This window comes from Cyrtonyx montezumae, unplaced genomic scaffold (assembly GCF_038088225.1).
Source record: "Cyrtonyx montezumae isolate F1298 unplaced genomic scaffold, pur_monq_1.0 scaffold_57, whole genome shotgun sequence".
Lineage (NCBI taxonomy): Eukaryota > Metazoa > Chordata > Aves > Galliformes > Odontophoridae > Cyrtonyx > Cyrtonyx montezumae.
The window spans coordinates 334061-473415 of record NW_027072064.1 but is presented as its reverse complement, the minus strand read 5'-3'; the positions used below and the strand labels follow the sequence as shown (position 1 = coordinate 473415).

Below are 139355 nucleotides of genomic sequence, written 5' to 3'. Positions count from 1 at the left end.
ATATTCCCACTTATTGTATCCCCATTTTTCCACCATCAGCTTTATTGCTGAAATTTTTGTCTGACCTTTAGCTATTTTCCTTCAGTTTGCCGAATGTGCATTGCTTACTAGGCCGTAATGGGTGACCTCCAAAACAATATATGTGAAACCCGAGGAATACATCCTGGTGAAATGCAAAGACAAGTCATCTATTATGACTCCAGTGCTTCTTGTGAAGGAGAACTGAGAGAAGACAAGGTTGTTCACCCACCAAGCAAAGACAAAATGGAAACATTTAGAGTTAGCACTCATTAAGACCTTTTGCTAAACTAATATATTGTTCCTTAAACTAATATACTGCTTCCTATTGCTGAAAAACCAGCCTGTATCAGTAGCATAGGAATACTTGCTCTGCAGATCATTTAAGGTCTTTCCTCTCCTCTCATATGGAGATTAACCAGGAAGGAAGCACCAACACTTTGAACAGGAGACTGTCTCTATTAAGTTGACTGGAAAAACAGAAAACAAGAATGCAAATATTATAATGCAGAGTGATTTTTTAATAGGAGATAGTGCAGGGAAGTTTACAATAGGAAAACATGTTCATACAGAAAACAGAAATTGAGGCTATAACAAGAGAGGCTTCTTCTTCAGGAAATTTCATTTCAAGCAGTGTTATCTTCTTCTTCTGCCACTGTAAGTTTGATGAGGCAGTCCAGTTTTCATCCCTTAACATAGCTCTTGATGGACATCAGGCAGTGTCAGGTGAGAAAAAAATCACAGCATCACAACACTTCCATTATGTTTGTTATATAATATAGAATTGAGCATAGAAGAAATATTAATACATTTGAAAATCTGGACCATGAGAAGAATAGAAGAGCACACTTCTAACTAAGGAAGAAGTATGTAAGCAGATATGAGCATAAATGTAATGTAAAGCATTAACAAGGATCATTCATTTTAAGCCAGCAATCTTAGAAATCCATGTTGCTCATCTTACTCTTGAGTTTGGATCTTGCATTCGGTCTCCTGACTGCTCTTGTTGCAAGTATATTCTTCCTGGGTTTGTCTGGGCTCAGACTTTCTAGAGCGATAGCTACTGAACCTCTGGGAGCAATAAGGGTATGAGAACTTGCTTCCCTGCGATCCCCCATGAACCAGAGAACCTCTGTAGCCATAAGATTCCCCATAACCAAGTGAGCCCCAAACACCAGATGGTGCTGAGGATCCCACTACACTTTCCTGAGGGCAGGAGCTGAGGATCGGCCCAGGAAAAGTAATGACAACAGGGGGTGGGTAGACCACTGCCCTGGAGTCACCGCATGATGTGATACATGGCTCATTCCAGGCATTGGCAAAGGGCGGTGGGCAGGCCACCTCACAGGGAGAGAAGCACTGGTAGTTGCACAGCTGTCTGTAGGAAGACATTGTTCTGCAGTGGAAGTGGATCTGAAACAAAGGAAGACAGAGGAATACATGTGGATTAAGTGGTAGGACGGAGATCTGTTTGCACATCCACAGGTGTATTTGCTGCAGATACTACCAGGTTGAATAGTTTGCTGATATGGCTTTGTAGTTCCTGGCTCTCTTCCCATCCTTGAGTTACGTTTATCTTCCCTACTTCCCAAGCTCCCTACTTCTCCTAACTTTTCTTTTTACATCAATCAACCCATATTTTTTCTGTGTCTACACACAATGCTCCCCTGACTCCCGCTATCCAATTGCAGCAGTTTTAGGAACCAGAAGTCTCAAAACCCTTGAAGCACAGAACTTAGCAAGGTCCCTCAAGGAACTGGATAACACCAGCCCCACAACCTCTGTAGGATCCGCAATCTGCCTTTAAGGAAAGGCTGCCCACTCTGTGCACCAGCAAATATCCGTGTAGAATTTAGTTAGAGTTATCATTATGAAAAGAGAAAGAGAATTAACAACTTACTTGAGTTGCAGAGGAGAAGTCAGGAGGAGCTGCTGGAGGAGAGGTGAGCAGCATGTGCTTTTATGCTGCTTCTCAGGTAGCCAGGAGGATCTGAACCACCTTTTGTGTGTGAGGTTTGATCAGATTCAAAACAGAAGCGATTACACGTAACAACTCATAGTGTATAATCATTTTACTCACTGTTGGCATCTATTAGCCAATTCCCAGCTTCCCTTTACGCCTCACTACGTCACCCTACTATAAACTTCTTGATCCCATTCAGATTCACCAGATACCAGCCTTTCTGAAACAAGTCCCAGATTTTAGCCCTTCATAGCATTGCAAAGTACCTCAGTTGGGATTAAACTGGCTGACAACTGTATGATACTTAAGAACTTTTTGGAAGTTCTGAGGCATGGGCTGTAAGTATTACCCTTGAAGCTCCAAGGTGCAGGAGACTTTGAGTACCTGTAACCAGATACTAAACAAATACTGAATTATAGCAACAATTTCCACTGTCACAACATCACAGACCACACAGCCAGGTGCATGATACTGCATAAGATGGAGAAGTAAGCAAAAATCAAGAAACCATAGAAAGATCTTGATTCATTCCCACCCAAAACCAACCAAGGGAGTGGATTGATACCAGGAAGGATCTGGTCATTGAAGTTTTGAAAGGAGCTGAAACATGAGGTGCATAGTTGTGTAACAACATGATGAAGAAGGGAACATCATAGTAATTATGATAAGTCAGAAAAAAATTTGCATCATCCAAACGAGTTGCGTATGCAACAAATATTGGTTGGTAAAGCAGTGTGACCTCATGGACAATGTTGTTTCATACTCATGAGTTCTTTGGAAAGTGGAAAAATAGTGCTGACCTGCCAGACCTTTTCTGGGCACTCCTTCTGATATATGTTATATGTCAGCATGGTTATGGTCATAGAAAAGGTCCTATTGCAGGCTGATTCCTTCAAACAAAGCTGCAGCTTGCAATTTTGTTGTGGCCAGTGAGCATAGCTGTGATGTGATTAGCTCAAGTTCGTGCTCTACAGCTTGCAATTTCCTGCACAAGCCCAGCTCTTGGAGATGTTGACAGGAGAAGAAATCAGTAACCCTCATCAAACTTAAAATCTCAGGATGCATTTGTTTCTCTTTTCAGGGAAAACGTTCTTGTGTGAGCTTGTCGTGGCAAGGACTGAACACAGAACCTTTCTCTGTGGGTAGAACCCTGAAGACTACAAGTTGCTCTTCACCATGGATATGCCTCTGCCAGATTTTCTTCTGTAACTTCAAGTTCTGAAATGCATCAAATATATAGTACTTGTATAACATCCTCATCAGGTGTCTGGAATCCATAGCAAGGGATGGGATTTCCATTAAAGACTTTATTAACACAAAGTACTATTAATCAAGGGTTATTTCAGCATCATTGAGCTGCAGATTTAGAAACCAAATTAAAAGAAGAGGAAAACTTGATACTGTGCAGCAGAAAGGATTTTATTGAGAATGACAAACAGGATTTATCAGAGCACTGCAACACTGCAGGGAACAAGGCAGAGGGATTGAGTTAAATTTGCATGACAGCAAAGGAAAAAGGGATTAAGTAGGGTACAAGGAGATCATGAGCAGAGACCTCATGAAAAAGGAAGCTGGCATCTAGGCTTGCTCCTCAGGATGGCTGAGCATGCAGCCAGCTCCTGGTGATGCCCTCTGACAGCCTTCCCTCCGTGATTGCTCAGAGGCCGCGGATTTGCTCTTGTTCCTGCCAGGTCTTGGTGGGAGGTGGAGGTGGTGGAGTGATGCAGGGCTTCGGAGGGCGGAACACCCCTCGGCGGGAGTAGCAGGGGTAGGAGTAGCGGCCACCTAGACAGGCAGCAGGCACCACAGAGCTCTGGGCCTCCAGGAAGCTCCCATGGCCAAAAGAGCTGCCCAGCTCCAACGGGGCTGAGGTGCCCACAATGCTCTCCTGAGGGCAAGAGCTGAGGATGGGACCTGGGAAGGTGATGACCACAGGTGGAGGGTAGACGATGGCACGGGAGTCCCCACAGGAAGTGATGCACGGCTGGCTGTAGGCATCGGCGTAGGGCTGTGGGCAGGTCACCTCACAGGATGGCAAGGGGCGGCCGTAGTCACAGGGCTGCCTATAGAAAGCCATCGTAGGGATGGAAGTGGGCCTGGAAGACATAGAGTAACAGGGCCTGGTCAAGGGTTACAGTACAGCACAGCCCTCATGTACCCAAAGCTGTCACACTGAAGGGACACGTGCAGAGAGCAAGTGCCACAAGACGACTGCTTATAATGAAAGGTCAGAAAGATAAAATACATTCTACTCTATTTCTTGTTACTCTATTCCACATTTTGAAATAATACATACAGCACTCTCTACCTGAATATAAATGGAAATGACATTTTTAGTGTCACCCTCCCCCATACCACAAAGAGTATTACTTACTTGGTCCAACAGCAGATGCAAAATCAGAACTGAAGTGGTTTGAAGGCTCTCGACTGCAGGGACTTTTATACGGTTCCTACTTTGCATTGTTGGTCCTTGTCCCTCCAGTTACCAAACACAGTTTGCACGTGTCAATCAAAGTAACTGCTTTGTGCATTGTTTCTCTTAACTGAGCAACTCCACCCTACATGGAATTATATGTACGCTATTGTCCACAGATGTCTGATATGTCAAAGTGACTGGTGCCATATTTGTCTTTACTAAAACTCTGTTGAATTTGTTGGAAACAAAAGGAAATCAGATGTGCTTTGTTATGGAGATTCAAAGTAACTTTTCACAATATGCTGCTGTGTTCGACCAATATCTGTATATGCATTGGCCACATACTGGTGCTTGCTTGCATTTTATGCTATTATAAGAATTAGCTCAAAGCTGGCAATAAACGTCACAGATTTCTGTCCAAAGCCACAGTAGTCTGTCTGATCCTTTAATTACTATTTCCTATTTCAATTCAAATAAAGAAAATCTGTGTTTTGGAGCAATACTTGCAAATTCTTCATTTTAAATTCAAAGTCTATCCTTAGCATAGAACTGTTACCTAGAAATTGCTGTAAAGGAAAATACTTTTGCATTACCCAGAACAGAGTGCTGCAAAACAGGGTACAGGGCTGTGGCTTGTTTAGTATCACAGGTCTTAGATTTTCTATGATACGTGGAAACTCACGTTCAGCTCTCAGCTGATGAAACTGAGCTTGGAAACAAAGCAGGTGTATTGTCATATTGATCAGCCCTTGTCTTAGAGGATATCTTCTAATAATCTTAGTGATTCCATACATCAACATGCATTGCTTAATACACTTCAAAACAGAAAAGCAGAAATAAGACTAAATGTCAGCAGGCTGTGTTAGCCATCACATCCCTGCCCCAGAAGTTCTGTCAGTTATTATCAACAGTATCAATTGTACAGCCTTAAGTTCCCATAAATGAGTTTATCTTTTGTGTTGTTTAGACAGTAATTGTTCTTCCTGTTGCCTTGGAGATGCATATTTAGGCTGTCAATGCCTTGTAGCCAGACAATCTTTGCTTCTGTGTCTTGTAGTTCTGCAAACAATGATTCTTCAATCAGTGACAGAAAATAAAAGAATTGTCGGCGTGCTCAGGTGCCCCTTCCAGCTCTCCCTTTGAGCCAACAAATGTGCCTTAGTATATTATTTAGCCTGTCTTTTAATAATTCTACCAAGAAATCAATAGATACAGTCCTGTCCAGAATACATCTGCCCTTCTAGACATGTCCAGCCTGCAAGGCAAAACTAGAACCAGAAAATGCAGGTTTGGTGTTTCCCATATCCCTCTACTGGGCCACACTACCGTGTTCATTCTGGCACCAGGACTTTGCTTCCCAACTCCTCAGCCTTCTCCTCAGCCCAACAACTTCTCAATGTTACAGCAGCATGGTATGTATGTATGCGTATATGGCATGCACCTTGTAGCAGATTATATCTTTTACAGCCATTCCTAGGGAATGTATCCACACTGTACATAAAGAAAGAAATTGTAGGCATCCTTCACCATCCTTCACTATTCTACCATCCTTTTGAGAATTCATCCCAACTCAGATTACTGTTGGTGCTGTATCAGCAATCATGACCACGAGACATCTGACTTACCAAGGATTTCATTCCTAAGGGATTTCACAGGACCAAGGAGGTGTTGCAAGACTTGGAGAGTCTGGTGTGAGGACTCTCTGCTTTGGTCGTGGTCCATAAAATTCATTCAAACTAAACTGCTTTCACATTGGCATACTTTAGGTTCACACCACAGCCACTTTTTTTCTCGTCAGATTTCCCCTGCCTTCAAGTCAGCTTTTCCCTTTTGCAGTTTTGTGCTATATTAAGCATTTTGCCCAGCAGGTATAATAGTGCTCTGGGCAAGCCTGTGTAACAACCTACACGAAATGGGAAATTACTCCTGATGATTTCTAGAGGGAATGATTAAGACACAGGCAAAATAATTTACCAAACAGATCTTGGCAATTATGCGAGACTTTGGGAGGAGATCTCAGGCATGTCTTGTACTTGTTAGCATTATTATTTATAATTATCATTCTATTATCTGACAGTTTATGTAAATGAGGTTGGCAGCCAGATAGAGAGTTGAGACAGGCAGTGCTCTCGTGAACCAGTAAGCCAACTAGTTCTAGGTATGAGAGGAAGGATTCCTGTTGCCTCACTGCACTGGAGAGGCTCACACAGAGGGTGGGCTGTCCTCACCCCTGCACACACAGGATGATCACAGCATCTTAATAACCTCTCCCAAAAATCCTGGCAAACCTGGAAATCTGTTGTAGATTGCTATGCCTTAACCGGGGCACCTTTGACTAGTTTGGGTTTAGACTTTCTGCGTTATATGTTGTAGTTACCCTAGCAGGTTCAGGGGAATATCACTATAGTTAATAAACGAAAAAGACAAGAGAGCACTTCTGTCCCACCTGATACAGCCAAACAAGCAGAGATTACAGCTCACACCAGGGCAGGGACATGGTTTCTGTCAAAAGGTAGTCATCATGTGTGATCTAATTCAGCACTCCAGTAGATAAACACAGTGAGTAAAGTTTTTGCCCTATAAAGCTTTTAGAACCAGTTAATTTCCTGGGAAAGCTCCTGCATAGAACCAGACCCTAAGTGCACAAGGCAGTGCTTTGAAGCGCTTAGTGGGTAATCTTGATCTTAAGAGCATTCTTTTCAAGCTATAAAGGGGCCAAAGCTCTTCTTCCTAAATAAACTGAGTATTTCTGCCTGGAATAGAACTGCTTACTTGAGACTTAGGACATCACCTGGCTGAGAAATCAAGTAGCTTAGAAGGAAGAGAAGTATTTTCATCAAGGCAGAGATAAGGGGAAGAAAACAGAGGTGGAACAAGCACCAGGTCAGTGCTGTGCAGTACAGGTTTTGATAGGTATGATAAACAGAATTAACAGTTGCAGTAACACAGGGAATGAAGACAGACACTTCAGGAATTTCAAGTACTAAAAGCAAAGTTTGTGACACAAAGGCATGCATTTGATACAAGGAATCCTACTTTCCTTATTATAGCTGTATAATTGGAGTTGTGTGTCCTATTTTGACCCTTTTACAACATAATCAATTAAATGCAAATGATACAAAGACTAATGAGTTTTCCATTATTCTCCTAGTCTATAGCTGTGGAAGGCCACAGAACAACATACACACTTCTGGGACACATTCAGTGAACCTCAAAGGCAGTGAGGACACCTCAAAAAACATTTGCAGTACAAAGGATTTCCCTCCCCTCCTCCCCCAGTGCTTAGCATCCATCTCATGCCTAGGAATAAATGCAGAGGTGGAAAGACTGAAAGCACCAAAAACCTGGACTGTTTAATGGAAAACATATTTATAGGGTGTGCACATGTGGTTATACACTTTGCCCAGCTCCACCTATAAGAATGTTTTCCAGCTACCACTGAGAGCACCCAGCTTCTGCTGGCTCTGTTCAGAGCAGAGAGATCACACTCTACACAGACACAAACCCAGTTTCCCATCCATGATTTTCTGCCATGTTTTCCATACCCTGTTCACTCCGTGCAGTGAACTTGCCTGATGTTTTTAGCACAGTCCTGAGCTTGCTTGGCTGTAAGTACTGTACCAGTAGTAGGAGTGTGGGCTACAATACCCCCTGCCCAGTGGTGGGTATGCAGAACTGTAAGACCTACTGTAATTGCATGTACTCCCAGAACCATATGTTCCCTCAGAAAGAAGGGAGCCCCTTAAACCTACTGGATTTTCCATAGCCCTGGTAACCCATGGAACGAAAGGGGACACCAATGCCCAGTGGTCCAGCACTGCCCACAACACTTTCCTGTGGGCAGGAGCTGAGAATTGGCCCAGGGAAAGTCAGGACCACAGGTGGTGGGTACACAATAGCTCTGGAGTCATCACAGGATGTCACACACAGCTCATTGCAGGCTCTGGCCAAGGGTGGAGGGCAGGTCACGTCACATGGGCTGCTGTATGGCATGCACACATCTCCACAGTATGACATCTCTCTGTAAAGCAGCAAGCCTGAAACACAAAAGGAAGAGCAGAATAGCAGATTATCCTCTTCCAGAGTTGCACAGCTCCCTGCAGTGAGTGATGTCACATGCTAGCCCACATCTGCACCAGGGATGGAGGCTACAAAAACGGCACAAGTGCACAGAGGCTTGGAGAGCTGAGTGCTTTGCTATGGGCATGTGGATGGGTTGCTTTATGTAAACAGCCAACCTGAAAACAAATAGAAAAAGCAGCTTTCACCCCAATCCAAGATAGATCTGATTCTTCCCATTTCCAAATATCATTAGAAATTCTGGCTATTTCAGGGCTCAGAAGAACTCTAGCCCAGAGCACAACTTTCTGAGGTTTCTGTGGTCACACTTGGAGCCAGTACAGAAGCAGGACCCTGCCCACAGCAGCTCTCCAGCCCAACACCCAGTATTTATTCAGTGAATTCCAGTACCCCTCAGGGTACTGACTATGTTGCATCCTCTTGGCTCAAGGAAGTCATTAAATACAGAATAATGAGCTTTTCCAGAAACGTTCACAGTCAAGGAGTTCATTACAGAAAATACCAGCACAAATACAGTGATAAATGACACCAGGAATGGACTGAAGATAAAAGTTGCTGGAGTGTTCATTATGGAGTTACTTTCAGTTATACTTTATCCTGAAAAAGAAGATTTCTATGTATTTCCACTCACCTAGGCCTTAAGTACACACAGGAAACAGAAATCTGCAAATATGTGGAAGGAGAAGAATGGTTAATGCTTTGAACTTAAATAGCAGCATGTGAGATAATGAACACTTGATCAGAATTCAGCTAAATAACCATCCTGAAAATAACCTCCAGTATCTATGAGAATTTCAATCCTGCATTCTCAATGGAAAGCATCTAAATACACATAAGACTCAACGTCCCCCATTACCCAATTCCACATCTGTCAGAGTCCAGAACTTGCATTAGAGACCTGGTTATAGCTGGCAGCTCAGAGCTGCCACAATGCTCTGAACCAAAACTAAAAGTACAGCAGACAAGAGAAGAAGCCCAGACTTACTCGATACACTGAAGAGAGAAAGCTGGAAGAAACAAGTAAACAGCTTTCAGCTGCAAGTGCTTTTATACTTCTCCAGCTGCTTGCAGGCTGCAAGACCTATTTGTTGGTGATTATCTCATTTACTTGCAAATCAGATGTTGTTGTGAGGATTGTTCCTTCAACTGCTGTAATTATTTTGCTCATGGTTAATTGTTAAACAGTTCTGAACCCCACATAGCGACACCCAACTGAGAAACGACTGAGGTTTCTTTATGATCACTAGTTAAAGCTGAAGTTTCTTTTCAAAGAAAGTGTGCACAGTTTTTCATTAGATTTTGAAAAGCTTGGCTTGAAACCCAAATCCTCCAGCTGGAAGCAGACACTGTGGCTTCTCCTCCTACTTGGAGAATTATAACTTCTTTACACAAGGAAATAATAAAGCTACCCTTGGAGAAGTAGGGATTTTATCATTTGTATTATATGTGTTTAATTAGGAGAACTGCAAGGACAGTTTTCTATCTTTAAAAAAACAAACAACAACAGCAACAACAAAAAAAAAAAAAACAGTGCAAGTCCAGATTTTGTGTAGGGTAATCTCCTTTTCTTACTTTTCTATTTGCATCATGTCAAGACCAGAAGGTTCCAAAATTTATCAACTCAATTTCTGCATAACATGACCAAAATCTGTCGTTCATGGCAAAGAAAATAACCCGGACCTGCAGAGATATAAAGGGTCTGCTTAGGGAGATAAGATCATGTTTTAAAGTGAAACTATTGCTCATTACCAAGACTTAAAACTGCAGTAACATGCCATTACTTTTATCATAACTGAGCACTGTATCTACATGATGTTAATCGTGCAGAAGTACTTTGAAGTCCTTTACTCTGTGGAAAAATCAGAACAACCCAGATAAGCATTGCCTAGAGCTTCCTCATAACCATCCCACATACTTCAACCATCATCTATGCTATAACGAACGAGGATTAAATTGTCAAGGGTGTAAACAAGCACAAGAGAGGAATGAATTGAAGAAAGGCATGTTTATGCTGCTCAGCCTACATGGGAGGCACCCTCCCTTTTATCTTGCTGAACGGAATGGCAAGATGCCTACTCAGAAAGCTGCATTATGCCACTCATCAGCCTGGTCCAGGTCCACTTTATATTTCTAAAATACAGAATTTTGCCCGATGGAATGTCTCTCCCAAGACCTTGATAATCATTTTTATTGCAATCAAAATCTCCATGATCATCTGCCATTTTTGCATAGTAGGAGTTTGCTATTTCACCTTCCATCCCTGTCCTTTCGTATCTCAAAGGGATGCTACCTTCAGCCAAACTCAAAGCAGAGTTGGGTTGATATTTGAATGGGAAATATACATGTTTCTTTGTCAAGTCAGACCAAGCCAGCTCCTCCTCCCTGAGCACTGCATGTATTGAGAAGGACTGATTGGCCAGTGGAGCACAGTGACTGGTTCAGGACCCTGGCAGTACCTTGGGATGTCCATAGTTTAGGTTAGAGTCCAGAATCAAAGGTTCTAAAGAAATCCTATGAGCCAGAAATGTTGAACTGTATAATAACACATGCTTTGGAGTGCTACCTCCAAACACCCATCAATTACACATGATTAAAGTCACCACCAAGATGGATCTCAATCTGTCATTATTGGAATCCTTCGCCCATGACCATCTCAGAGGTCCTTCCCACTCCTCACCCTATTTCTAGGAAGCAAAATAGGCTAATCAGTATAGCATCAGAAACACTATGCCATCAAAGTAGTGAACATTTTTGCACAACCCTCCTCTAAATGCTAAACAAAGGTATATGCAACATCAGAGCACCCTCCAGGCAGTAGCTATGTGCAATTGTCTGTCTTCTTGCAAACACGGTCTCCCTGCCGTAGCCATGCTTTCAATTGTGTGCAGGAGGGCAAGCTGTGTATTTTTTGTTGTTTTGGTTTTTTTTAAGAGAGAAAAAAAGACCTAAAAATATAGTTTAAAAAGCTTTAATTTATGCAGTGTACTGAAACAACACCAGTGTTATGTTTTATACAGGAACAATTACTCAACACTGGGGCATCTCACTCCAGCAATTACTGGGATGCTAATAACCCCGTGCAGCACTGAGGTCAGGGAGCTGAATTCAGTGTCTCCTGAAACACCTGTTCTGAGCAAGCCAAAGACTTTCCCAGGCTCTTGTTCCAGGGATCTCCACAGTGATTCAACATAATCTAGAGATCATTTCGAAACACTGGCAGCAAGCTCATCAACAGAGGGAAAAAAAAAGCATGAACAGATTAAGCACAGAAACATAAATATGGTGAAGAGTGACGAGTAAACCCAGAGCACAGAGCTGTGTCCTGACCTATTCCAATGAAGTGCAGACATCATCACCAAGAACTCTGTCAACAGCCTGGGTTTGCTGCATTAAATACACCATGCCTTTTTCTCTGACCACAGCTAGGCTTTGGTCTGAATACATATGGCATGTGGTCAGCTATTATTTTGGATGGTGCTCAGCTCCAGATATACATATTTAGAAGAGTATTGTGAAAGCAGATCTCTCTTGCTCTTTCTCATTTGGCATTAATCTATTCCTTATGCCACTTAGAACCTGATGATTTATTTTTGTAGGCAGCCATGGAAGGGTTATGGGAAGGGAATAGGAACTTGCTTTGGAGGATCTACCTCTTAAACATTACTTTTGCAAAATACTATCTTTTGGTTCATTTGCATCTTTTACTGACTCAAGTTTTGGAAACTAAATATTGCCTTGAAGACTTGCAAGGCTGACTCATGTGCGAAGATTAAATCTTGATGAAGGATATGGCATTGTGAGCACAATGTATGATGAAACATTCCTTAGTGTTCTAAAAATGCTGCTTGCTCATAATGCACTAATTGTTGATACTTGTCGATCCTATATTACCTATTACCTTTCATATTGTGTTTTATCATAGCAGATCTAAAGAATAACCAAAAACACAGGTAGCCAATGGCATTACTTAGGGACAGGTAACTCTGAAGTTTAGTGACAGAAATATATGGGCTTCTGAAATAATCCCACATGATTTTGTGCCGCACACCAATCCAGGGGGCCCAGATATTCTATTTAATAAGCTGTTCTGAAAGTTTGCCACATTCTGAGCATCTGTTCTTCACTTGTAATCATGAACTGATAAGCCTTCCCAACCACCTTTCTTTTCCTCCTTGTCTAGATGCTTTTCCCTGCTAGCATGGCCAAATCTTTTTGCTACTTCATTTATATTAGCCAAACACCAGAATTCAGCTGTAGTGTTTAGGAAATACTATAATTTACGTTAGATGCCTCAAAAGATAACAACAGCTGAGTCTGATCCAAGCTTCTCCATGGAAGCTCACATAGCTTTAAGGCAACAATTACATTTTTTCTGTTAAAAGTGACATAACAATAACCCACATTCAATAAAACATCAACAACATCATAAAATAGCAAAAAGAAAAGCAGTGGGGAAAGTGACACTTGGTGTAAACAGGGTAAACAGAAAAAGAGGTCAAAGCAAAGGGCCTGTGCAGGCTTTCATCAGGTTTATCTTTGCAAATAAGCATTGGTGAAGCTCTGCAGAGGCTGTGGAATAGCAGCAGTTGGCACCAGGGACCCTGGACATGAAGCCAGACTGCTTTTATGGCTGATTCACCATGATCTTTGCCTGCAGTGTGCACTGGAGCATGCCCCTTGGCTTTCAGACGGATTTTGCGCATCCATTTAAAGCTAAATTTGCACTTCAGCTTGCCTGGAGCACATTCCAACAATTCTCCACAGGCCCAACAGAAGCAGGCCGGCGCCACGGGGTGGCAGCAGCCTCAACGTGCAGCCAGGCATCCTTGCACTTCCACTGGGGCCTGCACTTCTGGGTGGGCCTGCTCTTGACTGGGGCTTGCAATTCTACTGGGGCCTGCACTTCTGGCTGGGCCTGCACTTCTATTGGGGCCTGAATTTCTACTGGGGCCTGCACTTCTGGCTGGGCCTGCACTTCTATTGGGGCCTGAATTTCTACTGGGGCCTGCACTTCTGGCTGGGCCTGCACTTCTATTGGGGCCTGAATTTCTACTGGGGCCTGCACTTCTGGCTGGGCCTGCACACCAGGGCCTGCAGTGAAGGCCCACACAGAACTTCTGAGGCCTTCCCTTCCAGGCAGCTCCACTGTTCCTGCAGCTCCCCCATGGTGGGGTGTCCTGCTCCGTGCATGGCCCCACCTGCCGGGGAAGGGCAGTGAAGAGGAAGATGTGTTCCTGCTAGTGCAGGAAACATTTGCTTTAATACCTTTGGTGTTTTGTCACGGCAGCTGCTTCATTGCTAAAAATAGGTTCTTTTAAAATGTGGTCAGCTGGAAGGTAATCTTGTATACCTGGAACTGCTCAGCTAATGGGTCCCAGTGTCCCCCTCTCTTGCAATCATGATGATTTGAAGCAGCCCTGTGTCTTGATCATTAAAAGCTTTCATCAGAAAACAAAAGGAAAGCAGTTTTATCTTGAAAATCATCCATTTACTAAAATAAAATATCCTGAGTAAATACGGAGATAAATGTATCTGAAATCATGACCTTTTTTTTCAGATCAGAGTTGTTACAGAGTCTTGGGGAATGTAACCCAAGTAATATACTATTAACATTGTATTAACATACCACAACACATGTGTAATACCACAGTAGGTGCCAGTGAGGCACTCTGGCGGCCCTTTGTTCTGTGGAAATCTTGGGATGCTTCTGGGTGGGTATAATTGCCAGAATGACGTAGTATTTCCTAGGCACAAAAAGTCTGTGCCATAAATAAGCCAGCACACATGCGTAGCCATTAGAGAAGAAGGAAATAAAAATAATCTTTAGAATAAAAACAGCATGTGAAGTTGTTTGGCATGAGCTGGACACAGCTGGCTTCTCAAGCAGCGTCTGCCTGGAGGGACTCACTGCTGGCACCAGCTGGGCAGACACAGAAATAAGGAACTGGTGCTTCAAGTCTCCAGATGACTGCTAATATTCACGAGTGAATATATATATTTTTTCTTTCCCAAAAGCAGGCTGGGAAACTTTTAATGTAGAAATATGAAGAACTGCAACCTGTCAGAAGACTTCCAAATAAGACTGGATACACATTAGAATATAGTATTTTAAAAATACACATTTTGCTATAATCTTGAGGCATATGCCTTAGAAAACACAGATCCACATTTCCCTATGACTAGTTCTTATGATCACTGGTTTCCAGGCTGTAGCCTAGACTGCACAGCAGATTTCCTATTTTTCACAGCAAAACCAAAAACCAAACCTTTATTTCCCCTGGGCCTCAAGTTGTGGCTGGTCTGGGAAGAGGGTCGAGGACAGCTTCTGTTCCTCTGTATAAGGCAGAGTATCTCCAGGAGAGAATTGCAAATGAGTAGCAGAGGAAAAAGGAGATTCAGAAGGCCAATGATTTGATGCAGCAGCCTTTTAATGTGAATGCAGAGTGGAGTAAACATTTGCAGAAAGAATAATGCATAGAAAAGCATATATTTCTAGAAACAAGAAAAAGCTAGAACCATTTACCCATTCCAGTGTGGCACATTTCATCAAGATGTTTTTCCTCATTTTTTGCTGAGTCTGACATTCAAATCCTTAGGTGTACTTTTTTTGCTTGTTTAAATCACAGTCGGAATCAAACTGTGTAGAGGAAGTTAAAAGCACAGATGAAAGATGCAAAGCCACAAGAATAAAGAAAGCATTAATCTAAGCTAAAGCACTATACAGGAATTAGAAGCAAGGTCCTGATTTAGAGGTACTTCCCTCTGTAGTAGGAAGAACCCTGAAAACCATGCCTGTAAATGGCGTGCCATATCCGTTCACTCCTTTTCTTGCTGTTTTCCTGTGATTGTTCTCTGCTGTAGGCTGGTTAGAGCTTCTTGCAGAAGCCCCTCTGGCAAGGATGCTTCCACTGGGTGGAATAAGTGTAAGAGCGCTCCGGCACACACTGAGGCACGCACTGGGGCTCACACTGAGGCACACATGGGGGAGGACAGGGCGGTGCACACGGAGGTGGACACGGGGGTGCACACGGAGCCACGCATGGGGCCTCACACTTTGTCACGAGCTTTGTGGCACAGGGCTCAGCACAGGGCAGTGCACACTCAGCCCCCTTCTGCGTTGAGCCGATGGCTACACCCGACTCCAGGGCAGTGGCCAGCTCGGCTGACTCCGTGGAGCCCACGATGGTCTCTTGCGGGTAGGTGGTGAGGATGGGCCCTGGAATGGTGACGACCACTGGTGGTGGGAAGATGATGACCCGGGAGTCGGGGCAGGCGATAACACAGGGCTCACTGCAGGCAGCAGCGCAGGGCTCGGGGTGTTTCACATTGCCTGCAGCAGCACACGGATCTGTACACAGGGTTTTCTCACAAGACATCGTTTAGCCGTGCTGTAAACCTTCAAAAAAGGAGCAAATATTACCCCAAAGGGCCAAAAGAGCAGGGTCAGTGCTGGAGCTCAGCAAACGTTAACCCTGAAGAGACGCCATGGATTCTACGTCCTTTTGCTTTTAAAATAAATCAAAGGGTGGAGAAGTCATTTGGAAAACATAAAACTACATTTTGAACTGTCAGTTCAAGCTTATGCAAATGACAAATCAAAAGGCCAAATGAAGGAGCTAGGCAGTCTGTTGTTTGAGATTGAATGGAGTACTTTGTTTTCAGCCAAAGCGATTACCTATTTTTTTTGTCTAGCTTAGTAGCGTATTAGAAAAGCCAAGGTGGAGTTCGATTTGACTCAAGCTATTTTTCTTGGATTTTTGTTTGTTTGTTTTTGTTTTAGACAGAATGCCAAAATAGACATTATTCACCTAAGCTTCTCCTGACCCTGAAGCCCTAATGCAGACATTATCTTCAGGCTCCCACCCTTTCAAGCTGCTTCATCTTATCAATTCAGTGCTCTTCAACTGACCTGCAACTCCCTCAGCAGAATCAAAACCATGGGAAATGAGTGCCTAAGAAATCGAACCCAAACACATAGCAAACAGTGCAGAGCATACATACAGGTTAATATATGCTTTCACAGCCTGTTGAATGCCTTGCATAAGAGCATTTCTTTGCATAAAGAGAACAAAAACACTCAAAGCAACTCCTGGAGAAATATACATCTTAAGTAGACATTCACTCTGATCCCATTTCATCTGCAGGGCTGCATTTAGCAATGCCAAAACATTGTCCTGGGCTATTCAGGACAAATGCCCAAGAGGGTCTCAGGTGCGGCATTCCCAAATTCAGACCAGGAGCTCTGTAGGACCACATCTACAGAAACACAGTGTCCTGAAGGCTGACTCCACTCCAAAGCGACTGCAGCCATCTCACCATCTCACTGCTTGAATTGCTTATCTCAATATTTACCCATCATGTCTTTGCCCAAAGTTAGATACAAATCAGAAGCCATGAGGTCTGAGCAATGCTGCCAGATGTGTACTGCTTGCTAAAATAAACCAAGACTCCCTAAAGGCCATATGCATTAAATCTCTGTAGAACAACAGAAGTAGATGTCTTTTATCCAGATTTCAAATGCATTTTAAAACCTCAGACCATCACCACTTTCAAATGAATAATAAGCAAATGACTTTCTCGTGAAAATAAATTCCTGACAAATTGTACAAAATTGCAGAATATTAAACCAAAATTCAGCCCCCAAATAAACCCGGATATTTTAATAAACGCTGATCTATTGTTCATTTGTTTTTGCTTTTGTTTTCTTTTTAGAAAGAAAAAATCATATCAGAATCCAACTTACTCTGTTCACCGAGGAGAAGTCACAAGAACCTGCTGGAAGGTGTCTGAATCATGGATGGTTTTATATACCGTCCTGGACCACCAGGCTGATGCAAGAAAATAACGTCATATTTGTGCATTAGGTTCCATTACTCCCCAAACAAAATTTGACATATAATTACAGTAATTGTTTTGCTTGCTGTTTGTGTTGATTACCCTATTCTAAGCAGCGTGTGACTTCAACAGTCCCATCCCCAGATTCTTTTCATTTCAGGGTTTTAAGTATCAAACCCAAAATCTTGAAACCCTGAGAGCGTGAAGGCAGCCTATAGGGATAAACCCTGGCTCACACACAACCCCAGCCGTGCTGCAGAAGCTCAGACCCTCTGTGGGACATCAGTCTTTAGAAAACTTAGGTTTGTTTTCCTTCCCTAAGCATCATGACCTCCAAGAATGCATAACAGCCTAACCTAATATTAGCAGTAAGTGTGCTTGCTAGTTTGAAGCTAGTTAGGGCATGTTTACAGAAACTGTAGTCACTGTATGACTGTAGTGTCCAGAATTGCCTTGGAGAGAAACTCCTGGGGCTGAGCATCACCTGTGGTTGCCCCTCACTTCATGTCAGAGTCTTTTCTGAGCAGAGATGCATTACTGTGCAAGGGCTTCGTGTGGCAGCAACATCAGCCAAGCCCAGGAAGAAACATGAGGGGATAAAGCTCCCTTTGGTGACAGCAGGATCTAGGAACTATTCAGCCTGGTTTGGATTAAATCACTGTCCCTCCAGTCCCTTCTCCAGTGGTTATGGTCATAGTTGCATCAGAAAAAATACCTAAATGTGGAGTCCTGAGTGTGCCTGACCTGGGTAAGGGAGCAGAGCTCCAGCCAAGCAAGCAAAGCTGGCACATCTCCATTAACCATGCAGTCTGGACAGGGACAGAGCACCACTGCTTTATTTAAGATTGCTCAGGCAGGCTTTGGTGATGCAGAGAACAGCATCACTCTGTGTCTGAGGCACAGACCCAGCCCCCTCAGATGACATAATACTATTTAATTTTGTCAATATGCCCTGTTTCAGAAAGGTGAATATTTGACCAACGTATTTTAAATAGTATGACTAGGCTAACAAATGCAGAGCTGGCTTTTAATAAAACAAAACAAAACAAAACAAAGAGATCCAAATTCCCAAGGTGCTTATCATTGCTTGAATCAGAGAATCACATGGGTGGCCCTGACACATATATTTTAAAGTGACGCTATGATTCAATACTGTGGAGTTTAATACTGGCAGCCTGTTATTAACCTCCTAATGCCACAATACTTTGCATGTATAAAACATTAGTGGGCGTTTGCAAAACTATCTGAAAGCAGTTCCTCAGAACATTTTCAATAAGTGCTCTTGCCTAGAGGATCCTCTGAAATCCCTTCCCTTCCAAGAGACAATTGATAGCACAGAAGTTGCAACATCACTAATAAAGGAAAATGTATACATATGGGTATGGGGGAGGGGGGTTGGAAGGTTAGGAACCCAGTAACTATTCAGTGTGTGCAGGCACCCTTCGCTTGGATGAGCCCAAGAGCATGGTGACAATCAGATATTCTTATTCTGTTATCACAGAATATAATAATCAATTATTCTTACCCAGGCAGAGCTGCAGCTTTTACCCACTGTTCTGGAGCTATTCAGGGGAGATGAGATGTGATGCTGAGAGAGCATTTCAGTGGTTTCTGACCAGGCACAGCCCAACACGTCTGCCCCTGGCACCTTCAGAGAGTGGAGACTGGAGTTATCCCAGCTCCTTCCCTCAATTCTCATCCAACCTCCTCCACTCTGCTGGTGCTCAGCCCAGTCGGCAGCCTCCTCCTGGGGCTTTGACCTGTGTCCACGGCCTCAGGACCCCTCCAACCTTGGCCTCAGGACCCCTCCAGCCTCAGCCACAGCCTCCTGCCTTCAGCCTCCTGCCCTCAGCCTTCCTTCCCCCAGAGCCGGCAGCAGGAGCAGGGCTGCAGCAGCCTCCTTTCGCTGCCTGAGCTCCGGGAGCGGCTCTAGAGGGAGCACCTGAGCCCAGCTCTCGCATCCACGCGTGCATTTTTTCTCCTGGTGATATTTGTTTACGTTTTTACAGGCAGTGATGAGAACGTAGTCTTGCAGACTTGCTCAAGGAGGAGAACACCCTTCAGAAATTGACGAGCAATCCAGAGGGCTCAAAAAAGAGAAAGAGAACTGCTGAGGTTTCTCATCCCGTACTCTCCCCTGAATTATTCCTTGGAAAGGTTTGTCTGAGCTGCTCTCTACAGTGCCCCAGCTGTCTCGTTTGTCACACTGGCACCACATCACTGCTCCTGCAGCTGAGAGGGAGTTCTTTCCCCCTCAAACTAATTTTGGTCTTCTTAGTTGCACTGTAATCCAGCGACTTCATCTCCTGCAATCCCATTGGATATGAAGGGGTTTTTACTGCCTTTCTTCTTGAAGGAATGTCTTACAGTTCTATATCCCTTTGTGTGAGCCTTTCTACACTAAACAAATCAAAGGTACTGGATAGTTTCTGTGAAATAAGACCAAGAATAGATGCAAATGACTGTGGGGGAAGGGGAGATCTCTCCAAGCAGGCTGTGATTAGAGAAGGAAGAATATGCAAAAAAATTCTTTGTAAATATAATTAGGAATTGAAATAATTTGGCAGGAATGAATGATTCCCAAAAGATTTAAAATCAAAAGTGGGCGTTGAGTGATAGTTCCAAGAGAAATGATGGAATAGACTTAAAGTACTGGGTAATATTTTCTGATTTGTGTTGTCCAGAAGTTCCTTCTGTCACAAAAGCTGAGTGAGCAGAGTTGTATGACTGGATTCGTAAGGATGAGTCATGTCATTATGGGAAAGTATCCTCATAGGAACTAAACGGAACAGGGTGCACTTAGTTAAGCCAGAGCCCGAGGGCATGTGTGCACACAAATCGCAATATCCAGAAATTCATTAGAAAAATATAAAAACAGAGCCCTTTGTATCAAAAAATTATTACATTACAAAGAATTTAAACAGGTGTTGTGGGTTCCTGTTCTCAAAAGGAGCACATCTGTGACTAGGCTGTATTTCTAGGAGGGCACTGGTTGATTTACCTCTTTGATTCTATGCCACATGACTTTACCACAAATATTAAAGGATCTGGTGTAATATTTATCAGTCTTACCAATCAACCACAATGCTTTGGTGTATTAAAAGAGCTTGATTCTCCTTGAGAACACTCACAGATTTGCTGAATTACTCAAAAGATGACTTGAAAACACAGGTTAAAAGGAAAAAAAGAAATAGAGAGTTGAGTTTGAGTGCAACATAGTTTTAATGACAGGGAAGTACAGTGCATATTTGGTGAAGGCAGTCACAGAGCACACAGGACATTTCTCTGCAAGCTCAGCACAACTCAGAAATGGGAGGCATTGGCTTTTCAGAAGTAACCACAGCTTCCCCCACCAGAGCTGCGGAACCCAGAGGAGCCACTGCCTCCATAGCAGCTCCCTATGCCAGTAGAACGCCCTCCCCCATAGGAGCCCCCGCCGAAGGAGCTGCCTCCTCCAAAGCCACCTCCGTAGCAGCTCCTGGAGGTGATGGACCTTCTACCTCCATATGAGCCCCCATAGGAGCCAAATGACCTGCCCCCTCCATAGGAGCCTCCCATGCTACCTCCATAGGAGCTGCCTCCACCATAGGAACCTCCAGTGCTACCTCCATAGGAGCTGCCTCCTCCGTAGGAACCTCCTATGCTACCTCCATAGGAGCTACCTCCACCATAGGAGCCCCCAGAACCAAGGTAGCCCCCTGATTCACCAGAGCCCATTGACCCTTGGAAGCCCCCGATGGGTGATGGGAATGAGGTGCCCACGACGCTTTCCTGAGGGAAGGAGCTGAGGATGGGGCCTGGGAAGGTGATGACCACGGGTGGAGGGTTGATGATGGCATGAGAGTCCCCACAGGAGGTGACACAAGGCTGGCTGCAGACGTTGGCGTAGGGCTGTGGGCAGGTCACCTCGCAGGGTGAGGAGCATCTGCTGCTCAACAGTTGTCCTCCTGAAGACATCTTTTGTGATGTAGATACACCTGCAGCAGTCATTAAGGAGTTAAAGTAGAATATAAGTGCCTCTCTGTTCTTTTGTACAAGCTTTGTGATGGCAGAAACTTTGTGTTTCCTTCTAGAATAAATTATTTCCGTACAATATGACACTATTTTCTTACTATATTTTCTTATAATATTACCTATCTTCTCTTCAGACTGAAACATTGTTCTGTATGTCTAAGTCTAAATAATACAGATTCAAACTCAGTCCGGTGTAGCAGCCACTAAGAAATAAATCTTTCCAAAGTACCTTTCTCCTGCCTTGGATCTGAACCAGTGTTTCTTGTGGTCAGTGTTCCACCACTGGTTCTGCTAGAGACAAATTTCTGCATCACTGATGTCAATTAATGTGTTCCTTTGGAAACAGATTTGCCAGATTGTGTAGTTATAAGCAGAAATCAACTGAGGCTATTGCTTCTGCATTTGTATATAAATATCTTTTAGCTGCTGCCAAGCTGCAAGTTGTAACCTCCTTATCAAATTAGAGGAATTTAATTGACCCCTTCCCTTTGTAGTTTGGAAGGACACAGCCTCACATTTTAAGACCATTTATCTACAATGGCTACAAGCTAAATGGCTGCAAAAATCCTAATATTTAACTGACATTTCTGAGCATCACAGGGAACTGACATAGAGTTCAGTCCACAGTTAAACAGCGAGAGAAGCATCTCATTAATTGTAAAGGAACTTAAGGAGAAGTACTTACCAGGCTCACAGAGAAAACCTGATGAAGTGAATAGGACGTTGGTGAACCTGGAAGAAAAGCAGTGCTTTTATACAGCTCTTCCAACTGCTAGCAGGATATGCAACACACTTCGGCACATGGGGCATAATAGTTAGACAGCAAAGCATTTTGCTGTATAAGCTACTTCTAATTGTAATAATTGTTTTGATAACTGATAATGGTTAGTAAATCAGTCCCACATCATTCTATATACTCAACACGCCCTTCATCTTACTGTAATCCTTAAATAATTTTTTTATATTCATTTTTATGACTAGTGCCATCTCCTGACCTCATTTGAATTGCAATGGCAATGAATTGAGCTCTGTTTGCTGAGCAAGGTAAAGACATCAGTCTTTAGGAAGACAAAGACACAAGTTTTCATTTGTCAGGGGGAACATTTTCTGTTCTGCTGTAGATTCTGCTGTAATTCAAAATAGCAAATAGTTGGGAGAGTTGCGAATTTCATTCCTGCTGCTCCTCAGATGGGGCAGGTCAGTTTTAACTGCTTACAGAGGAGGCTCATCAATTGTACAGTGTCATCCAATTAACTACAAGGAAGCTTTGCGTGAGAACGTTTAATGTTTTTATTTCTCTCCTCCTTCTGTCACCTTCCAGGAGAGCTGTGATAGTTCAGCAATGCAGACATTCTCCAGGAGGCATCACTAGGGAAAAAATAAAGACTTTTTGGACATGGAACGGACACATGTGGGGTGTGTCTAAAGATGGTTTAAAATCAAACAACTACTAGAGTCTTAAGAATGGAAAATACTCTTCTTTCTTTCTTTTTTTTCTTTTTTTTTTTCTTTTAATTCAAGAATTCCCCAGCAGTATTTCTGGAATAGTGCTTGGAAGTCTCATGTACCAGCAGGCAGGGGTAGGAGTCCATAAATAAGAAGAGATCACTCCATGCAAAATTTCCTTTACCAATAATCATGGGGAGATCATCAGATGTGATCAACCTTTTTGTGGGGTTATAACGAGTGTCAGGGGGATACATGGCAATGGTATCAAACATCCAACTTCAGTGTTTTGTTTCTGAGTCCAAATAATCTGAAGTAATTGTAGACTTTGGCTCTCAGTCACAGCTGTGGGAAGAGAGCGACCACAGACGATCTGAAACGAATTGGTTTGGTTTCCAGCCTGTTCCACTTGTCACGCTATGCTTAATGTTTCCATCACAGGTTTCCTATGTTTTCAAACACCATTAGAAAATAGAGCACTAGGAGCTTATACAGTTAAAACCTTGCATCAGAATGCAGACGAGTTCTGTCAGGCATCAGTGGGCAGCTCCTGATTTGACAGTTTTTGCTGGTCAGCAGTTCTTCGTTAGCTGCTCAGTTAATGTCAGTCTTCTACGGTTGAGAAATACCAATTTACATAGAGGACCCTGGGCACTGCCTTCTGCTTCTTTGACCACTGGTGAGTGGCAGCATTCTGCTCACCACCCAACTGTTGCTATCCTGATTTTGAAGAAGAGAAATTGAATATTATGTGTAAAAGCAGTTTATCAGCTGAATACAGTCCTTATGTAGAAGCACTGAATCATTCCCATTTCAATTTCAGTGAGGGCCAGGGACAATATCAACTGCTGTGTGAATCTGTCATGGTCAGAGAATAAACTAAAACTCATTATGCTTGTAAAATGCTAGTAACGTGACTTGGAGTTGAGAATAAAGTTGTGATCACATCACTTAAGAGAACAATTAGAACAATTAACAAAATAATCCACACAGCAAAACATAGTTTGGCAATAGGTAGGAAGCTCTTGCACAAAGCATGGCTCACATCCTACTGGTGGTCTGAGAAGGGATATAAATACGAGTGCTCTGAGCACTGCAGACTCATCCACAGCCGCTCTTCATCTACACCTCTCCAGAACCGGTGAGTTGGATCTCCTTCCTTCTCTATAGGAAGCTTTAGGAAACTATTTTCTGCACTTCTCAGAGGATATAGTTCTTCTATAGGAAGTGTGGTGCTAAGCTATGCTGTTTCCTTCTAGTTTTTATTGACATTTTAAGGCATGCCTTTGTAGATACAGTTGTTTAACAGTAAGACTGAATTCTCGCAGATGCTCTGATCAGTTCAGTGTTGTCAGATCACTCCAGAGCTATGCATTATAAACCAAAAATATCTAAAAGATCTTCTAAGGACTCCGACATTTTGAATCTTCTCTACATGTTCATCAGTATTTCTAGAGCAGCAGGGAGCAAATTGGGAAGTTTCAGCTGCTAGTTCATGCATGTGCAGAAAACTGTGTAAGGGAGATAAACCCAAACCTCTCTCAAGTCATCTTTCACCTTTTTTTTTCCACCCTAATGCAAAACTTCAGTGCTGCAAGCTTTTTTCATACCAGCTTCTGAGTCCTGTCCTTCTGTTTATGTCCTGCTGCAGGTCTATCTACATCACAAAAGATGTCTTCAGGAGGACAACTGTTGAGCAGCAGATGCTCCTCACCCTGCGAGGTGACCTGCCCACAGCCCTACGCCAATGTCTGCAGCCAGCCTTGTGTCAGCTCCTGTGGGGACTCCCGTGCCGTTGTCTACCCTCCACCCGTGGTCATCACTTTCCCAGGCCCCATCATCAGCTCCTGCCCGCAGGAAAGCGTCGTGGGCACCTCATTCCCATCATCCATCGGGGGCTTCCAAGGGTCAATGGGCTCTGGTGAATCAGGGGGCTACCTTGGTTCTGGGGGTTCCTACGGTGGAGGCAGCTCCTATGGAGGTAGCACTGGAGGTTCCTATGGTGGAGGCAGCTCCTATGGAGGTAGCATGGGAGGCTCCTATGGAGGGGGCAGGTCATTTGGCTCCTATGGGGGCTCATATGGAGGTAGAAGGTCCATCACCTCCAGGAGCTGCTACGGAGGTGGCTTTGGAGGAGGCAGCTCCTTCGGCGGGGGCTCCTATGGGGGAGGGCGTTCTACTGGCATAGGGAGCTGCTATGGAGGCAGTGGCTCCTCCGGGTTCCGCAGATCTGGTGGGGGAAGCTGTGGTTACTTCTGAAAAGCCAATGTCTCCCATTTCTGAGCTGCACTGAGGTCGCAGGGGAATGTCCTGTGTGCTCTGTGACCGCCTTCACCAAATATGCACTGTACTTCTCATTAAAGCTATCTTGCATCAGTATGTTTGCCTTATGTTTTTCTTTTTCAACTTTTTACCTTTAAATCTCTTTGATTATGAATCACGTATTCATGCAGCTGGCTAACAGCTGAGCATTGGTTGCTTAAATCTTGAAGAGAAAAATATTTTTTTCTCTAGAGTCTCAAAAAAAGTTTCTATTATTTATTTCTCTGACCACTATTTTCACCTTATCTTTGACAAAGATATCTAAGCTAGATTTTCAAAGTGGGACCTGAGACTGAAGACAGTTGGATTTTGTCATCTGTCTCTGCTGATAGACTCTCTGTTTCAGCTACTCCTTCACGACTGCCCAACATGAATGATTTTATAGTTCAACATGAAATATTTAAAAAAAAAAAAGCAAATATATATACATCTTTGCTAGGTTCTTGATTTTAGCCATCTCTTTTCCAGGGATCATTGGTTCAAAACAGGAGAGTTAGGCTTAAATGTGTCTTTAGCATTCAGTAGACCTGCATGGAAATTCTCCCATCAATCTTGTTGCATTTCTACTTCCAGCAGTCACTACAGAAAGCAACAAAACAGGGCATTATTTCTCAGTCTCCTGTTACTCATCACTTAAGAAGCATTCCCTTGCAAGCCACTAAGATCTGAAAGTAATTATGTTGTCCTATAAATGCGGCCCACTGATAAGGCCATACTGAATGAAAATTCCTAAATTGCTTCTGCAATTTATCCTGCAAATACAAAGTGGTCAATCTCAGACATCAAATAAGGCTTATGTGATTGATTTTCTTGAGATGTGACATTTCAGCTCTCATCCCTCATTTGACATGAAATTAAATATTTGCAATTATGGAAAATGATTTATCTGAGGCTTGTCTGTGGCAAAGGACTTCTGCTTGTTGCCTGATCCTACACCAGCACAAATTATTGAGTCATCAGCTTCAGAAACCTCTGCACCCTACAGAAATGCAATCCCAGACTGCTTTGCATATTTAATTTTGAATGCCTCATTCAACTACCCATTTTCACAACACCTGTATTACTTAAGCAATTACTATCATATTACCATAAAAACACATAATTGCCACTCATAGGCTATGTTAAAAGCTCTAGGAAGCCTAATGAGCTAGTGGAAAAGATAGGACCAAAACTGTCCTTGCAAGAAAGAAAAACTGAACACAGTTTTATTTTAATTCCAAGGGGAAATAGGATACACTGAGATGGCAACACAACATGAGGCAGAAACCTTCTTTCTTCCAGGGACAGCTATAGCAGTCATTGCCTATAAGGAGTTCACTTCCCACCTGTTGTTCTTATTTTGTCACAGTTTTATCGACAATCTTTGTGTCAGGCTTTTCCACTTACATTTTTTTTACACTGGCATAATGAAAATAGGTATCTATAATCATAGGGTGAAGCTGTCATTAATAAAACCAAGCCAAAAAGAGGTGTGGGCCTGTGTTTCATGGGTATCGAGCAAGGGAGGCTCCCACTGACACAAAGGGTTTTCACCATCACCGAAAGAAGCCCCATCTGCAGGTTAAGGCCTCACACTCTCACCTCCCAGGGCAATACCTGGTTTGTGCTCACATTAATCCAAGAGGCCTAATTCTGCCATGGTTCTGGATCAACCATTCAGTCAAAAGTACAGGTGGGGGTGCAAAGAATGCTGAGTCCCCCATTAAAGTGATGCAATCTGGGAGGTATTATACCTAAACCCCAGGCTTGCAAATAATTTGTGGGACTGACACATCAGTTGGGTACCTTCCTGAAAGCCATTATAGATAAACACACAGAGAGATCAACTCCTGTTTCAACCAGAATCATTAAGTTTGGACAAAAGGAAACTACTGGGTGTTGTAATTCACTAATTATGAACTGAAAGGAGAACAATTAAGAAGATTAGAATAATATGTTTTTGTGATAAATGGCAAGGATTCAATGAACAATGGATGACCTCATATCCATCCTATTGTCTAAGGATGTATATAACAGGGTATGGAACTAAGAAATCTATCCTTCCATCTCCACTGGCATATTCCCTGGAGACAACAGGGTAAGTCTAATCTCAATATACATCTTTGTAACTATAGATCACTTAGAATTTATGTATGTTTTCTTATCCTGTATAATGCTAGTAATTTTAGAAAAGTTGAAGAAAGAGCAGAAGTCTATAGAGAAAAAAACTAAGATAAAGTGAAGAACAGAATTGAGAAGAGCCTCACCTGCTCCTTTCCAGTGGAGATTTTCTTAGAAGAAAACCTTCATGCAAATTTACTTGGAAAAGGGAATGAATAAGACTTTTCTAAGCAAGTAATTGTATAAGGATTGGGTTACTTAGTCTCAGAGAGCAATGTTGTCTGAGAAGTTCTAAAGAATAAAAGATGTTGTTGACACACAAAGGAAGAAGTGAGAAGCCTTAAAAATTGTCAGTCAGGAAGAAAATTGTGGGGAAAAATGGAAATAAGAGGCTTGAGCTTTGTGGGCAGCCGATGGGAAGGATGAAGTGCATGTACTGGAAACCTGAGTGTAATGATTTCCCCACTGCACACTATCTTTTCTAGCTACACCTCCGCTACCCAAGAAAAATGATGAACATCAGCTCTGAGTGCCTGCCCACCTGTGAGGTGGCATGCACGCAGCCATATGCCTGCAGCAGAAGCCTTGAGCCCTGTGTTACCTCCTGTGGAGACTCGAGAGCCGTGGTGTATGCCCCACCAGTTGTCCTCACCTTCCCAGGCCCAACCCTCACCAGCTGCTCCCAGGAGAGCATTGTAGGAACTTCAATTCCCCAGCCATATGGTCCTGTGATCCAATATGGCTCTGAGGAATCCTATGGGATGGGGGGCTCTGTTGGCATGTCAGGGAAGGGGGTCTCCTTTGGGGCTGGAGGAATGTCAGGGATGGGAAGCTACTTTGGAGCTCAGGGTTCTGTTGGGTATGGAGGCATGTCAGGGATGGGGGGCTCCGCTTGGTGTGGAGGTGTGTCAGGGATGGGGGGCTCCTTTGGAAATGGGGGCTCCTTTGGGTTCGGGGGTTCCTCAAGGATAGGGGGCTGTTATGGCAAGCAGTCCTACAGAAGCTACCGTGGATCCCGCTTTGGAAACTGTGGCTCCTTTTAAAGCAGCCTGAATGAATTCCTGCAGACCACATGTCGACCTGGGAGATGAAAATGCGAGGTCTGAGTCTGCAGCTGGGCCTGTCTTCCAGAGATGATGAAAACCCTTTGTGTCAGTGGGAACTTCTTTTGCTTGATACCTCCGAAAAGCAGGCTCTTGCCTCCTTTCCATGTCATGCCTCATCTTCTATCAACAGCAGTTTCATGTAATCCCTTCTCTTTTCAATTGTTACTGGCCTTGCACCATGTATTTCCTGGTGGAGTGGAAATGTTTTGATATTTGAAACTGGGACATTTCTGCCAAGATTTCAGCTTTATAAGTAAAGCACAGCACCTTTTGTTATCAATGTAGAACTTCTGGGTGACTTTGGACTGTGTAATAGACCATTAACAGACTGCACTTTTCCATTCTGTTATGCTTTCTTCATGTCATATTAAAAGTATTGTTGAATTATAGCCATGGCTTTCCAGTTTTCCTTTTCCCCCCTTCTGCTTTACCAATGAGACTCAGTGAAGCTGAACTCAAGAGAATCGAAATAGCAGGTGGAGCTCCATGTACACAAATGGGAGTGCAATTCAATGTCCTAATGCATAGCTGCATGCAAGCACCAATCTCTTACTAGGCGGGAAAGCACTTCTGTACTTTCTTGTGAGTGAGTCTGGAAGGAATCACTTCTGAGTATTCACTGAATTTGAGAACATTTTGGATAACATAGATCACAGAGAATGAGTGGGAATTGAACCTGTGATAAGCTCCATGAACTTGCACCTGCCCAGTGAGGCATGTAAGATGAACTAAGAAAATCAGAGCTAGTGGACTGGAGACTGAGCCAGGAAACGTCTATATAAACTGACACACGTGGCTTCAGTAAAGGCTGTGCCTCACACTTAACTAAAGAGAGTTACACCCCTCATGCAATTCTTACTCAATAATCTGAGGAACGAAACTCTGAGTAACAGGAGTGGAAATTGCTGGGGCACTGCTGCCTCAGGCTGACAGCAGTGCAGTAAGAAAATCCCAAGAAAAATATTCCTGGGCTACAGCTAGAAGCAGAGCACCAGGTTGAAAACACTGTCGGTACTTTTGGACCCCAGTTCTCACACACATACAACCAACACATGCACCCTGTACATGCCCTCAGTCTGCAGCTGAGAACACTACTCTTATTTTAAGAGCAAGGATTTCTATCCAAACAAAAGCAATCTTGCTTTCTACGCAATCAAAACATGCATTATTGCCTAATTATGCCTGTTATGGTCTGACAGGCAGAATATCATAATTTACCTCAATAGGCTTCTCATAAATTAATTCTGGGAGTCATAACTCCAACAAAACTCTGTTAACAGTACAAATAAACCCACAGTATATCAATCTGAATATTTCTCCAAAATATTCTGATTGAAATGTCTGCTTTGTCAGAAGGCTTGTGGGCATAGGAGACCTATATAAGAGATATAAAAGATCATATATATATATATACTTTTTATATATACTTTTTTTTAAGAGTAAAAATAAAAAGACAGAAGTAAAGTTGTGGAGTAAGAATCTTATTCTCAAGAAATTCTGTCAGTGAATATGCGTGAAATACTTCAGGATCTTTAATTCTGAGAGAGCATGAGGACATCCTTATAGTAGTTGCCTGAGGGATCCCACTGTGATGTTCTTAATAAGATCCAATCATTTCCTGAATAAGTGCTCCAATTAAATCAACAAACCACAGGGATTAAGACAATCTGAGTGAGGTAGTGAATGTTTTGCTTGGCACAGCAGCCTATGCTCAGCCTACACATGAGCCTGTTCTTGTGAAAAGCAACACAATCAAAACAGCTCCAAATGTCTGACACAGATGTCAAGATGAATTTCTAAGCTTCGGAGTTATCTTGACTTTGAGAAGGAGCTGTACCAGACCACCTCCAAAGGTCCTTATAACATATCCTAGTCTGTGATTCAGTTCTATTTATTAGCATGTATACAACAGAAAATGGAAAGTTACTCTAAGGAAGAATAAGCGTCAATGATATTGACTGTAGACAGCAATTAGGTGCCTAAAGATAGTCACTGATGCTTCAAAATTGATGCATAAAATTAAGTTGTATCAGACTGGTTTGCAGTTAAGGAACTGTAGCAAAATGAAAGTCACAAGACCATGCTATGATGCAACAGGGTTTTAATACAAACAAGATGTGGAATACATTCTTGTAGAATGAGGCAACACAGAGACAAAGAATGTAATTTCCATTTCAACAAGGACTACAATCGATCAGGTGTTCAGAAGAACACAGGGCTCACAAGATGTTCTTTCAGCCAGAATCGTCCACAGTCATGTCCCGTTAATTATTTTACCCTCTTCAAGTTCAGAAAGATCAAAACATAACATGAGCAAATGACAAAGTGAGGCAACATTGGGATTTTAAGCCTTAGACAAAACATAGCGCAAAGAGATGCCGTGCAACCCCAGCTCCTACTGACTGGAGCAGAGGCACATCTGATTTCCAGCCCTATATGTCAACCATTGGTTTGTATCTTATCATTTCTTGTCATGACTCTGTCTTAAAGACTTAAAATGGCCCACAGTTTCCATAGCGGTACCTATAGTACCTAGAATAAAACGGGAAATAATTTCTACCAAATCCTGAATAAAATGAGCTTCGGTAAAAGCCTCCCAAACGAGAGAATCCACCACCACACGAGCCCTCCCCACCATATGAACCACCTCCTGTTCCACCATAAGAGCCTCCAGAGCTATGGGAGCCTATCCCGCAGGATCCACCTCCACCATAGGATCCACCTCCACCATAGGATCCACCTCCACCATAGGATCCACCTCCACCATAGGAGCCGCCTCCACCATAGGAGCCGCCTCCACCATAGGAGCCGCCTGAACCCGTGCCTCCACCCTCAATTTCAGGTATGGCAGTTCCCACGATGCTTTCCTGAGGACATGAGCTGATAATGGGTCCTGGGAAAGTCACAACAACGGGTGGTGCGTACACAATTGCTCTTGAATCTCCACACGTAGCGACACATGGCTCGTTCCGAGAGTCGGTATACGGTTGCGGACACGTCACCTCGCATGGCTGACCACAGCGAAAGCTAATCATCTGTCCATAGGAAGACATCTTTCCAGAAGGCAGGTCAACCTGAAAGGCACAGAGTGCACTAGCCTGGTGGTTACAACTACAGGAGTGAAAGAACAAACAGTTTTATAGCAACCTGGGTTGTGTAGATGTTTTGAATGACAAAAATCTGAAAAGATCCTAATATACGAACAATGAGCGAATAAAAAACCAAACCATTATTTCTAAGGAAGAATCCATTCCCCCCCTAATGTACACTTGTGCATTGCACATCTCTCCAACTAAGTGAGGAATCACTGATTGGGTAGAGAATTCTAGTCAACTTTCATTCATTCCTCTCTAGTGCTGTATTGCCCCACACTGTATTTCCAGTTAAGATTCCCTGACCTTCTTTCACACTGTTGGCTTTTTATATTTATTTATTTTCCTAGGAGCCAGAGCTATCCTGGTAGTGTTGGAGTGTCCACTCTCCTTAGATATTCTCTTTAAAAATATCTGCTACTTCAGACTTCGATGCATAACACAACTTCCCTTATCAGTCAAAATATGTGAAGGGGTCAAAACTACTACACTACTTAATAGATCTGTAGTCTAGATGTAGAAACAATTGCAGAAAATTGCAGTACAAAGTCAGAGGAGAGATGTTGTTGAAGGAGAAAAAGTTATATGCATGCATGGGATGAGTTTGCCCAGTTTCAAAGTAACAGTATCAGTCAGATCCCGTGAGAACTGGGAACCTTCTTTCTAATTTTACTGTTAAGCTCTTGTAAACTGCAGTATTCTTCTTAACACCTGATACAGTCTCCTGTTCTCATACTGTATATGAAAGCTTTGCCTTTCACCAAAAGTTTCACAGGTTTCTTCTAGAACTTTCACTAAGAACTAACTTTTTCTAGAACTAATCACTTTTCTGTATTCAAATTCAGAAACAGCAACAGGAGAAGTAGTATTTTCCAGTTCTTTTAAATGGAGATAGTGGCTGAATTCCTAGGAACTGCTGCCACTCATATTTCTGAGACTCCTGTTGTTTTTTCCCTGCTCAGGTAATGATACTGGCATCCACTCTATTCGCACATTTACGTTTTCAAAGTAAGATGTTCATAGAGAAAAAGTTCCTACCCTAAAACAAGATAGGTTATATAACCACCTATTAACACTACCTGTAAAACCACGTCTATAATTCCAAGCGGATACAGTTTTATTGGACTTACCCAGTCACCAAGAGGAATAAGTCAGCAGAGGCAGCTAAAGACACCTGAATTACGAGCACTTTTATATGCTGTCATTGAGAAGAGGAATTGGGAGACACCTTTACGCAACCATTCCCTACATCTTGTGAAACAGAATGTTTTCCCCAGTGATACCATCCCTTGTTGCAACTGTTTTGATATCAGCTTATGATTATTAGATAATTTTAAGTCCCACACAGAATGGAGTACACATTTCCCCCATCTTGTCTTTTTTGCTGAAAAATCTTTTTGTAAAATTAGGCTGGTTTTCCTTCAAACTGTTGCCATTGTGAGGGTTGCTCAGCTGGATATGCAATGACCTGTGGGCAAACACAGGATTGTTTGACACGTCAGACAATAAACATCTTGTGGAATTTTCCCTTTCAAAGGAAATATGCTCACATTCAATATTTCATGCTAAATTGCCATTAGTGTCTGGGAATAGAGCTCCCAGAGAAAACGTTTTTTGAAGTATAGGTCTATAACCTCAACCCAAATAAATTTGCAAGGCCTGACAAACATTGATGCGATTCATTTGATCGTGTTTACATCATTCGCCTCTGAGTTATCTCTGTGTGGCAGATTATTAAAACAGAAGTTAAAATAAAATCATCTATATTTTAGGGTTTTTTTTAATGTTTCATGACCACCAAATCAGAATAATAACCAAAGGAATGCATGCAGCCAATAGAGATGTGACAGCAATCTGCATAGTGTAATGAGTCACATAATTTGTGGGAATGAAAAGTAACCAATAATTACTGTGATCAATAGCTGAAGCAATTTTATGAGTTACCAAACCAAATATTTTATCGTAGTAGATAGGGAACTCAAAACTTTAGAGTTCTTTGTTTTTAACAATATATATGTATACACGACTTGTTCAACTCAGCCTCTGAACTACTTACCATGAAGGCAGAACATTGTGCTGGTTTGACCATCTGTATGGTTATGAACAATGCTTTTCCCTTACAGTGTTAAGTGAGATGAATTCATAGTTTATATAAGATTATAAATAAATAAATAAGCAGACATTAGATAAAACCTTTCAAGACAAACTCTAGTCAATGTTCTTTAAAAAAATAAATAGAAAAAAAAGGGGGGGGGATGAAAATGCAGCGGAGTAACTGGCGACATTGCATCATCCCTTTAACATCACCCGAATTTCTGCTGTCTTACAGCAAATAATTATTTTATAGATGGAGAAATAAGCATCTTCCCTCACTGGGAAAGCTAAATGTTTCTAAAATAGGAAGAAGAAAAAAAAAAACAACAAACCTAGGGACTTTATATTTCACTGTAAATAATTTCTTGCTTCAGATACAGAGCTGCAAACCATGGAACCCAGCAATCTTGTCTGGTGGAGGAAGCACAGAACTGAGCTCGTAACGTTAATTTTAAATTCTCCTTATGGAAAAGAAAACCCGAAATACTGATGAAAATGTTTTTGGTTTTGTTGCTGTTGGCCTTCACTGATTTTCTTGTTTTAGAAATCCCAGTGCAGCACTCTGATGCTTACACAGCTGCTTTGCATACTAAGATTAAATCTTAAAGAGGAAGCCGCCTTAATTGCTATTGCCTTCACCTGTGCCATGCTATAATTTTCTTAATTGGTCTGAAGGTTCATTTGTCTGAAAGGAAATGGCCTACCTTATTGCAGATAGTAACAAAGCATTATCCTTAGCCCTCATTTTTTTTCTACAGATTTTACCATAGCAATTCCTTGGTTGTGAAACTGTGATTGCCACAGAAGAAAGGAGGGCACAGGGGTGAGAATCACTCTCAGATGGAGATATCTGCAGTTAGGAGTCTGAAAATACATATTTCAGCTTCTCTTGCAGGCAGCAGGCACACTAGGTAGCACCTGGAGATCTGTCCATGTGTGTACCTTCCCATAAAAACATTTCATTATGTTGTGGCACTAAAGGACGTGGCTCAGTGATGGGTCTCGGTAGGTCAGGTTGGTGGTTGGACTTGAGGATCTCAAAAGTCTTTTCCAAGCAAAATGATTCTGTGATTCAAAAGTGAGCAGTTCTGCCGACCCTTTGCAGTATTGGTCTTAGGGAGCACAGGATGTTTAGAAAACCCACCAACGTGGAGACCACAGAGTCACCACAGCGTGTCAGATTCTGTTGGCATTAAGATGAGTTTCTTCTATTTATTTATTCATTTTTACATTCTAATTTCAGCAAGAAGAACTGGCAGGAGACATAGGTTCCTTCAAGCCTATTGGGCAAAAAAAGCTCTGTTCTCGTGGCAAAGAGCACAGTTCAACATGTTTATAGTTAAATTGTCCCCTAAAAACTCAACCAACTAACTAACCAACCAGAAAAGCTCTACTATTCCTTTTTATTTTATTTTACTATGCCATCCAGAGGAAACATCTGAATTGCACTGCTAGATCCTCTTCTGCAGCAAGCATTTATGTTACATTCTGCTCCTTCTCTTGCCCATCTCGTGCCTTGGCCTGCCTGGCCTCCATAATAAATCTGGCTAATGTGCAATATTAGAATTATAATGACAGGTTATAAGTATTAAGACTAATGATAATTAGGTGTGTCTAAATCCTAGATCCACCCTTATGTATAAAGTGCCCCTAGACAGGTTAGGTAGCTTTTAGGTATCAGTTATCTCATAAAGTGATAATTGTCTGTGCCATGCAGGTGTCAAGAGAATGAGGATTTGCAAGAAACAGTGGTGATGTGGGATGTTCAATTGAAAATGAAAGGCGGCATCCTTGGTAGTAACTGGAAGTGCAGGGCGAGGCAGAGGTGCCCACGTGCAGGGTAAAATGAGTGGAAAGCACTGAAACACAGAGTCAGACAGGGGAAGCATATTTGTGGCAGGGCACTGAAGTCAGGTAAAGGAGGAAAGAGCAAGAATGAAGGCTGAATTAGCAGGAAGATGCAATATTATCAGAAATACTGGATTTTTTGCTAGGCTGTTTATCAAAATCTTTCAAGCTATGACTTGGGTATTACACAAACTTCTCCAGGAGATATTGAGCTCTATTTCCCTATGCTGAGAGGCTCGAGGCTTGTGAAAGGTGCTTTATTCCCAAAAACAAAGCTAGGTCTTTTCAGGCTTAGTACTTTTTTTTTTCTAAAAAATAATTTGTGAATCGTCTTCAGGAGGTGAAAATCGGTCCTTGAATCCCATTGTGCAAATGGATTATCCCCAAACTCCTTTGAACCCCTGGCTGGATGGGGTGGAGGAGGTGAATCAAACCGGGTCTTTGGGATTGGAGGCTCCTGGGAACCCCACCCCATCAGCGACCTCATTACCAACATTTTCACAATACTTTTTTTGTGTGAGACAAGCAAACAACATGGCCTTGTATCCCTGCACTGCCTCCCATCCTATCTAGGGTGGAGAACTGAGGCCCAGTTCACAAGCTCATCCTCTGATGCAGCGACTGATCCATATCGGATCAATAAAGTAGGGCACTTGCTAACATCTGCAACAAACAAGCAGATGTGCAAGAGTTCCCATCTTGTCAAAGGAGCAATTCAGGTCACTATGAGTTCTGCCTTTTAGGATTTGCTGTGTGAGCAGAACTACCTTATACTGGAAGTGGAGGGGGGAGGGGTTTGTGTGAGGAAATACGGATTTTGGGAGTAGAAAGCATGTGTGGACTGCTTGTCTTGGAGGTGGACATGCAGGTGAGTGGAGTCAGGTGAGGATGACAGCAGCAGATGGATGGATGGACAAACAGAAGGACTGACAGTGTCTGAAAGCCTGGCAGCTTCCCAGTAGGTGGGGCAGGGCAAGCCAGCATCCTGGCAGGAATCCCAGCTGCTTTCACCTTGCTGTAAAGTTTCCTGCAATTCCTTTTCCCTTTGAAGTCTCTGGCAGAACAGCTGTGTCTGTGGGGCAGCACAGGTTTCTTGCAGCACAAGTTGCACGCCCCGGTGTTCCTGGCATCTGCTCACAGCTCAGCAGCAATGGGGAATAAGCACTCAACCAGCTGTCCTGTTTCACTTTGATTAAATAACTCTATGCTTGTGCTGGGAATACGTTTGCCTGTGAATTTTCTTTGCCTTGGGTTAGAAGGGGCTGTTAGCTTGCAAAAGATGTGAACTGTACCCATGTGTTCCTGAGACTGAACTGGCAGTGTATGTGCTTAAAATGCACACAAATCCTTAGTGGAATCAAAGCACAGAATTGAGGGGGAATATATTATTTTTCTGAACAAAAACAAGTCATAAGGAAAATTTCTCAGCATGTTGTCCCTTTTTATCTTATTGCTTGCAGCTGCAGATGGAGCCAGGAACTCTGAAAACCACGAAGTGTACTGAACCGGATGAGGACTAAGTGAAAGTTGTGAGATGAAAGTGAAAGTGAAGGCACCTCCTGCACGGGGCTGGGGACACACAGATTATTTTCTCCCTCTGTGGGTGAGCAGTTTTCACAGTGTCCATGTGAATTGCACCAGAAATCATGTGAAAATTTGGAGCTGAAGAGAAAGAAAATGAGAAAACCACAGTGATATTGCAGAATAACTTTAATGGGGAGGGAAAGGACAGGATGAAGCTGCTGGAATAAATAACAGCAAAGAACACCATTCAAGATGCAGATATAGACACTCTCAGGCTGCATTCAGCCTTCTGCATACCACTGACACATTTCACCAAACAGTGTATTTATTCTTAAATAAAAGCACACTATAAATACAGTATTTATCTTCCACTAGACTTCTTCCCTGCAGTGATGCTGAAAGGCAGAAGCAAATGGCTTATGTATATATAATACATGTTTGTTTATCGAAGGAAAAAGTGAAGTGCCTGGTGACTAATTCCCCGAAGTGCAAGGACCAGTCTAACAAGCTTCAGCCAGGAAAGGGTTTGTAATCTCTTATCTGACTCTATTTGTGTTGATTTTGAAACTACTGCTGCCTGCCTTTTTATGGCAAAGCAATACAAAAAGAGCAAATTGTTCCTGAGAACAATGTGCTGGATGTTTCAAAGGACCTGTTAATGAAAACTGAAACTGGGGGGCATTTTTTCTTGTCTGGATTGGCCTGAGAATGTGCCTGAGGAAGATCCCACGAACCTAATGTAAAGCATAACTTCAAGAAGACATAAGTAAATCTGCTTGAGAGAGGCAGAAGGAATGTACGATGCCTTTGGACATGCTGGTTGTGGCCAGTACTGCTGTGCTATGCTTCTGAGGTCTCTTTGTCTTCATTTGCTGTATATGTGCTTTCTGTTTCTGGTTTCTCCTTCTCTGGAACATGTTCTTCCTTCTCGCTCTCAGGTGGTTGGTAGTGTCTGTAGCTGGCTCTATTGCAAGGATGCACCCACTGGGAAGCAAACACATAAGAGCACCGTGGGGTGGACTGTGACGTGGGTCTGGGAATGGATCTCTCTGCAGGTGGCCCTGAGCACAGGACTTCTGCCCCTACAGATGCCAGGGAGGCTGGTGCACATCCATCCTGGACTGCAGAGCTTCCCACCACGGTCTCCTGTGGGCATGTGGTGAGGATCGGCCCTGGAAATGTCACAACGACGGGAGGGGGGAATATGATGACTCTGGAGGCAGGGCAGGATACAACACAGGGTTCATTGCAGCTGGTAGCAAGAGGCTGCGGGCACTGCACGGTGCAGGGATTGGAGCAGGGTCCTGTGTGCCATCCACCCCCGAAGGACATCTGGGAGGAATGGTGGCAAACCTGCAGCACAGAGTGGGGATTCTGAAGTGCTGGTACCTTGCCCCGCACCCTAAAACACAAACAATGCAAGTGGTAAGAATAGGGCTCATATATTTCAGCCATCAGGGCTGTGTATATAACATAGGTACTGTAGCAGAGACAGTTCAAGCCTGAGTTCAGGAGATAAAGCTCCTGGGTCAGCCCAGGCTTCCCAACCTATTTCTAGTCCTCTTGCTCCGCTCACAAAGTCATCTCCTCTGGCATTTCTCCTCTGTCAATGCTCAGCGCCAGATACTCTCATGACAAAAACCCTGAAATCATTAAGCATGAAAACTATTGCCTTTGCAGAGGTACTTCCTCCTCCTAGCTCTCTGACAAAGTGTCAGCCCAAAAAGGAAGGTTCCAGCTATGAACAGAGCAGCAAGAATTTCCAATTTTTAACGGAAAAAGTTATCCAAACTCTTCCTGAATTAGGCTTAGAATATCATTCTTAATAGATACCACACATATATATACAATTATTTAATAAGAAGGAAATTACACTTTCAATAAGGATGCTAATCTCCTCTGATACATTTTTGAGGCTGAACACAGTCCAAGTCTACAACCAGGTAATTTCTAGCAGATGTCTCTAGACAAAATCCCCCATGTACTTTTAGAAACCAGAGTGTTTCTAAAAGCTGTTAAATCCCAGCTCATGTTAAAGCAACATCTTGCTCGATATAATCAGATAGAGGTGAATGGGACTTACCAACTGTCCAGAAGGAAGTCAAGAGAAATGGCCAGAAGAGCTCTGAATCCTTTGAGTTTTATATTCCTTCTTCAACTTCCAGGAAGATGAGACATGTGCATGAGGTCTTAATTACTTTCCAAACAATTTTTCCCGCATGTGTAACACTTATAATTACTATAATTATTTTAACATTGTTTACCAACATTATTCAATTCTCAGCAGTACATACTGTTACATGCTGCAGGGTTCCCTTGTGTATCTTTATGGTCTGAATTCGTTGCTGATGTGATTATCCCACTTCCGCTGGTGTTAGTGTGGGAATGCACCACACTCCAGTTCATCTGGATTTGGCTTCAGTGCTGACTGTGCAAGCAGTGGTTTGCAGATGTCAAAACAATTATTGCAGATATGCAGTATGATATACCTCTAGGTATAGGATTTTGAGTTCACTCCCATACATCCACCATAGCACTTAGATGGGGGCACTGTGTTGCTCATCCCTGTGTCGCAGAGGAAGGGAGAGCAGACTTTTGCTGACTTCACATCCCCAATTTTGTTGACTGTGGAACACATCTGGTTACTTGATTCCTGATCCTGGTTTCCCAGACTACTGTCACAGCTTCATAGATAGAGGCCAACATTCTACTTGGGTATTCCAGCTCTTACTCTAGGTACCAACCAGCTAGAGAGCATCTGGCACCAGTCACTGAGATTAGAAGCTTAAAAAACATAATCCTGAAGGATGTCCACTTACAGAACAGAAGACTGTGGGGAGATAAGGTAAGAATGTCTGCAGATTAAAGGTAGATACTGAAATGAAAGCATCAGATGCAGTTCATACTTGCTGAAGACAAGAGAAGTAGTTGTGGGCTAGGAGTGCATCATGGAGAATTAAGCAGGGGGAATTTGTTTAATCGTGTGATTACTGACATGCAGGAGCTGCTAAGAGGTGTTATCTAGTCTCTATCCATGGAGACTCTGAGCAGTGGATGTGACAAACACTGTCAGGAGAGGTTCAACTGAACAGCCAGGATGTGGGGGAGATGCAACGGTTGGTGTCTGGGGATATGGGCAGAAGCTCTTCTAACTTGAAATGATTGCTTTTGATTGCAAACAGAAATGCAGCACTAATGAAAATGCAAAAAGCTGTGAGTTATCAGGGCTCAAAACAACATCCTGTTTGTGGGAACAGCGTAGGCACTTCAATCAAAAAATGCATATTCTTAAGGTGCTATTACTCAGCCCTGAGGTGTTTATCTCAGCTAACATGCTATTAATAGTATAATGATAAAACGCTTTGCATGTATAAAACGATAATGAATATTTTTGAAATGCTTTGACATTCCTTGCTGTGTGGCAACCTCACCTCACCAGTTTCAATTGTCGGGGTTATTTTCCCCATTCTTTCACAGAAGAGAGTGAAAAGTTCACACGAAGTTATCTGAAAATCCAGAGCCAGGATTCCACGGAGAGCAGCCCTATTGAGCTCTCTTAATATGGATGGCAGACAGTTTGCTTATAATTGTGCTTCATGTTCTTCAGAAAAAGTAGAAGTTCCTGCTTCTGTGCTGCTTTACCTGCAGAGCACCCAAATATTCAAACAGGAAACTCACTGACACCTCCGTATCTGTTCCATTTTTAGATGTCTCTATGCCATCTGCACAAAACTAACTTGGGGACGAGCTTAACAACACAGCCCTGGACATCCTACACCAGTTAATAACATGGGCACTGTGGAGCTTCCCTGGATGGGGCATCATGTGTTAGGATTTGGAAGGCTGTGCCAAGTGAAATTAAAAACAGAAAGCTGCCTAGTAGCCCACTCTGTCACTGTCAGCATCGGAGAAGAGCCCAACCTCACTCGACCTTCATGCGTTGGGTGAAGGCAGAAATAAGATGAACCCACCGAGCTCTCAGCATCTCCCCTCATTCTTACCACCCTGGCTCATTGCCAGCGTCCAGCACTCTGAGTGAGCACTCAGAGACAGATGCTGAGGTCTGGATGTGGTTTCCTGAATGCCAGTGGAAGGCAAATCATCACTTTCCTCCTGCCCACGCTCTGGCTCATGAAGCCTGTGGTTGGCTTTCACTGCCACAAGGATGCAGCACTGCCTCACATCACCTTCAGGGCCACCAGAGCCACCTCACCTTCAGGGCCATCAGGGTCATGTCACTTTCAGGGCCAACTCACCTTCAGGGCCACTAGCTCTTTGCAGAGCTCCTGAGCTCTCTGTGAGCAGGTCCAACTCACTGTCAGTGATGGAGAATATCTATCAAAACCCAAAACCTTTGGGAAAAAAAAAAAAAGCACGGAAGCAATCTCCATTTTTTAAAAGGAAACCTTTTCCTGATGGTCCTTCTCAAGAAAACTAAAGGGAAAGCTGGGCCCTTTGGTGCTAAGAGTGGCTGAGAGCAGTAAAGACCTCTGAGCTGTGCAAGTGGCATAAATGTAGGTGGCAGAGCTTCCCCCTGTGAGCTGTGGAGCTCCATCTCCCTCTAGGGGTGAGGTCCTCATGCCTCCCTGATGTTTACTACATGGAGAGGAACCAGGCTGTACATGGAGATGGAACAGGAAAGGGGCTGAGCCAGGGGAGACCATCAAGATCTCGCTCAGCAATTCTCTTTTTATTTAATTTCCCAGGGTTATAGTTAAAATCATAGAATCATAGAACTGCTCAGGTTGGGAAAGGCCTTCAAGATCATTAAGTCCAACCACAACCTAACCATACTACCCTAGCTCTAGCAACCCACCACTAAATCATGTCCCTGAATGAATGCTCTCTCCCTGCAGGGAGCAACACTCCTAATGCGGGAGGACTGCAGGCAGCATCAGCCTCTTTGTATGGGCAAGTCTATCACTTTAATTAAAAAAAGAAGGCTATGGAAATTCTGCTCTGTGGGGTTTTATGGTGCTATAGAAGAAACCAAGGGGCCAGGAGGAGGTTAGCAGCCAGGACATAGCCTAGCAGTGAGGCAGCACTGGGAGGACCTGCCAGGACCTGTGCTGCACCTTTAGGTGGTGGCAGAGGGCCACTGCTTGCATTGCTCCACTGCGGTGAGCAGGGTGGTGTGCTTTAGCACCTTATGTGTATATACCGGCTAGGGAAAATATGGATCAAGCAAGGTCACTAATTCCTGCTCTCTAGGAAGACGTCCCCGTGTGGTAACAGCCGGATCTGCAAGTTGTTTTTCCCTGTTTGCAGCTTCGTCACCGCAGACGGTTGATGCTGATCATTTTCAGTGCAGACAGAGCCAGCCTGCGGTCGCAGCATCACAGGGACCTTCACCATCACCCTCCCACCTCTGCTGTCCCATGGGCTGTCCCACAGGACCCATTTCATAATTTGCTCAGCAGTGGTGAAATTAAAGAAGACAGCTGCTGATGTGTCTCACTGCGCTAATGAAGCCTTCCTCTGAATCGCAGCTTGTGCTGCTGATTTTGCTGCATCTTAGGCAAGCTATCCAGCATCAGGATCAGTTCCCACAGCTGTCCTAACAGCACGATTGTTGACTTTATTTTACGGACAGTAAAAGCACAGCAACAGGAAGTGGTTTTGTCGGGTAGTATTGCAAACAGTGTAAGAAGAAGAAGAAAAGAAAGAAAAAAGAAAATGACTGAGACAGCAGACGGCAGGAATGTGGCTGCAACCTGAGATTTAATACCATGGGCACAACCAGTGAAAATCACTGATGAAGTAACAGTAACAACCTCTTGGAGCACAAACGCTATCACAGAGTCGTATCAGCTTAAAGCTCAAATCTGAGCACCTGCTCAGAGCTACTTAGTGGCTCACTAATGTATTTTCCGTTGCAGGAGTTAACTACAGGGGATCCACAGAAGGAAGGCAACGCACCCTACGAGGTTAGCATTGATTACAGTAAGGGGAAGGTTGGGCAAAGCACTTCCAGGGGTTAGGAAAAGGGGAAAATACAATCTCAGGCCACAGCTACATGGCTTGCTGTTATCACAGCACCTCCAGCCCCTTCACCAGAGCCATTTGGAAGCACAGCGGCTCTTCTTGGAGTGGCTCGAACGCTTCGCGTCCCCTGCATGGTGCCGTGGTGAGCGCTGGGTGGCACATGGGTGGAGGCATTTGGACTTGCTGATGTGCTGAGTCGACGAGCTCTTATGCTTGGCTCCCTCCTGCAGCAGCGTGCACTTAGCCAGGCGCTGCTGGGATGAGCTCCCCTTGACACCACTCCCAGGGGGGCACTTGGGCACCTGCTGTGGTGTGCAGGTGGTGATGCACTCCTGCGTTGGGTACCCCTTGGAGCACTTCTGGTGGGGGAAGGGGCTGATGTACTCCTCCAGAAAGCACTGTGTCACACACTGCTGCGGGGGGCACTCGGTGGCCCCACGAAGAGGCAGGGAGTAGCCACTGGTCATCCCCTGCAGGCAGCGCTCTGCACCATACCGCTGCGATGAGCACCTGGAGACCTTCCTTGACCTGCACTCATCCTTGCAGGAGGATGAGTACCTGATCCCACACGGTGGGTACTTGAGTTTGCCTGGCTCTGGGCACCGTGGAGCGCAGGGTGGGAGGCTCTTGGCCACACGTTTCTTCTCCAGGTGGCCGTTCTCGCAGGACTGCAGAGCCTGTGCGGGGCTGAGCCGCACGCTGGGCTTCCTGCAGGGCAGCAGGCATGTGGTCTCACAGGGTTCTGGGCACAGCACGACACACTGCTGCACGCAGGGCTGGCAGGGAAGCAGCGTGCTGTGAGCCACACCTGGCTGTGAGCACACATAGGTGAAAGGCTGCGTGTAGCTCTGCCATCTGGGCACTGGGCTTTTGATGATGCTCAGCGGGTGGCATGTGGTGCTGCATGCGTCAGGTTGGGATGTGCAATGCTGGTGGCTTTCGGTGACGTAGCTGGAGCCCGGCAGGTACAGCTGTTTGTACCTTTCCCCATAATAGTGCATGGTCCTGGGAGGTGGTTACACCTGGAAGAAGCAGGAAAAAGAGGGACAGTTCACACCCACATCAGCTGTTTCCTGGTGATGCCCACACCCAGTCCTGCTGGAGCTCACGGGCTGTGGGTGACTCAGGACCCATCTGGGATTACCCAGGGGAGCTGCTCTCAGCTTCTACCCCTATAACCTGATGAGCCCCAAAACAATCAGAGCCATGAAAACGAAGCAGCTGTTTGTTGCCCTTCAAAAATAAGAAGATTATTAAGCCTCCCTCATCCCCACCAAAATGTTCTTTCAAATTCCCATCCCGCACCTCCCAACCACTGGGGATGAAAGACGAGCCAGAATTAAAGGTGTGTCCATGCTGCAATACTCAGGTGTGGCTGCAGCTCAGTAGGGCAGAGCCAAACCACAGTTAAAAGGGCTGAGGGTGAGGACAGGTTGGTGGAGCACATCCGAGCATCAGTGCCCAATCCCTTACACCACAGCAGCACCTCTGCAGTCCCTGCTTTGTGCTGCCCTGTGGGCAAGTGCCAAGAAAAGAAAGAAGAGGACCAGAAGAAGTATTCTGCTTGGTGAAGCCTCAGCAGGAAGGAAGGAGGAGCATCAAGGCAGAATCTCAGGCAGGTTTCGCTTCAGTCCTGCCCAGGTACCGGAACCACTGGCATATGAAAAGTGATCTGAAAATGTTCGGGTTTTTATTTTTCTTTGTTTGTATTCATCTTGATTTATTTAGGAATTAAAGTCTATAATTAAGTGATCATAACAAAACTGCATTTTCTGAGCACCCCTCTTTCTGTCTGTAATTACAGTACAGAGCCCAAAAGCCTATCGCTGGGTGACTATTAACAATAACAACACTGTGTGCTACTATCATTATCACTACGATTATAATAATCATCAACTAATACAAACAGCCATCAAAAAACAACAATACCAATACCTACTACAACATCAAAGCATCTGGTGATGCTCAGCACGATAAAAAAGCTTCTAAAATAGGGGGATTTGTTCACATCCAGGAAGATGTTTGCATCCCTGATTGTTAGCCTAAAGAGGAATGCAAACATGTTCAGGTTTAGCTGGAGAAACTGCTGATTTCACATTGGTACTGAAGTTGATAGGCTTCTTACTGTCCCCTGAAAAGATGCTCTGTTCAAATTCCATGAAATGGCAGAAAATTTCCACCAGATCCTTTAGAGCTGTTGCCTTCCCACGTGCAGGCTCATGCCTCACTCCCAGCAGCACCGAGCCCCTCTTGCAGCCAATAGCTTCCTTTGGACCAGACCTAGCAGTGAGCACAGAGAAGCTCACAAATCCCAATCCCAACTCCGCAGTCCTTCAGGAGGTGCTTCCCCGACATCCTTCCCTTCAGTGCAGAGCTGCTCTTGCTGTCAGAGCTGCACACATCCCCATAGATGCATCTCCACGAGTGCAGGACCACTGCCTGCTCCAGCCACCCTGGGAACAAAGCATTTCAGCAGCTCCGTGAGAAGCCAGACTTACCCACTTCATCAGTGAGAACAACCGGAGAGAAGTGCCTAGGAGAGCCTCGTGATGGCTGAGCTTTTATACAGTGAATAAGTGCCCTGGGGGGTGAGGTGGTTTGGCCGGTGATGCTCTAATTGCTGCCAGTCCCAGCTGGGCCACATGTGGCTTCATGCCAGCAGGAATGGCCGTGCTGGCTGTCACCAGGGCACCATGGGGACATTGCTGAGCTAGGGGACCCCATAAGAACATCCTGCTGCTCCCCATGCTAAGCACAGTACCTGGATGGCCAAGGACATCCCCTGCACGTGCTGCTCGTGTCCCCATGCATGGTGTTACAACATCTCTGCTTCACCGTGGCAAATCTAGGGTGGCAAAATCATGTTTTTCTACAGAGAAAAAGATGGTGTCTGAGACCAATCAAGGAAAGGGTCCGGGCTGCCCAAGGGACTGCTCATTTCCATGGGAGCTGCATGCATAAGGCCCTTTGGTGCCTTTGAAAACACCATCCAGGAAGGACTTTCGGCGACTTCTTGCAGCCCATAATTACTGTGGCATGCAGACTTCCTCCACCTGCACAGGAACTGAGGATGACTGGGGCTAAGGAGGCCTTGGGCCAAGGGCACAGCCACTGCTGGAATGACCCACACCAAGCAAGAGTCTATGAAGAGAGGGGATGCCTTCGCAGCATGACAAAGAGCAGAAGCAAGGGGCAACCTGGGCTGGGTGGCTGAATCCCTGCAGCCCCAAAAAAACAGATCCCCTTTCTTGCTTTTTGTTTCCTGTTTATGCCAGGTTTAAACCCAAGGGGAAAATAACAGCAGCATGAAGTGCTGGAAGGGAATGGGCTTTAACACAATTATGTCTATGTAAGTGAAGGCCCCAGCTACTTTTCTCTTTTAATGTTGATTAGACACCTATCAACCGTGCTTCAGTATGCTGGAAATACAAGTGAGGCCCTCCATGCTGAAGCACAAAGAAGTGGAATAAATCCTTTTGGTGGAGTAGGTGGAAAATTTCTCACCTATAAGACGAAGAATATCTCCTGCTGATGAATGTGGAGTGCCAGGAAACCAGCAGTTCTTCTATCCTTATTTTCTACCCCAGATTCTCTCCAGTGTCTTTGAAAAAAAAAATATTAAAAAAAGCAAATGAACAGTGTGTTTTCCCACTCAGCTTTGCTAACATTCCAAGAGCAACACTAACCAAAGGGACACGTGCTTTCCATGGGCTTACCACGTTTTCCACAACTGAAGACAAAAGCACTCATTCCTACCTGTGTTTTCCTTAGCTGTGCTTCACTCCCCTGAATTACAACACCCTTCTTACCATTAAATGACCCTTCTTAACATACCCGGCCCAAGATTTTAGGAACCAAGATCAAGAATCAAAGAGCAGGTAAGCAGATTAAGAGTATTTTTATAAGCTCCATAAATCCAATTCATTGGCTAGAACCAGGTCCAGTAGCCTTCAAGTAATCCTAATGTATATTTTAGTGTTTTCAGTAAGGTAACAAAATACTAACCTGATGATAGCATCGTGCTCTGTCATCCAAACATTCTTAATTAGCATCTGGGAAGTCCTCTGAAATCCTTTCATCTTGGGGAGACGCGCAGTGCTGCGCAGGGCAGAGTTGCAGGGGCTGTTATTATTCCCAATTAAGCACAGTGGAAATCGAGGCACAGTGCTTCATAGTCACTCAGTGAGTCAGGGCCAGCACTGGGCTCCAACCTGAGCCCTGTGCTCTCATGGCCACTCCATCCCATGGGCTGAGCTCCACAACTTGAGTGATTTTTGCATCCATCCCAACTCCTGAGGGGAAGCCAAAATGATGTGATGTCTCCCCAAAGCCTGCAGCGATGGTCTTCCCATAAAGGAGTGCAAAGCACTGGGTTGCAAGAGCATCCCTTGCTCTGCACAGTGGAGGAGGGCCACGACCACTGCCACTCACACTGCATCCCCAATTATCCTCCATGGGTACACAGAGGAGGTGGGATCTCTGCTACCATCACACGCTGCACCCCACAGGACACAGCTGCCCCACTCTGACCACAGCCATCTCTTCACCCCCCAGCACAGCCCACGATGGCTCCCCAAGGTCACCAAGTGGGTCACAGTAGGGCAGGATTTGGGACAGTGTCCCAGCCCCAGTCACACCCAACTCCTCTTGCATCACTTGTTTTGGCTCTCCCAAAAGGCATCGTCCACTCAGCGTGAACAGCCTCCGATTCATTCTCTTAATGATAGGGCATGCCATAGGATTTTTGGATATTGTACAGACACTATTTTTAATAAAGAACCACCGAAGGGCAAACAGACAAGATGTTTACTCTGAGGTCAGAGAACTATATTTATTTAGGTATATATGTATATCAGAAGTATACATATATATAGTTTGTTTTCAATACATTGCAGAGTACACATCTTCAGGCAGCATAAAGAACATAGTTAATCACTTCAGTATCTCAAACATTTATAAAGGAGTGCTACAGCTTTCAGTCTCGGTTCAAAGACTTCCTTTTGTTTCAGGCTTTGTTTTCCACTTTAACCAAAGCAACCAAGCGAATATAAAAACTTTCACGTATAAAATTTCAGCAGAACCAACTTCTCTGACCAGAGATCCTGCCTCAGATGGGGACTCCACTGAAGTCAGCGTGGAGTCAGCAGGGATTGCTGGCCACCTTCCGCAACGAAGGCTGTTGGAACAAGACTCAGATATATTTTGCTTAGCAAATTTACGTTTGGCTTCCAAATCTGTGAGTGAAAACAGCTCTTTTGGAGAACTTGCAACCTTGGGGAATCCAGCACAGCCTGGGTATCATCTCCTGAGGCCAGGGCTGAGCCCAGAGCCCCCCACTGGTCCTCTCGATGCTGTCACCAGAGGGACTTCATAGACATTTCCACTTCTTTTTTTTTTTCCCTTGTAAAAGTATTCCTTTCAATGAGGTGAGAATTTAGTAACATCCCACTAAACTACTTGCAGCAGACTAAGGAACAAGCCACAGATATCTGGAATGCAGCCATAGAAATAATATTGCACCTTGGCTCAAAATAGAGCTTAGCTACAGGGAAAGGACTGGAAAACAGAGATAACAAAGTAGAATTAAGCAATAGCAACAGGTCGGCAGGTGATACAAGGAGATAAATAACTCTGCCCCAAAGCCATACCTCACTGGTTTTCCACGGACCCTCCTTTCCCCTGCTCCTCTTTACCAGGGCCATTTGGATGCAGAGCAGTACTTCTTAGCGTGACTTGAAATTTTTACTCCACCTGACTGGTAGTGCTGCTGTGGGACACACTGGGTGACACTTTGCTGTGGGACACCCTTTGTGGCACAGTGCTGCTGCTGTGGGATGCTTTTGGTGGCACAGTGCTGCTGCTGTGGGACGCATTTGGTGGCACAGGGCTGCTGCTGTGGGACGCATTCGGTGGCACAGTGCTGCTGCTGTGGGATGCATTTGGTGGCACAGGGCTGCTGCTGCGGGACACACTTGGTGGCACAGGGCTGCTGCTGTGGGATGCACTTGGTGGCACAGGGCTGCTGCTGTGGGATGCACTTGGTGGCACAGTGCTGCTGCTGTGGGATGCACTTGGTGGCACAGTGCTGTGGGATGCACTTGGTGGCACAGTGCTGCTGCTGCTGTGGGACACACTTGGTGGCACATTGCTGCTGCTGTGGGAAGCACTTGGTGGCACAGTGCTGCTGCTGCGGGACACACTTGGTGGCACAGGGCTGCTGTTGCGGGATGCACTTGGTGGCACAGGGCTGCTGTTGCGGGATGCACTTGGTGGCACAGGGCTGCTGCTGTGGGAAGCACTTGGTGGCACAGGGCTGCTGCTGTGGGATGCACTTGGTGGCACAGGGCTGCTGTTGCGGGACGCACTTGGTGGCACAGGGCTGCTGTTGCGGGACGCACTTGGTGGCACAGTGCTGCTGCTGTGGGATGCACTTCGTGGCACAGTGCTGTGGGACACACTTGGTGCCATATTGCTGCTGCTGTGGGATGCAAATGCTTGTGCCCTTGGTCTCACACGGCTGAGGCACACACGTGGTCACACACCTGGTTGCACACTGCTGCTGCGGGATGCACTTGGTGGCACACTGCTGCGGGGCACAAACGGTCACATAGCGCTGCGAGACACACCTGGTGGCACGCTGCTGTGGCACACACGTGGTCACACACCTGCTCACGTTTTGCTGGTGCGGGGCGTATGAGGTCACACAGTGCTGTGGGATGCACACGGTTGCACTGTGCTGCTGGGGGATTCCCTTGGTCAGGAATGGCTGCTGCGGCACACACATGGTCACACATCGGGCTGCACACTGCTGCTGTGGAGTGCACTTGGTTGCACACTGTTGCTGTGGGATGCACTTGGTTGCACACTGCTGCTGGGGCACACACTTGGTCACACAAGGCTCTTGCGAGGTGCCCTGGGTGGCACATGATTGCTGCGGCACACAGGTTGTCACACATCTGGCAGGTGGGATGTGCTGGGTCACATGCTGTTGCACACACTTAGTTGCATACTGCTGCCGTGGTATGCACTGGGTCACACACTGCTGCTGGGAGAAGCTGGAGGACAGAAACCGCTGCCGAGGAATGCAGGGGGTCACATACTGCGGGGTGCACAGTGCTGATTGCCAGCTGTGCATCAGAGGGTATCTTTGAGGGCATTTAATAGGGACGTGCTCTTGTTGGAGAGGATGAAAGCACTGCTGTTGGTGGCACAACATCTTAGTAAGGTTTTGGCAGGGCTGGAACGAGAAGTGAGAGAGCAGAGTCCTTAGAGAGGCACCCAGCAGGTGCTGGAGATGCATCCATCCACGCTGCAGTCCCAGAGCTGCACTCAACCTGTAACTTATAACTCAGAAACATGGCAGTAAATCTAACAGAGGGGACATTCAGAGATACATGGAGTGAAATATCCCCCTGGACTTCATCCCCCTTTCCATCATGCAGACCTGCAAAGAGGAAGAACTGATCTTTGAAGCCAGAGGACGAATTCCTCATTCAGAGCTGCCTTCTAACCACAGCATCCAGGTTAGACCATCTCCGACCACTTACTCATGTGTAGAGAAAAAGACCTGACCTGGATACATCTCAGAACCTTTGTCCACATCTGCCATAGCAACTGGCAAGCAGCATCCAAGGCAACACTGCTGATCCCATAGCACCATAAGCATGCAGAAGCACACAGCCTGTCCCAGCATCACCAAGTTCATCCTTGTTAGGGAGCCAAAGCCAATTAAGAGGCAACGATACCACAGTTGAACACAGCCTGCTTGCAGTTCTTCTAACACCACATTCCTTGATACATCAAAGCAGCTCTGCATGTTGTCAGACACCCCCAAAAGCAAACTACAGCAGCAGCTCCCCAATTACTGTTAAGAGATGTTCCTCAGATTGCTCACAAGTGGCCTTTGGGGTTGGATGCCCAGCTGGAGACACAGTAAGAACTCATTCCCACGCCAACGCAGCAATTCATACTCACTAGTGTTAAAAACCGTGCCCACAGAGCATTTCATATGTAAAAAAGCAGCAAGAAATCTGCATTCCAGCAGCCACAGTGGCTCAGCACAAAGCAGACTTACCCAGCTCCCAGATGCGAACAGCGTTGTGATGTGACCAGTGAGCTCTAATGGAAGCTGACCTTTTATATAGCTGCTAAGTGTGCCCTGAAGGAATGAGGAACTCACGACACAGCCTAACAGCTCCACACACAAGCTGCCCTGCGTGCAACGCTTGCAGTGACTAGTGCTCATCCTCATGGATGAGTAGTTGGATGTCCGCTCCCCACAGTAAGTGTAATTACCTCCTGCCTAATCTCCCCTGGCATGGTAAGACCGAATGGCATTCAGAGAGGCAGTGGCAGACCCACCTGATGAGGTTTGGCAGGGGAGGAGTACACTAACTATCAGGCAGATGTGGCTTTCGAAGCCCCTGCTTCCAGCCCTGGAAATCTCCTGGTGGTCTCCAGCAGTGGGGTTGTCCCAGCACATGACCTCTTTCTGCCCACAAAAGGTTTTGCACTGGGGGAGCTGCATTGAGTTCTCTGCACCCTTTTCTACCCAGGATCACTGGTTAGGGCAGCACCTCCCATCTCCACTATGAAGTCCAGCTGCACGTACAGCTGGACACAAACACTGGCTCCTCTGGGGGAAGCCAGGAGCTCACATTGGAATCCACATCACCCCCTTGGATGGGTGATCCAAAGCCACCTGCATCCTCAGCTCACGTAGCTCTGGAGTGCGGCTGCCCAATAATCCCATGATCCCAGTGCAGTCACCATCATCAGAGCAGTGGAAACAAACCATGCAGTGACTCTCAGATGAACGGAAAAGATGATCTACAGTCACATCTGATTGCAGCCATTGCGTAACTCAGCTGTCACCAGCAGCAGATAAACTTCCTCTGGTCTTGTGGTGATTCTCAGTGAGTCAACATCTTATCAAACACTGTGCCAAGATCAGAAAACGGGGATATTAATTTTCTGAAGTCACTAAAGATCTGATCAACGCTTTCATGTGCATTTTGGCACATTAAGCATTAAGTGAGAGTTTCTCTCCCCTGACTCCACGCAGAGGTTAGTGGGATTGGATCAGAGTAGCACTGAGCCACACCAGCATCAAGCACTGGGAGGGCTGGAGCCTACCCCAAGGGGAGCAGCTCCTAAACACTCTCATTAGAACCTCAGTTTGTTTTGAGCTACAGAAATGGCACTCCCACATGATTATCAAGGCCAGGAAAGAGGTCCATAAAAAGCTTCATAACACAACTGAATATTAAAGCCCAGCAGCTCTTTTGTGCAGCAATGAAAGTGGTTCTCCAGGTTTATTCATGGGTGAAAAATTGGATTTCACTAGGTAAGAATCACAGGGAATGAAATGCTCTCTTTACCATAGGCATCTCCAGCGCTGAGTGTGCTCATCATTAGCTGAACCACAAGCAGTGTGGCTTTGTTGTGGCATCCCTCCCATGGAAGCCCATTCTTTGATCCAAAGCCATAAATCTTCACTGCATTTCAGCTCCAAAGGTTTCAGGTCTGATCCTCCCTGCTACTGAGGTGAGCGATTCACATTTGTATTAGTTTTATTCTAGTCTGGACATAGGCACTGCCCCAACCTTCAAACAAATCCTTATTTCATTCAATACTTGGATGCAACCCATGAGTACCCGCCTAACTCACTGAAAGCCCCAGCAAATTTAATTAGCTGATCACAATGATGACTTGTCTTTTTATGTCCATACCCCATCATGTCTACATGCATATGTACCTAAATCCACATTCTCAGTGCACTCCAAAGCTATAGACTCAAAGAAAGAGAAACCAATTAGGCTCTATTTTGATTTTGTCAGCAGGGCGACTTGGGAGACTTTCACTGTGTGACAGTTGAATGAGCATTTCACCCTCACATGACAACACCTGCCAAAAATCCATGTTTCTCTTGCCACCTGCTCACACCCCAGTAGGATCCAACCCTCCCAGCAGGCCAGCCCTGCCCAGGAGTGGTTGTCATCTATGGGACTCTTGGGCTCTTTTCAATATACCTGGCTCATCTTGCAGCATGGGCAATGGCAAGAGATGGAGGTGGAAAATTAAGTTAGGATAGGGCTGTGGCATGAAGAAGAGTGGAGAGGGAAGATGAAAAAATTCCTGAAGGACATGCCAGGGGAGACACTGGGAATCCGTCACCTTCCCTTTAATAAGCCAGGAATGCAAAGGAGCACTGTCACACAGCGGCGATTTTGGAGCATGAGCTAATGCCCCAGGAATGCACAGCTCCTGGCCTGCTCCAGATATAGAAACGTGGCAGAAGAGCAAGCAGGCAAGAAAAGCAGAAAGAAGAAACAAGGTAAATAGGTTAGGTGCGATTCAAGACACTGGGCTGAAATCTCAGGCAGCACAAAACTAGCCTTGCTCCATTAAGTGTAACAAGAAAACAGTGATTAACGAGACAGAGAGCTGTAAAGCAGGAGGGAGCTACAGCAGGGAGCTGTTCGGTGGTAAAATAGCACTTAGCAAAGGACACTGCATACGGGGCTACAGCAGAGGCAAATGAGAGAGCCTTTCATTGAGGAAAGGATTTGGAGGATTACCATCACAGGCAAGTTCTGCTCAACACCTCATGAGCATGAGGACCCTCAGGTGTGAGCCACTGGTTAGAGTCAGTGCTGGGCTGGGCTGGCCACATCCTTCAGCAAAGCCAAGGCCACATCCTCAAATCCCTACAAGCCACTAGAGTGCAGCATATGCACGTGCAATCACCTCCCGCAGCAGCCTTGCAGAGCCGGACAGCAGCAGCTCGGAATGCATTTCCTGATGCCCTTTGCTCTCCAGGAAAAGAGTCTGCCTGACCTGGCAGCCTGTGAGCTCAGCCCAGACAGCTGCTTTCACATCAGAGCACCCTAATGTCTGAATGCTCCTCGTGGCACCAAAGCAGCGCAGCTATTAAACTGAAGCCACCATCGTGTAGCCCAGCTGAAGCCTCCTGTCCCAGTTCCAGCTGCTTACATGCACATGTATTTCTGGGCATTGAATACAACATGAAACAGACACCAGGCTGCATGCCATGGGCTTCACAGTGAGGGGAAGGTGGAGAATAGGGAAACAGAAGAGAATAAGAGACATGGCATATTTTTATTGTATCAGACTTGTAATTAGAAGGCAGAATACAAGCTGCAGATAATAAAACTTAGCATAATATTAGCCCAGCAAGCTGTAAACTTGCAGTATAGCTGTTTCAATGATTTAACAGTGCTGAAGGCAAAATACAAACCCCATCATGCATTAGAAAGAAATGTTCTCGCCTTAGACTCCTTACTATATTTTAAAAGCTTTTTATTACTTAATGAACTCCTGCTGTTCTGCAATTAGCAGCCCCAGCAGACCTCTTTGTTCTGGCTGCCACCAGGCTCAGTGAGGTCAACCTCTGCAGAAAGTCTGCCTGTGTAATCACAATAGCTCTGGTGATTTTTAAAATCCATGAGCTGAGCTGTGAAGTTTCAATACTGCCCCTGGCACCACGTCCATTAGCTACACCAGCCAAGCTTCCAGTGCAAGAGAAATTGGGAGGCTGGTGCTACCAGCACCTGACTGCACCCAGAACTTGACTGCCCTGCACAGGACAACAGAATACAGTCACCAAAGCATCCAAAGCAGTGAAATACATCTATGGTAGCCCTTAGCCCACCAGGAAGGAGAACATCTTACCATTATAGGGCCCAGATTTTGTTCCTCTACAACCACTCTTCCTTGGGAGAGTGATGACTTGCCTTCTGGATTTGCTGTTGCAGGGATGACACAGGAACAGGAGCTTGCAGCGTCATAGATGGGGCTGGACTTTGCCTGGGTTCTGATTTTGGTGCTAAAACTACACCTGGGCTGCTCCAAAGGTTTCTCTTCTCCTCAGCTGTGGCTAGGTTTGACTGTGCCATTGGCTTTGCTTACTGGGAGCACATACCTCTTTTGAGCCAGGAACTGAAAAGCAAATATTATATATAGCTGAGGAAATTTGGGAAAACAAACCAAGAGAGATAAGCAGCAGCACTTTCTATTAGAAGCACTGGTAATTAGTCCACATACAGGTGTTAGGAAGAAGGAATTGGTGTTCAGTGTTGTTCTGATTTTAATGACTAGCTCACAGCAATGGAAAAGAAAAGATCCAAGATAAGCCTCGCTTGAGCCTAAAGACCAACTATTACCCTCCTGTGCTATCTTCTTGTTGTATTTTCCCTTGTTCTGATTCCTTCCACCACTCAGATACTGTTGGATGATCCATTTCCAGCATGCAGCCCCGAAGCCTCTTCTGGGATTTGCCCCTTCCTCCCCTCCTTGGGGCCTGGGGGGTTCCTGTCAGCCTAGTCTCATGATGTCAGATGCACTCCACATGCTGAGCTTTGAAAGTTTCTCTTTTCCACAGCAATTCAAGTAGCAGCATGGTTTCAGGATTAACTCAGTGCACGTTTGTATAAATCTCTGAGTCCTCTGGACCTGATTCTCTTCCTGTAATCTCCTTGTGCAGTGGTGTGATGCCATCAAAGTCATGAAACTAGCACAGGTATGACCCAGATTATCTCCATTAATCTGTGGCATTACATGGAAGCAGAAAAAGCTGGAGAACAATTGGTTGTTTCTGTGAGAGCCTACAGCTCCTGCCATTCAATCTCAATCCCATTTGCAATTGGAAGAGTCCAAAATTGCCATTGCTGAGCTATAACTCCACAGTAAGTCATATTTTGCATGGCCTGACTAACAATATTTAACAGATTGATCAGAATAGAACTCTTTCCTCCCACCAGTGAAGCAATGAATTAATGCAAAAGTAGGGAAGGACCAGGATTGTCAGAAAAGTCCTTGTAGCCCCCAGGAGCTAAATCTCCCAGGAAGGCTCTGGCACAGGTGCTTCCTCTTGGCCTTTGGGAGGGAGCGTTCCCCATTCTCCAGCATTTTGTATTTTAGCAGCTGAAGATTGTTGGCCACACCTGAAGTCTGGGAGCTTCTTCTTGTTCTGGCATTTTACAAATGCTCTCATCTAAAGTCCTATGGTTACACTCCTGCCTGAAATAATAACAAATGCAGTTCAAGCAGCAAAGGCAGTTGCCTGCACATCAGGGATATTCAAGGTCTTTCCTGACTCTTTTTGGAAGCATAAAGCTACCTTAATTCAAAGATGAGCAGTGCTCCCCATTGTAGCAGGCACCTGCCTGTGTGCAGATGTTTTCCACCACCTCATCCTCTCCCAGAAGCACAGGAAACTGAGTCTGCACCCCAGCTGCTCCCTGTTCCCCACCAGCAGTGCTGCAAAGCTGAGCACAAACTCACAGTGACCCCCAAGCTGTCCTGCTTTGCAGTTTGTGAGTCCTGAACAGGCCAGAAAGGGTTGGTGGCAAGTTTAGCTCTAACAAGTCCGCTCCTGAGCTCTGGTGCATGAATGAAGCAATTGAGAATTAGTCTCTTTGATGTGCTGACTGCTTGGAAAGTGTTTCTGTTGCGCCCAATGGGTTTTCAATGAGGCAATGTGTTGTACTTGAGAAGCAGAGCAATTCTGCATGAGCGGTTAGGAATACACTTAGGCTGGGAACTAGACATCCAAGAGGCAGTGCAGGGAGCTCTGTTATTGGCTGTCATCTCAGAGAACTGGAAGTAAAATATATAAAAAGCCTGAAAATGGAGGTTGGTGAATTTATAGAGGAGCTTTTATAGCTTTGAATGCAGAGTCACAGACAATTCAGTGCTTCAGCCACGTCTGTCTCTTGAGAGCTGTTATCCTGGGGAGCTTGGGTGCTGTATTACAGCAAATATATATTTATAGGGAGTCTCTCAGGGAATAACAGGCAGAGGGAAAAAAGCCATGTGCAGACTGGTGAGCTTGGCCATCCCTGTGGAACAAGGGGAAGATGGAGTCTGCAGATGGTTCTGTTACTGGGATCGCAGCAGACAGACCGATACTAGGAAACTCAGTAACTAGTAATTAAGTCTTTTGTCTCATGAGATGAGCTAATCGAGGTGTCCACCCTAAAGTGATGACAGGCACAATAATAAAGAACAAGATGGGGTGTTAACGAAACACTGTCTAATTAAACCATCAGGGTGAGCCCTGTGTTGGGAGATCCAGTTGAGCAGCTCATGAATCACACCAAGACATGAAATCCAGGAGAGCAACAGTTTCCACAGATTGTTTTCTCTGTGCACAAAGGTTCCAAGGAGCACCCTTGCAGATGTGAGGGGAGGGTCACATTTCACATCCTGAGCTGAGGTGCTTTGCAGTGCTCTGTGCTTCTAAGAATGCTCCTCCTCTCTTTCAGACTGAAGTACTATAGAGGCAGGAACCATTGAGGTACTGACACTCACCTCCATGGTGCATCAGACAGCTTCAAACCTCCATTTGCAGCTGCTTGTGTAATTGCTGTACACCCCTCCAGGTATCTTAGACTCCTGGGGACTTGAGCAATTTATTACATGATTAGCACTTGTAAAGCCACTGGGGGGCTGAGGGTAGCTCAGCACCTTCATGAGCTGAGTGGAACCCGCAGTGGCAGTTTCTGTCTAGGAAGAAGGATGGGCTCATGCCACTTCTATCAGTTGTGGTGTTGCACTGCCAGGAATTAGTGGTACAGCTTTGGGATCAGCAGGCTCAGAGCCAGAGCTCCACCAGGCAGGAGCTGAGCCACCACTGAGCCCACGTTGGCTGCCAAGCCACTTTCCTTGTTGCACGTTTCTCCCGTAGTTCCCCAGAGGTTTGAGCAAGGCAGGTTTCACTGCATATGGTATTTGCCTCTAAAAATAGTCTTTGTGCAATTCGCATGGAAGGGGAAAGCAATTACACTGCTACGATGTGAAAAACATTCACTCCCTTTCCACAGGCTGAATTCAGAACCTCTCTGATGGTAATTGCCATCATTTTTTCTGCTGAGGTTGCTGCTGTGGATATGAAGTGACCTCCCAGAGCCTTTGCAGAGCTGGATCCAAACCAGGGCGGAAGGTCAGGACGGCCTCGCCTGGTCTGCAGACACGGCACAGGTCGTCTCCCCTCCAGCTATGGAAAGTGATTTTCTTTACTCACAGAATGTTGCAAGCTGAGGCTGGAAAATTGACACCCAAATTGGCTGTATATTCCCGAAAGCTAACTGCTTGCTTACATGAAAGCAGTGTCTCAACGCAGGACCGTGGTGGTTGCACCTGTAGCTGCCTTTGCCTCAGCACTAGACACTGGTACTACGTGCCTTATTTCTCTCTCCTCAATGGCTGTAGCAAAGGTTACTGAAGCTCTGGCCTGAACCTGCACATTCGCTTTTCTCCATTGCAGTATTTGACCTAACGAAATGTACAGCCTCCCGCTGAAAACAGCCAATCTGTCCCCTCCAGACCAACAGGGAGAGCTTTATAAAAAAAATGGGGTTTAGGACCTTATTCCCCCTTGCTGTATTCCTATAGCTCTCCTAGAAGGGCCATAGTTCTAAAGCAAACTCATCCAAAGGATTTTGATAACCACAAAGCATGAACTACCAAGAAAGCAGACAGACAGATTATCTGTGGCTGAAAAGCATTCTGCCTCCTGCCTTCCGTGGGGCTATTGGCAGCAATTTGTGCCAGCAGAGCATGGGTGAGGCTCCAGATGCTGGCAGATCTCAGGCTGGGACAGTCCCTTGCTGCTGACCAGAACTCAGCACGTTCCAGAGCCAGCCAGGCACCAGCTCAGCCCCACCTGCAATGAGGCAAGAAAGGAAGTTGCATGGGTGAAGTCACACTATGGCAGAAGAAGACGTGGTCTAAACTTCAGGTGTCCTGTGCTTCAGTTGCTAAATGATTATCAGCAGAGGAAGTTACACCACAGCCGGAGCCAGCAAGTTTGCACTGGGAGCCTCAGGAGCATCGGGTACCAGCTCAGCCTGTTGCAACGATTGCATCTGCAGTGTGCGCTCTGATAAGGTGCTCTGGTAAAATCATGGAGAGGGGACAAAGATAGATCCGAGACAACTGAATGTGATGAAATTCACCTCTGTGTGGGATGCGTCGCTGTGTGGGATCAAACTACCCCTACCCTCAACAGTGAGGATGGTGTGATTGTATCCTAACAGCTGCGTGAGATCTGAGGGTAATAATCAGTGAGCTATTTTCACTTCATATACTTTGAATGTGGAATAATGCTATGAGAACACACTGCATGCACTACAAACTCCCTTCATCTCGCTGCTGTATTGAAACACTCTTTTAAAATGCCATCCTAGCACCCAAACCAGTGTGATGTCCCAATTCCATCGCAGTGTGATAAATCTCATATGCTCTTAAAAGTCCCTTTCCTCTTCACATGATGTATGAAGATAAACTCAGGTCCCCCTTCTGTCGTGTTTGCTAGCTGGGAACTACACCATGGACGACAACATGCATTTGAAATAATCTGTTCTGAAATGAAAGAAGAATGAAAGCTATGAAGATCTTAATGGGAAAAAAATAAACCCATCCATCATGAGCTGATAGAATGACTAGAAAATCACTTTAGAAAATTCATCGATGGAAAGGAGGTGGCAGATGTCGAGAACAGGAAAAGTCCCCAGGTCTTAAGCCACAAATGCATCCTAATAAATGGGGGCAAGACTAATAGCTGGCATGGAAGACCTCACTGGGCCTGCAGTGACAGTGATAACCAAAGGCTACGACCTTTATTCACAGAGAAAGTTTTCTGTTGACTCAGATCAGCCAGAAAAGGGATTAAAATGCATTCTGCACAAAAAGCTCTCTTCACACTGCCTACGTGTAAAACAAGTCTGTGGAGGAAACACACAACGGCAGTTGTGAAAGAATGAGCTCATTACCTGGAGGACTCATCCCCAGAAGGCAGGGCTTTGAAACCATATAAAAGTTCCCAAATCTCCATGCTGCTCCATCCACTCGACTTTGCACTTCTCTCTGTTGACTGGTTGGGTAAGTCACAGAATACTGATACTTCTTGTGATGCTTGTGATTTAATGCTAGCTATAATCTCACAGAGGTTTAAAGGAGGCAGGTTTTTTAAAGTAGTGCTTTATTTGATGACATTGAGCATGCAAAAGATTCCTACAAAGGGGAGAAATTGCGTGCTTTGGGTGGGACCAGCATTCTGGGCATGGCTCTGTAAGGTAAATTCAGATTGTGTGTAAATTCAGGGATAGTTAAGTGGTAAATTAGATCCTTTCTGAAGAAATTAGATAAAATTATGTTGGTTAAAGTATAACTGATTCTGCCTTCAGGGAAAGGGAAGGTCTAAATGGCCTACTGGAGGTTCTTCCAAGTCCATTATCTATGATTCTGTTATTTATAATATGTTATTATTTAAAACTTTAATTTCATTGAATAATTATTTACAGAAAAGTCAGATCTGTGACTATGAGGGGCTGATAGAGCAGAGGGCAAAAATACTCCTCTTATGCTTTGACATTCATGGCTTAAGACACTATCAGGAAAGGAAACAGTAAGGATATCAGATAGTGATCTGGATGATCTGGGAGGACGGGGAGGAGAGCAATGATTTGGTCTGAAGATGTGCTGAGCAGTGCAGGTGCCACAGGAAGGGAGAACACTTCCATGCAGTCTTGATCTGCACTGGATCCAGTCCTTTTTTGGTGGGACTTAAAGGCAACCCTCCCAGTTCATGCTTCCACAATTCTAACCTTTTCTTTGTGCCCTTAGATTGTCTTTAGAAAAAGAGCAGCATGGAACTTGCCAGAGCTGTGTCACCAGGCAGCCAAGCCAAGCCAGTAAACACAATAACACTCTGACATTTCTTTCAGATAACATTTCTTTCAGCAGTGCACCAAAGAGAGGGAGTTTCATAAAGCCTTAGGAGAACCCATGTGGCACACTGCACATCGTTGGCCCTGGGAGAAGAAATCCCTTTTGATTACCCTGATTCATGTGAACTACATGCATTATTAGTGATGCTAGTGATGCTAGTTCAGAAATGTAGGGCAGCATCACCACTCCTAATTCTTTCCATGGCAGCTGGAAGGACTGTGACACTGTGGCCTTGGTCCATTATGTCACTATGAAGTGAGTGATAGCATTGAGGTGGAGCTGGCCCATTACATGGGTACTGCTTAGGCTCCCAGTGCTACACAAAGATGTTACTTTCTTGGGAGGTCCACCCTGATGCCTTAATTCCAAGAAAAATCTGGAAACCATTTTAAAATAGGTGAAATGAAATAGACTATTTCAGTCCTGTCAGTGTGGGACATTCTGTTGGACCCAGATTTATATTTTCTACTTTCTGATGCACCATTTTTTTAAATGCTTGTCCTTAGCAGTCCGTTTTATTACGATTATTTTGACTTTCTGAAACCGCTATCAATCCAGCAGATCTGTTATTTGCCAGCTCCTCTCATCAGTCCCCCAGGAAAGAAATGAAAGCGAGTTAACACGTTGGGAAGAGCTAAGCAACAGGAGGAAGAGCTCTGAAGTGTAAATCAGCTCCAATTTCAAAGGAGTGATTCTACCTCTGCTAGACCTGACAGGGCTGTCCCGCACTGCAGAGCGGAACAGAGGAACAAGATAAGGCAGAGTCAGAGACAGGATGAAAAAGAAAGAGCAAATCGTAATTCCTCCTGAGCCAACCTACCTTGGGTAACCAAGGGCAAGCTAAGAGAACGTTAGTCTTGCAGATGATTAATGTATCATTATATATAATTGTTTCACTCTTATCCCAATGCAGTTCATTCAGCAGACACAATAACACTCTGACGTTTCTTTCAGATAATTTTGTTTTCTGCAAAGATGTCTTTGAACCAGATGCAGTGCAAGCAGGAAATCGCTCTCCCACCTGGCCTGAGCAAAACGATTTCAAAGCAAAACCAAGAGCCAGAGCCCTGCCCTGAGCCTGTCCCATGCCCTCAACAACACCAATCTGAAGCACAAGTCCAAGAAGTGACAGCAGTCATAGTGGTGCAGCATCAAGAAGAAACAGAGCCATTGCCAGCACCATCAGAGGAATCAGGCAAGGGAGAAGCACCAGCAGGCGTGATACCTGAGTGCCCTCCCCAGGAGCAGCAGCAGCAGCAGCAAAGCAAGCTACCACCAACTTTCCCTCCCGTATCACAGCCTGAGCCTGTTGTATCCTCCCAAGAGAAGTCAGCATGCAAAGAGCTGCCAGAGCCAGTCCTTGCTGTCTGCCCTGAAGCTGCCCCCCAGCTGAAGCAAGAGTGCAAGGAGATCCCTGTGCAAGTCTCTGTTACCTCTCCTGAAACTGCACCGTGTCCTCAGGAGAAGCAGGAATGCAAGGATGTCCCTGTGCCAGTCCCTGTCCAAAATCCTGAGCCTGTACCCTGTCTGCAGGAGAAGCAGGAATGCAAAGAGGTCCCTGTGCCAGAACCTGTTCAAGAGCCTGAACCTGCACTGTGTCCCCAAGAGAAGCAGGAGTGCAAAGAGATCCCTGTGTCAGTCCCTGTCCAAAATCCTGAGCCTGCACCCTGTCCCCAGGAGAAACAGGAATGCAAGGAGGTTCCCGTGCCTACCCCGTGCCCTGCAGAGAAGCAGGAATGCAAAGAGATCCCAGTAGAAGTCCCTGTCCAAAACCCTGACCCTGTACCATGTCCCCAGGAGAAGCAGGAGTGCAAGGAGGTCCCCGTACCAACTCCTGCACCTGGCCTAGAGCCAGAGCAGAGCTCCCTTCCCGAGAAGCATCCTCCCCTCGAGCAGCAGCAGGTGAAGCAGCCCAGCCCGTGGCCACTGACCCAGAAATAACTTGCAGCTGGCAAGGGAAGCCCTGAAGAGAGAAGCAGGATGCAAGACCTCTCCCCATGTCTCACAAAGGTCATTTTCCAACACCCTTTTACCCACCGCAGAATTTCTGTTAAGCACAGCTCCCAGCTCCCCCCACTAATGCTCGCGTTGTCCTCACTAACTGCCATTCTCTACCTGACACATCAGGACTGCCATAGATAGGAAGGCTCCCAGTGGTGGTGCAGACATGAGCAGTTGGCTTTCCAGCAACCTGAATCTCTGCTGTCTCCCAATCATTCAGTCATCTGGAGAGAAACCAAAGAGCATGATGGTGGGCTGCAGCCAGGGCTCATCACACCAAATATTCAAACCTTCACCCGATGAGTCAATGCATCCTGCAGACCTGCACACTGCCTCCTGGTTCCCACGCACCCCTCCCCAGCTCCCTGCACACCAATGCCACCTCCCATCTCACATTTAGGGCTTTGCCTATCACTAATAGAATCTGAGGTTTTTACTAAAGCTGCAGCTAAGGTGTTCTGGTCAGTGGCACCAAGGCTTTCAGGATCATGAATCCCCAGTGCTGAATATTTTATGTAATAAAAAACCCATTGGCCTAGAGGAAAGGGATAAAATTTTACGAAAGAGCCATCGCCTCTTAATTATCTGCTTTGCTAAACTGGTTGTCATCAGCACTTTCCTGAGAGAGCTCGCCTCAGATTTTCTAGGATGTGTCAGGAGCAGCTTGAGCTGAGAGTATTTATGGAAAAGGTATAGGTAATTAAATGCAACCCAGACGTGTTTTGAAATAGATTAACCCCCGGCACGGTTTCTAGCTGTCAGACAGGATGAAGGAGGCGGCGTGCATGGTCTGACTTACACCCTGCAACATGTTTCACCACACACTGCTGTTGTGTATGTGTTTGGTGCTTCACCCTAATTGTTTTAGGCTGATGTTGAATCCAGGATTTATTTCACTGTGAAAATGAACAATAAAAATGTCTTTGAATACTGAGTTGTGAGACTTTTAATAGCTTCTTCTCACAAAGAGAACCAAGGCTCTCGGCTTGCACATTGTGAGCTCACCCCTCAGGGTGAAAGCCAGGTGATTTTGGACTCAGAGATGTGGGTGCTTGAGGGGAATGCTCAGCCTTCTTCACCTCTGCAGGCACCTGCAAGAAGCTCTGTGCTGCACCAACTCATGGGATGGCTGATGGTACTGAAACACTAATTAATTGCAATGAAACACTAATGAACTTCACTGACACACCTCTGCAGGGCACCCCGCCCCAAAGCAGGACGCTGCTCAGCTCGCATCCTGCTCCATCTCTCCAATTCAAACACCATCTACGCAGCAAGCTGCAAGCAACAGCAAACAGATTTCCCACCTCCAGTGAGCCAGGAGCAATGCAATCTCACCCCATTCCTGCCGGATGGGTGTTGGATGCATCCAGTCCCATCACCAGATTGCAGAACCACACCAGACACAGCCTCTGGCTTGCAGAGCCGGCTGATGTCTGACTGCAAGGCATCAATATCACATCATTCACTGCCTCTGCCTCTGTGATAATGTTCCTCCTCTGCTTTTTTATTTTTTTTACAGCTGGCTGGAAATCAATTAGCTGAGCCAATATTTCCTGCCGAGAGACAGAAACATTCAAAATTCTGTTTCTGATTCTTTTAAAACTGGAAATAATCATTCGGAGCAATCAAAAGCTTCCTTTCAGTGTTAAGACTTCTGAAGATTGCTTTTCTCTCAGCAGCTATAGTACAGCTGGGACTCTCAGTTGTGATTAATTGCTTTGATAAATCCCACAGGAATGTGTTTCAGAACGTTATACCTTGCAGAAAACTGATTTTTGCCTGGTTTGTTCCAGCTCAGGATGAAAACAACTTGCAAAATCTCATAATGTTCCAGACCTGAGAATGCCATTTCCTCCTTGGGAAACCTAGATGTGCATGGTTCCCTGTGGGTGTGCCTTATATGCACGTGTATACTGAAAGGTGACTGTTTGGTTATGAAAAGAAAGCAAAAGACAATGAATGACACCAGCAAAGCTAAAATATATATATATATCAGGAGGCAAGTGAGGAGGTTAATTACAGTTTTATTGCAGCATGTCCCAAATTAAAGATCAGAAGGAAACAGCCCCACAACTCTTTTATAATAGAAGATGAATAAATCCGAGATAATGAGTTGCATCTCTTTGTGATTTCTGCAAACAAAGAAGGCGCTTTGCAAATTTCTAGCTATTCATGCAGAGCTGGCAGGAGGGGAAATAGCTTGGAAAGATGCAATTTCATCTTCCACAGCAATTCATGGCCACTGCTGTGGGCACTACTTCTGCTTGGGGCACTGGTGCTGCTGCTGCTGCTGCGGGATGCTCTTCACAGGGCACTTGGTTTGTCCTTTGGGGGCCTGGCATTGCTCCACGCCCTTTGGGGGACACTTCTGCTGGCACTGGGTGGGTATTTGCTGCTGCTGCTTCTGCTGGTGGGAAGACATCTCTGCTGAGCCTGGAAGAAAAGCAAGGTGCCTCTCTGGTTAATTTGAGCCCTACACAGTTCTCTTTCCAGATATAGCTACAGTCACTTTGTTAACCTTGATTCAAAGCTAGCAGTGAGGAGCCTTTAAAAGTTAATTCTGGCAGTAAATAAAAACATGGAAACAACTCCACAACCAACAAAAATGCATAAATCCCTCAGAATGGGGCTATTCAAACCAACCCCTTGTTGGTGACTCCAGTCTGTCATAGCTTCCCCCAGACTTTGTTTCTGGGCACCATGGAGCACTGCTGAAGCCCCAGGACATAACTGCATGGAAGCAGAAGATAATGCAGGAGGAAAGCACTGTCCTGCTGAAGCTGTGATCCCAACAGGGGAATGGTTCCTGAAGAAGGGGGGAGAGGAGGAGAGAAACAATGAGTGGTCTTTTCCTTCTGCTCGATGTTTTCTGAACACTGCAATTTTGATAGATTAAGAAGCAAGAAAGATTGTAATGAAGTCATGGAGGCTAAGGAACTCAAAGGAATATTTGTTTGCTGCAAGAGAAGCAAAAATCCAGTGATAATTCAGTATTGCAAGTGGTTTTGGGGGGGGGTTTGTTTTTTTGAAAGAGAAAAGAGTTTCATAGCAATCCCCCTGCCTATGATCACATCTCTGCGTAGAGCACTGAGAACCCAGAGCAGGAGCTGTGTCCTCTGCTGCAAACACAAGGAATTGTCCTCCTGTTGCTACCACTTTGTGCACAGAAGTGAGATTCAGAGCCCTGAGAACATGGGAGATCGTGGTGATCAGCACACGACTACTCTGCAAATGCAGAACACATCAGTGGATGAAATCCTTCAGCGTCTGATCCTCAACACCTGGTGGTTATCCAAAAGGATTCTTATCAGCTGGAAGAAAATGCTGAGGGATGACAAGGGTTTGCTGATTGAAAGTCAGCGAGCCACGGTCTGGAGCCTCACAAAGTCTCAAAATGACAGAATATGGTTTTCACCTACATGCAGGAGAAACGGCGAGGAAAATCTGCAAGGAATTGCTACCAGAGAAGTATGATAAAGAGAAACCATCCCATTTCCCAAGAACAGAGCACCACGATAACCCCCAGCGTTGCTGGGTCTGCATGGATGGACTCACCTTGCGTCGGCTGCTGCTGGTGGAAGGGGAGAAGCCACGGGGTGCAAGGAATCTCCAGAGCAGGAGGCTTTTATACGCTCTCTGAAGGCAGCCCCAGGAGCTGATGACAACAGATTAACTTGATGACCAGAATCTTTCACAACCAGAACCTGCTCCACTGACACCTCCGTACTCCTGGACCTCAGTCAAGGGCTGCAGAGATGCCTCCTCTTTCAGGTGCGGGGGATTTGTTGTTTTTAATTGGGCACACCCAATCTGGTAATAACTGGCTAATTTATTAATAATTAATCTTGTCCCGACCCTGGGCCAAGATCTCACAGGTGAACTCAAATTTCAATGCCAGCTCAGATCCAATGTCATTAAAACATGTTTGCATAAAGTTAAGGTGTCTCCCAGTAATTTTGCGTGTGGTCACCAGGACAGATGTTGCTTCTGTTGTCCATTTCCTTCCCAAAAAGGGAATTGAAACATTTTATATTATCCAAAAAAAAAAAAAAAGGAAAAGGAAAAAATATGGAACCCCTCCCCCTTATCTTTCTTTGGGATTTCCCTTAGTTTTTCACTGAAGGATCTTAAACTTGTTTACAAGCACTGGGTTTGGCTGGCTGAGGTCGTGGCAGGATTCCTTTTGCTGAGGATTGATCTGTGTTTGAGAAAAATGTCAGTCCTCTTGACTTTTTCCAAGGAAGAAACAGATAAACTGTTTCAACAGAAACATTGCCTCTAGCTCTAATGGAAATGGTAGTTCAAGACTTCATTGAGTGTTCCTCAATGCTGCGCCCTGTGGGGTCATGTTCAGCTCTGTGAATTACAGCTCAAACTCCAATGTAGTGGTGCGTTATGCAAAGAGATGACGGACATGACTTCCACTGGCTAAGAGAGTAGAAGGTGCTAATGGAAAATCCCATCACGTAATATCCCCCATTCATTGCTGATTAATCAGGGGTCTTAATGACTGTGTGGTTAATGTGGACCAAGCACCATTCATTTGTTGTAAACGTACAGGAGAATCTTAGCAATGCTCAACACTGACCACAGGTGCATAGGGGAACGATGTGTCAGGGCTTTTGCAACAGAGATGGTCCATCAGGCACAGGATGCACAACTGACACAGCCCAGCAGCTCTCTTTCCACTTCCCCCAGCATGCTCACATCTGTCATTTCTGTGCCTGGTGCAGTGCTTGCAGAGATGAGGAGGAGAATTAAATGACTAACGTGGATGATAGAGCTGGATGAAGAGGACTGGAATCAGTCAGAGGTGACTAACCTGGGCAATAGATCTCATTAGCAGCTGCACATGACTTCCTGACAGATTTTTTTCCACATCTGGAAGTGGGTGCTGATGCTACACCACTAGTCCTCTGTGGGGTTATGGATGGCAAAGTTCACTGATGAATCCCCAAAGATTTGTGTTCAACAGCAGGAGTTGGAGGATATCTGGTCCACCTTCCCTTGGTTTGTGTCTCTGAATGTAAAGGTGTGTGATGGTGTAGAAACAGTTTGCCTTCATGAGATACAACACTTTGTCGTTATTCCTGTTTAGTGATTGTACCTTTCAGTGTTGACAGAAATAAGACAAAAAGTAATCTACTGTCAAACTCTACACCTGCACACAAGGTTTCATTAAAAGGTGATTTGGTAACAGTGTTTACATGCAACTAAATATAACTCTTTTCTTTTCTACATCAGTTCCTCTCCACCCTTGCCATAATGACATGGTAGGTGGGTAATAATCCTCTGTTCCAGACATGGAAATTGCATGGCCATCATGGAGACAGAGGTGAGCAAGTCACATGCAGGTGTGTAAGACAAAGAAAGCATTATCTCTGAAATTCAACATCTAAGTGGTTATAACTCCATTCAGACAATGGGCCTCCATAGGCTTCAGAACTGAGACTCCAAATAAATTATGTGCTTGTGAATGAATTAAAACCTTATTGTTCCCTGACAGATGTTAATGAACCTTCAGTGCCAATTGCTTTATCAGCTGGGGAGGTGATTTCTTGTTGCAGAGGGGGAATGGATAGATAACAATGGTGAGACTTGCCCAACGTCACATGAAGAATCTGCAGCAACCTTGGGAGCTAAACTGCAGATTTGCAAGGCAAGGACCTGCTCCTGAGCCACAGCAAGGTTCACCTCCTGAGGCCAGATCTCCTACTTTCTGTCTTTAGTCAATGAGGATCAAGAGAAAAGTTGCCTGAAAAGGCCATTTTCATCTCCTTTGAATTGGTTTAAATTAATAATTAAGATCACACCACTGATCTTAGTGCCTTCTCAATGCCTTCTCCCTTGGGTTTGGGTTTTTCTTACATTTAAAATATCCTTTTAACAGTTTCTAAGACTAGGCCTCAAAGTCCAAAGCCACAAAGACCAAAAATATCATTATTTTTAGGTAGAACAAAACTGTGATACCTGCCAGAAAAGTATTCATTGAGTGATGTTTTGTTTATGGCATTGGCATTGTTCAGCATTAGAATGCATGCTCAGTTTCTAGGACTGTAGTCACAAATCCTCCATGATCATACCATCTTTTTAAGGGGAAAAGTAAAGGAATGTGTCCTTTGGTCTGAAGACAGGGGAATTCGGGGAATAAAGAAAGACAGATGACACATAAATGCCATCAATGGTCAATTTTTATTGCTGCACATAGACACTAAGAGGCAAGAGGATAAAGACTAGAAGACAAGAAGAGAATTAATGAACAGAAGGTGAGGCATCTTCCATCAGCAGCTCACAGTACAACCACTACAGAATATCTCCCCAAGATAAAATATTGGCCAACTGCAGTTACCAAGAAAAAGTAGGACAGGAAGAGAAAATGTAGGAAGAAAAATTGAGATAAATATTTTTAAAGTCAAAGAGAGCATGGGGTAGCCACACTGGGAGAGGTTTTGGTACGTTGCAGGTGGGTCTGTCATCTGTATTTCATTCCCTGGGTGTTCATGAGCCTGCAGGTATTGCAGTGCACCAAAGCATCGGGGCTGCCCGCAAAGCCCATGCAATGAAGGCAATCAGCACGGGCGAGTGCAGACGGTGCCACACGGCTCCAGGCACACGGTTTCACATGTATCCACACTCTTCTTGGTGCATACCTCCACGCACTGTGCTGGGCAGGGCTCCACACACTTGGTGCTGCACTGGGTGCTGCACTGCTCCACGCATGGAACTGGGCACTGCGTTGGGCACTGGGTGGCACAGGGCTTGATGCAGGCATCGATGCACGTAGGGGGACAGACATCCACACACTGAGTGCTGCACTGGGTGCTGCAAGGCTCCACACACTGGGTGGTGCACTGGGTGCTGCAAGGCTCCACGCACTGGGTGGTGCACTGAGTGCTGCACTGGGTGCTACAAGGCTCCACGCACTGGGTGACGCACTGGGTGCTGCACTGAGTGCTGCAGGGCTCCACGCACTGGGTGACACACTGGGTGCTGCACTGAGTGCTGCAGGGCTCCACGCACTGGGTGCTGCAGCACGTGGTGCACTCAGAGGCACAGGGGTTCTGGCAGACCTCCACACACTGCGTGGGGCATGGCTTCACACAGATGTTGCTGCAGGGCTCTACACGCTGGCTGCATTTCTGCACGCAGATGGGAGGGGGCAGGCAGGGCTGCTTGCACTGCTCGTAGTAAGACATCTTGTTGGATACTGGAAGGCAAAGACAAGACAGACAAATAAGGACTTCTCTCTTTACTCCCCGAGGCACGATTCACAACCAAAGCCTTTCAAACAGACATAGCAGTTAGCTGGTGGGCTGAGAAGTCAATCAGGGAAAAATTTATGTTTAATTATTTCTGGATCTGGATACGTACAACTAACACTTTCCTGGGAACCTGCAAGCATCACTGCAAGGAAAACCACAACCATAAACTCACAACTGTTACACACAGTTTAAAAGCCATACTTGCACACAGTAAAAGCCATAACGTTAACAATAGCCCATTTCCTTATTTTCTTAATTAAATCCATAGACATTCCAATGCATAAATTTTGCTGGTCACTTCTTCAGCTCTTCAAACACATCACAGAGCATATTCCCATCTGTGTAGACATCAAGCTGCTAATCCCAGAGGAGAAAGCCCAAAAACCACCAATTCAGACATTCTCTGTGCTGTGTATCATGGTATAGCATTGGAGTTGCATCAGTTTTAATGGGCTTCTCCTTCAAGAGGAAAGGGTTAGCCCAGAGGTTGCAGCTCCTGTTTCCGATTCAATTCCCCATGTTGACTTCTCTCAGATGCCTCCTTGCAGCTCAGCCCTCAGGTGTCCTGCAGCTTCCTTCTTCATGATAATGCTCCTTCCCACCCATCTCCTTTGAAGTCCCAAGTCTTAATCTGCAGCATCCAGTAATTTATTTAATTTCCTGACTTAATGAGGTTTAAAAAAAAGGTTAATGAAGATAGAATATGAGGGAGTATAAGAGAAGATGTGACAGGACATTTGCAAACTACTCAAGAAAGAGCAATCTCTAGGAGTCAGACATCCTCTCCCCATCCTTAGGTGGATCCTGGAACAGGAGCACCTGAAGCAAAGCTTTCCTGTGATAGTTAATAAATCCTTTTGACCAGAGCAACCAAGAAGCACAGTTATCAAATTATTCCCTGATAAATCCAAGAAAGACTTACCTTTCACCAAGGTAGTGAGAGAGTAGACAAATGAACTGGTTCGGGCATCAAAATGCAAACCTTTTTATATGGCGTGAGTGGCGTCATCTCCGGAAACAAGGGAGCCCAGGGGTATGGAGTCCTGACCACTAACAAGCTGCATAGACTCCACCTGCACATGCTTTACATATTTGTTTACAGCCTAATTTTTGATGGAGACCTTCTTCCAGGCAAAACGTGATCCTGAGCAAATCCTGATTCCACCTTATACACATGTCATGCGGTTCCCAGTGGGAATGATACAATAACTGAAAAAAAAAATATGTAGATACTAGATGAATTGCTTTTCCAAAGAGATTTAGTATGCCTGGGTATTTTCATCTCCTTTTTTCCCCTATAAATATCTAAACGATCCCTTTGTTTATTTCAATTCAGCAAGAATAGTCAGTTATTATTAGGGAAGATGGGCAACTGATCTGATTTATTATGAGAAATACTGCATCCTAATTCTCATGGTAAGAGTGATCTAATCCTACAGTGTTCCATCAGTGCTTCCACAATATATTGAGATCTCTGCTTCTCCAGTACTTTTTTGGCCACCAAATGTACTCCACCCACTCCTGCCCACTGTCGTCCTATTAGCAATGTTCATACTTGGCAGTGCCAATGGGGACACAACTCCAATGGGAATCTCTTCAAGCTGTTGAGGGCAAAGAAAAGGGGGACACATTTAAAGACCTATTTTTCATTGCCAGAGAAGTGTAAAGCACTTCATTTTAATTTAGGCCCAGGACTCCATGTAAGCAATTGAAGCCCTTATCTAGCCATGATAAGCCACTCAGATACACAGAACAGAAAATCTTCATTTCTCCAAAATATCCCACTCATGGAGATGGAATGTCATCCCTGGGCTATGTGTAGGCAGCCAACTACACCACTTACAAAAATGCTGAATAGGCAGAAAAAAAGCCAACAACCCATTCAGCATCTATGCATGATGCATCCTGTTTATACTGGACATTGGGATCATGCTGGAGAATGACATGCACCAGCACTGATTCCTTCCTGGTGTTTACACAGGGAAGCTGAGTTCCTGTCCTGAGCCCATGTGAGCAGATTTGCATTGCTCTTGACGTTCTCCCAGCAGCATCTTGTGGTTCACACATTCTTTCCACTCCTCTCTTCCCTTGTAGCAGGGACGTGGTGCATCATATGCATTTTTTTTTCCCCTAGACTTGCACTACAGCTTTTGTACATGATAGGAAAGAACGAATATGTTCAAGGTGTGATTTGCTCATGTTAGACATCTGCTTCAGAGTGAGGAGACAGACCCATCAAGTAGTCCCCACAGACTGTAAAACATTCAGCGGGCAACCAGCTGAGATTCAAGTGTTCATCATTTTGATGCAAGAACATCTCCTCATCTCCTCCCCCTGGCACTAACCTTCCTGCATGATGCTTGACAAGCTGGCATTCTGCAGCACCTCAAGGTCCCCTTTCAGCAGTTGCCACCATCACTTATCTCACTGGGGAGTTTCTCTAGGACTGGTTTGTTCCATTCTCCACACTTACCCGAGGCTCCAGGCTCAGTTCTGAAACCAATGCTGAGGACTGGTTCCACCTCTCCCTTTTTATAGTGTGTTACTGTATACCCTATTGTTATATTTGATTAGCAAGAAATTGTAATGAGTTCTGGGAGAAATAGATATTTTAGGAGATATAAATGGATCCACATTTGTAATAAGTGGGAACACTGGAGTGCTGGATTATTATTTTAAATTAGCACTTATTTGTGGATCTCTATTACATTTATGAGCCATTTGGCTGTTTGACTGTTCCCATTAAGTTCTGTGAGTCAGCACTCCGTAGCAGTGTCCGTTGGTGGCCATTTTGGCTGCACTGCTTTGGGCTGTTTCAGTGAGAAAGAACTGTTTCAAAGGCTCCTGAAGACTTTAGAGATAGGACACCTGTGGGTTGTTCATCCTCTGCTTTACTCAAGAGTAAGACTTCTCCCTCTGTTGCATCTGGTACTGTTGGCATCAGGGATTTCATACATGACTGCAAAAAGCTTTGTGACTGTGCAGTATCCCATCCAGCACACCACTCACATTTAGGTGAACAAAGCATTTCCGTAGAAAAATAAGAATTCACCCCTTGTTCTCAGCATGGCAAGGACTTCCCAGCATGCTCTCCCATGATTACATCTTCCATTACACCCAACTTTCCCCTCTCATCATTCCCTACCAACAGGAAGGTTCTCAGCACCAGGGAGGTTTCCCATGGCCGTCGCTGGGCTTTGGAAATCCTCACATAGCTGAGATGCCAACGGGCTGAGCACAACGCAATTAGCATCACATGAAAACAAGTGGCTCGTCTAGTCTGTGCCCCAGGGACTGTTTGATCAAGTAATGAGATCGTTACTTCTGGGCTGAGAGGAACCCCAATCTGGCACTATCCTCCTCTTTTCCTGTTTACTCAGGACGGTGAGCCCTCAATGAAGAATGATAAGTGAGCAGCTGAATGCCATTAGGTCTGAAAAAGAGGAACTAAAAAAAAAAAAAAGCTCATCTGTTTTATTTCTTGCCTTCTGACTATTGCAGATACTTGCTTTGATTTTCCAGCATTCAAGAACATGAATCTTGCTTTCTTTCACTGAATAAATCTGTGTCCCAATCCCTGAGGAGTACATTTCAGAGCTCAGAGCGCATTATCTGACCCAGAAAACTCTGAATGCTGTTAATAACTGTTATAATAGTCTCAGAGACACAGACTTCCAGCTACCCAAAGGAGAAGGATCTCTGTCTCTCTTCTTATGGCACAGCCTTGTAATGCCCACTCAAAAATAAGGTAGAGAAAGAATTTGAGGAAAATCTTTTCTGAATGCTATTTTTTCCACCCCCAGTGCAGCATTCCATCAAATTTGGGAGAAGGAACAAAGATAATTTCTGGTTGCACAGTGAGTTTTGGAAGAGCTTTGGAGCCACACCATATCTCCACAGAGGGGTAATTAGCCAGACCTGATTGGCTTGGTGCCTCTGTGGTGTAGCAGCAGAGCCAGGCTCTGCAGGGAGAATGGGACCAGGAGACGTGAGAAAGGAGCATGATTTGCACGAGGGCAACATGATTTGCACAATGATTCCTTTAGCATGCAATGCCATGTCCCTGTGTAGGACTGAGCTCATCCAACTATTGGTCCAGCTTCTCTTCCAAGCGTGTTAATTGTAGGTTACTCATAAGCCTAATGCTCTGGGGCACGCTTAAGAGCAAGACAGTGGGTGCCTGCAGACATAGGTGCACCCATGCTGCTGCTCAGTAGATGGGTGGGTGCCTCCCTCCCTTCTGCAGCTGCTGCTGAGCACCCTGCAACATCTGCACTGGGAGAACTGCAGAGCAGCACTCTTGGCACAAACAGTGGTGGGGCTTTAAGTTCTTGGGTATGTTGCTTATTCTCAGATTTGGCAAACATACTTGGTGCTAAAGAGGAACCTCTCGGATCCTTGACAATCAGTGTTCGTGGGGGGGCGACAGAAATCACTCAGGGCACCTTGCTCATACTGACAGCATTTCTGCAGAATTCAGTGGCAAGAAAATCCCCATCCATGTACCTAGCTGGTGAGATGGGCCCAGCCACCAGCAGAGACAAGGAAACACAAGAGAGATGCAACAGGCTGAAGCAGGACATCCTGCACTCAGGCAGTAGTGTCACAGGGCACACTCTCTCAGTCCTACTTGTCTTCCCCTCATTAGTGGCTCATTTGCCCACTGCTCTGAGGGGAACATTTAGCTCCTCCTCAGCATGTTTCCTGGAGATATACAACATCCCCTTTCCCAGCCAGCATCTGGGGAAGCCTGTATGAGTGCTAGGTCTCTGGATGCTGCCTTATACCTTTACCAGGTCTTCTAAAAAGAGCTGCCACTGCAGAGATCACTCTTCTAGGTAGAAACTAAGAGTAGGTATGAAGCTGGGGAAGTGCAAAAGAGAAGAGAGGAGAGCTTGCAGACAGCTGGTGTCAAGGTCAAGTGTTTTTATTGCTTCATATAAGAAAAAGAGATGATGGCGAGGAAGGACAAACAAGGAAATTCCTCCAACCACATCATTGCAGAAAAGAATGACAGAATCTCTCACCCAGGCAAATAATCCTGGGGGCACAAAATCAATTGGTTACATGCTTCAAGGAAAGGCATTACGCTTTAGATAAATATATTATATATGATGCAGAATGCAAGGAAAGCCGTGTGAGGATCTGCCCTTCCTGGGACGGACAGGGCACTAAGAGAGCCAAGAGGTGAGAAAGACATCAGCGGGCTAAGGAGGTCTGCAAACCATTTTCATAGCTGCTGGGGCTGAACAGAGCAGGGGCACAGCAGAGGAGTCCCCTGGCTGCTCCTGCTGTGGGACCACCCCTCAAGGAGCTGTTCACTTGTGGCAGCAGATGTCGGCACAGCTGATGGAGTAGTGCCGGCCGCAGACACTGGCGCACAGCGGGGTGGGCCGAACAAAGCAGGGGGGGACACAGGGATCCACACACGTAGAGGTGCACTGGGTCACATCCTGACAGCAGGGATCCACGCAGGTGGTGGTGCACTGGGTTGCATCCTGGCAGCAGGGATCTGCACATCTGGTGGTGCACTGGGTCGTGTCCTGACAGCACGGGTCCACACATGCGGTGGTGCACTTGGTCAGCTCCTTGCAGCAGGGATCCACACATGTGGTGGTGCACTTGGTCACCTCCTTATAGCAGGGATCCACACATGTGGTGGTGCACTTGGTCACCTCCTTATAGCAGGGATCCACGCACGTGGTAGTGCACTTGGTGGCATCCTGACAGCATGGATCTACACATTTGGTGGCACACTTTGTCACCTCCTTGTAGCAGGGATCCACACATGTGGTCGTACACCTGGTCACCTCCTTGCAGCAGGGATCCACACACCTGGTTTTGCAGCGGGTCACCTCTCTACAGCATGGATCCACATACTTGGTCACTCTGCCACAGCAGGGATCTACACACCTAGTGGTACACTTGGTCACTTCCCCACAGCAGGGATTCTTGCACCTTGAACACTTGGTCACTTCCCCACAGCAGGGATTCTTGCACCTTGAACACTTGGTCACTCTGCTGTAGCATGGATCCACACACTTAGTGTTGCACCTGGTTACAGTTCTGCTGCACGGATCCACGCATCTGGTGGTACACTTGGCCACCTCACGACAGCAGGGATCCACACACCTCTTGGTGCATTTGGTCACTTCCTCACAACACGGTTCCACACACTTAGTGCTGCATCGGGTCACTGCTCCATAGCAGGGGTCCACACATCTGGTGGTGCTCTTGGTCACTCTGCCATAGCATGGGTCCACACATGTGGTAGCACATCTGTTCACAGGTCTACAGCAGGGATCCACACACTTGGTGGTGCACTTGGTCACTTCCTCACAGCAGGGGTCTGCACATCTGGTGGTGCACCTGGTCACCTCCCTGCAGCAGGGATCAACGCATCTTGTAGTGGTGCACTTGGTGACATCCTGACTGCAGGGATCCACATATCTGGTGGTGCACTTGGTGACATCTTGGCAGCAGGGATCCACATATCTGGTGGTGCACTTGGTGACATCCTGACTGCAGGGATCCACATATCTGGTGGTGCACTTGGTGACATCTTGGCAGCAGGGATCCACACATCTGGTGGTGCACTTGGTGACATCCTGACTGCAGGGATCCACACATCTGGTGGTGCACTTGGTGACATCCTGACTGCAGGGATCCACATATCTGGTGGTGCACTTGGTGACATCCTGACTGCAGGGATCCACACATCTGGTGGTACACTTGGTGACATCCTGACTGCAGGGATCAACGCATCTGGTGGTGCACTTGGTGACATCCTGACTGCAGGGATCAACGCATCTGGTGGTGCACTGGGTTGCATCCTGACAGCAGGGATCCACACATCTTGTGGTGCACTGGGTTGCATCCTGACAGCAGGGATCCACACATCTTGTGGTGCACTGGGTTGCATCCTGACAGCAGGGATCCACACATCTTGTGGTGCACTGGGTTGCATCCTGACAGCAGGTATCCACACATCTGGTGCTGCTGCACTCGGTCACCTTGTAGCAGCAGGGATCCACACACCTGGTGCTGCTGCACCTGGTCACATCCTGACAGCAGGGATCCACGTGTGTGGTGATCCCAAGGCAGCAGGGATCCAGGGCAATCTGCCTCACATCACAACTACCAAGCTTCAGGTAGGTGGTTGTGCCCTGAGGAACCCTGGCATAGTAGCAGGACTCTGCACATGGGTTTAGGCATGAGATGTTGCAGACCGAGCTGCAGGTATCCACACTCCTACTGACAGGCAAATTCCTCACCAGGACGACATGAGGTGGGAGGCAGGGCTGTCTGCGCTGGCAGTCGGTCTGGCAAAGCATAGCTGAGGGAGTAGGAAAGTCTGAAAGAAGGAGAAGAATACCCTGTGTGGAAAACAGAGGCACTCATCTTTCACAATGCTGTTTTATGCAGTGAGTTACTCTATACTTTTTCCCATGGAATACTGAACAATGTGTTGGAAAAGCACACTGAAATCACAGTAGGGCACTAACTCCACATGAAAGCATCTCAGGCACAGCTGTTGCTGCTCACTGCACGTACATCTCGAACTGCTTCTCAAGACAGGAGTGAAAAGTGGCGTAACACAAACTTTACCAGACTCTATTGCATGGGCAGAAGGCACAACAGCCTCCACCTGCCCACAGAAGTCCTTGGCTCCTCTCATCCAGACTCCCTTCCAGGCATGACTTACCCCGCAGCCTGTGAGGCTCCACTTCTTATCTTCCCTCCCACTTTTGTGCCTTTGAAGTCCTTTCCTTGCCTTTTGATCCCTCTCAAACCCAATAATTTCCTGGTTAAAACAGGTCAGCACTGTGACTGGGAAAGGGAAAGATTGGTCCACTCTCTGCCCTGAGATGCATCCCGATAGAGAAAACACAGCAATTGCAAAACATACAGCAACTAGAGGCTGGAAGAAGGTGGAATGGATATTTACCCTTAGCTTAGCTGCTTGATAAGGGCCTCATACAAATCTCACTAAGCAGAAGCACTTGTAAGTCTTCTAATGTGCTTCTGCAAGTACCATTCAAAAATCCAATCGCCCCAACTTTTATACTACATCCCATCAAGCCAAGAGAGACTTACCCAATTCACCACCAGGAACAAGCAAACGAAACCAAAAAGGCTTGGGAAACACTACAATATGAACCCTTTTATACGATTTCAAAGTCCATGTCTCCGGAAGTGAGACACCTCAGGGGTATGGAAATACAATTTTTTAATAATCCAGACCTGCTCCACCTCCAATCCTAAAATTACTTGCTTACATTATAATTTTTAATGAAACCTAGCCACTGAGGTGGTACATGCGACACTATGACAGCTGCCTGCAAGGCTGAATTCCTGATCCACGTATTTTGTACTGGAGGTAGGGAACAAACTATTGGTGATACAGCATGGAAACAATCCCCTTTGGGATTAAACTCATATTTGGATAAATATTACTTTGGTATGTGTTCTCGCACCTTCCACCGTGACGCCCATACAGGCCACGGTTACAGATGGTTACAGCTATATCCTGCTCAAGCATCCATGTTCTTTCTTCTATACTACATTGCTCCTACCAAAAACTGGGGTCTCCCATGGACCACTTCGTGTGCTCCTCAACCAAAGGCAGCATTCCAGCCAGACTTCAATGTGTTGCATTCTGGCAGTTATGCAGCCAGGGAAAACTTCATGCTGCACTAAGGTATTTAATGTCACTTTGGTTCCTTGTAGGACACCTCCTGCTGCAGCCCATCCCTCTACGGTGATGCTGCAGGGTGATGACCCACCTCCTGCCTTTGCTGCCATGACTGCAGTAGTGCCCTTTTGGGGTTCACTGTGTTCACATCTATGGTGCAGTGGCCAAACCAAGACCAAGATACGCCCTTCATAAAGGGTAGCACACTGTGCGGCACTGCAGCAGTGCAGTGAGGTCATTGTTCTGCCTGCCACAATTGCAACAAAGGAAACGTTCTCAAAAATCCCGTTTATAAGCAAGAAGGGGGAGCCAACGAGTGCAGTGCCTCTGAGAGATCAAAGACTGAGACTTCCTTCTGTGCTGGCTCCGAATTGGCCTTAAGTCACTTGTGACACAGATATGGAACCAGTATTACTTGCAGGCAGAGACACGGACATATATAATCTGGAGATGAAGGAGCACTCTTGTGTCTGCACTCTGTCCTCCCTCTAAATGTGTGCTCACTGCTGAGCGTGGTGAAGCCCCACGTAGTGGCTTTTGGTTACAGAAATTGAAATCAAATCAAGATGCGTGACCACTTGAGTTGTCAGTGTTCTGCTGACCACAGTGGTTTGAACTGGCATAATTAAACTGACTTTGGTAAACCAATGGCCAACCCTCTGCTCTTCAGGCGTGCAGCTGCATGAAGGTAAAGGCAATGTCCTAGTGGTGGAACAGTGCTTTGTTATTCAAGCTGGAGCTCCAGGAGAAGATGCAAAATATCACAAGGCTGGTGATGATACCAGAGTTTCCATGAGCATGTCAGGAGCATACAGCCAGTAGCACCACATCCAAACAGGACAAGGGCAGGGACAAAAGCAGGTCAGGCGTGGCTAAAAATAAAAGAATCCCCCATATCCCACATCCCATCCAGCACTTAATGGCTGGCAATGATGTGTTGGGCTGGAGGAAAAACTGAGCTATGACTGGCCGGCTATTTGCCAGCAAGCCAAGAATCCATTCATTTCCCAAATTCTTCCCTGACGTCAGCCCCACTGGAAGGCCACGTGAATTTGCAAGCCATCTTGGCTCACCCGAGGTTATGCTGCAGCCATGGAAATAGCTGGTTTCCATTAAAAATAATTAGTCAAATAATCCATCAGAGAGCAGAGGCGGAGCAAGGCCGTGCTAGGAAGGGCTGCTTGTCTGTGTGCCTGGGGCACCCGTCTCCGGAGGCCAGGCTCCTGTGTGCACACAGTAGATCCCAGGCTGAGGTTGCTGGGTCTGCTCGCTGTCTTCATGCACTGATATCAAGCCAGGTGAGTATCCTCAGGCTTTACACATCTAGGGTGTAAGACTTCCTTGAAGATAGATGACTGCTATCAGCTGCATGAGGGGAATTGCTTGTTAGCTCTTACATATCACTAGTGATAAGAGTAATCATCTTCTCCCTTCGCACTTTGCTGTTATTCCCATGGATGCTCTGTGAAATGTTTCCTGGCATCCCAGCACTGGATTTAGAGGCAGAAGCCACACAGCTGTCGTGGAAGGGCAAAGAGAGCGCAGCATCGCACGTGGAAGCAGCTGAGGTCCCAGGTAAGAGCACAGAGCTCCAGGGAATCCTGGGCAGTGAATCCTGGCTCCATTCTGTTGAGCCTATTCCTGTCTTCATCAATAAGAAAGGTGGGATGGAGAGGGTTGCTCGACTTGGGTGTTCTGCAAGAATGTTACAGAATGTACAGGAGAAAATACCTGGAAGAGAGAGGGGGATAGAGAGGAGCACAAGGCTCTGCTAGAAGTGTTAATTAATCCATCATTATCTTCACAAGGAAGTGAAATTTTGGCTGAAAACTGACTTTAAATAGAGAATTTGTGTTTGGGTGTCAGCACAAACATACCTGGGGAGCCTAGTAGCCAGGAAAGCAAACGGTTGGAACCATTGGGATGGTGGACATTGAGTTCTTCTTATTTTCTTCAGGAAGGAAGATGTCAGAGCCATGTGAGCTACCCTGCCTGCCACCTCCTGCCTGCATGGAGACAGCCATGACCACTGACCTCTGCACATCATGCAGTGTCACCGTGCACCCTGACACCTGCTCTGTTCAGGACACGTGTCCCTGTCCTGAGCAGAATCTTGGGGTAGACCTGTGCCAAGCTGTGGCCTCCTGCCCTGATGCCTGTGGCCCTGCCTGCCCACCTCCCAGTGTCCCTGCACCTGGGAGCACCTGCGACCCCTGCACATCCCAATGTGTCACCACCTGTGTGTCTCCAGCAGTGGAACCCTGCGACCTGCAGCAGAGCCAGGAAGAGACCAGCATCCAGCTGCAGTCCTCCACCTCTCCAGCAGCCCCCTGTGCCCCTGAGATTGTAGGGACGTGCGTGGAAGTTTTCCCCCATCAGCACACCGTATCACCCTGCACCCCCGAGACAGATGGGATCTATGTGGAAACCTTTCCTGTACAGCTCCCAGCCTTGTCCACGGAGCTCTGCACCCCTGAGACAGCTGGGACATTTTCAGAGATCTGTCCAAGCCATCATGGGAATGCACCAGTGGAGCTCTGCATCCTCGAGACAACCGGGACCTGTGTGGAAACACCTTCACTGCAGCACCTGGAACCACCCTACACCATTGAGGTGCTTGAAAGCTGCACGGAGATCCCCACCACCATCTCCATGGAGGGTCCCAGCTGCCCCCAGGCTGCCAGCGCTCCCCATCCTGAGCAGAGCCCGCTACCATGTGCAGATCCCTGCACAGCTCAAACCTTGGTGTGCACAGAGCCCCATAGGCCCACGGCCACCCAGGGCCTGGGCAATACTTCCAGCCCACGGCCACCATTCCACCTCAACACCCGCACTGCTGCCATCGTGGAGCGCTGCCTGGCCCGCTGTCAGAGCTGGCTGCGTGGCACCAAGTGAGGAAAGGGCTCTTTTCACCAGCTTTCTCGGTGAGTTCCTGCTTTCTCATCCATATCAACGAGCGAGAAAACTGCCTCGCTTTAAATAAAAAATATTTTTCAATCATCGGTTAATTACTCCTTATTTTTTATTGCCTCATATGGACTGCAGTAATCATGGCAAAAGTGCAATGCGTGTATTAATTGCGTTCGCAGAGCCCCATTTCATCATCTTTGGCCTTTTTGCTTCCCACGTATAAATAACTGCTTTCATAATCTGCCTTAAATTCAGTTAGGATTCTGCCTTTGGGTTTTCTATCCTCTTTTTCAAATGGTCTCTCAGATTGAAATCGTTATGAGAATATTGAGAAAAGTAGCTCAGAGGCGTGATTTTAACAGCATCAGAAAGGTCTTTTAAGGAGATATAAAAATGACAGAAGGCATCCAGGGTGAGGAACGAGCGAAGGCTGAACAGAAAACTTGCAGCAAACAGCAGGAGAGGAATAATGCTGAGAAATTGAAGTTCTGCTGCACAGTGTCCAGTGAAGTCGGGGTAAACACTCTATAATTTAAAGTTTTCTGCTCATAACAGAGTTCCCCAGAAGTGGAGTTCCCTCTCTAAATATTCACAGCAGCCTCATGCCATAGGTGGGTAAAGACTTAAAAAGAGGTGTTGTAGAAGTGCCATGGGGAGAAGGATGCACCAATGGCTCCTGCAACACGGGTACTGCTGCCTGGAAGAGGCATGGGGCCAGTGCAGGCATCCACACTGCTGCTCAACGAAAGCCACTTCAATTGGATTATGGCTGGGTCTTTAATGTCTTCTGTTAGAAAGGACTGTTGGATTGTTTTGCCTCGGTATGTGGAGCAAATAAAGCACCCCTGCACGTTAGTGCACTGCATACATTTGCAAAGACTTGAAGCAAGCCCTTATAATGGAGCAAGAATTGAAGCTTAGTGGATGGAGGGAATAAATTTTCATGAATCTGAAGAGTTTGTCAGCTATTTGCTTCCTCCCCCTCCTCAGTAAATAAATCAACAGATTTTTTTCTGCCACTCCTCCAGATTCTTATGCCTGGAACTATAAATACTGTCCATTATGTTGTAATGTGACTTTTATGAGTTAGATTAGATCTGCAATATTAGATCTGGAGACAATATAAATCAAACATTAGTGAAGATAGCCTATAGTAATGTAAAAATAACAGCAAGGATGAGGCAGAGGATTATTGTTTACTATAATCCCAAACAAGCTCTTGCAAAGTCAGACAGGCTTAGCTCATTGCTACAAGACCCTCTTTTGACACCCTATTACTAAGCTGTCCTTCACAAATTGTTGTGCTCTCCCACATCGTCTCAATTGAATAATAACTTCCTTACACACTTACATCACCCCAGTTGTGCTTCTCCTCCCAATCCCACATCTAGCAATGCCAGCACAGCATGATCCATGCTCAGACACCCATTCATTGTGCTCAGGGTTTGTCGGCATCATCTTGGCTGTTTCTGAAGGCATAAAGACAATAAAGCAGAGCCTGAGCCTGAGCTGTTACCTCCAGGAAGCCGCAGTTCCCTTCCCAAAGCTCCATGGGTTGCTCACTGAGACCCAGGTAAAGGCTCCTCTGGCTCTTCAAAGGACTCCTCAGCCCACAAGTACTGATGGTTTGTCATGTCTTATATGAAAATTAAACCTCAAAAAAATGGAGTTGTTTTTTGTTTTGTTTTGTTTTGTTGGGTGCAGCTTCGGTGAACGTTTCGTGGAATAATAAAGGTTGGAAAAGACCACCAAGGTCATCCAGTCCAACCATTCCTTCATTCAAACAAACTGGGACACCATCGCCTTCCCCCAGATCCCCATTCCTTTGACAGTTCTCATGTTCCCCTGCCATGCTCTCCTCTCATCTGTCATTATTCCTGCCTTGTGACAGCTCATCATCATTAGGGCGGAGTGTAATTGGTACAGCTGGAGAGAATCATGAGGTGTGATTGTGGCATTCCTAACATATCAGCTTGTCATCTGCCCCTTACCTACGGAAAAGAAGGGAAAGACAAAATGCCACCTTTCGAAGAGCAGATATCTTTAATGAACCTCAACCCATGGGGGCAGCAAGCAGGAGCCATGCTGGGACAAGTCCTTCCTGCACAGTGTTCACATCAGTGCATCCAGGACACTCTTCACAATGTACACAAGCTACACAAAACGAAGTATTTAACAAGAAGACATCAGCCATTTCCAGGTTGGCTCTGGGGAAAAAAAAATCCCATTTTTTTCCCTCTTGTTTTCAGGATTCAGTTCAGCACTGTGGCAGATTCAGGGCCAGGCAGGTTTTGTCATGAGCTATGGCCGGCACCATCTCCAGCATGGCACAGCCCTGAATTTAGGGAGAGAAGCTCCTGGAACATTCAGAGCAGCACCATTTCCATGCAAACACACACAGCTCTGTGCACAGAAGCCCACAGGCAGAACTGGTAGAGCCTGGTTTCCTCCTCCTCTCTGGTGTCCAACAGCCCCATAAAGGAAGAACAGGTTGCTCCCTTCTTCTGCTGCAGCATCTCCGAGGTCATCAACCAACTCTTTTGTCATAAGATTTGTAGAAACGTAGCATTTGTTTGAACTGTATCACTGAGCCAAATTTGCTTGCAAATAATAGGTGAGGATATAACAACTGGGAGAATCAAAACTGTGCTTCTCGGGAAAACCAGGCTGAAGGAAAATCAGCTCAGTGTTAAAAGGGACACCAGTGATTTCCCCAGCTGGAGAAGTAGGAGAGCAGTGAGCCAGGGCTGCATTGCTGCAGGTGGCATAGATAGCACTGCCAGAACAAGGGACAGCTCTTCACCCTGTGCTGTCACTGCCCCAGCTCTGCTCACAGCCCTCGTGGGGTTCCACCAGGTCACATTTCCCAACACGTCCCTGTTGCCCTGTCCCATCCCACAGCCACCTCCCAGCCCTTCCCCATTGCTTCCTCTGTGCCTTCACTGGGTGCTGCTGTGATCATTTCTGTTCCAGACAGCAGAAAGCAGGTTCACGCCCCCAAATCCACCACCCCACATTGCAGCTTCCTTCTAAACCATCTAGCAAAAAGAACCAAACTCTCCCGCTGAAGCACTGAGCAGTGAGGAAGCTAACGGGGAAAGGCACTAAAATTGTCCCCACCACCACCACCACCACCTGGAGAAGCTGAAATGAGTGCAGGTGAATCACTACCACCTCAGCCACAGGAGGTGACTCAAATCCCCACTGAACCCTCAGCCCGGAGCAGAGTGAGCCCAAAGTGAGTGTACAGCCCTATCCTGGTGGCTGAACAGGGAGAGGGCAATGAGCAGCCTGTTTTGGGGGGGGGGGCTCTGAGCTCCTAACACACAGCAGGGAGAGAAAAGCCAAGAGGAGAGCCCACAGCCTGCCTGGCCTCTGCGTGCTGCCAAAAAGAGCAGCCTGGGATACTGCATCCAGGTGTGGAGTCCTCAGTGCAGGAGAGACATGGAGCTGCTGGATCACGTCCGGAGAAGGGCCACAAAAATGATCCATGGAATGGAAAAACTCTCCTACAAGGACAGTCTGAAAGAGCTCTTCAGCCTGAAGAAGTAAAGGCTGTGAAGTGACCTGAAAGCAGCCTTTCAGTGTCTAAAGGGGAGCAGCAGGAAAGAAGGGGACAAGCTCTTCAGCAGTATCTGTGGCGACAGAACAAGGGGAAATGGCTTCAAGCTCAGGGAAGGTAGATTTAGGTTAGAGATAAGGAAAAAATCTCTTACAGTGAGGATGGTGAGGCACTGGAACAAGCTAGACAGTGTTGTGGTTGATCCCCTGTCTGTGAGGACTTCCAAGGTGAGGCTGAACCAGACCCTGGGCAACCCCATCTAGCTGTGCTGTCCCTGTTCATTGCAAGGGATATGGACTAGAAAGCCCTCAGAGGTCCCTTCCAACTCTAAGGATTCTATGATTCTGTGATTCTACGACTGTAGGAAAGAGCTGCTTCGAGCTCAAAAAGCTTTCCAAGAAATCCTCCTAGTGGAAAGCATCATTAGTGGGAGGGAGCAGCAGAGCCAAAGTCCTGCGTGCCCCCAGCCGCTGTGGGCAGACGTGCCCGTGCACGCGCACACATGGCTTTGCATGCACGCAAATCCGTGCACGCGCACACCCATCCGTGCACGCGCACGCTCCGCGCCCTCTGGTGGTGCGCGGTGCACTAATTCCTGCTGGTGTAGACGCTGCTGGGAGAACACAGGCAGTGCTTCGGAGCAGAAAACACGGGATAATCTCATCTCACTTTCCTTCTGGCCTCTTAGCTTCATTCATTTGTATATTTATTGACTCTCGTCACTAAATATTTGCTTAAAATGAGATACAGGCCTTCCTACATGCTCTCGTTATAGCACCGTAGGGACAGCACGCCAGGAGTGATGTACCACAGTGTGCTTAAGCAGATCTGGGTTTGGGAGAAGAAAGGAAACTGAGGAGCTACTTTTCCCCTTCAGGAAACAATTTACTCAAAACTTCCTTCTATGTTTTACATTCAAGCAGCCATCTCAATAAGCTGTGAGCAAACGAAGAGCAGACAAATCCTGCCTTCATGGGGAGGATTAAGGGGATGAGATAATCCGAAATACCTGTGCCCCTCTGTGGGTTCCAGGGTAGAAATGCAAAGGAAGGTTTTAATTAAGATTCTTCAGAACGATGGTGAACACATGTATTAAAACTGCCTCAAAACAAAGTATCCTGGAAAGCCTTGTTTCAGCCAGGAGATTAATTCCTAATTTTCATTGTGGGATTATTCAAATGCAGGAAAGTCTTTTCGATATTATAGGCACTGCTCGTTGGTTTTTGGTGCATTACCACAGGGAGCCTTGGAATCCAATTATCTCTGAAGAAATATGTTAAATATCCTCATTAACATGTAAAAAAAAAAAGTAGAAACACATATTAGAGAAAAGCTGATGTATTACACTCCTTAATGTCACGATGAATTAGCAGTGAAGAAGGCAGCAACAGAAATAACTTGCTGAAATGCCCAGGCAGCACAGGAAAATAAAGCATTTTACTCCAATTAACTTAATTCCTGATAATGACATAGATGTAGTGATAAAGCGCTTTGCATAATGGGCTCTGGGAGAGTTTAGGAATGATGCTTTGTGTGCACAGTGAGGCAGAAGGGGACTCAACACCAGGTGCCCTTGGAGACAAAGGGAAAAGGCTGAGAAGGTGCTCACTGCAATGGCCACCACCTCCCAGTGCTGTCCCCGTAGCAGCATTGGCTCTGTCCTCCAAACCCTAAAGCAAGCCCAGGCCATTCAATCCCACAGAGCCTGCCATATCTCCCCCAAACCTGCATTTAAATGCCTTAAGCATTTGGTGCAATGCTTTCCCCCCCACTCTTCATCACTAACCCACCCCTCTGCCCTTCCCCACTGAGCAGGAACAATTAAACTGAGTCATACAGGAATAAACAGTCATTTCCTGCTGCAGTTCTGTTGAGAAACTCAACCACTGGGACAGACCCCCACCCCACATACCCTGAGCCCCAAAACCCAACACCACCCCCACAGCAGCCCCTGCTCCCCCCAGGTGCAGCACCAACTCTGCCTCCCCTCCATCCCAACACTCCTCAAGCTCAAAGGCTTTCTCAAGTTTCCTAAAGCACTGTTTTCAACTAACAGAACCAAGTTTAGGTTCTACGCATTAAAATACAGCAGAAGTTTAAGAATGGCCTATGTTGCAGACACATCAAACCCCAAAGGTAGCTCTAACAGCCCCTAAACTCTTTCAAGCCTCTTGTGCAATGCTACACACTTGCATTTTCCACACCTTCCTTTTTTCTTTTTCTTTTTTTTTTTTGCTACATGTCTGACATGAATCAGCTCAAATTGAGCACACCGGATCACAGCCGTCCCGGCTGGGGATGAGTACACACTCTGGCATGCACAGAAGCTCCTTTGTGCCCAAGAGACAAAGACAGGCGGACTGGGTGGATGTGGAAAAAAATAGGAGGTCAAACTCTTTCCAGGAAGCAATGGAGCTGCTGGGAGCCTAAGCCTGAGCACACAGTGCCTACCAGAGAAGCGGGTTTGCCCAGTGCCCCCACACATTTCCTACCAGTGAGCTCAGAAGATGGAGCTCCTTTGGCAAATAGATCTCAGTGATCTGTGACTGTTACAGTGAGCAAACAGCAAGCCACAGACCCGCTGCTCTGCCACACCTCACACCGTGCCTGGGCAGACCCCACTCTGTGCTTGCCCAGATTAGCTGCCCTGTGGCTGATTCCAGGGCAAACTCCCACAGTATTTGTTCTTCTCATAAATACAAGCGGCACCATAGGGGAAGCAGTCATGTTAAAGCAAAATCCTGCCCTACAACCAGAGCTGCAGTGATTTCCCCCCCCCCCCTCACTCAACAGTATCACAGTAGTTTGAAGGTCACAGCATGCTGGGGAGATTCTAACAAGAGGCACAGACCTAAAGGCCTCTTAATCAGGTGATTTCATTACTCAGATGCATTTCAGGTGGTTTCATCAGCACAGGGCTCAGCAGCACCTGCCCTCTGCTCCATGGTCATTTATTTCAAGCTCTGCTGAAAGCAGCATTTTTCTTTCTTTTAACTTCACGTACCTGGTGACCTTTCTGCTTTGTAAAGTACATAAGAAACCCTGTGCAGCATAAACCTGTTATTGTCTATGGTTACCTGCAGGAAAGTGCCCTGCCCGGGGTCCAGGTAACCAGAAATAACAGCAGTGGGAACACCCCATGTACTTCTGCCTCTCTGGTGCCCCCAGGAACTGTCCCCTAACCCCCACTGCAGCTTAATGAGAAAACTGAGAACAAATGGGCCCCACCTGAGGAGGAGTCTTCATGGAGTACAACAGATGGGTTGATAGATTAATAGAGGGAAAATAAAGCAGAATCTGTGCATTAAGTTTCCTCCTTTTAGGATCTGACTTCAGGCTTTGTTCAGAGCTGTTTGGGTCACCAAAGCTTCCTACCCTACAGCATCCCTAGCTGTGCAGGAGGGTTCCTTGACTCCCCCACTCATCCCAGCCCAGCCCAACTGCAGGGATTTCCACTGGTTCCCATGAACCCCTCCTTACACCGGGCACTTTTCTGGAAGTGTTTTTTCTCTTGGAACCAAGTCCAGCAGGACAAGGTGCACAGCGCGGCCGTCACCAACTCGAGGATCTGATGTCCCCTCCTTGCGCTGTGCCTCAGTTTTCCCATGCAGTATAGGGGTGACTGCAGCTCGTGCCACCCCCTATCCCCCTCCGTGTGCCACTTGGTGGCACTATTGGAAAGGATTTCTTTGCCCGGTGCCTCCCCGCCGGCATCCGAAAGTGGGAGTTTGGGGAAGGGGTCAGTTGGATCTGGGTGTTGCATATCCTTATTTTTCTCCCTTTATTCTATTTCCTCTTCGTCCCCGTGCAGGCGTTCCCAGGTTGCCCCCTCCCGTGTCAGTCACTTGCATCGCTCACCAAACACGTTCACTAAAGAGTCCTGGGTGTTGCTCGGGCATCACCTTCAGCTAAATCCTGCAGTACTAAAAATAACCTTTTCTGCTTAATTCCTCTGAAATGCATCCGCAGGTGGGGTGAGCTTAGGAAGGATCATCTCTTCACTCCGGAGTAAAGCACTGAAGCAGAAGTTAATGAACAAGAGACAAATGAAGACAGGGGGATGACAGTGTCATTGGGCGAGGATGCGGCACCCTGCTGACGCTGTCTCCCTGCACAATGCCACTGTATATAAGGCTGCTAGGAGCAGGTTGACTGCACACGACACTCTTCTCGCCCAGGTAAGTCCAGACAGACCCTGCAAGAAAGTGGGAGCTCAGAGCCCTCAGCATTTTCCTGGAGCTGAGCTCTCCTGAAGGAAAAACCACTCCATTTCGTTTTATCAAAGTCCTTCTGGCTCATCTTCCTGTCCAGCTACGCTGTCTGAGAGAAGCTCACCTGAAAACCAAGCAAAAGCCCCTTTTTGCCTTTTGGTGTCTTTCTCACAGGCCGCCTCTGTTCTGTAGGGAGATGGCCCAGCTCCAGGATAACATCAACGGTATCATCGCTACCTTCTACACATATGCCAGGAGTGATGGTGACTCCAGTACGCTGAGCAAGGGGGAGCTGCGGCAGCTCATCGAGCAGGAGTTAGAGGACATGATCATGGTGAGGATCCAGCAACACAAGCCATGGGGAAGGCATACAGGGATGGGTTTCTGTTTGAGTGATTGATCCCAAAGAAATCTTGCAAAGGGCTGCTGGGTCTTGCTGATGCTGTTTCCTTGCAGGATGCCCAGGATCCCAGAACTGTCGAGAAGGTGTTGCTCTTCTTGGATGAAGACAGCAGTGGCAAGGTTGACTTTGGCGAGTTCCTCAACCTGGTTTTCCGTGTGGCCAAGGCTTGCCACAAACAGTTCCAGCAGTACTTGGAGCCAGAAGTTTATCAGGAGCCAACAGCGCAGGAGGAGGCAGATGGGGAGCAGCACCACAAGCAGGTCCCAGAGCAAGGGGTGAGCGAACAGGTGCAGGAGGGTGGGACACCCCAACGGGATCAGGACACCCAACAGCACTGGGAGGGTGAAGAACCAAAGAACCACCAAGACACCCAACAGAAACAGGAAGGTGGGACACCAAAGGACCAGGACACGCAAAAGACTGAGAAGAGTGAGATACCAAAGGTTCAGGATACCCAACAGACCCAGAAGATTGAGACACCAAAGAACAACCAAGGCACCCAACAGAACCAGAAGAGCAAGACACCAAAGGATGGCCAGGGCACCCATCAGGATGACAGGGCCAAGGCACGAGAAGAGGGTACAAAGAGAGGTGAGATCTTGGTCACTGAGATGCCAGAACAGGACAAAAATACCCAAAAAGCTGAGAAAACACCAAAACATGACCCAAAACCCCACCAGGATCAAGTGAAAGAGACACCAAAGCTGGGACACAACCACAACCAGAGGGAAGAGCTAGAGCCAGCACAGCAGATCCAGACTTTTCCCACCAAGATACCAGGGAGAACCACAGACAAAACCAAGGAACATGCAGCCCCTCGGCAGGATCCCAGCCCCAGAGAGACCCATGAGCTGCCACCTCCAGTACGGGGCACGAGCCCCCACCCTGATCCACAGCCCTTGGGGAGACATCACGACCCAGCTCACCTCCCTGACCCTACGGTATGGGTGCAAGAAGGCAGTGTGGCTGAGGCTCATCATGTCCCAGGACAACGGCAACATGGAGCTCATGGCAAAGGAAAACATGTGGCAGAGCAGGAGCACCTGCAGCCTCAGTGGCCTCCACAGAAGTGAGAGCTGCAGTGAGCCCAACTTTGGCTATTGGTGCCAACAAGGTCAGAAATTTTGTCCAGTGCCATTTGTTATATCTTGTCCAATCCTTTCTTAACCCTGAGCTTACACACCTGGCTTGTATTGAATTACTCCTGGCTTGAGATCTCCTCTCTTATCCTGTATTAGGTTGTATAAGCAAAGCAATAAAACTGACTGCAAATTAGTACAGTGTCCTGGTGTATTGCTGCACTGTTCTGAGCAAGAGTGAAGGACCTCAGTGCCCATCCCATGCATGACACAGTGCCACATTGCCCCGGGGTGCTGTGTCCTGGGGGCAGGTGGCTGAAGGTGAATCTATGGGTCTTCAAAGGCAGGGATGTGACATCTGATGTCTTCAGAGAGGCTGGATGTTGCGATTGATGTGATGGCATGACCTCTGAGCAGGTACCTGGCAGCATGAGTCTGCTCCAGGCACTCTGTGTGTCTGCTGAAAAAAAAAAAAAAAAGAAGAGCTCTGAACACTAAATGGGAAGGATTTGTCTTATTTATCCTCATTGCTTAAAAATCTCAGAAAGGGGGAATGTGGAACACAGTGGGAAAGTCGAAAATCCCTACTAGCTACTGAATGCTCCAAGAGGAGCAGAGGTATATTAATCCCCATTATTCACGTACACTCAGTCCCAGTAACACCTGGAAAGCTGGATGCAAAAAGCTGACACGCAATCCATGCACACGTGAAGCTGGCCTCAGCCTCAGGAATTTTGGGTACTGGCTCCGGATGTGCACGTAGGGATGTGGGTGACTGCGGGTGCAAGCAGCCTGCTGAAGTCAGGGGGGTTATTATGGGTTTGGACATGCCGGACCACCAGGACTCCGCATCCCATAGGGAGGTGATGCTCAGCCTGTTTTTCCCCATATTATCTTTTGCCAGCGACCTATCAGCCAAATCAGGGGATGATAAATGCACCCGCACCTCCTGCTCTGTGGCTGGTGACAAGCAGAGCACAGAGACCTCACTGGGAAAAAGAGCGTCACTGCTCCGGGACACACCGGAATTTCACAATTTGCTGTGCACTGAATCAGAACCAAAAAAGCAGCATTTCAAAACGATCTCCAGAAGACACGTTTCAAAAATGATTTGGTCTAAAAGTGCTGATGTCACAGCTAAATGTGCTGGACACAAAATGCACCGCTCTGCTCTTCTGATGATAAAACACACCAGTGAAACCAGACCCTGACTTATCTTAATGGCAGCTGGGAGCATTATCAAAATGAAATGGGACAGACGAGATTTAAATTCCATCAGAAATCCATCAGATCTCCCATTTCATCTGAGACATTCCTCAAAACGTTTTCTTTTCCAGAAAACTCCATTTTCCTTGTGAAATAGCTCTCAGTTGAGGACTGTTGAACAGCTCTTAGCTACTTATTGGCTCCAGCTCAGGTCTCCCACCACCAGACTCTGCAATCCATCAGCCACAGCCTTTTGCAGCACCAGTAAAAATCAACACCCCCCCCCAGCCCTGTTAATGATGTGATCATTATACACTCTATTCTGAATTATTCTACTTTTGCCATCCTGAGTGTTGTATTTGAAGTTGGGGGAAAGGTACTTGTTCATTTTAAGAAGAACATTACAGCAGAGTGAAAATTTCCCTGCAGACACAAGTATCTGTTTAAGACACCTGCAAGACTGGGAGGTGTTAAGAGAAAAGTCTTTTATATGCCCTATGAGGAACCCAGTTCTTCTGAGGTTAAAATGAGACTTGGCCACCCTACACGAACACAGGCAGCAATTCACACAGAACAGGATGGAAGGAGGAGGATGGAGCCCACCCTTTTGGGTAATAGCTTTGAAAAACAGACCCAGGTTCCCTCTATGAAAGCCCTCTCTGGGAACAGCCAAGCTTTTGGAGGACATGGTTTGGTGCTGCTTTTGTGGACCTCTGCCTCTATTAACACCTGAAATCTGCTCTGTGCCTCCTGACGTCCCCTGCCCCTGCGGGGATTGCAGACTGTTATAGGACACTGTGCATACAAGCTCCAGCCACACTGTAATGCTCTAATTTTAATAATAACTGCAATCTACCATAAAATTACAGTTTCCCAAGGGTATTATTATCCCATAGGTGGGGTATAATTTACACCAGTATAATTTAATCCTGAAAAAAAGCTCAAAAATGAAGCACGGTTAGTAACAATCCTCCGTGCGCACTTGTATGAGTATCCCCAAGGTGTTACCAGCACTAATTAATTAGGCTCCTACACCCAGTATGTTCTTACCATCAGATGGGACAGATGAGCAGCTAAGCCAAGGCTGCGTGGCAAGTTCTTGCTCTGGAGCCACCCGCAATGTCTCCGTCACACCATGAAGCTCAGCTCCAACACAGAGCCCGAGTGGCATGGCCAAAGCTTTCCTTGTTTGCTCCATAAATGGGGAGAGTTTGAGAGGAATAAAGGAACCCATTGGTCTCTAATTCATTTACACTTACAAGATATTAAAGGGGAAAAAAAAAGGGAGGGGGAACGGAGAGGCAATTACAGCACGAGTTGCCTAGAGCGACCCGATGAAGCTTCAACATGAATCGAGCTCCCAGCTGAGAGGTTTCCACTTTTAGTTTTAATTAAAGATCAAGAAAAGTTGGAATGAAACCCGCTCATGGAAAATAGTCCACGTAAAAAAATGTTGTATCATCATTTTTTCTCAATGAAAAGTCGTTGCATGTCAAATAGGCATTTTCTGGTTAAGAAGTCTGCTTTGCAGATTTTACCATTCACAAAAGTTTTGTTGGTTTGGGCTTTTTTTTTTTCTTTTTTTCAACAAAAAACCCAGATAATACAATGAAAGGCTCCTTAATAAGAAGTAATCAAGGAGAAAATAAATGTATATGTATATATATACACATATATATGGCACGTGCTACAAGAACACCACACAAGCAGAGATCTCCTGCACAATTTGGGGATTTTTATGCCACACACCTGAATTTCACCACCTCTGTAGTTCTTAGGGCTTCTTCTGGCCTTCCTCCATGAGAAAAACCCAAAGCCAAACTGCTGGACCCCAGCCCCAAGGATCTGCATAATGGTGGGCAGGTCCCCACACCTGCTTACAACACCCTCCCAGGTTCATTCTGGTGCTATTTTTATGTGCGTGTATTATACATATATAAATGCATACCTACAAAGATACATGTTCATAAAAAAAGAAATACATCCTCCCATTTATATATATACTTTATAGGCAGTCTAGACTTTTTTTTTTTAAATCTGAAATACAATCAGCCCATAAAATAACTTTACAGTCCGGATTAGGCGGAACCAGCCAGTGCCTGAATTGCCACATGGCAACTGCTATTTCTGGGTTAAAATGATAGGTAATGGGATGATAAGTTAAATAACCCGTTTGAGGACACGAAGGTGCAGCTGGGTTTGGCCAAAGATGAATCAGGACAATGTCCACAAAGGGTGGCTCCTTTTCTGCTCCTCCACCAAGGACCCTATAAAAGCACTTGGGTCCTCGGATCTCTCCGCACGGCTTCACAGGAATCCCATTCGATCCCATTGGTGTCTTGGGTAAGTCGTTCCTTCTGAAAAGCGTGCTTTGTTGGGTGAAAATGAGTGATTTCTGATGCTGTCTTGGGTGTTAATGACATTTCTGCTGCAGCATTTTCTGGGCGTCTTTTGGCTTTGTCTTCAATGAAATGTTATTTTTTGCCATTTGGACAGCTGCATGCTCTTGTTGTGTGTCAGTGCAGAAAGGCAGTTTTTCTCCAAATGAAAAGGAGAGCAGGAGCCAGGTCTGGTGCCTTGCTTTGGTCTGCACTCGTCTCCCAGCCAGGATGAACAGATGGCAGAAGCATTCAGTTTTCCATAGAAATAGCAAGGTGCAGGGTTTTGCATGCAGAGGTGCACGCGTATGTTCATGCATGTGTGCACACTGCAAGCAGGCAGGGAGCAGCTTCCCCAGCTGCAAGATGAGATCCTGGAACTGATGCAGCCAATAACAGGCTCAGGGATCCTGCAAGGAGCATGGAAGTGGTGTTTCAGTTTTCCATACCCAAAGCTCAAGCAGGAGCACTGCCTTCTGCCCAGAAGATTTCCATTAAGTTCAATAAGTATATCTGACCCGGGTGATCTGACCATTCTCTTTGGCCAAAATCTGTTGGACAGTAATCTGGTGCTGTAACAAAAGATTCATCGATTGATTTGCACTGCTGCATGTCACAGGGCTTGTTTAACCCTCTGTGAGTGCTTTATGCACCTCTGCCTCAGCTGGGTCCTCTCTTGCTGTGCCAGCACTGCTTTACACATCCTCTGACCTCTCCAGAGGAGTTGGTGCATCTCAGTGCCAAGCAGTGGCAACGTTGGTCCCAGAAACTGAAGGGGCTGGTAGGGCCTACAGGGACTGGTTCTTAGGGTATCTCGAGTCCATCCCCAATCTCCTTCCTGCAACCCACAAATGAAGGCATCCTGCCATCCCATACCAAACGTCATTCCAATACGTCAGCAGACAAGCTTGAGGACACTCCCCATCCCACCAAAACCCCTAAGCATTTGGATACCTTTGCAGTGCCCTGGTGAAGCACAGCTTGACATGGTAGAGGAGTGGACACGCAGCCCAGGGCACCCAGACTCTCATTAATATGTATGGCTGAACTCCAACAATCCTCCCCATCTTCCACACTCACCCAAGTAATCTCCCATTCTTAGGTCTGCTACTTTTATTGCAGGCTTGCTTGAATCTGCAGGAAGATGTCTCACTTCTTAGACAGTGTTTCCACCATCATTACTGTCTTTTACCAACATGCAAAGGAAGATGGAGACCAATCCAAACTCAACCGAAGGAAGATGAAGGAGTTTATCCAGAAGGAATTTGCAGATGCCATAGCGGTGAGTACGGCAGAGACAAAAAGGGACTTGAGGATAGAACTGGAGTGTAGAGACCAGAAAATCTTCTGGAGAGGGGATGATTCTTGTGACCAGAGGTAAACGGGATGCAGAGGCTTTTGCCAAGGGTGAGCAGCAGATGTGTGCTTTTGTACTGTCTGAAAATCTCTTCCTATAGATTTTGGTGTGAACAAATTGGTGAAATTGGAGAATGAACTGTCAGGAAGTTTCTTTTCAAAGACAGGAAGGAAATGCAACCAGTGGAGGGATATGGTATCTCCAAATTTTTAGCCTTGGCCAGGAAATCACCAGGAAAATGGAAGACATAGCCATGGAAGAGATGCTGAGCTATAAAAGTGAACCTGAGAGAGATACAAGTGAGAGACACATGTAGAAGAAATAGTCATGATTGATAGGTTTGCATTTCCTGACAAGGAACAGCATGGCTTAATCCTTTTTCTGTTTCCCTATGTGTGTTTTCCCTACAGAACCCACACGACCCTCAGACAATTGACAAGATTCTGCAGTTTCTGGAGTGGGATGGGGATGGGGAAATTGATTTTAACGAGTTCCTGCTTTTGGTATTCAGAGTTGCTAAGGCTTGCTACTGGTACCTGCAGAAGGGACAATGCCTTCTGCAAAGAACAAAACTGGTAACCAGCAGCAAGACAGCCCAAGAGCCTGAAATTAAGAACAGAGGGAGCTGTCAGCAGCTCCAGGAAGAAGAACCACGAACTCGTGAGCGCAACCGCCATCCCCCCTGCTTACCTGAGCCACAGCGAGACACCAGGGTCCAGGATCTTGAGACACAAGAAGAGACGGGAAGTCATCGCCAGGAACGTAACACAAAAAGCAGAGCTGATGCAAGACGAAGAACCAGGCTGAGGGAACTTATCCCTCAGGAATACGAAGAACGAAGCCAAGAGCCAGGTGACCAAAGTAGCAGCCAAAGACGTCAGCCACCCAAGCTGGACAGATTGGGAGATTTACAAGACCACAAGCGCAGCAGCTGGAAGGCACCACAGAGAGATGGGAGAAAAAATGAAGAGGAGCCTCAACCAGAGCAACTGGCAGACGTGAGAACTTGCAGCCAGTCCTGTGAACCACAGCCGTTGCCAGACCGGCAGAGTGGACGTAAGCCACGTGAGGCAGCACTGCCAGACTATGATCAAAGAAAACATCGACCACAAGACCAAGAGGCAGTGGCACAAGGTAGAAGCAGCCGTTGGCCACATGAACCAGAAGAAGCACATAGAGGAAGGCACAATCAACCACAAAAGCCTGAATTACTTGAAGATGAGAGAAGCCACAACCACCTACGTGAGTTGGAACAAAAAGAACTTGAAAGAAGCAGCTGCCAGATGTGTAAGCCTGAATGCCCAGATTTAGAAAGGCTGCATCAGTCACACCTACAGGAACCGCTAGTAATAGACCACAGAGAGTACAATAAAAGGGATCTGGAAGAAGGTTACTATGCAGAAAGGAAAAGAGATACAGAGAGGAGACCATACAAATCTGAGAGGTACGAAAGGAAACAAGAGGATATTGTCACTGAAGCTGATGTTCAGATGCATCGTGTGACAAAGAAAGGGGAGAGAGTAGAAGAAGCCAGGAGACGCCAAGAACCAGTGAGGTATGAGAGGACAAGAGAGGACATTGTGGCTGAAGCTGAAGCAGAAGTTGACATCCGACGTGTAACCCTGGAAGGGGACAGAATAGAAGAGGCCAGAAGACGCAAAGAACAACTGAGGTATGAGAGGACAAGAGAGGACAACGTGGATGAAGCTGAAGCTGAGGTAGACATCCGTCGAGTTACCCAGAAAGGGGAGAGAGAAGAGGAGGTCAGGAGACCCCGAGAACCAGTGAGGTATGAGAGGACACGAGAAGATATTGTGGCTGAAGCTGAAGCCGAGGTGGACATCCGCCGTGTGACCCGGAAAGGGGATAGAGAAGAAGAGGCCAGAAGACGACAACAACCAGTGAGGTATGAGAGGACACGAGAAGATGTTGTGGCTGAAGCTGAAGCTGAGGTGGAGACCGGTCGTGTGACCCGGAAAGGGGAGAGAGAAGAGGAGGTCAGGAGACCCCAAGATCCGGTGAGGAATGAGAGGACACGAGAGGATATTGTGGCTGAAGCTGAAGCCGAGGTGGACATCCGTCGTGTGACCCGAACAGGGGAGAGAGTAGAAGAGGCCAGAAGATCCCGAGAACCAGTGAGTTATGAGAGGACAAGAGAAGATACTGTGGCTGAAGCTGAAGCCGAGGTGGACATCCGTCGTGTGACCCGGAATGGGGAGAGAGTAGAAGAGGCCAGAAGACGCCAAGAACCAGTGAGGTATGAGAGGACACGAGAGGATACTGTGGCTGAAGCTGAAGCTGATGTGGAGATCCGTCGTGTGACCCAGAGAGGGGAGAGAGTAGAAGAAGCCAGAAGACGCCAAGAACCACTGAGGTATGAGAGAACACGACAGGATATTGTGGCTGAAGCTGAAGCTGATGTGGACATCCGCCGTGTGACCCGGAAAGGGGAGAGAGTAGAAGAGGCCAGAAGATGCCAAGAAACAGTGAGGTATGAGAGGACACGAGAAGATATTGTGGCTGAAGCTGAAGCCGAGGTGGACATCCGCCGTGTGACCCGAACAGGGGAGAGAGTAGAAGAGGCCAGAAGATCCCGAGAACCAGTGAGGTATGAGAGGACACGAGAAGATAATGTGGCTGAAGCTGAAGCCGAGGTGGACATCCGTCGTGTGACCCGAACAGGAGAGAGAGTAGAAGAGGCCAGAAGACGCCAAGAACCAGTGAGGTATGAGAGGACACGAGAGGATACTGTGGATGAAGCTGAAGCTGATGTGGAGATCCGTCATGTGACCCAGAGAGGGGAGAGAGTAGAAGAGGCCAGAAGACGCCAAGAACCAGTGAGGTATGAGAGGACACGAGAGGATACTGTGGCTGAAGCTGAAGCCGAGGTGGAGACCCGTCGTGTGACCCGGAAAGGGGAGAGAGTAGAAGAGGGCAGAAGACGCCAAGAACCAGTGAGGTATGAGAGGACACGAGAGGATATTGTGGCTGAAGCTGAAGCCGAGGTGGACATCCGTCGTGTGACCCGGAGAGGGGAGAGAGTAGAAGAGCCCAGAAGACGCCAAGAACCAGCGAGGTATGAGAGGACACGAGAGGATATTGTGGCTGAAGCTGACGCCGAGGTGGACATCCGTCGTGTGACCCGGAGAGGGGAGAGAGTAGAAGAGGCCAGGAGACCCCGAGAACCAGTGAGGTATGAGAGGACACGAGAGGATATTGTGGCTGAAGCTGAAGCTGATGTGGAGATCCGTCGTGTGACCCGGAAAGGGGAGAGAGTAGAAGAGGCCAGAAGACGCCAAGAACCAGTGAGGTATGAGAGGACACGAGAGGATATTGTGGCTGAAGCTGAAGCTGATGTGGACATCCGCCGTGTGACCCGGAAAGGGGAGAGAGTAGAAGAGGCCAGGAGACCACGAGAAACAGTGAGGTATGAGAGGACACGAGAAGATATTGTGGCTGAAGCTGAAGCCGAGGTGGACATCCGTCGTGTGACCCGGAGAGGGGAGAGAGTAGAAGAGGCCAGAAGACGCCAAGAACCAGTGAGGTATGAGAGGACACGAGAAGATATTGTGGCTGAAGCTGATGCCGAGGTGGACATCCGTCGTGTGACCCGGAGAGGGGAGAGAGTAGAAGAGGCCAGGAGACCCCGAGAACCAGTGAGGTATGAGAGGACACAAGAGGATATTGTGGCTGAAGCTGAAGCCGAGGTGGACATCTGTCGTGTGACCCGAACAGGGGAGAGAGAAGACGAAGTCAGGAGACGCCAAGAACCACTGAGGTATGAGAGGACACGAGAGGACATTGTGGCTGAAGCTGAAGCCGAGGTGGACATCCGTCGTGTGACCCGAACAGGGGAGAGAGTAGAAGAGGCCAGAAGACGCCAAGAACCAGTGAGGTATGAGAGGACACGAGAGGATATTGTGGCTGAAGCTGAAGCCGAGGTGGACATCCGTCGTGTGACCCGAACAGGGGAGAGAGTAGAAGAGGCCAGAAGACCCCAAGATCCAGTGAGGAATGAGAGGACACGAGAAGATATTGTGGCTGAAGCTGAAGCCGAGGTGGACATCCGTCGTGTGACCCGGAAAGGGGAGAGAGTAGAAGAGGCCAGAAGACGCCAAGAACCAGTGAGCTATGAGAGGACACGAGAAGATATTGTGGCTGAAGCTGAAGCCGAGGTGGACATCCGTCGTGTGACCCGAACAGGAGAGAGAGTAGAAGAGGCCAGAAGACGCCAAGAACCAGTGAGGTATGAGAGGACACGAGAGGATACTGTGGATGAAGCTGAAGCTGATGTGGAGATCCGTCATGTGACCCAGAGAGGGGAGAGAGTAGAAGAGGCCAGAAGACGCCAAGAACCAGTGAGGTATGAGAGGACACGAGAGGATACTGTGGCTGAAGCTGAAGCCGAGGTGGAGACCCGTCGTGTGACCCGGAAAGGGGAGAGAGTAGAAGAGGGCAGAAGACGCCAAGAACCAGTGAGGTATGAGAGGACACGAGAGGATATTGTGGCTGAAGCTGAAGCCGAGGTGGACATCCGTCGTGTGACCCGGAGAGGGGAGAGAGTAGAAGAGCCCAGAAGACGCCAAGAACCAGCGAGGTATGAGAGGACACGAGAGGATATTGTGGCTGAAGCTGACGCCGAGGTGGACATCCGTCGTGTGACCCGGAGAGGGGAGAGAGTAGAAGAGGCCAGGAGACCCCGAGAACCAGTGAGGTATGAGAGGACACGAGAGGATATTGTGGCTGAAGCTGAAGCTGATGTGGAGATCCGTCGTGTGACCCGGAAAGGGGAGAGAGTAGAAGAGGCCAGAAGACGCCAAGAACCAGTGAGGTATGAGAGGACACGAGAGGATATTGTGGCTGAAGCTGAAGCTGATGTGGACATCCGCCGTGTGACCCGGAAAGGGGAGAGAGTAGAAGAGGCCAGGAGACCACGAGAAACAGTGAGGTATGAGAGGACACGAGAAGATATTGTGGCTGAAGCTGAAGCCGAGGTGGACATCCGTCGTGTGACCCGGAGAGGGGAGAGAGTAGAAGAGGCCAGAAGACGCCAAGAACCAGCGAGGTATGAGAGGACACGAGAAGATATTGTGGCTGAAGCTGATGCCGAGGTGGACATCCGTCGTGTGACCCGGAGAGGGGAGAGAGTAGAAGAGGCCAGGAGACCCCGAGAACCAGTGAGGTATGAGAGGACACAAGAGGATATTGTGGCTGAAGCTGAAGCCGAGGTGGACATCTGTCGTGTGACCCGAACAGGGGAGAGAGAAGACGAAGTCAGGAGACGCCAAGAACCACTGAGGTATGAGAGGACACGAGAGGACATTGTGGCTGAAGCTGAAGCCGAGGTGGACATCCGTCGTGTGACCCGAACAGGGGAGAGAGTAGAAGAGGCCAGAAGACGCCAAGAACCAGTGAGGTATGAGAGGACACGAGAGGATATTGTGGCTGAAGCTGAAGCCGAGGTGGACATCCGTCGTGTGACCCGAACAGGGGAGAGAGTAGAAGAGGCCAGAAGACCCCAAGATCCAGTGAGGAATGAGAGGACACGAGAAGATATTGTGGCTGAAGCTGAAGCCGAGGTGGACATCCGTCGTGTGACCCGGAAAGGGGAGAGAGTAGAAGAGGCCAGAAGACGCCAAGAACCAGTGAGCTATGAGAGGACACGAGAAGATATTGTGGCTGAAGCTGAAGCTGAGGTGGAGACCGGTCGTGTGACCCGGAAAGGGGAGAGAGAAGAGGAGGTCAGGAGACCTCAAGATCCAGTGAGGTATGAGAGGACACGAGAGGATATTGTGGCTGAAGCTGAAGCCGAGGTGGAGACCCGTCGTGTGACCCGGAGAGGGGAGAGAGTAGAAGAGGCCAGAAGACGCCAAGAACCAGTGAGGTATGAGAGGACACGAGAGGATATTGTGGCTGAAGCTGACGCCGAGGTGGACATCCGTCGTGTGACCCGGAGAGGGGAGAGAGTAGAAGAGGCCAGGAGACCCCGAGAACCAGTGAGGTATGAGAGGACACGAGAGGATATTGTGGCTGAAGCTGAAGCTGATGTGGACATCCGCCGTGTGACCCGGAAAGGGGAGAGAGTAGAAGAGGCCAGAAGACGCCAAGAACCAGTGAGGTATGAGAGGACACGAGAGGATATTGTGGCTGAAGCTGAAGCTGATGTGGACATCCGCCGTGTGACCCGGAAAGGGGAGAGAGTAGAAGAGGCCAGGAGACCACGAGAAACAGTGAGGTATGAGAGGACACGAGAAGATATTGTGGCTGAAGCTGAAGCCGAGATGGACATCCGTCGTGTGACCCGGAGAGGGGAGAGAGTAGAAGAGGCCAGAAGACGCCAAGAACCAGTGAGGTATGAGAGGACACGAGAAGATATTGTGGCTGAAGCTGATGCCGAGGTGGACATCCGTCGTGTGACCCGGAGAGGGGAGAGAGTAGAAGAGGCCAGGAGACCCCGAGAACCAGTGAGGTATGAGAGGACACAAGAGGATATTGTGGCTGAAGCCGAGGTGGACATCTGTCGTGTGACCCGAACAGGGGAGAGAGAAGACAAAGTCAGGAGACGCCAAGAACCACTGAGGTATGAGAGGACACGAGAGGACATTGTGGCTGAAGCTGAAGCCGAGGTGGACATCCGTCGTGTGACCCGAACAGGGGAGAGAGAAGACGAAGTCAGGAGACCTCAAGAACCAGTGAGGTATGAGAGGACACGAGAGGATATTGTGGCTGAAGCTGAAGCCGAGGTGGACATCCGTCGTGTGACCCGAACAGGGGAGAGAGAAGACGAAGTCAGGAGACCTCAAGAACCAGTGAGGTATGAGAGAACACGAGAGTATATTGTGGCTGAAGCTGAAGCCGAGGTGGACATCCGTCGTGTGACCCGGAATGGGGAGAGAGTAGAAGAGGCCAGAAGACGCCAAGAACCACTGAGGTATGAGAGGACACGAGAGGATATTGTGGCTGAAGCTGAAGCTGATGTGGACATCCGCCGTGTGACCCGGAAAGGGGAGAGAGTAGAAGAGGGCAGAAGACACCAAGAACCAGTGAGGTATGAGAGGACACGAGAGGATATTGTGGCTGAAGCTGAAGCCGAGGTGGACATCCGACGTGTGACCCGAACAGGGGAGAGAGAAGAGGAGGTCAGGAGACCCCATGATCCAGTGAGGAATGAGAGGACACGAGAGGATATTGTGGCTGAAGCTGACGCCGAGGTGGACATCCGCCGTGTGACCCGGAAAGGGGAGAGAGTAGAAGAGGCCAGAAGACGCCAAGAACCAGTGAGGTATGAGAGGACACGAGAAGATATTGTGGCTGAAGCTGAAGCCGAGGTGGACATCCGTCGTGTGACCCAGAATGGGGAGAGAGTAGAAGAGGCCAGAAGACGCCAAGAACCACTGAGGTATGAGAGGACACAAGAGGATACTGTGGCTGAAGCTGAAGCCGAGGTGGACATCCGTCGTGTGACCCGGAAAGGGGAGAGAGTAGAAGAGCCCAGAAGACGCCAAGAACCAGTGAGGTATGAGAGGACACGAGAAGATATTGTGGCTGAAGCTGAAGCCGAGGTGGACATCCGTCGTGTGACCCGGAGAGGGGAGAGAGTAGAAGAGGCCAGGAGACCCCGAGAACCAGTGAGGTATGAGAGGACACGAGAGGATATTGTGGCTGAAGCTGAAGCCGAGGTGGACATCCGTCGTGTGACCCGAACAGGGGCGAGAGAAGACGAAGTCAGGAGACCTCAAGAACCAGTGAGGTATGAGAGGACACGAGAGGATATTGTGGCTGAAGCTGAAGCCGAGGTGGACATCCGTCGTGTGACCCGAACAGGGGAGATAGAAGACGAAGTCAGGAGACCTCAAGAACCAGTGAGGTATGAGAGGACACGAGAGGATATTGTGGCTGAAGCTGAAGCCGAGGTGGAGACCCGTCGTGTGACCCGGAATGGGGAGAGAGTAGAAGAGGCCAGAAGACGCCAAGAACCAGTGAGGTATGAGAGGACACGAGAGGATATTGTGGCTGAAGCTGAAGCTGATGTGGAGATCCGTCGTGTGACCCAGAGAGGGGAGAGAGTAGAAGAGGCCAGAAGATCCCGAGAACCAGTGAGGTATGAGAGGACACGAGAAGATATTGTGGCTGAATCTGAAGCCGAGGTGGACATCCGTCGTGTGACCCGGAATGGGGAGAGAGTAGAAGAGGCCAGAAGACGCCAAGAACCACTGAGGTATGAGAGGACACGAGAGGATATTGTGGCTGAAGCTGAAGCTGATGTGGAGATCCGTCGTGTGTCCCGGAAAGGGGAGAGAGAACAGGAGGTCAGGAAATCCCGAGAACCAGTGAGGTATGAGAGGACACGAGAGGATATTGTGGCTGAAGCTGAAGCTGATGTGGAGATCCGTCGTGTGACCCAGAGAGGGGAGAGAGTAGAAGAGGCCAGAAGATCCCGAGAACCAGTGAGGTATGAGAGGACACGAGAAGATATTGTGGCTGAATCTGAAGCCGAGGTGGACATCCGTCGTGTGACCCGGAATAGGGAGAGAGTAGAAGAGGCCAGAGGACGCCAAGAACCACTGAGGTATGAGAGGACACGAGAGGATACTGTGGCTGAAGCTGAAGCTGATGTGGAGATCCGTCGTGTGACCCGGAAAGGGGAGAGAGTAGAAGAGGCCAGGACACCCCGAGAAACTGTGAGGGCTGAGCAGACACGAGAGGACATTGTGGCTGAAGCTGAAGCCGATATGGAGATCTGTCGTGTGACACGACAACAAGGAAGAGTAGAGGAAACCAACAGGCCACATCAGTCAGAGAGATACAAACGGACAAGGGAAGTCATTGTGTCGGAATTCGAAGCTGATGGAGAGATCCGTCATGTTACACAAGATCGAGAGAAAGTAGAGGAGGCCAAGAGTCTACGAGAATGCCTCTATCAAACTGTGGATGTTGATAGCAGAGACCTTGTTCACCCTGAAGAGGTGCAATCTGTCACTGATATGAGGGTCTGTTATATTCCCTCTGACCCTGATGTACGCCCTGAGGTACAGGCTGTCCGTGAGCCCTGTGAGCCTCAGACCATCGCGTACTTGATCCACGTTATCAAGAACCTGAATGATCCCAAAGCTACCACATATGAGATCATCTGCCAGCAGTCCAACGATTCAGACCAGCCTGTCTATGTAAAGAAATGCTACGTGTCACCACAGCCACCAGCTGGGCCATGCAAAGAGAGCAGTGTCCCAGAGCCCGAACCGCAGCATGTACCATCTTCCAGCTCCCAGGAAAATACAAGGGAGACGCAGGAAAGGTCTGCAACAGTGGTGAAGGAAGGGGCTCAGCAGGATTCTGTCCCTGAGCTGGATGGCCTGAATAGTGACACCAGCGAGGCTGAGCCCAGGGAGAACAGGAGGGAGCACCAGCTTCCCAGGGTGCACAATGTAGAAGAGAAGGATCTTCAGCCACAGAGTGATGGACCAAAAGACACTGAGGAGGAAGTCTCACAGGAAGCTGAATCCCGAGAAAACAAAGACAGAGAGACCAAGAGCCATCCACCTCCACCCCGGGCTCCAGAGCTGCAGGAAGCTCAAAAGCAGGGTCATCAAGCTGCAGAAGAGCCACGTCACCAAGCATCCCAAAGAGACGAAGGTGGCTGCTGCCACGAGGATGCAGTGCTCCTCTCACCAGAGAAGAGACGCCAGACACGGGAAGAGGAAAACAGCAAAAGGAGCTCTCAGCAAGCAAGCACCACTCAGCCTCAGCGAAAGGAGGAACACGGCCCTACAGCCCCACAAGCACCAAACCATCTTACTAGGGATGAGATCAAGGCACCTTGAGGGCTCATCCCTTCATAGCACCCACAGGGCTTCTCCAAACATCTCTGAAGTTCACTCCTGTGCTACGCTGAGGATATCACCATGTGGTAGCACAGAAGTGCTCAACACAAAGGGATAAAGGGGTGTTCTGTGAGGTGGTAAGGGGCCTTGGGGGTTCCCCTCCTGACAAATCCTTAGCAACACAGACAGGTTGAGAGTTACGCCGGGATTGGCAACTCCTGCCTGCCTGCACTATGTCTACACCCCCCCTCTGCAGTATTTAGTCACTTTCCTGCTCTAATTGGATTCCTTGGGTCTCATTCTTCTGCGTTCCTGTCGTCTGTTCTGCCCTGTAGCTCAGTGCTCTGTCTCCCTCACCCCATGGCCAGCTCTGCTGCTTGTCAGCTTCTGCTGCACACTGCACAAACAGTACTCCCATTCGCTCGATTGTACTCACGGAGCCTGAAATTCCTCGAGGCTGGGAAAACACCTTTGTAGACCCAAAATTTTTGGTTGCATTTTTCTGCTCTCCCAGCAGATGAGCAGAATCCCAGCCCCAGCATCACAGAGGCTTTGAAGTGGTGGAGCTGTGTGGGTACCGTAGGGAAATGATGGTGGTGGGTTCAAGGGGGGGGGGGGGGGGGGGGCGGGGAGTTCTTCACACTGATGTACTGCATGAAAAATCACAATAAATAGCTGATGATTGCACTGCCTGCTGCCAACCTTGTCTGTACTTTATATAGGGGCTTGGTCTGTTGGAAGGGTGTCTCAGTTCAGACCTCCCATCCCTCCACATCTCAGGCACTGAATCCAGACGTGGGCTGCTAAGATCACACCAAATCCCCCTACTACACACCCATTATTTCTGGGGCTTCTACACACACGCTGCGTAAATCTGCGATTTGAGATACACAGGACACACTGTCAAGAGCCCTCCTCGGATTTCCTCTCACCTCCTCTCACCGGACCCTGCCCCATCCAGCTGCATTGCTCTGCTCCCCACCACCCTCCTTTGCTCATATGACCGCTGCGTGTCCCAGTGACAAACACGGTGGCACAGATGGGCTGTCTGCACACAGTGCCAACGCCTCGATCACAAACACACACGCAGCAGCAGAAAGAGCAAAAACCTCCCACGACCCCGTGCCGCGGGCAGCAGTGGGCCAGGCCCAGCCAGGCTGAGATTTCCTTTTCTAAAGGCAGAAACAGCGCTCAGTCCCCGCTCCAGCTTTTGTTTCCTCGTTCAGGACGCAGAGGGAACTGCAAAGCGCAGGGGGAAGTGCAAAGCCTGCAGAGCCGTCCAGCTCACGTCTGATTTGTTTGCAATGAGCTGATTCCAAATTGGAAAGGGTTGGAGCTGGGGGAAAGGAAAATGCTTTTTTTTTTTTCCTCAAACACGTACGGGGGGCAATGAATGAGGGAAATCAGTTGGGGAAAAGGCCCCTCCCGGCCTGCCCTTTCACTGCTCTGAATCAGAGTTTCCAGCCGGAATTCCCGAGCAAGCATGTGTGCACCCAAGCAGCTCCCGTTGCTCCCCGTGTCCATCTAACCCCTATGGCCCCATCCTGGCTCCAAGCAGCCCCATTATATCCCATGGGGAGCACCTAACAGCACGTGAGCAGAGCGATATGGGCACTGAGGACGAAAGGGGAAGGGACACGTGGCGAGCTGCCTTCAAGGGTGCCCAAAGCAAAAAGCAAACCCCAAGGATGCAGCAAGAGGGGCTCAGCCTCGAGAAGAAGAAATAAGAGAGCTATAAAGGTGTGAAAACAGGCCAAAAAGAAAAAGAAAAAAAAAAAAAGGAAAATCAAATCAAAGCGAAAAGATTAAAGAAAATAAAATGGAAGCGTGATAACTGCAAAAAACAAAACAAAACAAAACAAAACTACAACGCGGAAGGGAAGGGTGGGGCCCGGCTCGAGGTGGGGACCGCAGGCACGTCCCGATCCGCCGTTACAGCCGTCGATTGCCCAACGCAGCCCCGGGGGGAGGGCTGAGCCGGGGCCGGGCGCTGCTGGGCGAGGCTCTTACCGCCCGCAGCTGCTGCACAGCACTGAGCACCGCACGGAGAACACCGCACCGATCCCCCAGCCCCAGCCATGGTGAGTGAGCACAACGAGGAGCTGAAGGAGGGGGGGAAGCAGAACCAAAGTGAGATGCGTCGTGGCACTGCGAAGGGTGTGGCAAGGGCTGAGCTGGAGCTCTCAGGGAGGGGCTTGGGCACAGGGAGGGGTGCAGAGGGGGAGAGCAGAGGGTCCCCGTGTGGGGCTGGGGGCTGCGGCACTGTCGCAGGCTGCACGTCCACCAGACGGGAGTGAATAGGACCTCGGGCAGCGTAGGATGTGGCAGCGTGTCCCCAGGATGTTGAGGTTGGGGAGGGAAGGGCAGACTCCACCCGGCCCTGCCCGCATAATCCGGAACCACAGGATGGGGAGAAAAAGCCCCACGTGCCCCTTTCTTCCCATCGCTTTTTGCCCTAACCCTCATGCTGCTGGAAAAGCCCAACTCCCCGAGTTTTGGTTGTAGTTGGGTGCCAGCCCCACTCGCATTTTTCTCCAGTGACTCAGAGTTTCTGCTCTGACCAGACGAGGCGAGGGGGAGGGGGAAAAAAAGAATGGTGAGAAGGGGAAGGCAGTCAGCCAAGTGGGTTCAGAGCACTGAGGAAGGCAGCAAGGCTCCAGGAAGAGGCAGCTGCCCTTCCCTCTGTGTCAACTGATAGTTTTCCAGGGAAGTTTCCATGTTCCCCAAATTCCTAGGAGCTGCTGTGGCCCTGGAGCAGCCAAAACCACTCCCCACCCCACTACTCCCCTCCCTTCTCACCACAAGGCTGTGCTAGGCAAGAAAGAAATGAATACCAAAGAAAAATGCAGCTGGACAGGTTGGGCACAGCAAACAGCGAATGGCAGGTGGGCCCAAGTGTTTCTCCTAGGAGCCACAACCCTTCTTGCAAGGGCAGAGCATTCTGCAGGCACACCCTAAGCTCCTTTCTTCTCCCCCAGTCCAAAGTGTCCCCCACGGAGACAGAGCGTTGCATTGAGTCACTGCTGGCCGTCTTCCAGCGGTATGCAGGGCGTGAAGGAGACAACCTCAAGCTCTCCAAGAAAGAGTTCCTGGCCTTCATGAACACCGAGTTAGCTTCCTTTACTAAGGTGAGTGAAAAAAGGTTCCCAGGGCAATGAAAGCCTCTGCACAGCAGTGTGCAAGGGGAAAGCTCTGACTCCTACCAGCACCACCCCATGTAGATACTGTTCCCTCTGCCACAGCCACTCAGGAACTGTGCTCAGCAGCTGCAGGTCCATACCTGGGCTGCCTTTCCTTCCTTCCAGACATTAATCCCAACTTTTGGTCTCTTGCAGAACCAGAAGGACCCCGGTGTTGTGGACAGGATAATGAAGCGGCTTGATATCAACAGCGATGGGCAGTTGGACTTCCAGGAGTTCCTGAATCTCATTGGAGGCATTGCAGTGGCCTGCCACGATGCTCTGCTTGCTCAGCGTCCTCACCCCTAGTCCCAGCAGCCTCATCTCACTCCCACTGCAAACATTCCTCAGTCACGACCCTTGCAAATCTGGAAACAATGCCACAACATCCCCACTCTTTTTTTTTGTTGTTTGGTTTTTGTTGTTGTTTTTTTTTTTTTTTTTTTTTTACAAATAAAAGTTTAAAATCCTACTATAAAGCCTTGTTTTATTTCAGAGAAACTAGGCAGCAAGACCTGCCCCAGAGGGAGGAGTTTTCTGCTGATGCAAGAACACGTGTTCTCACTCATCACTGCTCCAAACTGCAATTTGCCCAACTAGGAGGATCCTCCAGTGTGCTGCATACCACGAGGAAAGGCACAGCAACTCAGTGGTATAACTACACAATGTAATGAACGTGAGGATAGCTGGAGCACAGGCACTAGCAGCTACACTAATTAGCAGAAGCATGATAATTTCAATACTGCAGTCTCTATTAGGGTCAAAATTCTCTGTATCTGGCACAAAGAGGTGGGGTGGGTGACATGAAAAGAGGAAGTATAGTGTAGTATCTCAAAGCTAAGCTACAGAACAGGAAGATCAAGACCCAGCAATTTATTTTATTCACGTCAGAAGCAGATTACACAAAGAAATGCTGCTAGGACAACAAAACAAAGAGTCAACACTACTACTTGGGTGCTGAGAGCACTGAGCTGCTCTCCAGTCACTTCTGAGGGTGCTGTGCTGGCCCCAGTTCCAGACGGTACCACACACACACACACTCAGCTCAGCTGCTCCTGTCACCCAAGTGCTGCAGGATCTTTAAGGAGCCCAGCACTAAAGAGTGTGAGAGGCACGCACTGCCTCTTGAGCAGATCCTACTGAGTGCATTATAACACACTCAGGTCTCAGAAAGAGCCACCTTACACCCTCTGGAAAAGATGTCTCTGGAAGCAACGGTACACAAACACAGCATCAGCTGGATCTGAAAGAGGATCCCAAATTATTTCTACTTAAAAGCAGCAGAGAGTCTCACAACAGCATTCCTGGGTGAGGAAGAGCAGTTAAGACATGGCACAGGTATAGCTACGGGAAGGAACATGACTAGAAAGCTGGAATGGTGGGAGGTGAAAGTTTCCATGTTGCACTGTGAAACATAACCATCTCCCTCTGATCTCACACCTCTCAGGGACTGGCACACACCTCAGCGGAACTGGAGGGGGCTGATCCGCAGCCCAATGACATCTTTGCCAATCTCTGTCACCTGAGGAATGAAAAGGTGATGATTAATGCTTAGAAGTAACAGAATAGCCCAACCCCACATGCAGTACTGAGAGCCTGGATGGATCTCGGAATGAACTGTACTGATCCCTGCAATGTCAGGCCCTGAAGGCAGCATCTAAGCTACACTGTATTTCATAATTCCCAAACTGCTCCACCTCGAGTGTCAAGTCCTCTGCCATTCAACTTGATCCAAAACTCAACCCAGGACTACATGGAGCAAGGGGAAAGCTACTGGAGAGGAATTCTCAAGGCTAGGCAGGAATGAGTGGCAATAGAAATTCCCTTACTGTTGTGACACGGCAGATCTGCCCCTGGAACTCAGGGCAGTAGCAAGCTCCACTGAGTGGACACTTCTCCACAGGCTTGCCACGATAGATGGGTCGATAAGAGGCAGCACAGATGTCAAAGGGGTTGTGCATGTCATAGTTGAGCTGGTAGGTGTCTGTCGGATTCTTCTCACATGCTGACAAGATCTTGCGGGTCTGCAAAAAGCAACCCCATCAGTCAGAGGGGCAACTAGAAAGCAGAATGTGCCACAAGATTCAGGCCATGCACCACAGACGTACCTGCTGGGCCACCTCAGGCTTTGGACCCAGCTCCAGCAGCCGACGAGCAAAAGTAGCAGCTGTCTTGAAGTTTTTGAGCTTGAAGAAGAGATTGAGGGCAGTGCGCAGGACCAAGATCATGTGGACAGGCTGCAGGTTGGAGTGGGTGAAATAGGCAGCCATCTACATTAGAAAGGAGGAGAAAAAGTGAGGATACAATCACTTTCAATCACATAAGAAACTGGATGTCCTGAAAATGAGACAGGAAACACACTAACCACTCCTGGTTCATCATTGTCACATCTATTTTCAAGGCAAGAAGTGGCAGAACACAGGATTCCCTAATGCTTTTTTCTTTTTTAAAATCTAAAGGCTACTTCTGACATCCAATGAGGAAACTCAGTTTCTGTACCTCACAAATTCGCTTCTGGTGCTCCAGGGTCTCTTTGGGCAGCTTCTTCCGCTCAATCTCCATTGAGAGTCCTACAATATACTCCCGACAAATGGCTATCAGCTGCTGGGCCTTTGAGAGAAGGAGACAGAGTCAGGCACTTGGCCTCCTACCCCATGACAACACAAGGAGTACAGAAGAGGTCTGCTCCTCACCTCAGCAATCTCCTGCTTGTTGTCCACCACCAGCAAGGGCACACTCAGCAAAATGGAGCGGAACTTCTCCACAGCCTCCTCAAACTTGCCCGCTGTAGTGAGCTGGTAGCACAGCTGTAAGCGCTGGATCAGGTCATTGAGCTTCAGTCCAACAGCAGGGAGGGCATTCTTTAAGCCAGCTTCTTTCCTAGAGGCATCACAGAGTATGGGGTACAAACAGAAGTAACACAGAGGCCAGCAAGGACACACCAGCATTACACAGCTGCAACTTAGCTGTCACCCTCAATGCCATGCTCTCTCTGCAGTAACACAGGCTGGAAAAAGTCTGACATCTTTTCTACAGCAGCTTCCCACCATCACACACCTGTGTTTCTTTAGGCGTTGCAACCTTCAGACTAGCTTTGACAGAGGTAGAACATCTAATCAAGGATCATTTCTGGCTAGAACTGCTGAAGACTCATGGATAAATGGCACCAGGAAAAGAGCACAGAATAGGAGTTAACCCAATTGCTTACCAATTGCGGTGTGGGTAGCCATACATGGTAGGGAGACATGGCAGGGCTTGGTAGGTTGTACGACCACGGGCATAGGTCTGCAGGAACAGCTGCTTGTAGGGTCCAAAGTTTGTTACTCCCACCTGGTCATGGAGGAGCTGAAAGGAATATATTGATGTACTAAGTAAAAATTGTCCAGAGCCATAAAGAAGTTGCACAGGGCACCACTCAGGCTCACAGGACCTCTTAATTTATATCCAGAGAAAGAAATGTACAAGAACAAAACTTCAAAGAGCTTCAAAGTTTATCAGAGATTAAAAAAAATAGAAGATAAGAGCATGTTTCTTTTCCCCCAAAAAAAACTCCAGGTGTAACTTACTCTCATTGCTGTCTCAAAGGAACCTGCCAGAATGTGGTCAACAGGGAGCTGTGAATTGTTACACCACACCTGCAAGAACGGAAGAGAAATCATACAAGAGGAATTGTGTGTATGCACATACTCCTCACCCCTCACTCCCCTTAACAAGTTCCTATGCTGTGCACACTGATGTACGTTAGTAAGAAGGACTAAATATGCTTCCATATTTAGCACCACAAAAAAGCACCAGAAAGCTTCCAAAAAATAAAAATAAAAATCAAAGACTTCAACATTACCTGAGCTGGGCTGGTGCCCTTGGTGGGAGGCACAAAGAAGCCATCTTCTCCTCCTCCTGCTGGACCAGTAGGAACATCCTGGGGGAAACACGCAGAGCAGTGATTAGTTTCCAGCACCCAGATGAAATCAGAGCTGTAGTGACCAAGCCTTTGATGAAGCCCAGATCACTATTCTCCCTCCCTACCCCACCCCGAGCTGCCACTACCTCCCAACTCACTACAACTGGGCCATGTGAGAAGTCTCCCTAAAGCATCAGTGACTCAAAATATCTCCTTACCAATTCAGGAGGAAGATCCAAGTCTTCTTCCACTTCCCATCCACCTCCTTCTTCCTGTCCTTTACCTAGACCCTCCTCTCCAAAGCCTTCTCCAGCATCCACAAAGCCATCTGCACAAAGAGTGGTGGAAAACAGTTAGAGCTCTCACGCAGATGCACGCTTTCACTTCTCTAAGAAATATTCTTTGATTCACCCACCTTCATCGAGCTGTAATTCTGCATCTTCTCCCCACCCTTCAGTGCCAACATTGTCAATATCGATGTCGGCAGCCAAGGCACCCCCTTTGCCTAAAAGAAGGACAGAGTTATTTATCTGCTCATCTGAGTGAGCCAGGTATTAAGAAAAATAACTGCCCAAACTCATCTTATGAGAAAATGCCAAAGATTTTAGATTTGCCAACGATGGTGTAAATACTAACTCTGAATTCCAAAAATCCACAGGTTTGTTACTTGTGGTAACAACAATCCTGTGGCTTAAACAGCTCAGAAGACATGGAAACAAGTGTATTTGTTCCACATATTTCAACTTAATGCAGCCCTCCAAGTACAATGCAATACCTTTGCTAGCAATTGTTCCTTCGAAGAACCCCTTGGAGACAGTCAGTAATGGCCAGTTGGTATCCAGAGGCATGACAGGAGCAGGAGGCTGCAGTAGTTTTGCATTGGGATCAATGTCTGGAACCTGAACAGAAAGGAAAGCAGCTAAGAGCCATATAAGGAAAATCCCCATCCATCTTTGACCTACCCACATCCATGCAGCACAGTTTCAAGACTGTGAGAAGCAGTGACTGGAAAGAAGATGGTATCCCCATTCACAGAAAGGAGCTGCCATACTAGTCACATTAACACCAGATCCCATTGTCAATCATCCCAAACTCCATTGTTACTGTTATGAAGCATTAATCAAGTTGCTAACCGTTTCCTTTTCAGGATCAAACATTTCCTTCAGGTTTTCTGCCTCCTCATCCAGACCATGAGTTGCAGCTGTGAGATAGGCCAGGGACTCTGAAATTAGATATAATTAATATGAATGCATGCTCTTTGTTGTCTGGAGAAGGAAAACATATCAGCTTTCTATCCACCTAGTTCAGTTTCTCATCTCTCTCCAGAAATTAGCGTTCATCCCCTGGAGACAAAAGTCTCCAGCTCTACCCCAGTCCAGACAGAAACACATCAGTCTGTTATTACTTACTTTGCCCACAGTTCTTCAGGATCCTCACTCTCTCTGCCACATCTCCTAGATACAAGGCATTCTGGTAGTGGCCACTCATATCTTTACGGATCTCAGCTAAACCAAAACAAAAAGAGTCAGTCATGACAACTGCTCCTCCTGGCCTTCTCTGTGATGCTTAGCACCTCTTATCTCATTCACTTTAGCACTCACCTATCTTCATCATCTTCCGAAGCTTCTCCAGGTTGCCAGTAATAAGATAGAGGAAGGAGAGCCTATCAAAGTTCTTGGTGCGCTGGTAGCACATCTCCACAATCTGGTGATTTCCCTGCAGCAGTGCCACTTCTCCCAGTTTCTCCCAGCAGTTCTTGTCATCCAGAGCCTTTGCTGCTTCCAGAGCAATCTAACAAGAGAACTGATGTTGTTACAACAGCAACTGCTTAACACACAAGATGACTTAAGCTCAATTCTCTATCTCCCACTAAAACCACTATGAGGGTTTGCAAAAAGCAGTTCTCTGCAGGCAATACCCATGATGTAAAGAACAAGAATAAAGCTTCACTGCACTAAATCACTCCTCAGCTGAAGACCTGCACCTTAGCAGGGAAGATACTGTTCCCCATCCAGGAAGCAAATGATCTCAGAGACATGTCCTTCTCACAGCACTACCCACCATCTCACCTCAATATTGCCACACTCCAGAGCCAGACTGAAACGGGTCTTCTCATCCTTGACAAAGTGCAGGGCCACCTCAGGATATCCCTTTTTCTGCAGGTAGGCAATGATGGACTGGCCCACAAGCTTAGCATTCCTCACCATGTGCAGGACCTGCAAAGAGAACACCCAGACAGTCAAGCTGACACTATTACTTGCAAGGCACATTCCTCAACCCTCAGGCCACAGTCAGGGAACACTGGAGAGTTCCTCACGTCTCCTCACCTCATCATACTTTCTGTTGATTAATGCCAGCTTGAATTTGAACTCTGTTGGATCAATGGTGAGGACCCTGGGGCGACATTCTCTGTCCAGGCAGTACACGTTGTTCCCCTTCACACGTGTAACATAGATTGGTAGGTCCAGGGTACGGATGATGCCATGATCCCTATTCCAATATACAGTACATGCATGACAAACACACCAACACAGCTGTATGGCCACATCTCCTACCTCAAAGGAAGCTCACTACATTGTTATTTTAACCTGCATTATAAAAGCAATCTCCAGTGAGATGAACAGTGCAGCCACTCCTTCCAGCAATAAAATCCTAGTGCACAGGGTAAGCAATCAAACATCAACAAAGCACAAACATTTAGCTCTAATTGTCTTAGGGTACATCCACACTGCACTAAAAGCACAATTACAGCAATATCAGCTTTAGTGTCTGCCAAAAAAAAAAAAATCACCACAGTACAAGGCCAACCATTTCAAGGACTCTGTGTTTGTGACCCCCAGACTCACCCTGTGGTGACAGCATATTTGATGTGGTTGCTGGTGGTATAGATGAAGACACCGCTTTCATCCCAGGCACCACTCTTAACACGGATGTTTTCATGGATGTTACACAGTGATTCCAGCTTTCTGTTGCAGATCATGATGGCTGAGGACAAAAAAAGAAACAGGTAACTCTATTAAGTACCTGTCTCTGAATTACAGCTTCTCTCCTCCAGCCTCAGAAACACTGACTGTAATCACACTCAGACATTAAGGAGATGATGGCAATCACAATGAAATCACCACCACCTGCCCTTGTTTTGTGAAGACTAGCTGAACCCTTTGAGGAACAGAAGCAAGCCTGGGTCCTATAAGGTTTTGAAGAGAAATAGTGGAAGGGCCCACTGTGAACCTGTCTCCAGCTGTACCTTCACTGCTAGCCACAGCTCTGAGCAGATACTGTAGCAGATCACGCAAGCAAGAACATGTTCCCAACTAAGAAAGGAGCAAGCATGCTCTAGGATCCTCACTGGCTTACCATGCTTAGCCAGCAGAGCTACATGGGACATGTCAGCTGACCATATGACATATTTCACTTTGGAGATCTTCACCGAGGCCAGAGTCCTGGGAAAAGACAGCAACGACATTAAAGAGTTAAACAACATCCCTAGTCTGTTTCTTCGTGGCTAGCACACACAACCAGCACAAGCCTGCTATCATGCTGCAATTTTAAGAGCATTCTGAACAGATATAAAACCTAAGGGACAAGGCATTGGGCAAGCTTAGCTTGATTGAGTTTGGGATTTTTGATTTCTTTGCACTTTTACAGCACCCGATTCTGTAGTCACACAATTTACAAGGGTATGGCACGCATCTCCCTGTGATCAATGGCATAAAGCCTGCAGCATAAATTACACCTTGGCTATGTTTGCACTCTGCTCTTCCTAACAGTTGTTAGCCGTGGTTTGGATCAGACTGATGCAGCCTGCAGCTGAGGCTGAATTCTGGAGTGCATTAATAGCTATTACTCGTCCCCAGAGGGCACACGCCAACAGGATTACAATATTAAAACTTCTCCCAGCAGACTGGATCTTACCGCTTCTGCTGCACGTCAAAGAGGGTGATAGAGTCTGCATCTCTCAGTAACAGGTTCCCTGTGCCAGCATAGAAAATCTCATCACAGTTCGGCACCTGAACCTTCTTCGTGATCTCATTCTTCAAGTTTTTGATTAGGATCTGCCATTCGATGAGAGAAAAACGTAACAACACAGCGTAGTTAGGAAGAATCTATGAAGAAATTTAGGATCATCTTAGCTGAACCTCAGCATTAAGAGGCAAAACAAAATGAGTGGCCTTTCACATTTCCATGACTTTTTCTCCCTCTCCTCCCCCTTCTTTCTCTTATAGCACTCCACATGAGAGAACAAAGACCTTTATAAAAAGGATCTAACCTGCTTTTTCACCATTTCCTCATTACTTTCATGCTATGAAAGCAACCAGGGTGGCTTTGCAGTCCTGTTCTGGTCAGCTGTCATTTCTGAACCACCTGCTGTAGCAGGCTTCCAGCAACTGAGCCATAATTTGCCATAAGATGTTAAATAACATTTCAACTCATCACGTTCTCACTGCATTCTATTTCTCCATGTCTATCTGCAGCCCACTCTCTGCTGAGAGCTCTTCGCCAATCCACTTGGATCTCTAATAATTCTCTTAACACAGGCTCCTCCTGTATCTATTTGCTTATTTCCAGATGACAACACGCCTGTTAAAAAGATGACCCTATTAAGCCTGTCCCCTTACCGAATGCATTCGATCCAGGACTGCAAAGCGGTTACGAGCTACCCACACAGCTGTTAGCCCAGAGGAGCGCTTCCCTTCGGGGGCTAGGGAGAGAACAACACAGGCAGTGAATAAAACCTCTGGCAGGCTCTTATGGCAACATATTAGTCAGTCTTGTTTGATCCCATCTTGGCTGTTGGAGCTGCTTCCTGCTAATTCATGTTTAACCTGAGGCTATTCACAAGACTCATTTCCTCCCCCCCCTACCCCCCCCATGTCCTTTCAGATCGAAGCGTGGCCAGCGTCAGCCCCTCTCTGTAGCCAAGGCACAAGACTGAGTGGCAGGCTGTGCAGCCAACACCACTGCTTGGCACTGGAGAGGCCATCCTGGGCGACAGCACCGTCTGTCAAGCTAACGAGCAAAGCCTCATCAGCCAAACCATCAGAGCAGCGAGGGTCCCGGCTTTGATGCACACCCCCCCCCTTTCTCTCTCTTTTTTCCCCCCCATCTCCCCCTCTGCAAACTGACATAACGAGCTGGAGGAGAAAGGCTGCACTCTCCCCAGCACGCAGCTGTTCTCTCAGTTTTAAAATGCTAATATAAACACAGTGCTCTGCATGTCAGGCGTGCATAAAGAACTGTGCTCCAGGATGTTTCAGATGTGGAGAAGGCTTTCAGAAGAGGGGTAGGGAGGAGAATAGGAGGTGGGAGAACTGCTGCTGTTGTTGTAATATTCAATACCTTCTTAAGAGAAATAATTCCTCCTTAATGGGAATAAAGCTTAAGGATACATTAATAGCTACGTTAAAGGGCTGGGAGATCATGAGAAATCTGCATACAAAGTTTGTTAGAGAAAATATTTATCAACCAGTAAAATTACATGCTGCTTCTGAAGAAGCTTTAAAAGGTCCTTAGTTTTCTTGAGGCCTAGACACTACTTCATCTGGATGAAGAAATCCTTCCCTCCCTAAAATGGAGGCAAGCTGGGTGTCCCCAGACAAGCAAGCTCCAACCACCTCAATCAAAATAAATATTTTGAAGTACACTCAGTAACATTTAATGTACAGTGTTAATAAAAATCTTCCTTTCCCTCTCTCCTCAAATATACCTGCTCTTATACTTTCCCTTCAGCCACAGGAATTGGGATATCTGTGAACAAGGGAGCTGAATTTCTGTCTCACTCATTCATCACTCCCACTCATTTCAAAATCCTTACAGCCAGGACAGAGACGGGAGGAACCAGCTGGAGTTTCAGATCCCAAATGGAATTCATAGTTAGGAGAAAGAAATTTTTTCTTTTCCTAAATCATGTTTTGACTTGTAAATTGCACAAAACTGATGTGAAATTTGCCGAGAGAAAAAATGAACACTGGCATCCTGGCACTGTCACTTTTTACAGCCACTTTTCAGAGTATAAAACCTCTTCGAACAAAACATATCTGGTTACAATCCATCTCTGCTGACAAGCCAGGAATGCTGCCTGCTGTGTCAAAAGGGAGAATGGAAAGTTCCTAATAACAAAATTATAAAATATATATTTGTAGCAGTAAAAGTTTGGGATGAACATGAATTTTTCAAGTCAGTGTAGCGTGATATAGTAAGCAGGAAGCCTGCCAAATGATGTGTGCTGCAGGGACACTGGGAAACATGGAGAAGAATCTAATGAGAGGCTGACAGAAATGATTTTTTTTTTTTTTACATATAGCAGTTCGAGAGAAAAGGGAACAGCTACTCAGCAACACACAGCGATGTGAAGTAAGACATGCCTACCATCTGGATTCTGGGAGTCTGCATCCTTGGGAATGGTGTATAAGTCGTAAGTGCTATTCTCCAAGTTGCTTGCTCTCTGCAAAAACAAAGGGAAAAATATTTTGAGACAGGATTTCACAGAACTGCCACTCACAGTCTTGTAAAAAGCTCTTCAGAACATTATGCAGCAAAACTTGACTTACTGTGCAGAGAAGGACAGCATTCTCAGCTGGGTTGTATGACATGTTGAACACAGGGAACTTGGAACCACTGCAGAGGAGACAAAAAAAGTTACAGAGAACTAAGATTATTTCCACAACAGTCATCTTCTGATGAACACTTTTTTTGAGGTTTTGATTAATTTCCTGAACCACATGGAAACACTAAGAATATCAGCATTAAAAAGTGGAAGAGCTGACATTTCAGTTTGATTTACTGCAAACTTGAAACTAGTTACCAGAAGAAATTATATCTATATACAGATCAAAACTGATCTCAAACTACTTCCTGCAGGATTTGTAAGTTTATGTGACAGTTAGCTGAACGAAGTTACATGAATAACATGGGACAACAACCCACCTGTAAGAGGAATTACCAAGGGGTTCAGGACACCAGTGATGGCTCTTGTAACTCTGAGCACTCATCTCTTACCTGCGCAGCTGCATGACAGCAACATCTTTTGAGCTGTTAAAATCAAGCTGGCGCAGGAATCTGTCCTTCACATAATACAGCATGTTCCCATGCACAGCATAAGCAGGTCGCTCACGCTCCAGTTTGAACACAATCATGCCACCATCATGGCCTGGGAAAAAGCATGCAAGAGATCAAATGTGAATTAAACCCTCATTGCTGAGATGCGAGAACTCAGTCCTTCAAACTAAGAAGAGGTCAAGGATCCTACTTTTTCCCCCCCTCTCATTGTTCCCATCCATTTAGGTTTGCTCAAATCTAAGACCCAACGACCTTCCCCCTTCCCCTTAATGTCACACATTTCTCTAAGCATGATTAGCCCACCATGGCTTCCCTTGGATTTGTCCTAGCCCTCAGCCTCAGAGCACTCACTAGTTAAGGCTGAGCCTATCTTGCTCTAGCACCGAACAGCAGCTGAAACAATGAGACTGCATTCCACACGTTGCTCTCAGATGCTGTGTGAATTTAAATAAGGCTGTTTGCACTCCAGGACACTTAAGAGACACATCTGCAAGTCAGCGTGTTCTACAAAGCGTGCTAAGGAAAAGTAAATCCTTGATGGACAGAGTTTCTGTAAGGAACATATTTTCAGGGAATACACTTTCAAGCATTCTGACAGACAACCAATAGGGTTTTTCTTTGTGTTTTTTGTTTGGTTTTAGTTGTTTGGGTTCTTTTACCTGCAGCAAAGAGGTTGAGATTGGGGTGAGCAGCCAATACCCAAAAGCGATCATGATCACGGCGGAAGGTCTGGACACCCGTACTAAACATGCAAGATAAGGAACAAAGAATATAAACTTCAGTATAAGCTCCAGTTCCCAAAAATGAACATCTGAGCTTCAGATCATTCCTAGCATTCAAAACTGGGAGTCCACAGAGTTCAAAATATTGTATTCACAGCCTTTTTGTCAAAGACATGCACTAACCGTTTTGACATATCCCAGACACGGATGCTTTTGTCTTCTGAATTGCTGAGGATCAGTTCCTGCCGGGGGTGAAAGACAGCACACGAGACATTGTTGTAATGCCCCCGACAAGTGTCAACCTCCCAGGCCTTTGATTCTAACCAGAAGATAAAAAAAAAAAAAGGAAAATAACACTTAAACATATTGCATAGCAGATGCACAGCAAGCAGCTTAAATGAAGCAGGCCGTATCAGCTAATTACTAGACCATCCTTTGCAATTTAGGTTTGTGATCTTTAACTGCTAGCAAAAGCACATCCATTTTTGGTGGAGGGCTTCTGATTCTGGAATTACTTCCCTTTCTTATTACATCGGCACGTCTTCAAAAAACCTTCAGAGCAGATCTTTTCTGTTCCTTCAAACAACTGCTCAGCAGTGCATGCAAATCAAAAGATGCTAGAAGTGTATACTAAGGAACTGAGCCCTCTTCAGATTACAGAAGTCAAGCTTCTTGGGATTATTTACCACTACATCATGAAGACATGCTTCCAAAGTGTAAATTACTTTCACGTTCAGTCTACAGATGTTCAAACAAATGTCAGCTCTTAACACCCTTATCCCTATGGGTTCCCTTTGGGAAAATCCACTCACCATTCATCCTCCAGATCTTCACTTGTCGATCATCAGCCCCTGACACAATCAGTGGCATTGTGGGATGGAAGGCAGCCCAGTTCACTCCACGATCATGGCCCTACAAAACAAACAGAAGCAGTTTTGTGACTGAAGAGTAAAGGAAAGGCAAGAAAAGTCTGCAGCCAGGCTTCCCAAGACACAGCTCTCACTGTTTGTGTATCATGTTGCTTACACTGAGTGCTCACACAGACTTTGCCCACAGTGGTAAGCTCTGCAGATACCATTCTTTATCAGTAGAGCAAAGCTGCAGAGCAGCACTACTTCCTAGCTTTAAACAAGCCATTACAGAACGCTGCCTCTACCATAATCTCTGCTGCTTCCAGCAACACAAGCTGATATCTTCTGCTATTTAATGGAGCTTTTAGCCACACAGAGACATCATACTCATTTAGCTACAGTGTAAACACCTCCAGACTTCAGTATTTTTAAATTCTTGGTGCATGTAACCCCACAAAGCCAAATTCAGTACTTTAAATCTTTTTTTCTTCTGCTGTTTTCTGGCCTCTTAAGAGGATGTGTCATATGGTGGATTTCATTATACAAATTTGAAGAGATTTCACAGTACACACACACACTGTACCTCAAGAACATGCTTCACAACTGCATCTGTCGTCCCGAACAAATCCACCCCAGTTATTCCCCTGACATCCGACTCCACAGCTCCAGGAGACAGGTTCTTCTTCCTTAAGCCTTGTAGAACACATAGGAAAGAGAAGCAGGGGTGGAGGAAGCAAAAAATTATATCAAGACAACGTTTCTAATGTTGCAACAAGTTGAGTGCTCTCCTGTGCCCTTTAGACACAGCTTCAGGTGGAAAGTGAGACCTTCAAGGAGAGTGAGAAATATCCAGGACACCTTTATACTTCCTCTAGAAAGCACAAGCTCTGATGAGGCACACTAACAGAGAAAACCTGCAATGCAGTACAGCACATACAGCCTCAGCTCACCAGGACAAAGACTGTAGCATCTCAAAGGATTCCAACTTCTCTTCCTCTCACTCCTTCACTAACCTGAGCACACAGCTTTCAGGAGAATTTCATCTATGCCTCATGGATGACCTCATGATAATGCACTTGGACAGTCTGCCTGGACACAACATATTTTCAGCAGCTAAAACTATGAGAAATAAAGCCTTCTCCTGATTCTGAAAAAACACTAGATTTTCCAAGTTAAATCAGACCCACAACAAGCAATCCTTCCTTAAAACCCTGTGTAACATAGCAGGGAAAGTAAGAATTGAAAACAGCCTCTGAGCTGACACTGCAAGGGAAAAGACTACATGTAAAACACAAAACTTAGAAAATAAATTTTTAAATATAAAAGCACTTAGCAATTTTGCAGTCTACAATCTGATTCCCATACTCCTCATGGATTAGCAGCTCAAGAGCTCAACACGCTCCTCTGCAGTATTACACTGATGAAATCACCATGTAAAGCAGTGCCTGTGCTCAGCACAGTGGGTGAGGGGCACACACAGCTGATCCAAATAACAATGATAACTTGAACAGCTGAGTGGAAACTCCTACAAAGCTGACACAAACTGCCCCAGAAAGGAGGAGTAAAACATACATAATTCAGGGAAGGCAAGTAAAGAAATGCAGGGCTTTCACAAGAGAAAATACTTGAGCCTTTCACAAGCCAGTGAAACAGGACTGGAACACAAGTGGAAAATTTCTGGTGTGACTGCACAAATCTAAGGAAAGGCAGGGCACTCACAGAACACTGCAGCCTCCTGTGTTGCTCTGAGAAGGGAGCAGGGACAGAGAAAGGCATTGCAGCAGGAAGGCAGATCTTATGCATTCTGAGGACAGCAATTGTTCAGAAGAACAACTCAAGAGGAATCTCAGCTGAACATGCACACAAGTACTCAGAAAGACGTTATTAAAATAAAAGGGGCAACATATTGACTGAGAATTACAAGTGGCAAGTTAGGTGAGAATGAAAGAGAACAGTAAAATGTCAGAACATTCTTCTGATCCTTTTTCTGAAACAGATGATGAAATGTTAGACATCAGTCCTTTAAAAGATCCTTATGCTCCATTCTCCTGCTCACAATTCAGACCTCATACTTAAAGGTCAGAAACCTACTAAGATTTGAACTAAAGAGGACTGTTGGCTGCTGACTATTTCGTTGCTGGGCTTAGGTGCATTTTGGCTGCTCCTTCATTCAGTGGAAATCTTCCTGCCAAGCAACACATCTCAGTATTTGCCAACCAAGATGAAGGTTGAACAGGAATCGGTGAACGGTGTTGCAGCACACACAAACACACTCTGATAAGACCACTAACAATCTCCTTGCTGGTTAATACTTAAAAAGAGACAGAAAAACAGGTTATTTTGTAGTTTTTGTTGGTTAGTACCAGCCACACAAGCAAGAACTTCTTTCCACAGCACTGGTGAATAATACAACAGAAATATTCATGCTTTTTTATATATAAACAAGCTTATTCTCACTGCATTCACACAGTCTCTCTCAGGAAATTAGCAGAAAATAGACTTCAGCCTCCAGCATATTTGTTTTACATTGAAGATCTTTTATCAGGTTTCAAACCAAGGAGCACTAAATCCACTGATAATCAGCAGACACAGCAAGGTCCAGCAGCATTCTGGAGTTCTTTATGACTAGGATTATATGCATTAAAAAAAATCAGGCAAAAAGCTGAAATAACCTTTCCAGTGGAATGCTACAGCCAGAACAAAACCCTGCCAAGGAGAGAAGTCATTCTGGAGGAAAAAAAAACTTTTTTGAGGGGAAAAACCAAGTTGGATTTTCAATCTGCTTCTCATCTATCCGTTTTTTCCCCCACACACTAATATTCTTGCAGTGGTGTGTCTGACTGGAGCAACAGCTGAGTCAATAATTCAGCATGTCTCTAAAACCTCTCATCATATATCAGCTGAGGGGGAAAAAAAAAGGCTCTGTACCATCTCCAAACCAATTTGGCAGCTGGAATTCTACTGAGAGAGAGTGTGGGAGAATGCAGCAGCAAAGCTTACTAGCAGGATAGCTGTTAAATTCTCCATGCTGGCAGTACAGAGAGGGTGACAGGTTTTAAATAACCAGGATATCCTGTCCCCAGTCCCTATTGTTGACACAGCTGGCCATGTCTGAGCGTGTACTACAAATAATGCAGCATGCCCAACCAAAACTGCAATGGCGAGAGCGGCAGGTCAGATGAAGGGCCACAGTCTGTCTCTAGAATAATTCCCACTGGCACACCACCAACACTGTCCCTGCCTGCCTTCCACCAGTTCTACTTCCATGTAATATTTTCTGCATGCCTTGCTTTTCACCCATGGATCATATTTTTTATGTGAGATCTTGCGGTCTAGGTATAACCCAAAGAATGGCTAAGGTAACAGCAAAGTACTCAGGAGTTTTGACTTGTGACTCTTGCTCTGATCTCCAGGTAAAACTTCATTTCATAGAAGACAAGCTGACTGGACACTAAAGATCCAGCTTCCTGTCACCACCCACAACTAGGTTACCAGAAAAAGCCCTTGTTCACTGTGCAGCAGACAGAGACCTTTTTTGTCTTTATCTTAGAACAAATGACTTACTGCTGCCTCCAAGAGTTTTTCAAGGGGCTAGAGGTGACCCAGAAATTTCTAACGTTTGTCCTATAAATCTGAAACATCAAAGTTGATCAGCTGACAGCACTGCCTCCATTCTGACAGCAATATTTGTTATCTATGTTGGCTATAAAATCAGAATCTTAAGAGTTTTGATTGCACAAAGCTTCAGCTCGCCCCACCTACTGTTGCAAAAGCCTTACTTCAAGTGAGAAGTTGGACTAGATGACCTCCAAACAGTTACTTTGAGTCAACATCTATTCTACTCACAAAGAAACAAAATTCTGTCAAGTTCTTGGCTGCACCAGGCAAATTATTCCACAAGCAAGCCAATAGTCACGTACAGAAGAGAGAACTGAACTCACTCAACTAGTGAAGGGGCTCCCTGGCCATACCACACCTCCTCAGGAAGCAGCCTAGGGCCAAGAGATGCTCTCATTTCAGTGGGTGACCCTTATATGAGCCCAAGGTGCCTCCACCCTGGGTCCACCCCTTCTGGTCATGTGGGGAGTCACATCCCTACTCCAGATGCTCCATCACCAGTTCAAGCCCTGACCTAACAGTTCCTCTATGACATCCTACAACTTGATGGGGACCTGTCTCCCTCAGTTTCCATCAACAGAGATTTTTTTGTAACTTTCTGCCTGAGGTTCCTTCAGCCAACAGGTTGTTCCTTCCACTCTGAGATCTGAATCTGCCTTGTTTGGCTTTCAGCAATTGCAGTTCTGAAGTAGGCTTTGCCACAGGACACCCCTTTGACCTGGGCAGCTCACCAGAAATATCCCAAACGCGTACAGTCTGATCCAAGCTGGCTGACACTACCAGGTCCTCAGAGGGGTGAAACTGGGCACACATCACATAGTGGTTGTGTCCTGTCAGCACACTACAACAAAAGGACAGAAAATATCATTTAAACATAGGATATACCAACATGCATTCTAATTTCTACCAACAGCAATAACCTAGATTTTAAGAGGGATAATGAAAAATATGATTGGTAACACCTGGAACAGAAATGCCATTCTTCAAGAATTAGCATGACTGAACACTGAATACATCCATGTTTGGTGCCATCAAATAAACAAGCAAAAACCACAACTGACAGAGCATTTATAACTGATCAGCTCTTCTTGTCAGTTCTATACCTTCAACTGTGCAGTTTGAAACATGAATAATACCTTTTGCCTGAAAACAACAAAATAAAATAGCTTGACCCAAATGCTGCAGTTATTTTTTAAAGCCTCTATTGATATTACCAGACACAAGTTCTTGACTGCCAGTTCCAAACCCGAATAGTTTGATCATCAGAAGCACTCAAGATCCATGGATATTCCTAAAAAGGAAAAGTATTTTACACGTGAAATGAATGCACATCCTACACAGTAGAATATTTTTCATTGCCACCAAGAATTTACCCTTTTTTGTTTTATTTTACTTAAAGAAGAGAGAGTTTATGCCTCTTAAACCAGTAGAGAACACCACCTTATCTACAGCACACTCATACCAGCTCCAGCACAACTTCCTCAACAAAGATTCCCATCTGGAGCACCAAAATACAGATTTCCTTCCACAAAGGAAAGCCACAGGCACACACACTGGGGTGTGTACTTCAGTACTAAAGCTGCTTACATGGTGGAAGAAGGTGGTACGGATATAGTCCAAATGTCCAAGCAGAGTGAAAAGACAACGGCGTAGTTTGTAATTCCAGACCTGTGTAACACAAAAGCAGAGCAATGAGGGTATGTGCTGTGCCTATTAATTTTTTATTTTCTTTTTGCACTTACTCACAATAGGCTGAAAATTCTGGTGTCCTAGTTTACCTACAAGCATGTCTCCTCCCTTTTAAATTTTTTCTAATGCAAGTCACAAGCAGACTTCAACTAGCTGTGATTATCAATAATTCTTCTGAAACAGGGATCATAACTCCTGAGCCATCCCCTCCCTTGGGTGGTGTTCTTTAAAATAAGAAAGTTGCAAAAGCAGTAAAACATTACCTTTATTTTATAGTCATCGCCTCCAGAAACAAACAGAGGCTGCTGCTTGTGGAAATCAATACCTCGAACAGGTCCTAAATGAAGGAAGAGCAGGTTGGACAGGTCAAATGACAGCTGGAAGAGATCCCCACATTGCTGAAAGCATTTAATTCACAGACCCCATCACTTTTTTTTTGATAAAAGACTCGAAGCAACAAAAAACCATCTTTAAGTCTGACATCTCTCTGCTAAACCCATCCCATTCTACCAGCACGTCTGCAGAAACGCACTGCAAAGCACCCTGACCCTTTACTTGCACGATGACAAGTTTACTCCTGACACAAAACGACTGCCCCACTTCACACACATGAAAGCAGCATGAAACCAGCGAACAGGCTACAATAAAATGCGAGGCATGTCACATAGCTCCTCAGGCCTGAGGGCCAGGCCGGTGCCAAAGCCCAGGACAAGCCCAGGCCCACCTATAGGGTACAGCAGGCTCCCCACCACTGACCGTCGTGCTCGTCGAACTTGTCGATGAGGGTGCACATGCGATAATCCCACAGCTGGATGACGCCATTATGCAGGCTGGTGAGGATCCACGGCCGCTTAGGGTGGAAGCTAAGCCCTGCCGAGACACAGACAGAGACGATGGAGAGAATCCCGCCAGATCTTTCCGCACCAAACGGCCCAGTCCTGCCCAGCTCAGCCCCACCGTTACCTTTCACCCGAGCCGACTTGGTCTCAAACTTAGTCAGCATAGCGGCTTCACCCTCTACCGCCGCCCCGACCCTCCACGTCGGCGACCCGGAAGTACCTTCTCTCTAATTCCGCTTCCGGCCACCGTGCGGCGGTTCTTCCGTTGACACAGGGCGGCTTCCGGCTCTGCGCTTGCGCGGTGGCGCTGGAGGAACTGGGCTGGAAGATGGCGGCGTTGGAGGGAGCCGGGGGGAGGCGGGGAGTGACCGCTGTTGTAGGGAGCTACCGTGCCTCGCTCCCGGCTTGGTGTGGGTCGCTGCCGGCGCTGCTTCTCGCCGTGTTGGTGGCGGGTGAGGCTGGCTGGGAGAGGGACAGGGCTGGCCTGGGCTGGGCCTATCCGTTCTGGGGCCGACCCCTCACTGAGGTGGAGGTCTGTTGCGAGGTGGGGCACTGGAGTCCTTTTCTGTTCTCCCCCGCACTTGGGGAGGGGTTCAGCTTTCTCCTCGGTGCTTGTGGAAGGGCTTTGAGGTGTGGGAGCTCCTGGTTTGCCCTCCCTGAGGTGGACTTGTGTCCTCTCCTCAGGCTCCTGCGAGGGGAATTCGGTTGAGAGGAAGATCTACATCCCCCTGAACAAAACGGCGCCGTGTGTTCGTCTTCTGAATGCCACGCACCAGATCGGCTGCCAGTGTGAGTACAGCTGTGGAGGCTGGAGGTGTACCTCGGTGTGACTGAGTCCAGGCAGATGGGTTATAATACCGCTGTCCTGCCTGGATCAGCATTTCCCACGTTCTCATCAGCTTTTGCTGACTTTTCCAACCCCTTTCCACTCATGCTGATGTGTTTCTGCTAAATTGAGGAGCAGACTTTAAGAGAATCTGTGTCCTTGAAAGATCCACGCGTGGGCTGGCAAGGAGCAATGTTTTCAGTGTATACAGTCAGTGTTTGCTCAGTTCAAAGCTGAGCCACAGCACAGCACTGTGGCTGCAGATTCTGCTGTCTGTGCTCAACCAACATCCTGGGGTACAAGGCAAAGGTTGTGAGCCTAATGCAGAATGCATTAGGTGTTAACAAATCAGGAGAGAGAAAGGAGACAGAGAGTAAATAATTAATAAAGAGACATCTGAAGGGACTGAAGGATTTGGCTAAGTTACTTGTGCACTGCTTGTTAATTTTGTATGGTTATTGTCATATTAAGGTGTAGGAGCAGGGCTGCTAAGCTGGTAGGACTGAGAAGAAGGATAAGGGAGCCCAATTCACATAGTACTCCTTGTTGAAGTTACTGTGTGTAAAAATGGCTTCCTCTGAGTCAGTGTTTTGCTAATTTGTAATTGAATTTTGCTTCCTGATTGGGCCACTCCCTGCAGCAGAGGTTGTCAGCTGCCACTACAGGGCAACACAGCTGCACTTCCTCTGAGAGGTTTCCTAAGGTGCATGGTTCCCTGACTTCTGCCCTCTGATGTGAGTCTGGTGTTAGTGCAGACATGGGCAAGTGCTTTGTCTGCCCTCTGCTTTCTTTGGTATGGGATGAAATGACAAGCATGCAGACCTACTCAGTTGCTCACACCTTTTGCAGCCATGACTTTTTGCCCTTATTTCTCCCTATGCACCTCCTGCTGAGATCTCTTTGAGCTCTCAGTTGAGTTTGCAGTCTTTAGCCCTCCGTGATGGTCAGCTGCTATGAGTATGTCCTTGAGGCAGGCAGGTCCTGTCTTCCCTTTGTGCTTTGCTTCCTCATGTGCTTTTCTATCTTAAGGCCTCAGTTTCCTGCTGTGTTATGCCTTATTGCCTCCAGTCACAGGAGACATGCAGTGCTTAGTTAGCTAAAGTCAGTGCTCAAACAAAGCATGCTTTTAAAACTTGGATGCCTCTTTCTGTTACTTTTTATTCTGCACTTTTTTTTCCCCTCTAAGAGCTGCTGTTGCTTTTTCTGACTTATGTCAGTGAAACTATGCCAGTTCACCAGTTGCTTACTCTATCTTTCATCTCCTATTGGCTGTTCTTCCTAAAAGCTCTTTGATCCATGCTGTCCTATTATTTTGGAGTTGTTGAGGGTGTGAAGGGAGTAGAACACAGTGAAACATGAAGGGTACTTTCTCTTTCCACAGCCTCCATTAGTGGAGACACAGGGGTGATACATGTGGTTGAGAAGGAAGAGGACCTGAACTGGGTGCTTGCTGATGGCCCTCACCCACCCTACATGATATTACTAGATGGAAACCTCTTCAACAGGTCAGTTGTCATCAGTTTTTATCTTCCCTAAGTGACAGGAACCCAGTAAAATTATGGTGTGGATCTGTAATTTTATTATGAAAACTGTCATTTTTCAAGTGAGAGATGACAAAATCGTCCCTTCACTGAAGTGAGGGTGGCACACATGTTTTTACTGTCTTCTACTGCCTGGGTTTCTGTCTTCTTAAGTGTATGGTTTGGTTGTCAGAAGAGCTCTGTTCTGTGCTGCATTCATCGCTGTAGCTTTTCCTGAAGCTCACTACGTGATTAGTACTTGTCATGTCTCCTGGGAAAAGCAGGAAAGTGATGAAATTTTCTGTTTGTTGCCATCTTACACAGTTCTCAGACAGTAAGGAGAAAGGAATATGATGGTTATTTTGATCAAAAGCATCCCGATGTGCTTGAGTGTAGTGTGTATCAGTAATGGTATGTCTTGGACTGTAACTTTCTATTAATGAATTCAAGATATCACCTATATTTTCTCTGTTCCAGGAAGGTAATGCAGCAGCTGAAGGGAACCTCACGAGTGTCAGGCCTTGCAGTGTCTATTGCCAAACCTAACCCTCCCCAGGGTTTCTCTCCTGGTTTGAAGTGCCCCAATGATGGGTTTGGTAAGGAAATGTTAATTCTTTCTTATTGCTGGGAGGAAAAGTAATGCTATTACATTGTAAGAGGCAAAAGGGCACGTGAAAGTGCAGCTTCACTTTCATGTCAAAATTCATCTAAGATGACATGCTTGATATGTCCTTTTGAACTAACTGGTCTGAGCTGGAATTTCATCAGTTCTTAGTGAGGGCTGGACTGATGTTTGGGGGAAGACTCATAAGCTGGCTAAATCAACATTAAGTCATTATTCAGTCTGACCAAGATTTGGTGCAGTTTCTTTTTCTTTCACTTTTAAAGTGCATTTTTTTTTCCACACCTGGTTATTAAAGCTTCTTTTTCCATTGAGTGGATGGAACATGTGATTCCCCATGTGGTTTCAGATAGGTTTTCACTTTACTGTGTTTGTTTTGGTTTTTTTATGCAGCTAATTTACTGTCTTGTGCTGTGTGGAGAGAAGCTACCTTCTGTAGTTTGCACAGAACTTTCTTCTGCTGAGCTGTGAAGGATGATGTGCAAACTCTGAGATGAGTTTGTGTTGGCATTTGTTGTCTCTTTGCCTTCATGCTGCTTGCTCAGTAGCTAGGTGTTAAAATGATTGGCACGTTACGGATGCCTTAGGGGTATTTCCAGCACATGATGAGCTCAGAAAATGCTGTTTTGTATGTTCCTCCTTTTGGAGTATAATGTTTCTCTGTGTGCCTCCACAGCTCTCTCAGCATGTGATAAATGCTCACTGAGTGCTCCTGCCAGCCTCCTGGCATGGGATGGCTTTGAGCATGCATGTTTTGTATTCTCCCTGCGAGGCACAATGCTCAGACTCTGCCACTCTGCCTCATGCAGTGACCAGCTCCATCTCTAAGCTTTGTCAGCTGGTTCCCTAGCCCATAACGGTGCTCATTCTGTATTTGTTGCCATTTTCTCAGCAGGCCCTACCTTTGCTGTAGTATGTTATTCTCTCCACAGGCTTGGATTTGCCCATTTCTTTCTGTTTCCAGGTGTCTATTCCAAGGACTATGGCCCTCAGTATGCACACTGCAATAGGACTGTGTGGAATCCTGTGGGGAGTGGGCTTTCATATGAGGATTTTGACTTCCCCATTTTTCTACTTGAAGATGCCAATGAGACTCAAGTTATTAAGCAGGTACTTGACGTTCCCAGACAGTAAGAGAGGGGAGCTGCCACACAGATCAGGAAAGGGGGCAGAAGTTGAGCTAACTCAGCATAGATGTTGACATCTACAGTAAAAATACATGGTCCAGTTTTATAGCTGGTACATCATACTATTACAGACAAACTAAGTTTCATGGTGGTGTTTATTTCTGTCCAGTGTTACCAAGACCATAACGTCCCTACTGATGGAGCTGGCCCTGAATACCCTCTGTGTGCCATGCAGCTTTTTTCCCACATGCATGCTGTCACCAGCACTGTTACCTGCATGAGACGCAACTCCATCCAAAATACCTTCAGCATTAATCCAGGTGAGCAGATTTCTCTCCTTGTCATGATAAGGCTGATGGTAGAAATCCCAGTGAAATATAATAGGGCAAAAGAAAGAAGTTTTAAAATTTCCCTGAAGGCAAATGCTTGCCAACTGAGCTTTTTCCAAAATGAGCAATTCAAGTAATAAGGAATTTTGGAGTGTGATTGCCATTGGTTTGGAGAATATGTGGAAGAGATGCTGACTGAGAAAGACACCTAATACCTGCTACACTGATCATCAGAAATGGCTCTGAGGTTACTGCTGGATTAGGCCCTGCATACATGAGTTGAAATCCTTGTCCTCATGAATGTTCTGTTGGTGACTTTTTCCCAGCTGGGTGAAAGTTTGCTCCTGTGATACAGGATCACTGGTGAGCTACAGCTGAGAAGCAAGATTGTTTTTCAGTTGTCTCTGCTATGTCAACTGTCAAGTAATGTTGTTTCTGCTTCTTAGAGACGGTATGCGATCCTCTTCTTGATTACAATGTATGGAGCACCTTGCATCCTATTAATTCATCTGAAAAAGTTGATCCTAAGAAGGAATTTATTATGGTCGCTACACGAGTAAGTATCTCTTAATCTTGCTATGCAGAAGGTGGACTGGAAGGATTGTGTGAAGATGTGAGTGTAGGGTTTTATTAGAATATACTTCTCTTGTTTCCATTTCTCCGTTCTCCAGCCCTTTCTTTGGATTTGATTGACTATTGCAATTGGTATTTGAAGTTTCATTAGGCAGGATGCTATGATTTTTTTTCCTTATCAGTGGGATGAATGGGATTAAAATGAGGTGGCAGATTTGCTTTCCCAGTACAGTATTCCTCTTAGCACATTTCTGATGCCTGCTATTCATGCTTACAGATTGACAGCCATTCCTTCTTCTGGAACATTGCACCTGGGGCAGAGAGTGCTGTCTCCTCTTTTGTGACCCACTTGGCTGCTGCTGAAGCCCTTCATAAGGCATCAGATATTCATTTGCTGCAGAGGAATATAATGTTCACCTTCTTCCAAGGGGTAAGAACAGCAGCATCACTCCACCATTTGGCTTGTTTCAGAATAGCAAATCAGCCTTTGGCTGCTTGCAAACAAACTCTTTCCTACTCTTTGTGCAAAACAATTTATCTGTATCTCCACACCATGGTTCTCTCCACTCCCCTAGTGAGAATAGGATCTTAATTTCACTGAGATGACAAGAACAGATGGAGCTTCCAGTGGGGCAGTGCATATTCTGTCCCACAGTTCATTCTGAATGAATAAGTCAAACTTTGCTTTCCCAGTGTGCTTCTCTGTATGTCTTGTTTTCTGTCCCATCCCCATTCAGGGTGAACAGAAATGGCTAGGCTTTAAATTCTGAAATGAAGCCCAGAAAAAAAAAAAAAAAACTAGATTAAAAATATATGTGTTGACAGCGTCAAAATGTAATTCATTTCTGAGAGCCCAGCACTGGAGTTGGCAGCTGTGAAAAAAACAGAACAAGCTTGTGGAGGAGGGACTGATGGCCAACAGCTGATGTTCCCCTGAAGGCATCTACATTGATGGCTTTTGTGCAGCTCTGTGAAACTGGCTCCCACAGCCTCATGCTGCAGCCATGTGATTCCCTTCATTCACCCTCCGCAGCACATACATCCCTAGTCAGAATTTCCCTGAGGGAGGTGAGCACACAGCACTGTGGAGCAAACACTCTCTGTCGTGCTCCCAGAACGTAAGTGGAGTGATAAGACTTGGCTGTATAATAGTCAAGAGGAAAGTCTGGTGGCTGGCTGACTTCACTGTCCTTTTCTGTCATGGGGATTCTCTTCTTTGGGGCACTGATTCATTCCAGGCAATGCTCAGCTTCTTGCAGTTCCCCTGACAAAGTTGTTGATGTCATCTTGCCTTCCTTATTTCTTCAGGGAGACAGATACTGCTCCTTCCAGGAGTGCTTCATGTATTTAATTACTGGAATGAAGGATTTGCCCTTTTCCCTGACCTATTCTACTCTCCCAGAAACAGAGGGGTTGTACACCAAAGTAGAGGGTGTAGTATTGCCTCTCTACTGTTACTCACTTGCAGTACCATTGTGAGTTATCAATACTCATAGAAGTCTGACTTTGTACCTTTCTTGCTATCTCCTGTTTTTTTTTTTGCTGTTTACCTTCATTTTTGTCCTTTGCTGCATCTCTGCCTACAACATAATATTTCCTTTGGTATTCTGGTGTCAGCCAGGCCATGCAAACCTTCATAAATACTTGGTGCAGCACTTAGCCCTTGAACTTTTGGTTTTGTTCCACTTCTGTTTCTCAAATGGTGCTGTTAATTGTGCTGAGCAGCTATCTGTATGTAAGTCACGTGTGGGTTTTTTCTTATTGCCTTGTTGCAGGAGACTTTTGATTATATTGGTAGTTCACGAATGGTGTATGATATGGAAAAAGACAAATTTCCTCTCCGTTTGGAGAACATTCATTCATTTGTGGAGCTGAATCAGGTAAGAAATAAGCTGGGGGATATTTTTATTCTTTACTTCTCTGTGATTGTTTAGGTGTAGTTTCCTCAACCGTCCTCTTTCACTGCTTTTATAGTTTGTTTTTCATTCTGATCTGGACTTCCCCGTTCTACAAGATTTAATCATGCCCTAGTGTGTGTTGAGGGTGTTTTTCTTTCTTGTTTTTTTTCTTGCAGGTGGCTCTACGGAATGGCTCCATTCTATGGATGCATACAGACCCCGTCTCTCGGTTGAATGAAACTGTTGAGCCACAGGTGAGTGAAAGCAGTCTGTAGACATTCACCTAACCAAAATGCTGGGAGATTTGTAGCACTTTACAGATGTTCAGGATGTTAAACTGCACATTCAGTACAAAAAGAGTGGACCAATGCTGTTTTCTCCTTTTCAGATTAAAAACCTGCTCGATATTCTGAGCAACAGCAGCGTAGGAGCAAATATAACTTTGCAGGAAGTTGGATTTTCACAGCCTCTTCCCCCATCTTCATTCCAACGCTTCCTTCGGGCCCGACACATTCCTGGGGTGGTCCTGACTGACCACCAGGCTTCCTTCCAGAACAGGTACTGCTCTGGGCTGGCCCGTGGCCGGAGGCAGCAGGGCCGGCAGAGGGCAGCCCCAGCTCCTGCAAGGCCTCTGCCAGGGCTGTGCTGCCCAGCACATGTGGAGCAGCAGGCCGGGGGGAGTGGAGGAGCAAACGTGTGCCATGTAATTGAACAAGCGCAACATAATTATTCTGACAACCGAAAGAAATCCAGTTTTGTACAGAAAATGTTCCCCACAGCTGGCTGGGAGCCAGAGGTGAGCAAATGGCAACTGAGCGTGCCTAAGCCTCATCTGTTCTTCCAGAAGCTAGCTGGCTTTTTTTTTTTTTTTTTTTTTTTTTCCATATAGCTTTCTATTTGTGATGGCAGAAAGCCCCAGGCATTAGAAAGGGCACTTTCATTCACCTCACATGACCCTAATGTTGTGTGCTCCTTGGGGAACTGCTTCTCTTCAACTTTGGAAATGGGGATGTGGGGTAGAGGACAGCCATCCCCTCTTCGCTTTTTCTTTTCTTGCCTCCTCCCCTTCATCCAAACTCTTCAAATTGTCTCCTTGCCTTCATTTTCTACCCGTCTCTATTAACTGAGAATCTCTGGCATGATCAAAGGGAAGTAGCTTCCCTTTCTTCCCTTTTAGCTCTAAATGTGCACTGCTTTGAAGATGCAGGAGGAGCTGAGGTGAAGGACGGCACACTTCCCTGGTCTGTGACCATCTTTAGGTGGAGGAAATCAGTCCCAGGTTGTCTGGGAATGTCAGGTGCATAGACCATGCAATTCCTGGTTGAGCTGTGTGTGTTTGCAGACACTTTGTTGTAAATCTCCACTAGAGTTCACTTGGAATTCCTCACTGCCTTCAAAATAAGGCATTAATAAAATCTGCTAGCATGACTTGCATTGAAAGCTCTCTTCCCATGAGACCTTCTGCATGGGTTGTCCTTGCCTCAGTTTCTCTATCCATTTAATAGACGGGGCTGTCGCCCACCTGAAAGCTAATCACAGCTTGTAAATTGCTTGGAGATCCTCAGATGGGAGAAGCTGTGGAAGGGCCAAGTTAATTATAAAGCCTCATTAAATGGTTTAAGGAGCGTGTGGCAGGGCAGTGCTTTGGCAGAGCTGTCTCTCTGTTCCCAGGAGACTGCTCCCACTGTTTGCTTTAAACACACTCTGAATTGAATTCCATGCTCTGTGGCTTCCTTCTGCCCCTCCCCAACCTCTGTTTGCTTTCTTCTTTTCAGATACTACCAGAGCATGTACGACACTCCAGAGAACATCCAGATGCAATACCCTGAGGGGCTGAGCCCCGAGGAGACCCTGGAGTATGTCACAGACACAGCCAAGGTTCCAATTCTACATTGTCTTTAGCTGCTTTATCTGGATGGGGCTTTCAGTAGGGGCAGATTGCAATTGGGATCGTGGAGAGAGGGGGAAAGCTGCTTCCAAAAAAGGCAGAAAGAAGGTGGGAATGCTTTGTACATTTACAGAGGCAATAGGCACTCAAACACTAGTGCAGTATAAGCATGCTGATGGATGTGTAGGTTCTGGCTTGCTCTTAATTGTTTTGCTGGGTCTGTCTATCTTGATTAACACAGAGTACTCTTCTTTTGCAGTCTCTGGCAGAAGTTGCCACAGTGGTCGCCCGTGCTCTCTACCGGCTTGCAGGGGGAGCCAACGACACCTCTGCTATTCAGGCAGATCCAAAAACGGTACGAGCAGATGGAATTGAGTCCCTGGCATCTACGATGAGCCCTCACGTACTTCCCTTCTGTCTCTGTTTATATCTGTTTACACAGCATGCTGTCCTGTCTGTCTCCATGAGGGCTTTGCCTCTCCCCCTTTCTCCATCACAGCTGAATGAAAAAACTTGCACCCTTCTCTAGTTCGTTCCCTCTCAGTCTTAGGGCAGAGAAATGTAACCTGAGGTGAGATGGCATTGTGTGCCTCAGGGATCAACTAAGGAATCAGTGGATCTGGAATGATACTCAGCTTTCACATAATGTGCAGTTGTGACATATAATATCTCCTTTGCTATGCTCTTGGTCCCTGTAGTGGAAAATGTTTTCTGTGCCAAGTAATCTTGAGAGATGTAGCCATTAAGATGCTATGTTCTTTCCTCTTTGTATAAATCAATTTACGTCTCTTTCCAGGTCACTCAAATGCTCTATGGGTTTCTGATTAAAATGAACAATTCCTGGTTTCAGTCCATCATTAAACCAGACCTAAAAGGGATTCTGGGTAAGCAACATAGAGAAGAACACTGGGATGTGTTTGACCCCATATGTTACCTGGCAACTTTCTAAAGCTCCACAGTAACACTGCTTCTGGCATTTTCCCCATCAATTCCGATTCTCTGACTGTTCCAGGTGATGATATTCCCCAGCACTACGTTGCTGTTTCCAGCCCTGTGAACACCACCTACCTTGTGCAGTATGTTCTGGCCAACCTCACAGGCACTGTTGTTAACCTCACCAAGGAAGAGTGCTTGAACCCTGAAAAAGCACCTAATACTGAGAAAGAAGTAAGTGTCATCAGAGTGGCAAGGACAGATCTGCTGTTTGGTTTTTTGCTGTTGAGGAAAGCTACTTAGGAATGCTTTGTACTGTCTATAATCACACGTGGGAGAGCTGGATCAAATCCTCCAACAAGGAAACATGAACGCTGAAGGGCAGACGAGGAGTAAATGAATGGATCCCCTGACAATGAGAACAGTCAGAAAAAGCCCTCTCTTTCTCACCAGGAGACGGTCTGGTTTTGCTAATGCCTTGCTGTCTCTTAATGTCTTGTTTTCATTGCAGATGTATGACTATGCCTGGGTGCAGGGTTCTCTGGACCCTAATTCAACGTCACGAGTCCCCTACTGCGTTCGGTCGACTGTTCGCCTAAGCAAAGCACTCTCTCCTGCCTTTGAGCTGAGGGAATGGGGATCTACAGAGTATTCCACGTGGACAGAGAGTCGATGGAAGGAGATCCGGGCCCGAATATTTCTGGTAGCCAGCAAGGAGCTAGAGGTGAGTTTGCATAGTGCCTCAGTAGTGGGTGATCTCTGTTTCTTTCTGACAGATAAATCCGTTTCAGTACAACTTCTGTGAGATTCTGGTCTGTCTTTGTTGCAACAATGCTAAGTATTTCTCATCCCTTTCTAGATAATCACTTTGGTTGTGGGCATTGCCATTCTGGTCTTCTCTCTCATCGCCACACATTTTATCAACGCCAAAGCAGATGTACTTTTTAGCATCCCTCGAGACCCTGGGGTTGTGGCTTACTGAAGATGCTCTCAGGGCTTGAAAAGTTGTAGTCCTTGGATTACAAATGTCAAAAATAAAACTACACTGGAATGCTCCTCTCTATGGATAGGGATGGAAATGGTTCTCTCCAGAGCCTCCACGCTCAAGTTCTGGGGTCTGAGCCCTGAAATGTAAGAGACTTTACCAGAAAACCGTGCCGATCAAGCCCAAAAGAAATTGTGACTGAGAAGTTCCCAAAGCCTTCTGTTTTTAATTTGTCCTTGTTCTGAGCAACTTGAGAGGATTGTTCCTGAAGGCCACCAAGGTGACAAAGCGATGGACGTGTTCCCTACATGAAGGTGACAGTGGGAGGGGAATTTTCTCTGTGATGTGTGGACCAGTGCATTTCCATGGCGTCCAATAGCACGGGTTGCCTGTTAACATCCAACAGTTGCTGTGAATCTATGTATATACTACAGTGCAGGGAGGACAAACGTGTTGTTTAACAGATGATTAGATGTAAAATATCCTTTTTTTTTTTTTAATGGTGCAATATTTTCTGGGTTTTGTATATATATATATAAATAGTTCTGTTTAATTAAAAAAAAAAATCTTGGCTTACAAATTAATCCATTGGCTGCATTATCTTTAGTTGCTGACCAAAGGATGAAAACGTTTTGGTCCTGGAAGGAACAGCATTTGTTTCAGCTTGGACTGATAGCTCTCCAAGGCAGGGATGGCTCCTCACTGTTTACAGTGCTGTATATGTTGGTGCCTCTATCTGTGTTGATTCTTAGGCATTGGTATATTAAACATGTTTAAAATAAGGAGTGTGCACACAGCAGGACTGGGATCTGAGGGCCAGTGGTGATGACTGACCAGGCACTGGTCCTGGTTGTTCCTTTTATGTAAAAATTCACCTGTTCTTCAGCAGTGTTGATTCAAAGATGTGATAGTGCTCTTGTCCAAAGTGAGGAGCTCAAAAAACAGTAGGGAGGATTAATCACAGAAATCAGACCTGACTAGCACTAGAGCAGGCATCATCTTCCCTTCCCTAGAGGGCTATGCAGGCTTATTGTATTTAAGTCTTTTCTCAACTAGACATAAACTCTGGAGTTTTAAAGTAATTCAGACCTTGTTCTTTCAGTGCTTCCCTGAGGGAGACTTTTTCCAGTTGCTAATGCATCTTGCTATCAGGAAACTATTCCTGATACTTGGCAGAATGCTGCAGTGCCTGATTTATTTTCATTTCTTCTAGCAGTGCCGAAGAAACTGAAATCTCAGTTTAAGTGGAGATACCTTTTCTTTATAATAAGGGTTTTCATAGCCTCTAACTCCTAATCTTTGGACAGAAAA

General features: G+C 46.4%; 12 protein-coding genes and 4 long non-coding RNA genes across 19 annotated transcripts; 9 read left to right on the top strand and 7 right to left on the bottom strand.

Moving 5' to 3' along the window:
* Nucleotides 1-3379: 3379 nt before the first annotated feature.
* LOC136056680 (uncharacterized) lies at nt 3380-4407 on the bottom strand. The gene is made up of 2 exons (XR_010622969.1): nt 4356-4407; nt 3380-4077 (listed from the first exon to the last, which is right to left on the bottom strand). It is a non-coding gene; the product is annotated as an uncharacterized LOC136056680 (long non-coding RNA).
* Nucleotides 4408-20515: 16108 nt separating this feature from the next.
* LOC136056665 (uncharacterized) lies at nt 20516-22086 on the bottom strand. Its single transcript, XR_010622966.1, has 2 exons — nt 22012-22086; nt 20516-21289 (listed from the first exon to the last, which is right to left on the bottom strand). It is a non-coding gene; the product is annotated as an uncharacterized LOC136056665 (long non-coding RNA).
* Nucleotides 22087-23891: 1805 nt separating this feature from the next.
* Nucleotides 23892-25151, top strand: LOC136056663 (beta-keratin-related protein-like). Its single transcript, XM_065748955.1, has 2 exons — nt 23892-23913; nt 24424-25151. The coding sequence occupies exon 2, from the start codon at nt 24444-24446 to the stop codon at nt 25029-25031; it is 588 nt and encodes a 195-aa protein (XP_065605027.1). The 5' UTR covers nt 23892-23913; nt 24424-24443; the 3' UTR covers nt 25032-25151.
* Nucleotides 25152-42544: 17393 nt separating this feature from the next.
* On the bottom strand, nt 42545-45417 carry LOC136056621 (uncharacterized). The gene is made up of 2 exons (XM_065748910.1): nt 45342-45417; nt 42545-43865 (listed from the first exon to the last, which is right to left on the bottom strand). Exon 2 carries the CDS (start codon nt 43842-43844, stop codon nt 42909-42911), a length of 936 nt encoding a protein of 311 aa, XP_065604982.1. The 5' UTR covers nt 43845-43865; nt 45342-45417; the 3' UTR covers nt 42545-42908.
* Nucleotides 45418-47665: 2248 nt separating this feature from the next.
* On the bottom strand, nt 47666-50941 carry LOC136056618 (keratin-associated protein 10-4-like). Its single transcript, XM_065748908.1, has 2 exons — nt 50918-50941; nt 47666-50080 (listed from the first exon to the last, which is right to left on the bottom strand). The coding sequence occupies exon 2, from the start codon at nt 50057-50059 to the stop codon at nt 48533-48535; it is 1527 nt and encodes a 508-aa protein (XP_065604980.1). The 5' UTR covers nt 50060-50080; nt 50918-50941; the 3' UTR covers nt 47666-48532.
* An 8746-nt stretch (nt 50942-59687) lies between these two features.
* On the top strand, nt 59688-63532 carry LOC136056662 (skin secretory protein xP2-like). Its single transcript, XM_065748954.1, has 2 exons — nt 59688-59748; nt 61552-63532. Exon 2 carries the CDS (start codon nt 61573-61575, stop codon nt 62536-62538), a length of 966 nt encoding a protein of 321 aa, XP_065605026.1. The 5' UTR covers nt 59688-59748; nt 61552-61572; the 3' UTR covers nt 62539-63532.
* A 5449-nt stretch (nt 63533-68981) lies between these two features.
* LOC136056687 (proline-rich protein 9-like) lies at nt 68982-70802 on the bottom strand. The gene is made up of 2 exons (XM_065748990.1): nt 70786-70802; nt 68982-69808 (listed from the first exon to the last, which is right to left on the bottom strand). The coding sequence occupies exon 2, from the start codon at nt 69795-69797 to the stop codon at nt 69171-69173; it is 627 nt and encodes a 208-aa protein (XP_065605062.1). The 5' UTR covers nt 69798-69808; nt 70786-70802; the 3' UTR covers nt 68982-69170.
* A 4379-nt stretch (nt 70803-75181) lies between these two features.
* On the bottom strand, nt 75182-77197 carry LOC136056720 (keratin-associated protein 10-4-like). Its single transcript, XM_065749034.1, has one exon. It carries the CDS (start codon nt 77195-77197, stop codon nt 75182-75184), a length of 2016 nt encoding a protein of 671 aa, XP_065605106.1.
* A 2811-nt stretch (nt 77198-80008) lies between these two features.
* Nucleotides 80009-81560, top strand: LOC136056697 (mucin-2-like). The gene is made up of 2 exons (XM_065749004.1): nt 80009-80133; nt 80516-81560. The coding sequence occupies exons 1-2, from the start codon at nt 80016-80018 to the stop codon at nt 81451-81453; spliced, it is 1056 nt and encodes a 351-aa protein (XP_065605076.1). The 5' UTR covers nt 80009-80015; the 3' UTR covers nt 81454-81560.
* A 7628-nt stretch (nt 81561-89188) lies between these two features.
* LOC136056636 (cornulin-like) lies at nt 89189-90917 on the top strand. 2 transcript variants are annotated; one of them, XM_065748926.1, is made up of 3 exons: nt 89189-89208; nt 89434-89575; nt 89698-90917. In XM_065748926.1, exons 2-3 carry the CDS (start codon nt 89438-89440, stop codon nt 90715-90717), a joined length of 1158 nt encoding a protein of 385 aa, XP_065604998.1. In that variant the 5' UTR covers nt 89189-89208; nt 89434-89437; the 3' UTR covers nt 90718-90917. The 2 variants fall into 2 exon arrangements, with proteins under 2 accessions (XP_065604998.1, XP_065604997.1); XM_065748925.1 differs by having other exon boundaries at nt 89201-89208; nt 89416-89575.
* Nucleotides 90918-94244: 3327 nt separating this feature from the next.
* On the top strand, nt 94245-99149 carry LOC136056639 (trichohyalin-like; the record flags this gene model as incomplete). The annotated part of the gene is made up of 4 exons (XM_065748929.1): nt 94245-94272; nt 95430-95589; nt 96075-97148; nt 98787-99149. Coding segments are annotated over exons 2-4 (1575 nt in total), but the record flags the coding sequence as incomplete, so codon positions are not given.
* A 23-nt stretch (nt 99150-99172) lies between these two features.
* LOC136056624 (uncharacterized) lies at nt 99173-100624 on the top strand. Of its 2 annotated transcripts, none has more exons than XR_010622963.1 (4): nt 99173-99325; nt 99443-99467; nt 99930-99956; nt 100308-100624. It is a non-coding gene; the product is annotated as an uncharacterized LOC136056624 (long non-coding RNA). The 2 variants fall into 2 exon arrangements; XR_010622962.1 differs by having other exon boundaries at nt 99244-99325; nt 99930-100073; nt 100431-100624.
* A 152-nt stretch (nt 100625-100776) lies between these two features.
* LOC136056625 (uncharacterized) lies at nt 100777-104339 on the top strand. 2 transcript variants are annotated; one of them, XR_010622964.1, is made up of 6 exons: nt 100777-100846; nt 100964-101009; nt 101244-101405; nt 102108-102133; nt 102245-102269; nt 104253-104339. It is a non-coding gene; the product is annotated as an uncharacterized LOC136056625 (long non-coding RNA). The 2 variants fall into 2 exon arrangements; XR_010622965.1 differs by lacking the exons at nt 102108-102133; nt 102245-102269; nt 104253-104339 and adding an exon at nt 101640-101911.
* Nucleotides 104340-107487: 3148 nt separating this feature from the next.
* S100A11 (S100 calcium binding protein A11) lies at nt 107488-109061 on the top strand. Its single transcript, XM_065748893.1, has 3 exons — nt 107488-107566; nt 108464-108613; nt 108821-109061. The coding sequence occupies exons 1-3, from the start codon at nt 107564-107566 to the stop codon at nt 108971-108973; spliced, it is 306 nt and encodes a 101-aa protein (XP_065604965.1). The 5' UTR covers nt 107488-107563; the 3' UTR covers nt 108974-109061.
* Nucleotides 109062-110038: 977 nt separating this feature from the next.
* COPA (COPI coat complex subunit alpha) lies at nt 110039-127558 on the bottom strand. The gene is made up of 33 exons (XM_065749005.1): nt 127468-127558; nt 127261-127374; nt 126768-126841; nt 126403-126483; nt 126030-126106; nt 125547-125656; nt 121781-121890; nt 121159-121258; nt 120530-120665; nt 120284-120366; nt 119565-119715; nt 119117-119183; nt 118935-119010; nt 117185-117267; nt 116481-116620; nt 115923-116008; nt 115412-115550; nt 114893-115055; nt 114635-114781; nt 114167-114356; nt 113975-114070; nt 113699-113787; nt 113341-113464; nt 112981-113070; nt 112784-112893; nt 112506-112583; nt 112231-112299; nt 111873-112009; nt 111358-111544; nt 111164-111274; nt 110773-110934; nt 110494-110688; nt 110039-110186 (listed from the first exon to the last, which is right to left on the bottom strand). The coding sequence occupies exons 1-33, from the start codon at nt 127505-127507 to the stop codon at nt 110127-110129; spliced, it is 3675 nt and encodes a 1224-aa protein (XP_065605077.1). The 5' UTR covers nt 127508-127558; the 3' UTR covers nt 110039-110126.
* A 113-nt stretch (nt 127559-127671) lies between these two features.
* Nucleotides 127672-138628, top strand: NCSTN (nicastrin). The gene is made up of 17 exons (XM_065749051.1): nt 127672-127795; nt 128028-128132; nt 129551-129674; nt 130167-130285; nt 131276-131421; nt 131608-131758; nt 132214-132323; nt 132618-132770; nt 134116-134220; nt 134415-134492; nt 134627-134796; nt 136014-136116; nt 136386-136481; nt 136923-137010; nt 137139-137293; nt 137571-137783; nt 137919-138628. The coding sequence occupies exons 1-17, from the start codon at nt 127672-127674 to the stop codon at nt 138039-138041; spliced, it is 2163 nt and encodes a 720-aa protein (XP_065605123.1). The 3' UTR covers nt 138042-138628.
* Nucleotides 138629-139355: the final 727 nt, after the last annotated feature.

What these genes read in the sequence shown, in the direction of transcription:
- S100A11 (XM_065748893.1), top strand. An exon ending in AGTTAGCTTCCTTTACTAAG is followed by an intron (nt 108,614 to 108,820) that starts GTGAGTGAAAAA and finishes GGTCTCTTGCAG; the next exon opens with AACCAGAAGGACCCCGGTGT.
- COPA (XM_065749005.1), bottom strand. Translation starts at nt 127,507, where the DNA reads ATGCTGACTAAGTTTGAGACCAAGTCGGCTCGGGTGAAAG. An exon ending in TGGATCTTCCTCCTGAATTG is followed by an intron (nt 112,584 to 112,783) that starts GTAAGGAGATAT and finishes TGTTTCCCCCAG; the next exon opens with GATGTTCCTACTGGTCCAGC. An exon ending in CCTTTGAGACAGCAATGAGA is followed by an intron (nt 112,010 to 112,230) that starts GTAAGTTACACC and finishes TATTCCTTTCAG; the next exon opens with CTCCTCCATGACCAGGTGGG.
- LOC136056663 (XM_065748955.1), top strand. Translation starts at nt 24,444, where the DNA reads ATGTCTTCAGGAGGACAACTGTTGAGCAGCAGATGCTCCTCACCCTGC.
- NCSTN (XM_065749051.1), top strand. Translation starts at nt 127,672, where the DNA reads ATGGCGGCGTTGGAGGGAGCCGGGGGGAGGCGGGGAGTGACCGCTGTT. An exon ending in GATGGAAACCTCTTCAACAG is followed by an intron (nt 129,675 to 130,166) that starts GTCAGTTGTCAT and finishes TCTCTGTTCCAG; the next exon opens with GAAGGTAATGCAGCAGCTGA. An exon ending in AGACCTAAAAGGGATTCTGG is followed by an intron (nt 137,011 to 137,138) that starts GTAAGCAACATA and finishes TGACTGTTCCAG; the next exon opens with GTGATGATATTCCCCAGCAC.
- LOC136056662 (XM_065748954.1), top strand. Translation starts at nt 61,573, where the DNA reads ATGTCTTTGAACCAGATGCAGTGCAAGCAGGAAATCGCTCTCCCACCT.
- LOC136056636 (XM_065748926.1), top strand. Translation starts at nt 89,438, where the DNA reads ATGGCCCAGCTCCAGGATAACATCAACGGTATCATCGCTACCTTCTAC. An exon ending in AGTTAGAGGACATGATCATG is followed by an intron (nt 89,576 to 89,697) that starts GTGAGGATCCAG and finishes GTTTCCTTGCAG; the next exon opens with GATGCCCAGGATCCCAGAAC.
- LOC136056697 (XM_065749004.1), top strand. Translation starts at nt 80,016, where the DNA reads ATGCTCTGTGAAATGTTTCCTGGCATCCCAGCACTGGATTTAGAGGCA. An exon ending in GGAAGCAGCTGAGGTCCCAG is followed by an intron (nt 80,134 to 80,515) that starts GTAAGAGCACAG and finishes TATTTTCTTCAG; the next exon opens with GAAGGAAGATGTCAGAGCCA.
- LOC136056621 (XM_065748910.1), bottom strand. Translation starts at nt 43,844, where the DNA reads ATGCACTATTATGGGGAAAGGTACAAACAGCTGTACCTGCCGGGCTCC.
- LOC136056687 (XM_065748990.1), bottom strand. Translation starts at nt 69,797, where the DNA reads ATGTCTTACTACGAGCAGTGCAAGCAGCCCTGCCTGCCCCCTCCCATC.
- LOC136056720 (XM_065749034.1), bottom strand. Translation starts at nt 77,197, where the DNA reads ATGCTTTGCCAGACCGACTGCCAGCGCAGACAGCCCTGCCTCCCACCT.
- LOC136056618 (XM_065748908.1), bottom strand. Translation starts at nt 50,059, where the DNA reads ATGTTGTGCCACCAACAGCAGTGCTTTCATCCTCTCCAACAAGAGCAC.